Below are 130198 nucleotides of genomic sequence, written 5' to 3'. Positions count from 1 at the left end.
TGTCCTTTGTGTGTCCCTGCTGCCGAGGTGCATGTTAGCTGACCAGCCTTTGGGGAGGCATCCGGGTGGTGGATGCGGATTTAACAGTGGCCGCCTTCCCTGTGGTGAGGACAAGCATGTCCCCAGTGGAGCAGTGCTGTGCATAGACAGCCTTACCAAGATGGGGAGGAAAGGGCTAGAGATGGGGATTTGTGCTGGGGCAGTGGCACTGGGCACGGGAGTCAGTGTTAGACAGTGTTTGAGAGCAGAGCAGCAGGCACAGGCCCTTGACGAGCAGGTGAGGAATGGCAGGAAGTGGTCTCAGCACCAAAGCAGGGCAGAGAAGGTGCAAAGCAATGTTGGGAAGCAAGGCCAGAGGAAGACCAGGAAGAGGTCTGAGTACCAAATGGAGGCACAGCTGCTGAGTGCTTCCATCGTTGGCTGTGATGAGGTGTAGACACCAGTGTCCTCAGATGTCCTGCAATAATGACCCCCCGCTCTGCTCAGTAGCCATCCATAGCCCCGCTGCCCACATAGGGCAGCATCTGTGCCCAAGGACGGCCTCCAAAGAACCTGCAGAGAGCCCTTGGCTGCAGCCAGCTGTGTGCCAGCTGCAAAGCCTGGCAGACTGGTCGGGGGCCTGGGAGGCTCCACCTCTTCTGCTGCCCCAGGGCACTGTGACTGCTTTATGGGGTAACAGCACAGTGATATTGGGGACCCGAGCCACACCACAGGCTTCCCTGCCAGTGGTCCACTGGCCCAGCATCAGCATGCAGCACTCGGTCCCTGGGGTGCCAGCACTCATGCCACCCATTTCCAAGAAGCCAAGGCAGCTGGGCCTCTCCTTGTGAAGCCTCACATCTCCTGTTGCTGGCCAGGAAAGCCTGATGGGCTCCTTCCTCTGTGCTGCTGTGCACCAGGGTGTCCCTGTCACCACAGAAAGAGCAGGAGTCCAGACACATCCTGGCGTGGTGAACTGGCTTCTCCCACAGCCCAGGAAGCAGCCAGATAGATGAGACGAGCAGGGCAGTATGCCAGCAGCTGGGCAGCAGGGACCTCCAGGCAGAAGTGGCAGTGTTGGAGGTGAGGGGCAAGCTAAGTTGTTCTGGCACCAGATCATGGCCCCAGAGGCCATGGGTGCAGGTCCATCTGCCTACCTCACAACAGCAGTGTCAGGGCCCCAGCCATACTTTTTCAAGCCCAGAACAGCAGCAGGTCCAGGAAAGCAGTGCTCTCTCCCCTGAACATGTGTTCACGATGGACACCACCTCTTGAAGGTTGCACAGTGGTTACTATGACTGTCAACACGAATACTATGCACTGAGAGCACTGCTGCCAAACCTCCCACATGTTGATGTAGGCAGGTTGAATCGCCAATGCTCAGAATTTTCCAAAAGGTCGGGACTTAAGCCACATCTCTGTAACAGACTCATACAGCAAGCCCTTTCTGGCTGAGCAGCTGCCATCAAGTCTGGTGAAGACAGTCAGCTCATGGAGCTAGGGGAGATTCACAGGTGTGCTTAGCTGCCTGTTTGAGGAAGAACTCAAGTCAGCATTCACATTACACTCTGCAATGCCCATGCAGGTGACCAGAGATTGAGAAGCTGTTGTCCCAGTCAACCTGGTGTGGCACACATGAGGTTCATCTGGTTGATTGATAAAGCCTTTGTGAACAACATAGTCCTGACTTCCCTCCTCCTCATCCCTTGAGAGTGTCAATGAAAGGAAATGGCAATGAGCAAGGCTCTGGAAGCGCAAAGGCTTGAGCCCTTTTTGGAGTTGGAGGAAATGTAGGAAAGTTCTGATTTTCCGAGCATCCTGAGCAGTGCTGGGAGTGGTTGGCAGAGGCACCATTTAGTGCACTCAGCCTCTCTACTAAACCTGGCACTCAGCCTCCTCACAGGCTGGCAGGAGTTTTATGGGGCCTTGCACATGCACCACTGTCTTCTTGTGTGCATACCACGAGGTTCAGCAGCTAGCTGCTAGCTGGACAAGACATCTTCTTGGGCATGCCTGGTCTCTGTTCCAGAGACTCAACTGGATATGTGCAGGCCCAGAGATGGGAGCCAAGAACACATGCAGATCATCCAGTGTGTTCGTGGCAGTGAGACCCAGAGTATATTTTATAGTACCTCACCACCTGGCCTGTACTGCTTGACCACCTCACCTAGCCCTGCCTAGCCCAGATTGTACCCAACACGGGTTTTAGCAGATAGCATGCTGTGGGATCTTCCGAGGTCTCATGCAGAAGACAGACCATGCAAGGCTGGCCTTTTCCCCTCCATCGGGATATGGAGACATGCAAAAGGATGGAGCTGGCCATGGACCACCTCATGGCTGGGATACGCTGCCAGTGCTGGAAGGGCTGGTCTGGGGTGATGACCGTGGGGCTGCTTCCACACTGTGTGCATATGTAGTGAGAGCACCTTTGGGAAATCTGGTGAGGAGTCAGTCTGGCAGAGTGCGTGACTGCAGCCACAAAGCATGTTCCCTGCACACCGAGCAAACTCCTGTCAGGGTCAGATATTCCCTTTGGTCAACAATGTCTGGCTGCTTCTCAGCCAGTAGCTGCTCAAGCTTAGCACAGCTGAAATAGTTCTAGTAGACTTAATGGGCCCTTAGGATACAAGTCAAGTCCCACCTGGGCATCAACCTCTGCCTGCAGCAGGCTTCCATCAGCAACCCCCAATGCCAGGCAGTTTCTGGGGATCCTCAAGCAGTTTGGAGTGCAATTCTTCCATTAAATCTATCCTGATTATCTCCTCACAAACCTTGAGTGTTTCTCTATGCTGATATTCGACACTCCCTTTCCCACCTTGCAATCACAGCATGCAGCACAGGGAAGAACCTGAGCTCTTCTCCTCTGCACTTGCCATGTCTTGGTGCCTTTCCCAGGACACCTGCATTTGTCCTGCAAGCACATAGCTCTGCTCCTACACCGCCATTCACATGCAGTAGCTGCCGGCTGGCATTTCTCCTCTCCTAGGCCCTGACCAGCCCAGCCTAGGCCCTCCTCAGTTTTCTGCAGCTCCCCTGTCCTCTCCCCAGTCCAACCAGCAGAGTAGCTCAGGCTGCTAGTGGCCTCACAGCAGTGCTCACCACAGGGGGCTGTGGAGCTCTGTGTGGGACAGAGAGGGGTGTCAGCCTCCACATCAGCATCTGGTCAGGCCAGCGATGGCACAAGGAAATGGAGGATAGTCACTCCATTTCCCCACTGCTCCTATGACCAGGAGATCCTTAACCCTGGCAGCCTCCAGCCCCTCTGGCCAGCCCCTCTCCCCAGGACAGCACAAGAGTCCTGGCCCCAGCGTGCCTCAAGCAGCTCCAGTGACAGAGCAGCCTGCCTCAAGCCGACAAACATAGAAACAGGTCTTCATTTATTCCTCCCCACAAACACACCCTTGTTCCTTTGGTCTCCTCCAGAGGTGTCTCTGCTTCCCAGAGAGCCTTTCCGCAGGTCAGTGTGTCTGTGCCAGCCAGGCTATCCCTTCCAGTATCGCTCCCCTGGGCTCCGAAGAGGACCCTGGGCTGGTGGTGCTCCTCTGCAGGGGGAGGGGGCAACGGAGCCCCAGGGTGACTCTGCATTGGACATGCTGCTCAGGGCAGAGTCAGTTGGACCAGCAACATTGCACCTGACAACCTCCTGCCCTCGCCAGAGTCTGTGGCTGCAGAGGATGGATGGAGCAATCACAGGGCATTTCCCATTGCTCAGCATGTGTTCAGAGGTGTCACTAGACCCAGCCCACTCCCTCACCTGAGAATGAAGAGCTCTCATTTGATGCATTCCTTGGTTTGGCCCTTTACCTGTGGTTGACTCCACTTGGCTTTAGGAGTCCTCACTCACTGCACATCCCAGGCATACATTGCCCCTGGAGATGCCCTGTGCTCTCTGGGTGGCTCCATATTTCCTTTCGAGAAGGATAGGCATCTGTCACCAGCCCTATAATATGTGTGACAGTCCCCAGCAGATACCCGTTGACCACTCACTCTGTATAGGGACCCTGGGCACTCACAAGTGAGAGCTAAATCCTCCCCTCATTCCCTCACACATCACCCAAAAGAGCTGAGACACCTTAGCCCATGGAAATCCCAGGCATGGCAACAGGGCCTTCTTGGGTGCAATTCCCTGAGCACATTCTTGGCTTCTGCTGGGGAAGAAGAGCCCAGGCTTCAGGCACAGCGGTAAGGAGATCCCCTTTATTACAGAGATGCTACTTGGGAGGCCAGGTCTGGCACAGTGACAGGAAGATTTACAGAAGGCCTCTGGGTCACACAGCGGGGATTTGTGACTCTGGAAAAGCAGCATGAATTCAAACATTTGTACATGATTATCAGACAGAACTCCCACAGCACAAGAGTTGCCTGAGACAGACTGTAAATGGCTTGTGAGGAGAGATGGGCAGCTCATTGCTGCTGAACTAGCAGCAGCTGAAACAGTTTCCTTACTGCCTCTTGGAGCTCCTTGTTCCTCATGCTGTAGATGAGCGGGTTCATGGTTTGAGGTACCACAGAATACAGAACAGTCACCACTAGATCCAGAGCTGGGGAGGAGATAGAAGGTGGCTTCAGGTAGGCAAATAGGCCAGTGCTGACAAACAGAGAGACCACGGCCAGGTGTGGGAGGCACATGGAAAAGGCTTTGTGCCGGCCCTGCTCAGAGGGGATCCTCAGCACAGAAGTGAGGATCTGCACGTAGGACAGCACAATGAAAATGAAACACCCAAACATTAAACAGGCACCAATTCCTGTAATCCCAACTTCCCTGAGGTAGGAGTCTGCGCAGGAGAGCTTGAGGATCTGGGGGATTTCACAGAAGAACTGGTCCACTGTGTTGCCTTGGCAGAGTGGTATGGAAAATGTATTAGCAGTGTGCAGCACTGCACAGAGAAACCCACTGGCCCAGGCAGCTGCTGCCATTCTGACACAAGCTCTGCTGCTCACGATTGTGCCATAGTGCAGGGGTTTGCAGATGGCAACATAGCGGTCATAGGCCATGACAGTGAGGAGAGAATACTCTGCTGAAAACAAGAAGACAACCAGGAAGACCTGGGCAGCACATCCTGAGTAGGAAATTGCCCTGGTGTTCCAGAGGGAATTGGCCATGAATTTGGAGACAGTGGTGGAGATGGAGCAGAGGTCAAGGAGGGAGAGGTTGAGGAGGAAAAAGTACATGGGGGTGTGGAGATGGTGGTCACAGGCCACAGCTGTGATGATGAGGGCGTTGCCCACAACAGCAGCCAGGTAGATGCCCAGGAAGAAGGAGAAGTGCAAGAGCTGCAGCTCTGGTGTCACTGCAAGTGTGAGGAGGAGGAAGCCGTTGAGGGAGCTGCTGTTGGACATTTGCTCGGCTTTGGTTCAGGGCACTGTCCAAGGAGGAAAAGGAACAGACAAGTCAGAACAGGCTTCTCTGAGTAAAGCCCACTGCACTCCTCATAGCACTCCCCCCACATTGCTTCTCTCCTTTACCTTGTTCAGCTTCTTTTCTGACCTGTGGTTTGTGCTTTGTGTGTAGTGCCAGGGCCTCTGCCCATGGGCCCCAGAGGAGCCAGCCCTGCTCTGTGCGGGGACACAAATGGAGGTGTCAGACTGCCCTGTGTGTTTGCTGGGGATACCTGGGGATGGGCACCATGAGCTGAGTGAAGGGAAATCCATTCTGGTGACCGGGGAGGAACATTCTCTTTTCAGCACTGAGAGAGATGAATACAGCACTCAGGGCAGCTGTGTCTGAAAGCCAAGTTTGTTGTGAGGGATTCATGTTCCCCAAACTTGCCCTCTTGAACAAGGGTGTCTGTATCTGGATCAGTTGCACCAGCTTCCATTCCAGCAAGGAAAAGACACAGTGCAGAGAAGGCAAGGGCTGACCCAACCCTTCCTAGACATCTCTGTCCCACTGAGACGGAATCTGCCCTCACACCAGTTTACCATCTTCATTCTTTCTCTGGACACTGTATTTGAGTGGGAAGTCGCTGCCTCCTTAACCCCAGAGAGCAGGAGAGCAAGAACTAAACTAACACAGAGAGGTGAAGAAACAAGGAGCAACAAGGTGATGCTCCTACCAGAGGGAAAGCAAGGAGCGAGACACAGATAAGCACTCATGAAAGCTCACGAAAGTCTTCACCCTCCTGAGCACACCACTTCCCAGATGGCAACATCGCAGGACAGTCGCTCTCGGCCCCTTTGACACACAGTGGAAATGGGCACACTGCAGGAGACATGCCCCTACCCTCTGTAGGAGTTGTGGCTGCTGAGGAGGGGGCTCATGCCCTGGACCCCCCGACCTTGAGGGTAGGGGCTCTGTAGGTGGTAGAGCAGACACAGGGGGCTTAATTAGAGGAAGCTATCTGCAATGAAGGGGAAGACAGGGAGATCTCCAAATTGTCCCCCCAACACACACACACGCACACACATTTATGCTTCCAGTTTTCTCCCATTCGCTGATCATATCTTAACCACTCAGAGCTTTTCCTCCTGGGAGCTGTCTCTCTCTCCCATGTCTTTTCCCTGCCAGCACTCTGCAAACAGTAGGTAAATGAAAGCACAGACTCAGCAGAGACCTTGTCTTTAAGGTAACCCTTGTCCCTGCCTTGACTGTCCTCTAGAAAAGGCCTGTTGGACATATTGTGGGGGTGAGCTGGAGCTGAGAGCACTCCTGACCCACGCAGCACCCTCTCAGCTGGAGAAGGAACATGCACTGCTGAGGGTCACTCCTCTCACCTGGAGCTTCTTCCCACAGCACTGTGGGGAGCCCCCTGGGCAGGCTGAGTACTGACCCTCGCAGGTGGCACAGTCTCTGCCCTGGACACACAAGACTCTGGGGTGCAGGGTCACTGTTCTGAGTCACAAACCTGGGCAGATCTGGCTGCACTCCCTGGCTTCACAGCCCTGCACCGTCCCATCTTGCCCCATCCCTCTGGCTGTACACCAATGAATGCCTGCTCTAAAGCACCACCTACTCCACACAAGAGAAGCTGGGAGAGCTGCCCTGAGAGACCCTTTCAGCTGTGGAAGGTTCCAGCTGCAGAAGAACCTGCCAGGAACCACAGCAGCAATGTGGCCCTGCAGCCAGAGACTTACTGTGTCAAAGGCTGTGAAGATCTCTCCCTGTAGCGAGCTCTCAGCTGTCCTCCCCTTCCCAATCATCTTTAGCTTCTGAGTCACTCATCTCATCCTGGTGCCTGCAAGCAGTGCCTTGAATCTTGCTGCTCCTTTAAGAGGAGCTGCTCCTGGACACAGGTGTCTCTCTGCAGTGTCTGCCAGGTTGCCATGGGCTCCTGCAGTCCCAGGAGTAAGGCCCAGCTCAGGAGCAAAGATCCAGCTGAAGACATGACTTTCTTTGGTCCTGCGCACCCTCGTGATGTTCCCAGGGCTGACAGTTCCTGCAAGGTTGCAAGGTCACCCTGGAGAAATGTCCACTGAAGTAGACTAAAGTCATCTCCGGTGGTCCCTGTCTAAACAGCAGGGGGAGACCTAGTCCCGCACTGCAGTTGATCTCATTGGAAAATGGTTATCGGTGAGAAGGGGAAATGTCCCACCCTAGAAAGTTTAACTCCTACCTCATAAGAAGACAGGACACCTACATCATTTACTTGCTGGGACTGACTTGGAGGAGTTAGTCTAATCCACCTATGCTGTTGAGAAGTCCCTGGGTTGGAGTGGGATTTAGTTCCCTTCTGCGTGCTCCACAAACTCATAGGGCATGGGATTCCCCTTGCCCAAGTTTTGAGGTGCACAATATGCTTGCTGCATGGGAGCTTCTTGTCTAAGCTGCCATTGTAATTAGTGGAGAGGGAGCATAGGAGTCAGCTGTGCACCAAGAAGTGCCTTCTCACATCTGAGGTGCCAGAGGTGGTCCAAGGCATGTGCCACTGTCTGCCTACACCTGATGGAGCAACTATGAGACCCACATCCTTCTAGAGCGTCAGCTGGCGACCAGGTGGAGATTCTCCTTGGCCATCTGAAAGGATACCTGCTGCAAGAGCTCCGCTCACTTTGAAGCCCAGACACATGCAGATCCCAACACTGCAAAGACCTCATGTAATTCTGTGCACACACTTGATTCAATGCAATGGCAAGAGGCCTGCAGGGCCATGTCAGGTGCAGGGCGTGCAGCACAACCACCATGTTTCTAGCAGGCACAGCACAGGACCTACAGGAAAATCATGCCCTTTGGAGAGGTTGCTGGGCAAACACCCCGTGGCACCTTGGAATTCCTACCTCTTCCCAGATTCCCACCACTGCCTTCAGACAAAGTCCATCCCATCTACATCCCAGCATGCTGCAATGATGGAAGGCACATCACGCCGAGGTCTCCATACATATGTCTATACTCTCCTTTCTGCAAACCTTTTCTGATTCCCACTGATATGAACAGGGACTGTGCTAAGGATGCAACCACACCACGGCTTGATTGCTGGCTGTGCAGGCCCAGGGACTTTCCCAATGGCGCCTTGTCCTTCCTGGACATCCAGTCATTCCATCACAGGGCCTAAGGCCAGGCCTAAAGTCATGGTGGGCATCAAATACCTCTCCTGCCACAGCTGCACAGCTCAACTCTGTTTCTGCCTGGCCTCGGGTACTGCAGGGTTTACTGTCTTAGTGGGCGCCTCATCATTACATCACTACTTGCTATCTCTGTCAGCAGGTCTCCGCTTTGAAGTGGGACCTTTGCATTTGGTGTCCTTGGCTCACAGAGACAAGTCTGTGCTCAGCCCTGGTGCCACAGCTGAGGCTCTGCAGCCCAAAAGTTTACAAAAGCACAAAGCCTGGGGCAGAAACAGCAGGAACTAGTGATGCCCAGGCTGTCACAGAACTGCCACATTTTGAAGCACCCTGAGGAAGTCTGTGGATCACAAACCCTGATTCTCATGGGGAGACTTTAAGCTCCCTGATTATCAGTGGGAGGATAGTGCAGCAGAGGTCAAACAATCCAGGAAGATTCTAGAAGGCTTGGAGGACAATTTCCTAGCACAGCTAAGCCGGATATATAAACAAGGGTGATGCTTTCCTGGATCTGGAACCTGCAAACAAGGAAGGACTGATCAGAGATGACCTGCTCAGTGTCAGCCTTGCCTGCAGTGGCCCTGAGTTAGTGAAGTTCCAGATCCAGAGGGGAATAAGGAGGAAGAGTGGCAGAGTCCAGACTTTGGATGCTAGAAGAACAGACTTGACCTACTGGAGGGACTAGTAGGGGTGTCCCATAGGAGGCAGCTTCGAGAGGCAGTGGAGCTCAGGAAAGCTGGCAGGTCTGAAAGAACAGCATCCTCTGAGCTCAAGAATGGCCACACTCATGCCCAGGACAACAAGTAGCTATCTCAGGAGACAGGCAGCTGAACAGGAAACTCAAAGCTGAGCAAGGATTGAAAAAAATGTGGCACACAGGAATGGGAAGCAGGGAGAGGCTGCAAAGGAAGAATTTAGAAATATTGTCCAGGGAAGTCAGGAAGTAGATAGAAAAGCTAATGTTGCTCTAGGCAGACACTTGCAAGGGATGTCAACGGTACAAAGATGAGCTCCTATTGCTTGAGCAGAAGACAAAGAATAACAAGGGAAATGTTGGTGCATGGCTGAATGGGACAGGGAATCTGGTAACAGCAGATGCAGATAGGTCTGGGGAACTCCAGGCCTTTGCTTCAGTCTCCACCAACGAGGTCTGCCAGGCCACGGTGCCTGGAGTCAGGACTCCTGAGGAGAAAAACAACTAGCAGTACTTAAGGCTTGAGTCAGAAATTACTTGAAAGACCAGAAATGTATGGGATTGGATGGGCTGTAACTGAGGATGCTGAGAGCTGGCACTATCTTGCAAGGTCTCTCTTTATCTTCTTTAGGAGGTTATGGGGATAGGGGAGGTGCCAATGACTTCAGAAAGGCAAGTGTCACATTTAAAAAAAGGCCGTAAGGATACCTGGGGAACTACAGACTGTTCAGCTTTGCATTGATGAAGAGAATGTCCTGGAACAATGTCATGTTCTCTCTGACCACATTTCTGGGTAAACGAAGGAGAAAAGGGGGAAAGGGAACAGTCTGCATGGATTTCCCGAGCATAAATCATGCTTCACCAGCCTGATGGCCTTCTATGTTAACAGAATTGTATTTGTGCATGAAGAGAGAACACTGAATGCCAGATTCCTTGACTTTAGGGAGGCTTTTGACATTTTATCCCCTAGTACAAGTTAGGACTTCATGGTCTGAATGGGTGGATAAACAAATGGTCAAAGAACTGGTCGCATGACTGGTCTCAGAGGGCAGTGGTGAAGGGGTAGTATCTCCTTCCGGGAGAGACCTGTCCTTTTTAAACCTTTATGAATGGCCTGGAAGGAGCAACTTTCATCACATTCATAGGTGACTCCAAACTGGGTGAGGGGCACCAGTCTTATGCTGGAGGCCTGCCACTGAGAGGGCCCAGGACAGGCAGGAGGAATGGGCTGTCAGGAATCTCATGAAACCCAGCAGGAGAAATGCCAGGTCCTTGTACCTGGGCCACACCAACACCCTGCAGAGATACAGGCTGGAGACTGAGTAGACATGGAGCAGATCTTTGAAAAAGGACACGAGAATTCTGGCAGAGAGAAGGCAAAATATGAATCAGTCATGTGGCCAGGCAGAAAGAAGACCAACAGTATCCTGGGCTGTACAAACAGGAGTGCCTCCAGCAGGTCAATGGAGGAGATTATCCCTTTCTGCTCAGTACTTGTTATACAATTTGTACAATACTGTGCCCAGTTTTTGGCCCCCAGTAGGAGGTCCTTGTATGAGGATGATGTCAAGAAGATGCAGCCACGCTTTTCATTATGGTGACAATCTGAAGGTTGAGACAATAGCCGTATGTTGAAGCCCAAGAGGAACAGACTAGAGGGATTGAAAAGTTTTTCCCCTGACAGGATGGTCAAGCATTGGCATGTGTGGCCCAGAGGAGCTCTACTGTCTCCATCTCTGCAGGCTTTCAAGACTGGATCAAGTGCTCGGCAACCTCCTCTGAACCCATAGCTGAGGTGCTCACCTGAGGTGAGCACAACATTGGGTTAGAGGTTTCCTGAGGTCCTGTGCAGCTTAAAAGAATCCCTTCCACCAAGGGTCTTCTTTAGTCAGTGTTAAGGAGAGCACTCAGCTCTCCTTGACTATAGAAGTAACTCAGAGAGAAGCAGGCTCAGATCAACTAGCTTTGTGGTCCTGCTCCAGTCGGGGATGTTCTGACACAAGGCTACTTGGCAGGTATTCAGGCCTCCCTGAACTGCCCTGAACTGATCACTCCTTTCCTTAACTTTTTTTCCCTGCTTTTCTCTCCTACCGTCCTCATACTTTCCCATACAAACACCTCTTTTAGCCCTTCTTTCCCTTTAGGCCCTGACTGTGCTTCCTTAGTACCTTCATTTCCCGTTTCTGAGATTATTGCTCTTGTAATTCCTACTTTGGTAAGGAGGTCCCTTAAACTAGTACCTCCTTTTATCACTTCTACCATCCTGCAATTCCTTGCGCTCTTGAGTTGTTAGAGGCACCCCATCTCATGCACTTTGCGTGAGCACATACACACTAAGAGCTGACACAAAGGAGCTTCAGGCAGAGGGATGTGAGAAACTTGGGGATTCTGCCAACAGAAACCTTATGAAGTTTTACAAGGAGAAGAGCAAGTCGTGCACCTGGGGAAGAGGAATCCCATGCATCAGAACACCTTGGGACCTTGTTGTCCCAAAATCTGGGTTCTGTTACCCGGTGTACAAGCAACCAGTAGACACACAGGGTCGAGATACTTGTTTCTTTCATTTCTGCACAGAGATGGGTGCTCGGTGGTAAATCCACAAAGCTAGCACACCTTCTCCCCCTCTCATTCTTCATTTATACACACTTTTCAGGGAGTACTTTATACAAATCTTTCTATTGGTTACAATTTCACTACCTCAGGTAATCATCCAGCACTTGCGCTTTCACATTCTTGTTAATTAGCATAGGAAGCGAAGAAGAGGCGGGAACATCATTCTCATGTCATTTCCATCTCATTATTCATTTAGGGGTGTGAAGTTTAATATGTTAATAAGCCTTAATGAACCTAAGGTCACTCCTGGGTTTTTCTGCTGTTTTTGTCTTACCTGCCCCTCGCAATCTTCAAAGCACTGTGGTTTCATCAAGGTTATTTAGCCGGAGCTGGTTATCCTTTGCAGTACTGTTTTTCTCTCTCCGTTGTCCTTGAGTCTTGTTAACTATTTGCAAGGTTTTTTTCTCGCAGTATTTCTCTACCACCACCTGCTGTTACTGCAAATTCACTCCAAGGTCAACAGCACAGACACAAAGGACTTTGGCCCCTTCTCTGCTGGAGCCCCCCTGCCCCCTCTCACAACTGCTTGATTTTGCCTGTCTTCACAGCATTTCCTGATTCTCTCTGCAGTCGACTCTGAGGATTTCTTCTGCTACTCAAGACCTGTGGCAACAGTCTGGGAGCTGATGAGTCAGCAGGTGTCACAGCTTGCAGGCAAGAGTGGGCCTCCTGGATAGCACAGCCCCGATCCCAGCAGCATGCGCTGGTGCCTCCCACCAGTGGGCAACCTCTGGGGCGCCTGCGGCTTGAGGCACCACACTGCAGGGCTGTGATGGAATGGAGTGATGAGAGATGAGATGGCACTGCAGAAACTCTCACTGCTGGTAGCACAGTGGGGAACTGAGTGATGGAAAGGAAACCAAGGCAGTTGTAGGCAAGACTGAATCCTGACTGGATCAACAGATGATTGGGCTTGCAATTGGTTTAAGCTGTGACTTCTGGGGAGAACAACAGTGCGAACTATGAAAGATTAATGCCACCCCCCAAGGTGTGGACCCTGCTCTGGGCAGTGGGACTTCCCCCAAGATTCCACCCAGTGAGAAGTGGATGCCCGCACCGCGATTCCCCCATGACCGATGGGGCATCTTAATTCAACTGACTGGGAACAGGAAATTTGTCCTTTGGCTTCCATTGGGTCTGCAATCATGTATGTGGGATGCTTCACTTATATTTCTTTATTAATCATGGACTACTGCGGCAGCAAGGTACTCCCCAATTAAGGGAGGGTCCTGTGGCAGCTTACACGGAGTTTATACAGGATGCCTTTATCCAGAGAATGTTACTTTTTTTAAAAAAAATAACAATACCTACCATTTCATTAGTCAGGGACACGAGTACACAATACTCTTACCAACTTCCCTACTTTGGTTGCTGTAAACTATGTCTTTATTTTAAAATGTTCTCTCTGCCAAGGACCTAACATCTGTGTCTTCTTAAGAAACACCTGCTGCAGGACATGAGTTCCACCAAGGACATGCATTTTGCTCTACTAACTCATCACAAAGGTATAACCCTAGACATCCCCTTGTGCATAAGGCCTGCAGAGAGAACAGAAGTTGCATTGTGCCTACAGCCCCAATCCCGTGGGGCTGCAGCAAGGAGAAACTCCAACAGGAGAACCAAACTGGCAGAGAGCTGGGCAGAGACAGGCCTGAAATGGCCCGATGCATTACCTCTACCCAGGAGAACGGATACTACTTGGGAACTACTATAGAACTATAGGAATTAACTAACCCCCCAGAGCTTTACCTTCTCTGGAGCGCTTTGTGCCTTATTTATCCTATTCCTCACTTGATGGAAGCCTAAATGCTAAGCTCTTCAGAATGCTCAGACTGTTTTGTTTTTTGGTTTTTGTTTTGAGTATTGACCTTAGTAATTGTGTAGGTGTTGGTTCAGTTTGACTCAGGTTGTGCAAACATTGTTGTGGGAAAGGAGAGAACGAGGCAGAATACAAGCAGGGGGCCGAAGAATGATGCTGAGCATATTAAAGGAAGAAGGAAAGGAAGAAGTGCTTGGACTAGCAGTGTCAGAATTTAATTCCTGGAGAAGAATCCTCCCTTTGCAGTGCTGGCAGCTTCAGCAGGTACCTGGAGCTACCGACCTCTGGCTTTGCTTGGTTCAGGTGGGGAAAATGTGGGGCTGTCTTCAGCCACAAATCTCCCAGGGGGCCTTTTCCAGTGAACCAGCACTCCTAAAGGAAGGGGGGGGGGGGAAAAAAGGCACAGTGAGAGCTGAGAAGAGCACGTGACCTCCAGAGCCATGACTTCTGCCTGGGAAGGCAACTAAGGCCTCTCTCAGCAACTTGTTCCACCCATCAGCCAATGAGCCATGCTGCCAAAACCCCTCAGCGAGCAGAAGGAGAGGCAAGGCCAATTCAGACTCAGCACACGTTGACCCTGGCCTCCCAGAGCTCCCTTAAGGAGCAGGGAAAGATTCCACTTCACCACCACTCTGCCAAGCAGAGATGCTGCAAAGGAGCAGCTGCAGGGCATACTGCTTCCTCACGTACCAGTCCAGCCCCACTAGGCAGAGAGAGATCACAGCTGTCTCTACCTTCCTCTTGAGCAGGGCTAAGAGCACCTACCAGCTCTCACAGGACTTTGAGCACATGCCCCTGAAGCTCTCGGGGGGCTCTGTCCGGGGCTGCCTGCCACAGTACAGTGTGGCCCACCTTCTGCTACAGCAGGCTCAACTTCTGCCCAGGAAGCAACTCAAAGGCACAGGTGAGCAACTTACAGTGCTCATCTCCAGCCAAGTCTTCTCCAGCAGGTTGCCATGGTCTTCACAGGCTTGCAGGCCCTGGTTGAGGCACAGCAGGCTCTGCTCTTCATTCCCCAGCATCAGGAAAATGTAGGCTTTCAGGTGGTAGACTCTGGGGTAGAAGACGGGGCTTGTGGAGCACCGAGAGAAAACCTCTTTGGCAAGCTGCCGAGAAAACAACAGAGAGGTACATCAGGACAAGTCAGAGAGCCCAGCGATGGCTTGGCACAGAGAAGGGCGTCAAATCCCCAAAGAGAAAAACCAGCCACAAAGAAAGGAGGAGTGCACAGCTAGCAAGGCTGAGGTACCACACAAATCTCTCCTGAGCCCTAACACCTCCCATGGAGCAGGCATTTCAGCAGGGCTCACTAGCTCATGGCTGAGCAAGGCTCTTCTCCTCTCCTGTTTGGGCCAAGCAGTCCCACAAGGGAATTCTCACATGCTCAGGAAGACTGCCTTCACCCGACTGCCTTCTCGTCCCCCTCTTGCTGACACCTCTGTTACAGGAGTCTTTAGCCATGTTGCTCCCTAAGCCGCTACCCTCTGGCACTACCCTGACTCCATCCTGTCGTGGCTGCTTCTACCTGCACAGGTCAACCCACTGCTGCTAGCAACACAGCTTTCCCCAGAGGGCCCTTGCAGCATGCCCCTCCCCTTCCTCCGCATCCCTCACCCTTAGAGCCCTGCGGCAGCTCTCACGGGCCCTCCACGAGCCGTGCTCCATGTCCTTTTTCAGCACCAGGCTATGGCACTCCAGGAGCCGGCTGCACACTTGGCTGGCCACAAGGCAGGTGCCAGTGCTCTTCAGCAGCCTCCTGGCCTTTTCAAAGGGCTTCTGGAAGTTGTCCCACTGCCCAAGCCTTGCAAACCTACATTGTCCAGAGGAAAAAAGGAAACACAGACAAACACACACTCAGGCACATTTTGTAGAGATGAGCAAGTAACCAAGAGGTCTCCTAGACCATAGGCTCCAGCCCCAACCTGGCTTCTAGAGGCATTGCATCCTCTAGGACAAGGAAGCTACTGGGGGCACACCTGGGGGCTGGGGGCTGAAATGCAGCGTGTTGTAGCTGCTCCTGATAAGCATCCCTGAGAGCACTGTATTGCAATCAGGCAGCAGTAGCTCAATTCCTTCTCTCCCGCATGAACTTGATGTTCTCGTCTCCCTGCTACATCACAGCTGAGCAGGAATCTACTGCTGTCCCTCCCGACAGGGTCCTCTCCGCTCCCCTTCCCTCCAGTTTGCTTGACCTCTTTATAAACGTGTGCACATGCGGGTCTGTTTGTGAGCCAGCAGCACTCAGCACTCCCCCACAGTGATGAGCGAGACCACAGGGAAACTGCAAGGACTGGAACCCAGTCCCTTGTAGGCACCCAGGAGACACAAGCCATGCTAGGCAGGAGACTGGGACAATGGCTGCCTTCTCCCACAAACACAGCGTTGCTCCAGGCCCTCGTGCCCTCCCCGAGCCAAGCTCTTGCACTTAGGCAGCATTCAGCCTGCATCGCTTTCCTGCGCTGAGAGAGAGCCACACCAGTCCCCCCCCCAACATTCAAGGGGAAAAGGAAGGCTGTGGCTGAATGCCGCCAAGGCATCCTTCCCTGGCAGGGCTCCACAGCAGCACAACCTGGGGCTCCTTGCCACCTTGCTCATCCTGCGTGGCCCCCCGGCCCCTTTCACCACCGTGCTCCAGAAGCAGCCGCCTTGGTGGACATGGGATGGGGGCATGTGATGAACGCAGAGCTCCCCCTTTCCCGGCCACAACCACTGCCTGGGCCTCTCCCCACTCAAAGCAAGTCTCCAACTTACCAAAGAGCCAGGGACGAATACAGTCCAAGCAGGATGCTGCTCTGCGCCTGGAGAAGGCAGTTGGCTTCGTTCTGCTCCACGAACCTCCTGCACTCTTCAAAGGACTTATACTGCCACCCTGCAATACAAATGTCTCTCAGAGAAGCAGCGAAGCAGCACCTCCCTCCCTGGCCTCACCGTGCCTCAGGCATTCAGAGCAGCAGAAAGCTCCAGCACAGGCGACAAAGTTCTTGGCAGGCAAAGCACTCACAGAGCAACAAACCTCACAGGAAGCAGGCAAGGGCTGCACTTCTACCCTAGCTCCTCAGGGCTGCTCAAGTGCACGGAACTGCCCTTGAACGCAAGGGCAGAGAACATCAGGAAGGAAACAAGAGAACTCCCAACTCCCCTGACACCACGTCTTGCCCTTGAGAAATCTGCAGCTTTCTAGCACTGCACAAAGGCACGCTGCCACTGAGCAGCAAGGACAGCGACCCCAGAGCACAGGCTCTTAGGTGCCTCCTGCTCAGGCACATGCCAGCGCTGCTAGCCCTGCTTCCTGGGGAGCCAGAGCAGAGTGAGGCGGAGAAGAGCTTTCAGAAGGGGCAATCTCAAAACACAGCTAGGAAAGAGCATAACTAAAAGCACTGTCAGATTACTCTTGGCTCCCATGTTAGAAACGCAAAAGGGAAAAAAAATAACGAGGATGCAGGCGAGGAGAGAAATGCGCACAGCGGAAAGCTCTGTGGAGGAAATATAAGGATTGCTGGAGGCTCTGGGGTCATTGTTCTACCAGGAGAAAAACTGCCTTGGCCAGCACAACTGTTTCCGTGTTTCCAGAGGACAGGGAGACCTGGCAGAACTCTTGTATTGTCTACTCCAGTCTCTAGAAGTCTTGTATTGACGGTGCACTTCTGCTTGTGCTGGGAGGGCTCTGCCTGTTTACACCTTGCACAAAGCCCCCAGCTCTGGCCCACAGCTCCAGGGGGGCAGCCTTGCCTGCCCAGCAAACAGGCTCTCGGGGGCCCTCCTCACTGAGCACTTACCAGCATCAAGCAAGAGGTCTAAGCAGCAGCAGAAGAAGCATGCCTGCCCAACGATCTCATCTGCTCCAGACACCTGCTTCTCTAGCCTGCACAGCACTGCCTCACATTCCGGGTACCTGGGCAGGAACACAACGAGCCTCCAGGGAGCCTCTCCACGGGCTGGGAGCCCAGGCAGCACCTCCAGACACTTCACACTCCCCTTCCCAGCACCTCTCTCTCCCTCGTTTTCCCTTCTTTGCTCTTCCTCCCAACTCCATCCCACTTTCTCCATCAGGCCTGTTCTCACCCAAAGGTCCCTGACCCCTGACACTGCGCAACCTCCACTCTCTCCAGCACCGTGATTACCTCATCTGCAGAAAGAGTGCCGTGAAGAGGGTCCTGAGAACCACGCAGCCCAGGTCAGGCTTCTGCAGCTCCATGCAGAGCCTCTCAGCACGATAGCCTGGGAAGAGGACAAGCAGACTTGCACCGGCTCTCTCGGCAGAGATGCCCTCTTGCAGGCGATGGGGGCAGTACCTACCTACGTCGACGGACAGAGGCAGATTTCCCAGGCTGAGGGTCAGATGGGACAGGGCCTGGGCAAAGCTGGCTGTGTTTAATACCCCTCCTCCAAAGAGCTGCACCTCAGCGCTAAGCTGCATGGCCGCCCGCCCGTATTGCAGCCACTCTTCCCGGCAGCCCAGGTTCTGGCAGCACAGCGCATATTCCAGGTAGGACAAGAGGACCTAGAAGGGTCCAAACACGACAATGCACACGACTGTCTCTCCAGGGCAATTCCCTGGCCTGGAGGGGACAGGCCACAACCCAGCTGCCAGCTTCTCTCTTCTCTTCCACTCTCACAGCGCGCACCCATACGACCAACTCTTCTTCCTACTGCCACTGCTAACTGCAGCCGTGCCAAGACAGGGGCCCCCAGCCTTGCACACCAGCATTATCAAGAGCCACGAGGAAACTACAGAATACACACAGTGGTGCTGCCTTAAAGCCAGAACCACCTCCATGCTCACAATTAGGAAACTAATCCAACGCGAGGGACTACCAAAAGCAGCAGCAACCCACACCCTCTGGAAGTTCATCCAGAAAAGGGCAGGCACACGTCCATCTTTGGGCTCTTCTTGCCGGGGGCAGGCCCTGCTGGTACTCTTGCCAGGCCAGGGAAAAGGAGCCGTGTCAGGGACGGGTCTGCTGCTGCAGAGAGAAGGCACTCACGTGACTCGCATCCTCGGACTCCTCGGCCGTGTTCACCTTCATGAGTGCTGCCAGGCGGGAGAGCCTCCGACTGCCGGCGGCGCTCTCCAGGCTGAAGAGCTGCCGCAGTAAGGACAGGCAGTGGCTTTGCCGGAACAGCCAGGGGAGCCTCTGCCTCCTGCCACACAAGGGAAACTGCTGGGCCACAGCCACGAGGCGCACTGTGCCAAGTCCCACGGGGCAGGGGAAGCAGGGGGATGGAGGAGACGGCTGCACCTCCTTGCAGAGGGGCAGCTGACGCAGGCACGGCCGCAGCGATACAAGTGGCAGAACCAAGGAGTACCACCCAGGAAACGTGACTGCTAAAGATGGTGTCTTGGCACTACAGCCTTGGCAGGCCAAGCAAAGCTGGCCACCGGGAGGAAAAGGGGCCTTGCACGGGAGGCCTGCGCCTGGCTACAGCCTCTGAGCTGCCTCCCTCTCACAGCTCATCTCCGCTTACGCCGACAGGCCCACCTCCTGCTTCTGCCAGCACACTCCCTTCCCCTCTCCACACTCTGCTCCCCACTAACACCTCCCTGCTCTCACCAACACCATCTCCCATGCCAGCACCCCAGTAGCTGCCCAATACAACCCACAGCTGCTCCACCCATTAGCCTCCAGCTCCCTCAGCAGCTTTCCCTCTGCCTAGAAGAGCCTTTGCTTTCCCTTCTGCGTCTTACCCTGCCTCCTGAGGAACGGAGGAGTCTCTGTTCTTCTTGTGAGAGGCATGCTCTGACTTCTCCAGCACAAGCTGCAAGGCGGCGCCAGTGGAGGTCGTGGGGAATTTCCTCTTCAGCAGGCTCAATGCCTTCCTGATCATTGTCTTCGCCAGCTCCGTTTGTCCCATATGGTAGCAGACCTGCACAGCAGAAGGACTTTGAAGGCAGTCCCGTTCGGCACAAAGCTCATCCCCAGTGCATCAAGCAGCCCCAGGCACAGCTGGGAATCCCGAGCCTCCCAGCTACTGGGAACGCTAAGAACAAGGATACTGGGAAGGCTCCCAAAGGGCTCCGATTCAGCACATAACCAATTGCATGTCTCTGGCGGAATCAAGGCCAGGACCTCAGCTGGTTTGGGCCAGGGGGCAAAGGGGCCCCAGGAAAGCAGGCTGAGAGCAGTTGCAGTGAGGTGGGCCAGGGAGAGCCTGCCCCACCCCACCCTACCCCACAGGAAAGCATTCAACTCCACCCACCGGGGGAGCCCACCAAAACCACCCTGTCACCTTACCTCTCCTTTGAGGCTCAGCAAAGTGGCTTCTTCAAAGCAAGCAAGCGAGTTTCCCTTCTTAGCCACCAAGGTCCTCAGCACTTCTGCTTTCTTCAGGTTCCGGAAGGCCTTTGAACAAGCACACAGAGAGCAGCTGAGCATCGCTGCCAAGCCTGTCCCCAGCCCCAGCACTCCCAGGTGCCTCCAGCATCTTGCTGAGGAGGCCTGCACCTGCCCCTGGTGATGCCCACCCAAGCACAGTCATGCTGCCTTTCACACCACGTGCACAAGCACTCCTTTGCACCACCTCCTGGGAGGTGCACCTTGCACCAAGGGGCTGCTTCACAGCCCTGTCTCTCTTGCCACAGGAGAGGCAAACAGGAGGCAAACGCTGGGTCTCCCTCCCACCAATTCATCCCCGAGTCCCCACAAAGGCAGGCCCCCAGGCAGGCCCTGTTGCAGTGGGGAAATGGGCTTGCCCAGGGCAAGGCACTTGAGAGGACTCCACGGGCAGTGGGCTCTGGCAAGCACGGCAACTCACCAGGTAGTTGTCGGAGACGTGCAAGTAGGCAGCCGCACCCTCCAGCAGATAATAAAAGGCTCTGGCGTCATTGCCCACTGCCATGTAGTGCTGAGCCAAGGGCACAAGCACCAAGTCCACAATGGCCTTGCAGCTGCAGGAACACTCCACACCCTGCGTCCAGTGGGTCTTGCTGGGCACCTTGGGCATCCATTCGGTCTTAGCCCGAAACCGCTTTGCCGCTCTGGAGACAAGATCACGGAGAAAGAAGACACCAAAGCACACACCAGCATCACCAACACCGCTCCTTCAGCCTACGTTAAAGACACGTTCTAGCACAGCACGATACCACATGCATGAAGGCACCGCACGGGAGCCGTGGGTTGCACAGCCTTCCCAGGCGTGCCGAGGGAGCTCGCTCAGTCCTTCTTTCTACCCCACACAACAGTGACCTGCACCCAGAGTTCCCTAGGCCCTCCCAGCTTACAGCTGACACCACTGACTCCGGAGGAGGCTGCAGCCCCCCATCATTGCTATGACTTCCCCCTGTGCTCCTTCCTCCCTTCTGCTCTCACCTTCTCTCCTCCCTCAAGACCTTTGGCTCTCCCCGCATGGCAAGAAAAGCCAGGACAACTCACTCACACAGCATACTTTGGCAAGATTTGTTCCCTGACATTGCGGGCACATTGACCAGTATATGCTGGGCACTCTGAGGAGCCCTGGGGCCCCAGAGCACAGGCACAGTGGACTCAGGCAGGGCAGAACCGGCATGAGAAGCAACAGCTCCCCTTTTCAGCAATGGCAAGCCATTCCATTGGCCACAGCTGTAACAAAGCGGCAGGAGCACCGGTCCTGTTGGCGCCTTTGCTGCCCCTGCTCTGGAGGAGCACTGCTCTTTTAGGCAGGCAGAGAGACCAGCTGGCATTTCTGTCCCCTTCCACAAGCCACCCTGCCTCCAGGGGCTGCTTTGCCCCTGCACAGCTTGCAACACTGCTCTCTAACAGCTAGAAAGCTGGGGCTGCTCCACTCCAAACCACCATCAGCACTGGGATCCCACCGGCTTCCCCAAAGATACGCATCCCCATGGCCATCTCAACCCAGCTGCCTCTCACAGGCCTGCTCTTGCCAATGCTAGACTCACAACGGGCAGCCCAAGCTGGCAACCCCGCTTATCTCCTCTGCACACCCTCACCCCACTGCCCCCAAAAATCATCTTCAAAACCTTGGCTCCTCACCGAAAAATCTCCTCCAAGAAGCTCTTCTCTTTTGGTACACCACTTGAAGCATCTGCAAAGAAAGCATGGCATTAAACACCTCCTCACTGCACATGCCGTAGAGCTGCTTCTTGCAATTCTGTAGCACCAAGGGAGGAAGAGCAGAGCCAAAGGCACTGGCGGCAGCTCCCACTCCACCTCCTTCCCTGACATCTGCCTTCACTGTGGGGCTCAACTCCAGACTTAACCCAGCTTCAACAAGTGTACTAGACACACTAGCTAATACACCTCAGCCTGCTGAGCCACGCGTGCACCTCTGCCAGGAGATGGGCTGCCCTCCCGTAATTCTGGGAAAATGCAGGTGGACACACAAGGGGAGAAAGGCGCTACGCTGTGGACACATCATCGCTCTCATTGTGGAGCTGTGCTCAGTGGAGAAATGAACTAGTCCTACAACAGTATCCGCCTTGCACTGGAAGCATCCCCACGCTTGCGTGAAACAAGTGTGCGGTAGGAGTGGGCAGGACCCAGGCTCCAGAGCAGGGCACACAGCATACCCGTAGAGGCGGGGAGCTCGTCCGACTTCATCTCCTCGCTGGTCGCCAGGGAGGCCTCCCAGTTGCGCCAGGAGCAGTTGCTGCCATGCTCTTCACAGCTCTCGGCCTCCTGCGTGCTGCCCAGGACCAAGCGGTGGAAGGCAACAAAGTCGCCTCCCCCGCAGCACTGGCACTTGTGCGCGTGCCTCTCCAGGAAGGCCGCACACTTGTGGTGCAGGGCCACCCTCTGTCCCTTCGGCCACAGCTCGTACGCAGCCTCCTGCAGCAGCGGGGCGCAAAAGGCCAGCACGCCAGACTCCAGCCTCGCCCTCTGCTTGCTCTCCTCCATGGATGACTTCTGCGCATCTGAAAGGCAATGGGGCTTCCCATCAGCCAGAGCTGGGGCCAGAGCTGGGGCCAGAGCTCAGGCAAGCCATAGCTGCACCATGAAAGACAGGCCTTGGCGTGGGCCCTTGGCAGGAAACCAGCGCTCCTGCACTCAGAGCCTCTGGGCCAGACAGCAAAAGGGCCCACCTTGCCTTCCTCACACTAGCACGGCCAGCGCAACAGGCTGCTGGGCTGCTCTCCCTGCCAACAGGCTGTGCAGCTGCGCTCAGGCGGCAGCTGGGGATGCTGCCAGCCGCAGAAGCAAGACACAGCCAGCTCTTTCTGCCCACTCTGCAAGACACTCCCAGCCTCCCACGCTCCCCCGGCGCTAGGGGACAATAAAGATCAACGCACACTAAATCCCTCATCTGCACACAGCGGGAGGCGGGGTCAGCAGGTCTGGGCTTTCGTACTCCCTCTCCTACATGGGCTATGAGCTGCGCTTGCAGGCAGGGCAGCAGAGGGACTCGCAGCACCTCACTGCAATATTGCCCTCCAGCACAAAGCACAAAGCACAGGCTCCTCGGAAATGGACTTGTCAGAGCTTTTAACAACCCATCCTTAACTCCCCGGGGTGCCATGAGCATTACACACCTCCTCCGGGCAGGGAGCATTCTCTGGGGAGCCCCACCAGGGACACAGACAGCGGCAGCAGCAGCCTGCAGTGCTCCCAGGCTCCCCTTACCACCTCTTACCGCTCTCCTCCTCCAGAGAGGTGCCCGACCCCTCGGTGGGAACACTGCTCTCTTCTGCCCCCTTGGCAGCATTCAGCCACTTGAGGATGTTGCATCTCACCAGGGCATTCAGCGCCTTGTTCAGCTTGGCCCTGCTCCACCCGGGAAGGATGTGGAACAGCAGCTCCGTGCTGAACAGCAGCCCTAGGATGGCTGCACACTTCAGAACCATCTGCTCCGAGGGCTTCATGCTGTCCAGCTCAGCCAGCGCAATCCCTGCCAAAAGCAAGCCACACGTCTCTCCCTTGCCCACTCCCCACCATCACAGCCTGCATTAGCTGCAACACTTGAGAGGGTCGATTCTTCCCTAGGGACCCAGCCCCTTGGACAACTGCAACCCAGGGCACGTGTCTTCAAGATGCCTCTGCTCCTGCTTGACCCCCAGGAAGCAAGGATGCGGGAAAGCAGAGATGCTCAGACGAACGCTCCCCCACCATGGATGAGCAGGGCAGCATCCAGCACATGCATATGTCCGGGCATGCAGCTTGCCAGCTCTGCGCTCTATTTATGTCCACAGGGCACACAGACAGAGAGCTTTTCCTGCACCGCCGAGGCCAGCTCAGAGCTCCCCACAACCCCGCATTTCCCTTGGTCACACAAGACTTTCCCCTTCTTGGACAAAGCAGCTCCTTCAAGAAGAACACTTGGACACGGGGGACATTTCTGCCACCTGCATTCGGCCAGGGCTCGGCTCGAGGGCAGCCATGCTCATTCACAGCTTCCCATCCAGCACCCCCTCGAAATGGGGCGATTTCTGGGCCAGCCCAGAAAACAACAGGCAAAGAGAGATTCGCAAGACGGATTTGGTTGGGCTTCAGTGCCTTGAGGCCCCCACAAGCAGAAGAAATTACAAACAGAACAATGAGGTGCGAAGCCTAGTTCAAAGCTCAATCGGAGCCATGACAAATATCCCCTGGAAATGCATTTTCTCTTGCTGAGAACAGTCTGCTCCCAATACCTTCCTTTCTCCGCCCCCTGCCCACTCCATCCCACTCAGAGCAGACAACATGCATGTTTCTCTGCGGACAATCCCATGGCACCAAAGCAACCTGCCCAGCTTAGTCCCAGAGGGGAGAGGCTCAACTCTGCAGCACACCGAGGCCCACACTCTCCAGCTCATGCCCTGGCATAGGCACCCAGCACTGCTGCCAGGTGCCGCAGCGCAGCTCAGCCCCTCACCTTTCAATGTAGGGGGAAGTACAGTGTTCTGCAGGGTCACATCCGGCCTCATGGTGCACACCCTGCGGTCCTTCCCTGCGCTGGAGCTCCGTGCTGCTGCAGTGGTTGAAGCCTCCGTCACAGAAGCTGAGCGGCACAAGGGAGCAGGGGAAAGCGATTAGCAAAGGGAGACAATTCATGTCATGACTTCCTGCTTGCAAACACTACAAAATCCACCTCAGCTGGAACAAGGCCTGCCTCAGGTGGCCTGATGCACTTGGCCTGCACCAAACATGCTCGCTAAGATGAGCAAAGCACTTCCCTTGCATACCTTTGTTTCATAGCCCTTCCCTAACATTAGCTGTTGCCAGGCAGTTTCCCCAAACACTCCCAAATCAAAGGCTCCAGACCTCCTGACTGGGGAGGCAACGCCTCAAGACAGAAGGCAGCAGTGTTGCTGTCATCCCAGAGGCAGGCACCTTGCCAGTGCAAATGCAAAATCGGGGGTCACTCAGGGCTGCTGCCAGAGCCGTGGCAAGCTGGTTGGCATTCATCCCTAGGTCGTGTTACCACTGCCGCCTTCACTTAGTAGCACCTTTGGGGGCTTTCACACTTTGGCATTCAAGTTCCCAAGGCCTGTGCCTCGCCTCTGCTGGGTTTGATGTCAGACTTCTTTGCAAGTGACCTTCTTTGCCTTTTGCCCAGGGAAATACATGCACATTCCAATGCCTCTTAAATAACACGCCTACATCGGCTAGAGAGTAGAGTTGTCCAGGGCATCCCAAGAATTTGGGCAGCGACTCAAAGGGCCAGAGAAGGGATTTTCCACAGGTCACACAGCAGCACCTCCAACGTCCCCATGAAAATCCACCCGCGTGGGGCATGCTAGAGGCAGAAGCAGCATGCCCCGCTTTGTGCCTAGCCGGGGTCTTGTGTTTAATCTCTCTCTCTCTTTAGCCAGAGCGTGCCCAAAGCCAGCCTGCGGTCAGGCTGCTCTGCGCCTGCCTGCCCTCGCCCCGCACACGGAGCTTTGTAAGCAGCTGTGCTCAGGGACAGAAATTGCTCTTTCCCACCCCTTCAGGCAGGCTTCAAACTACGCTTTGGCCTATAAGGCAGAGGAGAAGGACAGCAGGGGCTCACAAAAGCCAGAGTCCTCAGACCACCTGCTGATGAAGAAGTTTCTTCTAACCAACAAACACGGTGTGCGGCAGGAACATAAAGTGCACCAATGCCGTATACCCATATAGAGAAGAGCCTGACCCCAGCAGGAGCTCTCCTTGAAGCAGCAGACCAGGCATTGTGGACTCCAGGCATCCATTTGCCTTCCCTTGCCCTCAAGTGTTTTCGCTAACACACTCAACTCTTCAGGCCCTCTGTCTGGTCCTCTAAATGCCTCCCACCCAACATCCCTCAGCTCCCTCCAACCTCAACCCTTCAGCATTCACCCCTAGCAGGCCTTACAGCACCTGGCACCATGTGTCACTGACGGACTCAATCCAGCCCTGTGGCTGTGCACAAGGAACATTCCAGCCACAGGACTCACCACACTGGCCCAGAAGAAGCACCTGTGTTCCTATGAGTTCACGACAATACCAGCACTCATCTGAGTGCAGGCAGCAGCTCTGCTCCTCCTTTGAAATTGGCTGCCATGGCACCCTTACTTGTCCTCTCAAAGACACCAGAACTCCCCTGCCTCGGTTTGGCTGTCCCAGCAGCAAGGCCTGTACAAACCCACACCTGATCCACACCACGATCTCTATGGCTGCAAGAGCTGACAGTGCCAAGTTCACAGGGGAAGCCTCGGGCAAGAATGCGCTGGGGAAAATGCACCACAGCAACTAGGCAATCGACCGCAAAGGTGCTTACTGAAGAGGCTCTCCCACTTGTCCTCTCGTTTCTCATCCTTCCCCAGTGGGTGGAACAAGAGCATGTCATGGCCAAGAAGGTAGCGCAACAGTTCCTCACAGTAATAGGGGATGCCGTAGCTTCTTTGCGTCAGCAACCTGCAAAGGAGCACATCCAGCACTCACTGACACAGGCAAAGGCAGGTCAGGTGGGTGCTGAGCCACTTGGGCAGAGCACAGAAACCAACGTCTTCACCACAGATCCACCTCACTTCTGAAAGGGCCACGACTCCCACGGGCTTTGGGGCCTGAGTCACCCGGAAGATACAGCCTTTGCTGGAATCCTCGGGAAAAGCAGTGCAGATAGAGCCCCAAGCAAGCCTTGTCCTTCGTGTCCCCAACAGCCTAGATGCTTTCCGGCACCAGTGAGAACCTTTGCCCCAGTGAATCACCCCTCAAAGCCTCACCACGCAGACTAATGCCTTTGCCACCCCTGAGCCATGCCAGCGTGCAGGACCACTTCCTTCCTGCCTTCCGGTGCAACACAGGAGGCTGGACACCTCCTGTGCTCTGTGCCTAGGCAGCTGCCCACTCGCAGCTCACGACTGTCAGTATGTCCCACTGGCTAGAGGCACTGGCCCTTCTAGAAGCTCTGCACTGCCTTTTCTAGGGCTTCATTCCCTTTGCCTCTCTGCACAGCTTCAAGCCCTCAGCAAGAGCTCACAGGCCCTGCCTGTGACTTACGTCTCTAGATCCTGGGGCAGGCTGACAACTCCAAGCGCCTGGCAGGCTTTCTGCACTACAGCGGAAGGCTTCAGCTCTCCCAGACGAACACAACTGGTTTTTGGCAGCTTCAGGATGTCTACAGCAGCTTGGCAAAGCCTCTGTCTTCTGCAGTGACTGGCAGTGAAGCTCATCACCATGAGGATTGAGACATCCCTGAGCACGCTCCACATAAGACTCCAGGAGGGAGAGTCGATGCAGTGGGCGTTGTCGATGACAAATACAACGCCATCTTCTTCAACAGTCTGAAACAAACAGCTTGCTCTGGGGGGATTCTGATGGGTTCTCAAGTAGCCTCCATAGCAGCAACTTTGGCCTCTTTCTCTCCCTCTCCAGACAGAGAGGGAGAGAGAGAGACGGAGAGAACGCTCTGAAGCCTCTTTCCTCTCCCCAGCTACTTAGGCATTCAGAATCTTACTGGCTTGCACTTTCTCTGAGACTTTAAGGCCTCTGGTGCAAAGTAGGACAGAAGAAAGAACCTTGTTGCTCCTCCCAAGCACGTTCCCACCAACTTTATGGGAGGAAAGGTATCGGGGCTATGGGCAGGGGTGCTTGGGCTATGAAGGGTAAGGACTCAGGTACATCGTCCTCCCGCCAGCTCCCACCACTCTCCTCCTGAAGCCTCCGCCTGTGGCATTGGTGTCTTTCTCTGACCCCCAAGGGAGAGAAGAGCTCACCTTCTGGAGCACTTTCTTCAAAACCAACTCCAGCTCCATTTGCCTTTGAGTGCCACTCATCTGGGAAACTGCCGTCGAGAGGGGAAACTGCCCAGAAAAGCACAGTCATAGAGAAACAGCCTTCCAGGGCTTGCAGCACACCTACCCACCACACAACACCAACCCAGCAAAATGCCTCTCCTGGCCTCACCATCAGCCCTCTCCCCAACACAGCTGCAAGGAGACAACACAGGTCATCAGCCCCATCTCCAAGCTGCTCTTCAGTGCCTTTTGCCCACCGCGCTCAGGAACAGAAGCCTGCGCTATATGCCCCTGCTCTTCCCTCCAGGCAGCCAAGCGACTCCCCACCAGAGCCTCCAAACTACAAAAGCTCACAAGCAGCCCTTTGCCAGGGCCAGAGAGGGCCTCGCTCTCACCTTAACGAGGAAGACGTCGTTGAGGAGGCAGTAGCTGCTCTCTGCCATCAGCCCTTGGAGCTTTGTCTGCAGCACAAGCTGTCTGGCACTGCACGATTGACATGCCTGCAGGCCCAGGGCCATGGCCAGCACCATACGGAGGGCAGAGTAGACCTGCTTCAGGTTTAGCTCTGTCAGTTCCACGGCCACCACCCTGCCACGCAAAAGCAAAAGAGACCAAGATTCAGAGAGCAACGCAAAGAGCTGCAGACTTCCAAGGCAAAACTGTCAGAGAAGAGGCACGTCATCCAGGGCTGTCTGCAAGGGAGCTCTGGACACACAGCCCCAGACGGATTCTTCTTCCGCACACCTCCAAGTGCTTCACAGAGGGCCAAGCTTTTCCCGCGTCTTACAAGGAAAAGCCACAGAGGGGCAATTGCTGCCAAGCCCCTGGCAGAGCCACCACCACACCCGGTGTCTCCACAGCTCTCAGCACCTCCCCCTGCACAGCAACTTGCCAGCTGAAGAAGCAAGGACTGAGCAAGTTGGGCCTTTGTGTTTGAATGCCACAGCTTTGCCATCTGCCTCCTATACTACGGAAAGCCTTGGCCACCCCAGGGGCCTTTGGGGATAAAGCCCAAGGGCAAGCAGCCTTTCTCTGGCAGCTCCACCACACCACTCCCACCTCCCCCAGCATCTTTCTTCTCCTTACTCTCCAGGTGCATGAAAAGCACGCAGCTTGGGCTCTTGCCAGACCTTGCTGCCTGGCCTAAGTTTGCAAGAGCAACAGCCCTGGCTCCACAAGCCACTTCCAGCTCCCGCGAGACGTAGTAGGAGAGCGTACAGCTGCTCCATACCAGCGGCTCCAGGAGGCTTTTCAGGGATGCTGCAGGCCAACGGCCAGCAGCACTAGCAGAGGGGCTCAAGGATGCCACGAACATCAGTGGATGGGCAAGGGAAGTGTCCCACACGTAGCGCTCCAAAACACTCACCTGTGGCCAGCAGCCTGGCCTAAAAATGCCAGCTCAGTGAGTAAATGGCTCTTTCCAGAGCCAAGCACACCCTCAAATGCTACGATGCTGCTTTCGTGACAAGTCCTGTAGGCTTTCAAGGCACTTTCAAAGAGGGCAATCTCCTCCTCGCGACCTGTGAAGGCAGACAAAAAGCAAGCTGCTGCAGCGAGCTCAAAAGCCAACAACCTTGGGCAGCCTCCCCTCTTGCTGCCACTGCACCTTCCCTCCACCGCACCTGCGAGCCTGCCCGCACCCAGGGCTCCTTCCCACCCTAAGAGCTACAATTCTGCAGCTAGGCCTGCCTTAGAGCACTCACAGCCCCACCTTCCTGCTGGAACCTGGGAGCAACTGCTTTCTTGAAAGCTCCTGACACGCTAATGGTGCAGGAAGGCAGGAAGCACTAGGCGTCTCACTCTGATTCCCACCTCCACTTCTGGCCCAACTCCAACCTTACGAACGAGCTATGAGCCTAAACCTGATGGCCACTGCAGGCAACACCATCCCTTGCAAAAGCATCTCCATTCCCAGGCTGGTACTAGCAGGTACCCAAGGGCAAGAAATGGGCATACACAAGAGCAAGGCATTCACCTACCGAGCAAGGGGCCGTACTCTGACCTCTCCTCCATAAGATCCAGGCCAAATATGCTAGCAGGGGGAGAGAAAAACAAAAGTCAGTGAAGGAGGCAGAAGCTGGAGGACAGAGAGTCATGCGTGCAGCTGAGGACACACTCTTGCCTACCCGCTCCTCTTTTGAGCATAATGGCAGCCTGCCCACGCTCCCACCACCAAAGTTCACGCTCATTCAGCAGAGAGTGCAAACACCAAACAAGCACAGGGAAAACTTCCAGCACATGGAAGTCCAAGGGCTTCTGCCCACACTGGCACAGCACACGCTATCAACGTGCAAGCAACAGAGGCCAAAACATCATCCAAAGAGAACCTACAAGCCTGGCCCAGAGGAACAGCTCCAGTTTCACCAGCAAGCGAGCAAGAAGACAGGCCCGGCCACCCACACTTGCCCAGGGGACCAGCACGGACCAAAGTGCTTTCCAAGAGCTTCCTGCTCAGAAGCAGCCGAGATAATACCCACTGGGTGGGTCACAATTGCCACTGCATTGCACTTGCATGCCAGCAAGCAAGCACAGGGCAGAAAGCAGAGTTGCAGGCCCTCTGGGCAGGGGCTGACAGGCCCCTCTGGGCCTACGGACTCCCGAGAGCCCTCTCCACCCCTACGCCATCACTCCCACTCTCTCAACAGCAACAGGCACCAAGGTGAACAGGCAAAAAGCACGGCCGTGCTATGGCTTTCCCTCTTCTCAGCCACAGTGGTGGGAGGCCTGGGGAGGGCAGCAGCTTGGCCTCTTTCTGCACAGCTCCTCTTTTTCCCCAAGGCTGCACCCTGTGTGCCTCCACGCCCCCAGGCAGCCTGCTCAAAGAGCACACTCACAGCTTCTGCGACATCCCCAGGTACTGATAGACAGTGCCAGGATCGCCAACCCCCTTCATCTGGGCCTTCGGCAGCTCCTTGAAGTAGGACCGGGGCAGCCGGGATGCTGCGTAGGTCGCCGCATCGCAGGACACCAGCCCCGGGTAGTGCTCCATCAGCCGGGCAGCCAGGTTCACCTTCTGGCCCATGACTGCCACAGAGAGAGAGCACGCGTTGACGTCCTCAGGAGAGCAACCCGCACCACCCTGCCAGGCTGCCGGCTGCATCCCCCGCAGCACAGGCCAGCACAAAACCCTGCTGAGCACGAGCGAGAGCAACAAGGAGGCTCACAGCCCGTCCCCCGTCGTACGGCGGGACCCGCGCCGCCTCCGCCGGTCCCGACGTGCTGCCGCAGGCCAAGCCCTCGTCCTGGCCCGGCGCCCAGGGCCCACAGCTTCTTCCCCGACACTCTGCCTCTTCCCTTCAGAGACGCGGCCCGGGCACCCGCTCCGCAGACGGACACCTCGTACCTGTGTACTCGTGCCTGACGCGGTGGCCGACGACTCCGCAGAACGCCGTCCCGCTGGTGACCCCCACGGACACTGCCCTGAGGCGCAGGCAGAGCAGCAGGGACTCAGCAGCGCCCGTGCGCAGTCCTGCCTGCCCACCGCCGCCCCTTCCCCACGTCCCCGCGCTCTGCCGTCTGCCCCGTCAGCGCAGGCCTCGGGGACCGGCAGAGCCCGGCAGCGGACACGCCAGCTTGAGCGGGCTGCATGTGCAGAGCAGCCAGGCGCTCTGGCACCCCTCCGCACCCCCCGTCCCAGGCCGTCCCAGGCAGCACGCCTCCCCACTCACTCGATTTTCCCCAGCCTGCCGGAGCAGGCGGTGGAGATTTTAATCGCGCTTTCCAAGGCGCAAACGCTCTCGCAGGGCAGCTTTCCTCCAGGGAGGCCAAACACACACAGCAGCGTGCAGCCCTGCCGAGGACAGAGGCAGCACACCTTGCCGCAACGCCTGCACCAAACCCTTCCCGCCCTGAGACTCCAGCCTCCCCCGACAGCAGCAGAGCGTCAGGGCAACCCCAGGACACAGGGTACCGCTCCCAACGCCGAGGCAGAGCTGCTTCTCCTCTCTCCACCGTGCGAGAGACAGAGCCGCTTCCCTCCTCTCCACCACCACCCTCGCCCTCGTGCGCGGGGGCACTGCTCCTCCACGCTCACCTTATCAAACATGGAGATTTTGTTGATTTCGCCCTTGTGAGGACGGAGGATCTCCGAAATCAGCACGCTGCTGTCCTGGATAGCCTTGCAGATTTGCGTTAGGTTGACCTTGGCAGCAAACTGCAGCTTCACAAAGAGGCAGGTGACCGGCCGCAGCTCGGATAGGCACGCCAGGGGCTGTCTGTCGTCAATCTGGAAGACAGCAGCGGGCCACCTCCACCAGCCAGCTCGCCCTGGGCGCTTCCTGCCTGCAGCAGATACCAAGGCAGAGCGCACAGAGCGGCAGCAGCGGGCGCTCTCAGAGGAATGCAGAAAGCCTCCTCGCAGCGCAAAGCAGGCGTCAGCCTGCGCGAGGCAGATACGCAACGGTGCAATGCGGCACTGGGCATGGATGGACACAAGGGGCCACCCTCAGCAACGCTGTCACCGCTCCGGAGGCATCCCTCTCTTACCCCGGGGCCATGGCCAGAACAACACCAGTGGAAAATGCAGAGGGCAATCCACCCCGCCCTCACCCCCGGCGCTCTCTGCAGGAGCACACAGTCGGCAGGTTTCTGGCCCCTGCAGCACTCCTTTCCCAGGTTTTTGCATACGGGGGCATTTTCTTTGCCTTACCTGCTGTCTGGAGAACTGCCGCTCTGCAACACACATCTCCTTCTCCCCTCCCTCTCCCCCAAAAGGCACCTCCCAGCACTCGTGGCCATACCTTGCGCAGGACACTGGCTGGGATGTACTTCCTCAGCACCTTCCCCTGAGCACGATGAGGGGCCAAGGTAACCGCAGGCCTCAGGACGCCTACGCAAGGAAAATACACGCGGTCACTGGCAGCAGGGCGCTACGAGCCTGGCTACGGGGGCCTCGCAAAGCAGGGGCTGGCACTGCAACTCGGGGAGCAAGGTCCTCTGCCCTTTGCCCGTGTGTTCCTCTTGCAGGTGCTCAGCCACAGCAGTCCCCTGGAAGCAGCAGGAAGCAGCCAGTGCCTCTGCTGCAGCGCAGCTGCGCCCCAAGCACAACCACTAACTAACTGCAAGGGGGAGAGGGCAGAGGCCAGGCCCCAGCAGCCCCTCCGCAAAGCCAGTCCCCATCTTTCTGGGCAGGCACAGAACAAGGCAAAGCCGGGGCACTCACCTGGCATTTCAGGAGAACGGCAGTTCAGCTGGGCTCGTGTGAACTTGGAGAAAAGTTCTTCGCGTTCCGACACAGACATCCGCTGCACGCCTGTAACCTGGAGGCACACGCAGCAGAAGCACTGCCCATCGGCCTCCCCAGGAGTCCCAGGGCATGCATCCTACCCTCCCTCCATCCCGCCCTCGCTTCCCAGAGAAGAGGAGGAGATCTCCGTGTAGCAAAGCCACCTTGCTGGATTTACACCGGGACAAACGCTGGCATCAGCAGCACACGAGCTGTGCAGCCATCAGCCACGCACCCCGACGTCTACAGAACCCCGCCATGACCCTAGCAGGGCCAAACCCTGACACTCCCTCCTGACCCCACCGCAAACCCAGCAAGCACAATCCACAGCTAACCCTCGGCTGGAAGGGCAACAGCTACAGCTCTCCACCTCCGCTTTACAGCTACAACCCCCACAACGCCCAGCTCCTCAGCCTTCGCACACCTTCCTCCCTCACCCCCAGCTCCAGGTGCCCCAAACAGCTCTAGAGGCCATCTCACCCACCTTCACAGCTCCTTGGCCTTTCACTCTCTTGCTCTTCACCTGGCTCTGGTTACAGAGCTCCCAGCAGCTGGCTGACAGGATAACATCACTTGCACTTGCAAGGTTTTGCGCCTGCCAGACCTCACCCACGGCCTTGCCAAGGATCAGGAAGTGCTGCTCCTTGCGGTCTCCCACAGTCAGCAGCGACATGTGCCCTGCAGAGATCCCTGGGGAGAGACAAGCACAACTGAGGCACAGAGCACTTGCACCTCCGCAGCCTCCCGCAGTGGCAACTCTCCACAGGCTCCGTTTCAAGCTCAACCCTGGAGACAGGCTCCTGCTCTCAGCTGCTTCAGCTGGAGGCACCCATCCTTCATTACGGAGTCCAGCTGGAGTGTCGATGGGGAGGGGGTACAAAGTGGGGCCTGCCAACAGAGGGGCCTGAAACGGGTGCCTAGAAAGAGGCACGTGAAGCTGACACTGACAAAGTCTTCACAGCCACAGCACCCCAGAGGCCCAGCACACCAGCACCTTTGCTGGCCGTCTGCTCAGGGTGCGTGCAGGCAGCTTGTAAGCGGCTGCCTGAGAGCACACAACAGCCTTCCAGGCAGAAGGTTTCCACTGGCCCCACGAGGGATCACCACCTCTCCCCCAGGCGGAAAAGCACCCTGTGGCCCTGCACAGGGCCATGGAGCCACACACGGCAGAGCTAATCCAGCACACCCCGTACCTATCTTCAGTCGGAGCTTCAGACCCACGTCTGTATCACGGACGCTGTACTTCTCCTGGATTTGCCGGCAGCACTGCAGCACCAGGCTGATGGTGTCTCTCAGCTGTGTTTCCCTCACTCTCCACAGCACCAGTACAGCATCCCCTGCAGAAAGCAGGGGAACGGCGGAAGGCTCTCGTGAGACGTGACGCTCACTGAGCTGCAACCCCCTGCACGGACAGCAGGAACCGGCAGGCGTGCTGAGGAAGATGCACTCGTCGGAAGGCCTCCTCCTCAACTCCAGCTCTCTGGGCACAGGGATGCCTTCCCCTCCCCCAGGCCAGCTACAACAGCAGCCACAGAGGATGAAGGTGCACAGTGTGGCTACAGGAACACGGGCACCCCTGCAGCTGGTCCCACTCAGGGCAGAGATGAGAGGCCTCTCTCATCCCCTCCTTTCTACCATGCTGCCTCAACCCCCAAGCTCCCAGGCTGCCTCCCCAACACCTCCACACCAGCCCTGTCCCACTGCAGCTTCCCACTTGGGGCCCGCGATGGCAGCTCCCCAGGAGCACCTGCATGCCCACAGAGCCTCCCCTCTGGGCTTTGCCAGCTCACAGCTCACTCTGTCCTCTCCCCTAGCACGCCTCTGCAGTGGCAGCAGACAGAGAGAAGTTTCATTTAGAAGGACATACCTGCAAACTTCAAGATGTCTCCTCCAAAGCCCAGCAGCTCTGCAGGCGAAAGAAAGCAAGAGAAGAGTCGCCTCTACACCTTCTCCAAGCAAGCCACAGAAGCAGCCACTCTGCTGCCCGAGCAGCACAAGGGCAGTGCTGCCTGGTGGGGCACCATTCAGGAAAGCACAGCTCCAGCCCCGCCTCTACACTGCTCACAGGCACCACAGTACTGGTGCCTATGGTACTGGGCACTGCCCAAAGGAGCTAGTGAAGATAACACACCCATTTCTCAGCACCAGTGTCCCCCAGCACAAGAGCCCAGCTGCTCTCGGTGGCCCTCAGCGCCCACAGAAACCCCCAGCACGCGCAAGGAGGCTGCCTAGCGCACCTCTCTGCTCTCCCAAAGAGCAGCCTCATGGCACCGTCCCAGACAGTCCTGCAGAACGGCACTTACCCTCCACAATGTCGCCCATGTAGTCATTGAGCGTTTGCGTTAGCTCGTCCGCACCCCGCTCGAGGCTGACGCTCTGGCTAAACTTCTCTGTCAGAGCAGTGAAACCTCAAAGAGGCACAAACAGGCACAGAGGAATCAGCAGGTGCCCACATGGCCGCCAGCTTCACGCTCCCACCTCAGAGAGCGTGCGCTTTACATCGTGCCCTGACCTGGCTTGTGACAACAAGCCTGCACCACCCAAGAGAAACCACCACTCTCGCATTGGCCACTGCTCCCGGCAGCGTGCCTTCTCCCACACCACACAGCCTGGAGCAGGGGCCCCTGGCCCACGCGTTCTTGCAGCCCGTGGAGGAGTGCCTAGCACTGGGTACCTCTGCTGAGCCCAACTGGCCGACTCCCGGCCTCTTCCAGGCCTCTCCTCTTTTGGAGCCCCTTGTTCCTCCTGACGTCAGCCACCTCTGAGCTCTGCTTCCCCCAAAGTGGAAGATGGGAGCAGCAAAGAGGCCTCCTCTGATGCATTCTCCACCAGAGGTGGCACCGGGGCTCCCAAAGGCCCAGAAAGCCCCAATGCCTCATGTCTCTGACTTCTTCTCAACCCCCTCCCTTCACAAGCCTTGGACCCACCTGAGACGTCTGCAAAGAGCAGTACTCCATGAAAATTCTGAACGCAACGGGCTTCGTGCCTCAAGTCCTCAGATAAAATGAGGTCGGGGACGTAAGCAGCTACTTCCCCGAGTTCTGAGCAGTGCTTGGACCTTCTCTCCCAGGCACAAGACATCGTCAGCACCCTTGGGGTACACAGGGTACCTCAGGAGAAGACGACCGTGCCCAACCGGGAGCAGGCTAGCACAGCACCGCGCAGGGTTGCGCAATAACCCGGGGCCTTGGGAGGGGCTGCTGGCCCCCTGCCACCAAGGGGCAGGTCACAATCAGCCGGCAGTGACATCGGCCACACGTCATCGATTGCCTCTGTGCTGTCATCAGACAAGCGAGCCAGCTAACAGGGACAGCTTCTGCACGTCATCGCTGCCCTAGCAACTGCAGCACACAGCGGGGCACGTCCTAGGTTGCTCTGTTGTAAAGAACAAGTGGGTCTTTTCCAGAAGGTGGGGGACAGAGCAAACCTCCAGCCACAGGGCTCCTGGCGGAGGCCAGGAGGAGATGGACAGGGCTGCACCAGCAGCACAGCGGACGGGCATATCAGAGAGGGGAGGAAAAAGCTGAAGGACGTGGCAGGAGGCAGCTCCAGCCCCCTGCTCTGCGGGAGAGAGCTGTGTAAAGCTTCCACGCCGCAGGGACACCCCCTCACGCTGGGCAGCCCAGCTCACAGGCAGCCCAAGGCTCACTGCTCCCTACGGGAAGGTGAGCCGGGGCTGAGGCTGACACCCTCGCAGGCGGTGCCTTTGCCCACAGGGCGCAGTCCCGCAGAGGCTGAACACGGCATGCACAGCTGGGTGCTGGCCTCTAGCCGGGCAAATTACAGCTGGCGGCTCCGACTTGCTTGTTTTCTGATCTGTTTTTCCTGGTTTCTCTTTTGTAAATAAACTCAAGAATCCCAGCTCCCTGTGCGTGCAGAGGGCACGAGCTGGGAGCCCCTGGGCTCTAGGGGCCAGCTCCTGCAGAGATTGCATGCCTAAGGCCAGAATGTGAAAGCGCAAGCGCAGAGCGGTTACCTGAGGTAATGAAATTGTAACCAATAGAAAGATTTGTATAAAATACTCCCTGGAAAGTGTGTATAAATGAAGAATGAGAGGGGGAGAAGGTGTGCTAGCTTTGTGGATTTACCACCTAGCCCCCATCTCTGCGCAGAAATGAAATAAAGAAATATCTCGACCCTGTGTGTCTGTTGGTTGCTTGCACACTGGGTAACAGAACCCAGATTTTGGAACAACAAAACCCTCCCAGGAGCCCCCCTCCAAACCCCTGGAGACCCCCCAGGATCTCGCAACTCCCCCCTACCCCAGGATCCCAACCACCCCCAGGAGGGCCCATAAAACTCCCTTTGTAGCCCCCCAACCCTCCAGAAGGCCCCCCCAAACCTGCAGCACTCGGGGTGGGGGGCAGCAGCCTATTTCTACCCCTTCCCCTAGGACAGGCAGATCTGGGTGTTTATTTGCCCCAGGGATGGTTGTTTGCCATGGGGGGGGGGGCGGTATTTACCCCCCTCCGCACCCAATGCCGCTCTCCCCCACAGCCTCACCCCAACATCAACCCATGATGTACGCCAAAACCCTGCTGCAGCTGGGCATGATGTGACCCCCCCCCCGAGATGACACGACCCCCTCGAGGTCTCAACACCCCCTGGGGGTGACACCTTCCCTCCCCCCCCGGGTGTCTCCCCTCCCCCGATGGCTTTTAATACGCTGGATTGTATTTATTCCCTCCCCATCTTCTGGGGGGGGGCGCTGGGGGGGGCGCCCCACCAATGGAGGGGAGGGGCAGGGGGGACCGTCTAGGGGGCACTGGCTCAGGAGCTGCCCCACTGGCCTGGCCCCCACTTTACTGTCTGTAATTACAGATGTTAAAATAAAGTAATTATTGGAAGCCTCGCGGGGGGCCCAGCGTCCGAGGAGGTGTGGGGACGGGGGAGGGTGTGGCACTGCTGGCCACAGACACCTGGGTCCTCTGTACGAGTGCAGGGGAGGGGTGGGGCGGCATGCCCGGATGCCTGGGACCCTCCCGGACACCTGAGTCCCTTGGAGAACTGGGTTGTCCTGGACTTCTTGCGTTGCCTGGACTCCTGGGCACCTCGGACGCCTGGGCCCCTCGCTCACCCAGGGGAGTGGGGTTGGGGGGGTTCAGCATGGGAGCCCCAGATGCCTGGGTCCCCTCTATGTGGGGGAGAGCGGGGGGTGAGAAGGGGCACCCGGACGCCTGGGTCCCCCAAGGGGCAGTGGTAGAACTGAGAATCGTGGCTGGATCTGGTTGATCTTGTCAAAGAAAATATTGAATCAGCAACAAGTTTTATTGCTTAAACCGTGGAACAAAAGGCTGCTCTGGGTCCTTCTTGTGCTCCCAGCCAAGAGGCACCTTATCGCTAGCAACAAAACTTAAAAAAAAAAAAAGAAATCATAGAAATCTTGACTTTTGCTGCTCCTCACTGGCGCCTTCCAACGATCAAAAAGAGAACGGATCATTTTTATCCTTCCAATGCATCCGGGAAACATCCTCTCGGTCACTGACGGCAGGGCTCGGCGGCTGCTTCCCCTTTGTAGAGCGCGGTTTAATTTAATCTAGAGGGGATTTAGCGAAATGCTAAATGCGACATTGATCTCTAGGCGAGAGGCTGCTTTTTAAGCGTGGGGGAAAGCTCGTTCTCCAATGCGTGTTTGTCTTTGGTGGAAAGCTCTAAGCAGGTGGGAACAAAAAAAAAAGGGAATAAAACATTTTTCCTCACATAAGACCAGTGCTTTTCCAAAATCCTAAGGACTGTGAGTCATGGAAACTTCCTCAAATCTTTGCTGCATTGTAGTGTTTTCATATCGGATTTAAAATTGCAGTTAAACGAGGGGATTTTTTTGCATGTAAGCAGTGGGATGAAGACGAGCAGATCAGCGGAGACCTCCTCTCAGCGACCGTGAGCGTGTTGAGTGTGGTTTCATCCTGGCAGCCCTTGGTGGGCATGGCTGCTGCTAGAAGCTTGGAGGCAACGTGAGTCGGTTCCACCCCCCCCCAAAAAAAAAAAAAAAAGGAGGGAGAAGAAAGGAAAGAGAAGACACACATTTCCAAGACATTTCATGGGACGTTGAGATCCTCAGGCTGAAGGAGGTGCTGCTCCGTGGTGTTGATCCCAAAGGATGAGCCAGGGACCGCAGAGCTCCTGCCCTACCCCAGGGCTCTCCGTGCCACCAGCTGCTGGCAATGACCGTCCTCTCCAAATGCAAAGGACCGGGGAGATGTTCACCCAAGGAGACCACCGGTGGTACCACCACACCTCACCAGCTGCAGCAGAAAACAGCCCAAGGCAGCTGCAGGAAACGGAGGCAAGTAGGAGTCCATCGCCCAGGTCTCCACAAACAGGACTTGCACCAGATGAGAGCAGAAGAGGGGAAACGGGCGTTTGCAATGGCTCTCAATCCTGAACGAACGACTCCAACCAGAGAAGACCGTATTCTCTCCATGAATTGTGCAAGATTCCCAGTCCCAAGTTTAGGTAGGATTTCCATCTTTACGAACTTCAGCCGTAACCTCCGTGAGTTCAGCAATTTGTGGAAAATGGCAGGAAGCGGTGAGGAACAGTGGCAAAGGTGGAAAATATTGAAAGACGAGACAAAAGCAATGGAAAAATACATAAAGAGGCAGAAAACAGGGAAAATGATGGAAATTGGGATGAAACCCCCAAAGCAGCGGAAAACGCAAAAATACTACAAAATCACCTGCAAAATAAATGCCAAAAATCCCATTAAAAAAATAAAAAAACTTCAGCACAATGTCTCCCACAAAATAAAAGCTACTGAAAAGCCCCGCAGAGAATACACAAATAGCAGAAAACGGTAGAAGAATGCCAAAAAGTTGAAAATGTAAAAAGTGAAAGTAGAGAGAGAAAACAATAGCAAATGAAGTAAAAGAGAAAGAGAGATTAAAAAACCCCAATATATTCATCTGAAGGCTGAGTATGCATACAGAAGATCAGAAAATGTTTTAAAAAAACACAAAAAGGGTGGATGCAATGACACAGAATGGAAAGAAAAGCAACACAAGTGTGAAAAGCACATGAAAAAGAAAAGGAATGATCATAAAGCAGAGGAAAAGAGCAGAAAATGCTAAAGAACGTGAAGACAGTGAAAAATGCAAGAAAGATGGTTAATGCGGGGGAAAAGAAGGGTTGAAAACAGCAGAAAATGATGGAGAAAACCATACCTGGAAAACTGCAGAAAGCATAATGACTGAAAACGCAAAAAAAGGCAAAAATGAAAAAAGAAAAAAAAAAGCAAAATGCAGAAAATGCTGGAACATGACAGAAAAATTCAGAAAACATCGTAATACACAAGGAATGGCAGAAAATGCAAAACCTACCAAAACCTGGGCTCCAAAATAATGGAAAACACCTAAAGCAACAAGGAACACACACACACACACACACAGACAAACAAACTCCAAACGGAATTGAGTGGAAAAATGAATAAATGGTGGAAAGCAGGGGAGAATGTACCAAAAAAACAAGGAAGAAAATGCACAGAATTGCTGAAAAAAATCAAAAATAAGAAGGTGGTAGAAAAAGTAGGAGTTGATGAAAACGGGCAGAAAAAAACAGAACATGGTGGGAAGGACTTAGAGGAGTGAAAATGGCAGAAAACAGAAACACCAGAAAAGGTTAAAAAAAAAAAAGTGAAAAATTCGAAGAACAACTGAAAGCATCAGGGACTGACTAAACAGCAGAAAATTCTGAAAAGGAAAGGAAAAGGTGGAAATCACAGAAGAAGATGGAGAAAACAGAAAGGATGGATAACATGAAGAAAATGGAACACCAAATACACTTAAAATGGTTAAAAATGGTTAAAATGGTTAAGCCAGAGATGTCAGAAAGTGAAAAAAAAAAAAAAGTGGAAAAACTGAGAAGTGGCAGAAAATCAAAAAAAGGGAAAACCTGAAAACACTTCAAATGGGACAAAACGCAAGAAACAGAGGAACATTCGCACCCCCCCAAAAAAAATAAATGCCCAAAGTGTCCAACAGCAGCAGAAATCTTTGGAAAAAAATATAAATAAAAAAGAAAGAAATGTGGAAAATGCAAAAAGCTCTATATGAAAACTGTGGGAAATGCAAAAAAAAAAAGAAAAAAAAAGAAAAAAAAAGTGTAAAACAGAGAAAGAATGGAAGAAAGAGGACACAAAAAACGTTGAAAGGGGGAAAAAAGATGGAAAAGGGAAAGCAGAAATGGTAGAAATGGCAGAAAAGGAGGGAGAGCAACAACAGATGATGCAGGCACGGCAGAAAAGAGATGGTGCAAAGCAAGAAGTGCAGAAAGCTGTGGAAAATGGTGAAGAGCACCAAAAGAAAGTGGAAGATGGAGAAACATCGAAATGGAAAATGAGAAAAGCGGGTAAATTGGAGGGGAAAAAGCAAAAAGAATATGGGCAGATGGAGGTCAGAAAACAGTGGGGATGACTGTGATGTGCCAGCAGAGGAGCTGCACCAAGGTGATCGAGGTTCTCCCTGGCTGTTGGCCTCGGGGGCCTCCCTGCTGCTGGATGGGTTGCTGGGTCCACCGGCCAGCTCGTGGTGAGTCTGAGCGCACACCAGAGCTATGCGTCCTGCTGGCTTTCATCCTTCCCGGGCTTCATTCACTCTCCGGTCGAGCCATGCCAGACCACAGGTACACAACAGACCAGATGGCCTCAGCCAGGAACAGGATGGTCGACAGCTAACAGTGCGGCTGGACGGCCAAGAGAGAACCCGGTGCACAGTTCCACAGCACCCAGCTGCTTCCGGTGTGAGCCTGCAGTGTGCAGGGGCCGTGGTGGGATTGCTGCTGGGGAAGCTGGACTGAACTGCTCCGTGTCCCTGAGCAGCTCCTATGGCTGGCTGATAGTGAAGGGACTGTTCTGCAGCACTGAATTCGCTGAAAGGGACTTGGTCACACATGGCCCCAGCGCCAGCAGCTCCGGATTACGGGACGCCCCAGTGAATCAAAGCTGATGGCTCCTGGCTTTTGAGGTCTTTCAAGGGAAAATAGAAGCACATAGTCCTAGGGAAGAGAGAGAGCAGAGGAAAGAAGCAATTCCCAGGGACGGCGCAGGGTGGGCAATGGTGATAGAAAGAGAGCTGCATGGCAAACCCCAGCCCGGCCCTTGCACAGCAGATGCAAGGCCTGAGGACAGCAGGTGTCTGTAGAGGCTACAGCTCTTCTCCCTTTTGCCCTTTTGTTTCCTGGTCCAGCAGAGCAATGCCCTGTTCCCCACTGCCTTTCTCTCTCTCCAAAAAAAAAAAATTAAACACACATGGGCTGAAGAAACAGGACTTTATCTTTGAGGAAAGCAGAGCAAGGGGATGAAGTGGTAGAACACTAATGGGACAGGATGCGCTTAGAGTTGTCGAGCTGTCCTGTGCTGCGGGAGACACCAGCCATGGCCCAGACCTTCCAGCACACTTGCGTGTCTGCGGCGTGCAGCCCCACGGCATTGGCACAGCTGTGACAGTGCTGCTCAAACAGAGTCACCTCCTGGCAGAAGGGTGACACCTCTGCCATGCTCTCTGGAGCCAGTGACCCAGTGCTCCAAAGCTGAACCTTGGTGGCAACCGCTCCCCGGGAGTTCTCAGGTTCAGCACGGTCTGTGTCAGCAGGCAACGGACGGAGGGTTCAGCATCAGCTTCCAGGGGCTGGAGGGCTGAGACAGAAAAGATCACAGCACATAACAGACTCCCACAGTTGCAGACATCCCTGATATCCTGCCCAAACAGGGCCTGTCCCACCCAGCCCTTCCCAGGCTGGGCAGGCAGCACGTGGGACAAAGGGATCAGCTGCAAGTTGCTGGTCAGCAATACCCCAGGTGACCCACAAATACTCACCTCCTCTCCCCCAAAGAGGCAGACCACACCTGCCTGGCTTATGGCAGGGCCAGCAACTGGAGCTCCCTTCCTGCGCCCCATCCTCCTCCCTGCCAGGGCCTCCTGCCACAGCTGCTCTCACTCACCATTGCAGATCTGCTCCACCTTCTCCTTCCTCTGCTTCATTTGCTGCCCCATGAGCCCTAGGCAAACACCTCCTGTCAGCCCTCATACTCCCCACCAAGACCCCAGCAGCACAGCTCCCATCCGGCCTTGCCAGCCTGCCCACTCATCCTCCTCCCCTTGTGCAAGGCTGGCCTCAGCGTGGTCCCCGGGCTGCAGGATGCAGGCATGCTGTGAGGCATTGCAGAACCTCCTCTCAGCCCACCTGCACGGTCAGGGATGCGACTGGGGTAGTGGCTCACCAAGGAACCTCACGGCTGCCTCCCGCAAGGATGCCTCAGGCTTCTCCAAGTATGGCAGGCTCTGGTGCAGGTATTGCACCGCTCTGCTCCTGTCCCTCAGCACCTGGAGACACCGCAAGGCCGTGGGTTGGCACCGAGACTCCCTGGCGAGCCAGGCTTGACCCTCCTCCCACGACCGGCCTCCTCTTCCTTCCTCCTCATGACCCCCGGTGGCCTAGGGATGCTGAGATCCCCCCCAAGCCTTCTGACAAGGACAGCCAAGCCAGGGGCACCTTCAGCATCCCAGGGGGGACAGCAAGGGCAGAGGGGCCTGGAGCAGAGCCCGAGGAGGCCGGGGCTCTGGGCTGCAGCAGTGGGTGAGGGGCACAGCTGTGTGCCCTGCACACTGGGCAGCGGGGCAGGCTTCGTCCGGTCAGGGCCCTGGGACTTTGGCCTTGTCCTTACCAGGTACTCCCCAATCTTCCGTATCTCCCCTGTCCTGGCCAGTTGCTTGAGCTCCTCCCACTTGAGGAGCTGTGCAGCGCTGACAAGGGCTTTCTGAGCGGCCTGCAGAGCAGCAGAGACTGGCAGATGCCACCACAGCCAGGACAAGGCACCCTGCCTCCCCCTCATCTTGGCCAGCCTTGGAGCATGTCCCAGCCCACAGTGGGGCTTAGGACCAGGGCTGCCCCTCCCTGCTGAAGGCAGCGGCACCTCTGCCTTGTCCTTGGCCACTCAGCAAATTGGACCTCCGGCTCACATGCACTCAAAGGCACACTTGTCTGCAGCCCCTGCCATGGTGCTCAGGCCTCCCCCAGGCCATGTCAGCATCCCTTCCCCAAAGCACTGCTCCATACCTGGGCCGCTCTCTGGTTCTGCTCGCTCATGTGCAGGAAGAGTGGGACCAGGCTCCTCTGCATGGGCTGCTTCATCCTCTGCTTGTTCTTCCCCACCACAATCTCCATCAGGTCCTTGAAGAGCAGCATGGAGAGCTCTCGCACTGTGCTGCAGCTCTGTGAGGAAGGAAGGAGAGCAGCGGAGGCCTCAGCAACGACTGCAGGAGCCAGGCATGAGAAGAAGGTTTTCCTTTGCGAGGCCTCGTCTTCTGCAGGCACAACTGTCCCCCTCCCTGGCCAGGGCTCCGAGCTGGGGACAAGCCTCTGCAGAGGCAGCACAACTGTGGCAGGAGGTGCCAATACACTGCCCAGTGGGTACACGTGCAGAAGGACACACAGCATCCAGAGCCACGTATACAGACCCACCCACACGCCAGAGAGCCCCTGGCTCTCCCACCAGCCTTACGTCATCAAAGCGTGGCAGAAGCCTCTCCGCCAGCTGCAGAGCGATGGGGTTGGAGCCCTTCTGGTCCAGGTAGCTGAGGATGTTTCTCAGCAACAGCAAGCTTCCTGCACGCACTTCCCTGCGGGCATCCTGCAGCCACTCCACCATGTCTGGGAGCAGGCTCTGCATTTTCCCTGCCTGTGAGAAAGACACAACTTCCTTCTGTGAAGCAAGGCCGGAGCCCCCTGGCCACAAGTGCTCTGGGGGCTGATTTCCCATCAGGGCTCAGGGGCCAGGGCCAGGGCTCTGCACACAGCCACGGCTTGGGCACAGAGGCTGCAGTGCATGGCAGAGATCTCCAAGGGGGCTCCAAGCACACTAGGGCTTCTCTAGGGAGCAAGGCTCCTGCCTCCAGGACCAGCAGCAGCCGACTGCATTAGCCCAACCCTGTGATCTGCCTCATCGTCCCTCTCCCAGCAGGACTCTGGCCGCAGCGTTCGCACAATGGAGGCCATTTGGAAGGGGCTTGTGGCTGCTGGGCCTGGATCTCCGCCTGGCACAGCGGAGCTCTTCCCGAGGGCCATTGGTGCCTTTCTGCCTGTGCAGCACAGCCCAGGGGCTGCCATGAAAGACTTGGGGCACATCAAGAGGGCAGCGGGGATGTGGGAGCAGCTAGCACACCTCCTGAGGGCCAGCAAAGGCCAGGCCACTCTGTGACCCAGCACCACCTGCCAAGCCCCAGCCTGCCACCATGGCTTCACCCAGCTGCCCCCCTGCTCACCATCTCGGGCCTCTTCCGCAGGCTCAGGAGGCCTCTGAATGCCAGTCTGCACAGCTCCAGGCCCTCAGCCTGCATGTAGCGCCAGAGGAGCGGCAGCGCGGCATCGTCCATCTCGGCAAGGTCAAGGCCGTCCAGCAGCTGAAATGCACACAGCACTGACGGACTGGCAGAGCCACCAGCACTGCCCGCAGCGTGCAGCCCTGCGTCCCACCCACCATTCAGGCCAAGGGCACCAGCCCCTGACACGGCTCACGCCATGGCCAGGGGCCACTGTGGAGATACCCGCAGGCCCTGCTCCCAGCCCTGGGCGTCACAGCACACTGCACGCACTGCTCGCCTCTGCCCCATGGCCTCGGAGCTCTCTGCATCCTCTTGTCCTCAGCCCTTGGAGGAGCACTTGAACCCAGAGAGCTGCCGCAAAGGAGGCCCAAAGGGCAAGTGCTTGCGAGCAGTCGCCCAGCAGAAACGAGCCAAGGCCAGGGCTGCTAACAAGAGCGCGTGCATTGCCCCAGCTCCATTCACCAATGTCACCCACCAGGCACGCGCACAGTGCGAGCAGAGAGCATTCAGCGGCACCTCCAGAGAGGCACTGCTTGCCATGAGGCTCACCTCCACAAAGAAAGCCATGGCGGGCCTCTGGCGAAACTGGTCCTCCCCGCTCAGCAGCCTTGCCAGCTGGTGGAAGATCCAGCCACACAGGTGTCTCGGAGCTCTCCTCATGGCTCTGGCAGAAGGAAGAAGGCACTGTTGGTCCTCAGCTGAGCAGGCAAGCCTGCTCTGGGCCTGCTTGGCCCCCTCAGCCACTTCCCCCCAGCACACTGAAGGCAGCTCAAGGCAGTGCTTGGCACGCAGCCACGGCAGCCAGCAGCATGTGCTCCTGGAAGGCCGCTCTTTCCCCACCACACCTTCCCATCAGAAAGCCAGGCTCAGTCACCATTATGTTGCTCTGGGTGGGAGACTGGAGAAACACCCTTTCTACCTGCAAGTCATGGCCTTCCCACACATGCCGTGTCCTCACCCCTTGGCATTCCTCTGCCCCGGGGGCCTTCCCAGGTCCTTCTGCTCAGCTTGCACTTTCCTGGGGCTCTGCTTTGGCTGCCACTGCAGCCAGACCGTCCCCAATCCTCTCTGTGATGGGAGCCCAGGCGCCACCGGAGGGCACTCCGGAGCTTTGGGAGGGCACCACTCCTGCGAGGGACCTTCTCGCACTACTCCTAACACCAACTACTCTCCCAACAGCTCTCAAAGCTGGGCAGTAGTGGGTCAGGGAGCTCCCATGGCCATTTTGCTGTGTGAGCCCTTGCAACAAGTGGGGAGGCTGCAGCCCCTTTCTTGGAGAGCTCGCCCCCACCCCCCACCCACCCACAAGGAAGGACATTGTGTGGGGCACCCCAAATCCACGGAAGAGGTGCTGGGGGGGAGCAGGGCGTAAAGGGCTCTACCTGGCCAGCACGGACACTCCCTTCTGAGATGTCTCTGCATGCAGAAACAGCTCCCAGCCGCCATTCTTCTCCACAGCCAGGGCTACGTGCCGATAGCCAGCACAGTGGAAGAGACCCTTCATGGCCTCCATGGCACACCTGCATGCAGAGCAAAGCCCAGGCCACACTGGCAGCCTGGCCCTGCCTCTGACTCCAAGGCCGAGACAGGAGGAGTGGGATAAAGCACCTGATGTGGCTGGGGGCACGGGACCCATCCCGCTGGCATTCCCTCAGGAAGATGTTTGTTTCCTGGCGGGTGAACCCTGCTGTGAAGACAATCTGAAAGAGCAGCGCCAGGAAGAGCTGGGGGAAGAAGGTCTTCAACACCTGTGGGTCGTAGGGCTTCTGGACGATCACGTGCAGTGCTCTTGTTGCCTGTGGAAAACACCCAGGGACACCTCTCACTCCTGAGCGCTCCCTGCCATTCTCCCTGAACCCTCGAGCTGGAAGCCTCACACACAGACTCGTGCTGTGGACAATGCAGATGGAGGGCTTGGAGAGCCTGACCAAAGCAAATGCCTGCAGGCTCTTTGGCCTCAACTCCTGTCCGTACACAAGGAGCCTTCCTGCATGAGGGACACTAGGGGATGCAGGGACAGGGGGAGATGGAGATTTCCAGGCCATGGCCAGCCTGAGTGTTTGTGTGCAGAGCAGCGCTCGGCAGCCCTGCGTGCTGGCAACGGGAGGCCTGGTGCTGGGCATGTTGTATCCCCATGCAGGGGAGGTGCCTGCCTGGGGGCACACAGGCAGGGCAGAGGGGGCCCACAGAGCCAGGCGACAGCCAGGGGACCAACGAGGCCTCGTCCCGTAACTCACAGCCAGGGGAAGGATGCAGCTGTTGTCCCTCTTGGAGGTGGGCTGCTTGCGCAGTGGCCGTTGCTCCAGCAAGCTCAGCAGCTCCTGCAGCACGTCTTTTGCAACTGCGGCCTTATCCAGCAGCACCTTCCACATGGTTGTGGCCATGCTGCAGACCCAGAGCGCTCTGTCAGTGGCACTTCCTCGGCCACAGCGCCAGAGCCCGGGCATGCCCTGGAGCTCCCTGGACATCCAGCAGCCCTGACCCTGCCCACCCCCTCCTCACTGGGAGCCCTAAAGGGGGCCTGCCCATGCAGGCTGGACAGCACCAGGCTGAAGTGCCTTGTGGGGAAGGCAGGGAGCATGGCCGCTGCCTGCTGAAAGCAGGCTCCCTTGCTCAGCTCTGCCTTCTGCAGAGCTACTTGATGCATGGGGACTGGGCAGTGGTGGCACAGACAGAGGACCCTGCCCCGCAGGCGTGTCCTGGGAGTCTCCTTGGGTCTGGCCCCCTTTGCGCCCTTCTCCCCATCTGCGATGAGCCCTCGAGCCTGACGGGCCCCATACTTGTTGCAGAGTGGGGAGCAGTAGAGCAGGCTCACGGTCAGCTCGTCAGGGTTCGAGCAGCACAGGTGGCAAAGGATGTTGTTCAGGGTGACCCGGGCTGACAACTCCCTGACGTACCTCAGGTTCCTGTAGAGGCACCTTATGATCCGTGGCACCTGGAAGACCCATGGGTGAGAGTGGGGCTGCTACCAGAGAGCAGCCATTACCCCACTCCCCACTGACATCCCCTTCCTTCTCCACACCTCCCAGTGCTCCTTGCTGCCTTCCAAGGCTCTTGGGTGCCCCAGACCCCTGGCTCTGGCAAGGTAAGACCACATCCCAGAGGGCTCCTGCCCCACGCATGCCACCTGCAGCCTGCTTACATCTTCCAGTGAAGAGACAGCGCCCACCACAAACATGTTCAGCATGTGGGTAGCCACCACCGTGCTGTAGTTGCTGCAGTTCCTCATGCCCTCGATGGCTGTGACAATGATGTCTATGCCTTCGGAGGGCTGAAGGTTTTTCAAACAGCTTATGGGAGAAAGGAGGTGAGGGAAGAAATGTCACGCTCTGTGCCATATTATTGGTGCTTAGCTGAGCAGTGGACGTGGCTCAGGAGAGGGGGGCGGGGTAATGCTGGCACTGTGGTCCCAGCAGAGCCAGGGGCGACTGTTGGGTTGTGCAGCGGCAGCGTGGGGCATGTGGCCACAGGGCCATCAGGGCACGAGAGGATGGTCGCGGTCAGGGTCACAGTGCACTGGCTCTGCAGGCAAGCACAGCTTGATGGTGGCCCTCAAGGCTGCAGCTGCTGCTGGGACTCTTGGAGTGAAGCCCCTGCCCACTCCCCACTCAGGCACAGTGGAAGCAGCACCGGGGGAGAGCTGGGCTGCTACCAGAGTGCAGCCTTACACAAGGTGCCACTGAGAGCTGCTTCCCTCTCCACCACGCCCTCTGCCCACTCTGCATGAACCGCAATACCCCCCCAGCCCTGCTCATTAGGCAGCCCTCTGCTCATCCAAGTCCCCTGATGACCCCATGGCCAAGAGTCCCAGCAGGGGAGGTGCTCCTCACATTCGTGATGACACTGAGGTTGCTGGTCCATGACACGCAGAGCTCGTCGTCAGCTTCCCACTCCTTTCGGTTCTCCGCATGCCCTTGATTATCCTGCAACGGCTCGCTGCCTGAGCAGGAGCGGAAAAAGAGAGCAGTCAGGAGGAGTGGAGGAGCCTTGGAGGGGGCAGACTGATGGCCTCAGGGAGAAAGCAGCCTGGCAGAGGAGAAGAGCATGCCAGTAACATCTGGGGAGCAGGATTCCCTGGGAGGCTGGGGGCCCCTTGCAGGGAACAGAAGGGGCAACTGCTTTGAAGGCTACCAAAGGCCTGGGGGGGGGGGGTTCAATGGGACTTTGTGGTGTGAAGCACCTCAGGATCCCTAGTGCGAGCAGGGGTTGCTGAGCAGTTTCCACAGCAGGGCAGTCCAGCACAGCCACTAACATCCTTCTGCCCTACTGCTCCATCAGCCCTCTTTACTGCTCCTGTGTCTCACAGAGCAGAGTGGCCGAGGCAGGCTGATGCCCTCCCTGGCCTTGCCAGGCTCTCCAGCTCCACGAGGATGCAGCCCACCACAGCTACTCTTACGTTTTCGTTGCACCACAAATCTGAAGAGGCAATGAAGAGCGTCCAAAGCCCCACGGCTGGTCTCTGCATCCTCATAGGCACAGCAAAGTATGAGATGCCCCACCAGCTGTCCCACTATGGGGACAGAGAGCCTTCTGTAGCCAGTGGGGCTCTCCTCAACTCCTCCAAAGGGGCGCCAGACCTGTGGAACGGGCGGTACAGCTAGAAGGACTAATGGCAGGCAGTTGCCACCAAAGCCCTGAAGCCAAGAGTCTGCCCAGGCATGCATGCCAGGTGAGTCAAAGCTCCGGAGGACCCTGCAGGCCTGGCCTCCCAAAGCAGCAAGGCAGCACTGCCACACCTCGCCTCACATCGTGCTCCCTGCACACTCCTGCCCTGCACAGAGCTGGGGCACAGCTGGGGCCTCAGAAAAAAACGCCTGCAGAGAGAAGCTCATGGCAAGAGGAACAAAGAGCTTTTGCCTCAGGGCAGGGCCTTGCCAGGGATCACTCCTCCCACTCAGAGCTTCTCCCTGCACTGCTGTTGGGAGTCTCCTGGACAGGCTGAGCGCTGACCCTCAAGGGCAGCAGAGTCACTGTACCGGACACACAGCACTCTGAGGTGCAGGGATATTGCTCTGATTTACATCCCTGGGTAGAGCTGGATGCACTCTCTGGCTTCACATCCCTGCAGCAGCCCTGGAAGGAAGTAGCTGTGATGTCCTGTCCCTCTGACCATTTAGCAATGAATGCCTGCTCTAAAGCACCACCTCCTCCAAACAGCGGAAGCTGGGAGAGCTGCCCTGAGAGACCCTTTCAGCTGGGGAAGGTGTCAGCTCAGGAAGAACCCAGTAGGAACCACAGCAGCAATGTGGCCCTGCAGCCAGAGACTTACTGTGACAATGGCTGTGAAGATTCCTCCCTGAACAGAGCTCTCCGCTGTTTTCCCTTTCCCAACTCTCTTTAGTTTCTGAGTTGCTCATCTCATGCTGGTGCCTGCAGGCAGTGCCTTCAGTCTTGCTGCTCCTTTAAGAGGAGCTGCTCCTGGACAGAGCTGTCTCTCTGTAGAGCCTGCAAGGTTCCATGGGCTCCTGTTGTCCCGGGAGCCAGACCCAGCTCCGTAGCTGAAGATCAGCTGAAGACGTGACTTTGTCTGTCCTCTGTGCACCCTTACGATGTTCCTCGGGCTCCAGGGCTGCCAGTTGCTGAAAGGCCAAGAGGTCACCCCCGAGAAATGTTCACTGAAGTAGACTAAAGTAATCACCAATGGTCCCTGTCTAAACCGTGGGGAGAAACTGAGTCCAGCACTGCAGTTTGTCTCATACAGAACAGTTTTCCAAGAGAGGTGGAAATGTCTCTCTCTAGAAGGCCCTCCTCCCATCTCATAAGAAGGCAGGACACCAGCACCAGGGCAAGAAGGGAGTTCATTTCCTTGTGCTTCAGGGTCTGATTTACAAGAGTTAATCAATACATCTAATGCCATTGAGAAATCGCAGGGATGGATAGTGGTTCAGGTCCCTCCCATGCACTCCACAGACTCACAGGACATGGGATTCTCCTTGCCCAAGCTGTACAGTGCACTAAAAATGCCTGTCTGCATGGGACAGAGGGCCCTGGACAGGAAGGAGGAATGAGCTGCTAGCAATCTCATGAAATTCAACAAGGATAAATACCAGGTTCTTGCACCTGGGACAGACCAAGACAGTGCAAAGATACAGGCCGGGGACTAGGCAGTCATGGAGCAGCTCTGCTGAAAAGGCCCTGGGGGTCCTGGTGGGCAGAAGGCAAAATATGAGACAATCATATGCCCAGGTAGCAAGGAAGGCGAAGGGTGTCCTGGGCTGTGTGAACAGGAGCGCAGACAGATTGGTAGAAGCGGTGACCCCTCTCTATTACTCACTCCTTTAGAGCAAATGTACACTACTGCATCCACTTTGGGGCTCCTTGGTCCTAGAAAGATGGGGATAACTGAGAGCGAGTTCAGCAGAAGGCCCCAAAGGTGGTCTCAGAACTGGAGCACTATCTTTGTGAGTGAGCAGGGCTTGTTCAGCCTGGGGAAGAGATGCCTCTGGAGGGACCTAATAGCAGCCTTCCAGTACCTAAGAGGAGGCCCTGAAGAAGACAAAGGAAGGCTATTTATCATGGTCCAGGCTGCAAGGACAAGAGACAATACCTTCCCATATAAACATTCCATCCGTATTTATTCGTCCCCGTTGGCCCTGGTTTTGTTTGCTTTGTACCCTCACTTTGTATTTCTGAAATGATTGCCCTGTTAAGTCCTATTTGAGGCAGGAATTGCATTACATTAGAACATCCTTTTATTACTTGTGCTATCCTGTGATTCTGTTTGTTGTTACCATCTAAGAGGTACTACAAGTTAGGGTGAGCCATCTGCACACACACATTACGAGCTGGCACACGAGAGCTACATTCTGGAGGACCTTGAGAAACTTGTGGATTTGGCCAACAGAAACTTTGTGAAGTTTTGCAAGGAGCAGGGATAAGTCCTGCTCCTGGGGCAGGATAACTCCATGCTTCAGGGCAGGCTGGGACCTTATAAGGAGAGAAGTGTCCCTGAAGAGAAGGACCTGGGTGTTGTGAGAAGTGTTACATGAGCCAGTGAGGCACAGTCATTGTGAATAAGGGCTGCATGAGGAGGAGTGTGGCCACCCACACAAGGGGAACCATTATTCTCCCTCAGCTCAGCCCTGGGTTGACAACAGTTGGAGTAGTGTGTCCCAGGGTGGGTCTCCCAGGCACTTTTTCTTCGTAGTGAGAAGCAGCACAAGTAAGGGAAAGTCACAGTCTGCAGCTTGGGCGGTTCAAACCAGACAACAGGATGAACCAATGTCACTCGAAGAGTTGTGCTGTGGTGCTATAGGTCACCCAGAGGGAGTCTGAGATCAGCCCCTGGCTCTGTGTTTCAAGGAACAGCCAGTGGGGACAGGGAGGCATTGGTAAAGGGAGGGAGATCCCAAGGTAGGAGCAAGGTGGGGGAGCATCTTGAGTATCTGCAGTCTGCAGGCACCCAGCTGCAGGCAAAGGACAGTGCAGGACCGCCTGTGGTGGAGAGAGTCAACAGCACTGGCATGCTGAAGAGCCTGAAAGAGCAGAAATCTTTTTTCTATAGCTGTTGTCTCTATCACTGAGGCCTACCAGGAGACAGCAGCGCGTCATTGTCCCCTTACCCCCTAGGGGACCCCAGCAGCTGCCATGTCATTTCATGCACTCAACATTGCACACCTCCACCTGCTCCACTGCTCCCCGCAGCAGCCCTGACCAATGCATGGGGGAAACGATCTCCCTTCGCAGGAGCTGGCTGTCTGCGATCGGCCATTTTGCTTGATAAAACACATCAAGGGTTGACTCAGCATCAGAGCCACCTGCTCATTGTCTTTGCCTACCTATAATGAGTGGCCTCCAACTTTCTGCTCTAATCAGCCCCCAGGGAGTCTTTCTTGCTAACGGCCCTCAGTGGGACCCATTAATGCTGTGTGTAACTTTGGGCTCTGCTTCTGAATTTGTCTTTTTGAAAGTTTTGTTCAGTCTCCTCTCAGTAGCTGAGGTTGGTGGACTCAGCACCAAGTACACTATGTGGCTTATTAAAATGTAAAAATCCCTGAGGAACCTTTTCTCTCTCTGTAATTTTCTTCTAGTCTTGTATAGCTAATTGCAGATGTTTCAGGAGTGTAGTGGAAAGATGGAAAATGTAATAGTATGAAAACATTTTTTTTTCTTTTAAATTATTATTATTATTATTATTATTACATTTACAGAATTAGTGACAAAAACACTCTACAGTTGATCTCAATCCAGAGTGTTCCCTCATGAAGTCAGGACACGTAGGAAAAGTAGTGTCCCAGAGGTCAGGAATTGCTCAGTCAGTCTTCATCTCCATCTCCCCAACCCTGCCATTGCTCTCTCAGTCACCAGAGACTTCCATCATTCTTTTTAAAGCTAATTTTCTTCTGCTGAAGTCTGCAACTGAGTTGTACAGCTCATATGTTCCAATTCCCACCTGCAAAGGAAACTTAGACAACTACCTGCAAGTAGACACAGAGGTTTGTGGTGAATTTTTAATTGTAAACAAAGAAAGACTAAAGCATAATAGAGTTTCAAAAAAACCCAATACACTAGAGTTTCAAAAAAAAAAAAAAAAAAAAAAAGAAAAAAAAAAAAGAAAAAAACCACCCCTCAACAGCATACTAAGTCTGAGCTACCTCCAATGAGACCCATTTCCCACAAGAGATAGCCTCACTAGAAATCTTTTGGACTGATAGTAAATGGTAGATAGAAACACAACTAAGGACTTGGCTAGAGGGAGAGACGTCTGAAAGATGGATCAAGGTGGAAACTCCCTGAAGTGCAGATCAGCAGTTCAGTGTCTGAATGAACCAAGAATAAGGGAAGGGGGAAACTGGAAGCAATAGGAAGTTACAACGTCCCAGCCAGCATGCTGTAAAGGTGATATTAGAACTTGTCCATTTGATCAGGGCATGTGGAAATAGAAGAGAGAACCACGCAGCTCCTGGGGGTCCTGGGCCTTACTGGGGGCCATGGTGCTCTTGGGGATACTGATGGCACTGTGCTTCTGTACAAAACTCTGTGCCGAGACAAGGAGGAGCAGGAAGGTTGGTTGTAGGGATGTTCCCAAACTCCAGCAGCTGCAGAGGTGGGAGCTGGTCACCTCACAAATTTCTGAATAGGCCAAAATGCAGATCCTGAGGCACTGCACTGCCTTACAGGCTCTGCACTGGAGCCTGGGCAACATCCCTGCAGCATGTGGGTATGTCCCGAGAAGCCCAGAACAAAAAATATGGGAGATGCAGGGAGTCAGGGCTGTACAGTCCCTCAAGAGAGCCAGGGCACTGGGGAGAGGAGGGGGGAGGATGCAGGGTACCAGGGAGAAGCATTGTCCTGAGGTGATGCTGAAAAGCCGAAGGACCAACTGAAGAGGAAAATACCTTTCCGCAGGCTCAGCTAGAAGGAAATCTGGGCAAAATTCATGGGTAATGGGAGAATTCCCCCAGGTTTGCTGCCTGGCCTTGCCCATGACTTTGGTCCTGAAGAAAGCCTTCCGATGGATGTGTGATAAGGACATGTTTACTGTTTTCTGGCTTATGATCAATATTTTAAGGACCCCAGACCCAGCTGAGGACTTCTGAAATGAACGAGCCTGCTTTGATGCCAGTGCAGGAAGGCTGTGTCCTGCTCCATATTGTCCTACCTCCTGCTTCTACGAGGACAGCAACCCACAGCAGAAACACATGATTTTTGGAACATAATTGGGATGAGGAGAGGGGAAATGTCCCAGCTCTCTCCCTGGCTGTGCCATCTCCATGGCAGTGACCTGTGGAGCCCCCTGATGATACAAGCTGAAGTCACAGTGGGATGTGCCGCACCACAGGGAGGTCTCCCCAGTGACAGGGCAGTGCCATCACCTCCCTGAGAGTACCCAGGGACCAGGTGGGCACTGCTCATGTGCCCCCCAGTGCTGCCCTTCGGAGCTGATCCAGGGTGAGGAGTGGGGACAGGAGGGAGCAGGAGCACATTGGGCTGCTTGTTCACAGGCAGAGGAGCAGGGACACATTGGAGAGGAGCTGGTGGCCTCCAGCTCCTCTGGCCAGCCCCTCTCCCCAGGACAGCACAAGAGTCCTGACCCCAGCGTGCCTCAAGCAGCTCCAGTGACAGAGCAGCCTGCCTCAAGCTGACAAACATAGAAACAGGTCTTCATTTATTCCTCCCCACAAACACATCCTTGTTCCTTTGGTCTTCTCCAGAGGTGTCTCTGCTTCCCAGAGAGCCTTTCCCCAGGTGAGTGTGTCTGTGCCAGCCAGGCTATCCATTCCTGTATCGCTCCCCTGGGCTCCGCACAGGACCCTGGGCTGGTGGTGCTCCTCTGCAGGGCAAGGGGGCAATAGAGCCCCAGGGTGACTCTGCATTGGACATGCTGGTCAGGGCAGAGCCAGCTGTATCAGCAACACTGCAGCTGACAACCTCCTGCCCTCGCCAGAGTCTGTGGCTGCGGAGGATGGATGGAGCAATCACAGGGCATTTCCCATTGCTCAGCATGTGTTCAGAGGCGTCATTAGACCCAGCCCACTCCCTCTCCCCAGACTGAAGAGCTCTCATTTGATGCATTCCTTGGTTTGGCCCTTTACCTGTGGGTGACTCTACTCGGCTTCAGGAGTCCTCACTCACTGCACATCGCAGGCACACGCTGCCCTTGGAGATGCCCTGTGCTCTCTGGGTGGCTCCATATTCCCTTTCCAGAAGGATAGGCATCTGTCACCAGCCCTATAATATGTGTGACAGTCCCCAGCACATACCCATTGACCACTCACCCTGTATAGGGACTCTGGGCACTCACAAGTGAGGGCTAAATCCTCCCCACATTCCCTCACACATCACCCCAAAGAGCTGAGACACCTTGGCCCATGGAAATCCCAGGCATGGCAACAGGGCCTTCCTGTGTGCAATTCCCTGAGCACATTCTTGGCTTCTGCTGAGGAAGAATAGCCCAGCCTTCAGGCACAGTAGTAAGGAGATCCCCTTTTATTACAGAGATGCTACTTGAGAGTCCAGCTCTGACACAGTGATAGGAAGATTTACAGAAGGGCTCTGGGTCACGCAGAGGGGATTTGTGACTCTGGAAAAGCAGCATGAATTCAGACATTTGTACTTAATTTCAGAGAGAACTCCCACAGCACAAACGTTGCCTGAGGTAGACTGTAAGTGGCTTGTGAGGAGAAATGGGCAGCTCATTGCTGCTGAACTAGTACCAGCTGAAATAGTTTCCTCACTGCCTCCTGGAGCTCCTTGTTCCTCATGCTGTAGATGAGCGGGTTCATGGTTTGAGGTACCACGGAGTACAGAACAGTCAGCACTAGATCCAGAGCTGGGGAGGAGACAGAAGGTGGCTTCAGGTAGGCAAACAGGCCAGTGCTGAGAAACAGGGAGACCACGGCCAGGTGAGGGAGGCACATGGAAAAGGCTTTGTGCCGGCCATGCTCAGCGGGGATTCTTAGTACAACTGTGAAGATCTGCACGTAGGACAGCACAATGAAAATGAAACAGCCAAACATTAAACAGGCACCAACCCCTGTAATCCCAACTTCCCTGAGGTAGGAGTCAGAGCAGGAGAGCTTGAGGATCTGGGGGATTTCACAGAAGAACTGGTCCACTGTGTTTCCTTGGCAGAGTGGAATGGAAAATGTATTAGCAGTGTGCAGCACTGCACAGAGAAACCCACTGGCCCAGGCAGCTGCTGCCATTCTGACACAAGCTCTGCTGTCCATGATTGTGCCATAGTGCAGGGGTTTGCAGATGGCAACATAGCGGTCATAGGCCATGACAGTGAGGAGAGAATACTCTGCTGAAAACAAGAAGACAACCAGGAAGACCTGGGCAGCACATCCTGAGTAGGAAATTGCCCTGGTGTTCCAGAGGGAATTGGCCATGAATTTGGGGACAGTGGTGGAAATGGAGCTGAGGTCAAGGAGGGAGAGGTTGAGAAGGAAGAAGTACATGGGGGTGTGGAGATGGTGGTCACAGGCCACAGCTGTGATGATGAGGGCGTTGCCCACAACAGCAGCCAGGTAGATGCCCAGGAAGAAGGAGAAGTGCAAGAGCTGCAGCTCTGGTGTCACTGCAAGTGTGAGGAGGAGGAAGCCGTTGAGGGAGCTGCTGTTGGACATTTGCTCGGCTTTGGTTCAGGGCACTGTCCAAGGAGGAAAAGGAACAGACAAGTCAGAACAGGCTTCTCTGAGTAAAGCCCACTGCACTCCTCATAGCACTCCCCCCACATTGCTTCTCTCCTTTACCTTGTTCAGCTTCTTTTCTGACCTGTGGTTTGTGCTTTGTGTGTAGTGCCAGGGCCTCTGCCCATGGGCCCCAGAGGAGCCAGCCCTGCTCTGTGCGGGGACACAAATGGAGGTGTCAGACTGCCCTGTGTGTTTGCTGGGGATACCTGGGGATGGGCACCATGAGCTGAGTGAAGGGAAATCCATTCTGGTGACCGGGGAGGAACATTCTCTTTTCAGCACTGAGAGAGATGAATACAGCACTCAGGGCAGCTGTGTCTGAAAGCCAAGTTTGTTGTGAGGGATTCATGTTCCCCAAACTTGCCCTCTTGAACAAGGGTGTCTGTATCTGGATCAGTTGCACCAGCTTCCATTCCAGCAAGGAAAAGACACAGTGCAGAGAAGGCAGGGGCTGACCCAACCCTTCCTAGACATCTCTGTCCCACTGAGACGGAATCTGCCCTCACACCAGTTTACCATCTTCATTCTTTCTCTGGACACTGTATTTGAGTGGGAAGTCGCTGCCTCCTTAACCCCAGAGAGCAGGAGAGCAAGAACTAAACTAACACAGAGAGGTGAAGAAACAAGGAGCAACAAGGTGATGCTCCTACCAGAGGGAAAGCAAGGAGCGAGACACAGATAAGCACTCATGAAAGCTCACGAAAGTCTTCACCCTCCTGAGCACACCACTTCCCAGATGGCAACATCGCAGGACAGTCGCTCTCGGCCCCTTTGACACACAGTGGAAATGGGCACACTGCAGGAGACATGCCCCTACCCTCTGTAGGAGTTGTGGCTGCTGAGGAGGGGGCTCATGCCCTGGACCCCCCGACCTTGAGGGTAGGGGCTCTGTAGGTGGTAGAGCAGACACAGGGGGCTTAATTAGAGGAAGCTATCTGCAATGAAGGGGAAGACAGGGAGATCTCCAAATTGTCCCCCCAACACACACACACGCACACACATTTATGCTTCCAGTTTTCTCCCATTCGCTGATCATATCTTAACCACTCAGAGCTTTTCCTCCTGGGAGCTGTCTCTCTCTCCCATGTCTTTTCCCTGCCAGCACTCTGCAAACAGTAGGTAAATGAAAGCACAGACTCAGCAGAGACCTTGTCTTTAAGGTAACCCTTGTCCCTGCCTTGACTGTCCTCTAGAAAAGGCCTGTTGGACATATTGTGGGGGTGAGCTGGAGCTGAGAGCACTCCTGACCCACGCAGCACCCTCTCAGCTGGAGAAGGAACATGCACTGCTGAGGGTCACTCCTCTCACCTGGAGCTTCTTCCCACAGCACTGTGGGGAGCCCCCTGGGCAGGCTGAGTACTGACCCTCGCAGGTGGCACAGTCTCTGCCCTGGACACACAGGACTCTGGGGTGCAGGGTCACTGTTCTGAGTCACAAACCTGGGCAGATCTGGCTGCACTCCCTGGCTTCACAGCCCTGCACCGTCCCATCTTGCCCCATCCCTCTGGCTGTACACCAATGAATGCCTGCTCTAAAGCACCACCTACTCCACACAAGAGAAGCTGGGAGAGCTGCCCTGAGAGACCCTTTCAGCTGTGGAAGGTTCCAGCTGCAGAAGAACCTGCCAGGAACCACAGCAGCAATGTGGCCCTGCAGCCAGAGACTTACTGTGTCAAAGGCTGTGAAGATCTCTCCCTGTAGCGAGCTCTCAGCTGTCCTCCCCTTCCCAATCATCTTTAGCTTCTGAGTCACTCATCTCATCCTGGTGCCTGCAAGCAGTGCCTTGAATCTTGCTGCTCCTTTAAGAGGAGCTGCTCCTGGACACAGGTGTCTCTCTGCAGTGTCTGCCAGGTTGCCATGGGCTCCTGCAGTCCCAGGAGTAAGGCCCAGCTCAGGAGCAAAGATCCAGCTGAAGACATGACTTTCTTTGGTCCTGCGCACCCTCGTGATGTTCCCAGGGCTGACAGTTCCTGCAAGGTTGCAAGGTCACCCTGGAGAAATGTCCACTGAAGTAGACTAAAGTCATCTCCGGTGGTCCCTGTCTAAACAGCAGGGGGAGACCTAGTCCCGCACTGCAGTTGATCTCATTGGAAAATGGTTATCGGTGAGAAGGGGAAATGTCCCACCCTAGAAAGTTTAACTCCTACCTCATAAGAAGACAGGACACCTACATCATTTACTTGCTGGGACTGACTTGGAGGAGTTAGTCTAATCCACCTATGCTGTTGAGAAGTCCCTGGGTTGGAGTGGGATTTAGTTCCCTTCTGCGTGCTCCACAAACTCATAGGGCATGGGATTCCCCTTGCCCAAGTTTTGAGGTGCACAATATGCTTGCTGCATGGGAGCTTCTTGTCTAAGCTGCCATTGTAATTAGTGGAGAGGGAGCATAGGAGTCAGCTGTGCACCAAGAAGTGCCTTCTCACATCTGAGGTGCCAGAGGTGGTCCAAGGCATGTGCCACTGTCTGCCTACACCTGATGGAGCAACTATGAGACCCACATCCTTCTAGAGCGTCAGCTGGCGACCAGGTGGAGATTCTCCTTGGCCATCTGAAAGGATACCTGCTGCAAGAGCTCCGCTCACTTTGAAGCCCAGACACATGCAGATCCCAACACTGCAAAGACCTCATGTAATTCTGTGCACACACTTGATTCAATGCAATGGCAAGAGGCCTGCAGGGCCATGTCAGGTGCAGGGCGTGCAGCACAACCACCATGTTTCTAGCAGGCACAGCACAGGACCTACAGGAAAATCATGCCCTTTGGAGAGGTTGCTGGGCAAACACCCCATGGCACCTTGGAATTCCTACCTCTTCCCAGATTCCCACCACTGCCTTCAGACAAAGTCCGTCCCATCTACATCCCAGCATGCTGCAATGATGGAAGGCACATCACGCCGAGGTCTCCATACATATGTCTATACTCTCCTTTCTGCAAACCTTTTCTGATTCCCACTGATATGAACAGGGACTGTGCTAAGGATGCAACCACACCACGGCTTGATTGTTGGCTGTGCAGGCCCAGGGACTTTCCCAATGGCGCCTTGTCCTTCCTGGACATCCAGTCATTCCATCACAGGGCCTAAGGCCAGGCCTAAAGTCATGGTGGGCATCAAATACCTCTCCTGCCACAGCTGCACAGCTCAACTCTGTTTCTGCCTGGCCTCGGGTACTGCAGGGTTTACTCTCTTAGTGGGCGCCTCATCATTACATCACTACTTGCTATCTCTGTCAGCAGGTCTCTGCTTTGAAGTGGGACCTTTGCATTTGGTGTCCTTGGCTCACAGAGACAAGTCTGTGCTCAGCCCTGGTGCCACAGCTGAGGCTCTGCAGCCCAAAAGTTTACAAAAGCACAAAGCCTGGGGCAGAAACAGCAGGAACTAGTGATGCCCAGGCTGTCACAGAACTGCCACATTTTGAAGCACCCTGAGGAAGTCTGTGGATCACAAACCCTGATTCTCATGGGGAGACTTTAAGCTCCCTGATTATCAGTGGGAGGATAGTGCAGCAGAGGTCAAACAATCCAGGAAGATTCTAGAAGGCTTGGAGGACAATTTCCTAGCACAGCTAAGCCGGATATATAAACAAGGGTGATGCTTTCCTGGATCTGGAACCTGCAAACAAGGAAGGACTGATCAGAGATGACCTGCTCAGTGTCAGCCTTGCCTGCAGTGGCCCTGAGTTAGTGAAGTTCCAGATCCAGAGGGGAATAAGGAGGAAGAGTGGCAGAGTCCAGACTTTGGATGCTAGAAGAACAGACTTGACCTACTGGAGGGACTAGTAGGGGTGTCCCATAGGAGGCAGCTTCGAGAGGCAGTGGAGCTCAGGAAAGCTGGCAGGTCTGAAAGAACAGCATCCTCTGAGCTCAAGAATGGCCACACTCATGCCCAGGACAACAAGTAGCTATCTCAGGAGACAGGCAGCTGAACAGGAAACTCAAAGCTGAGCAAGGATTGAAAAAAATGTGGCACACAGGAATGGGAAGCAGGGAGAGGCTGCAAAGGAAGAATTTAGAAATATTGTCCAGGGAAGTCAGGAAGTAGATAGAAAAGCTAATGTTGCTCTAGGCAGACACTTGCAAGGGATGTCAACGGTACAAAGATGAGCTCCTATTGCTTGAGCAGAAGACAAAGAATAACAAGGGAAATGTTGGTGCATGGCTGAATGGGACAGGGAATCTGGTAACAGCAGATGCAGATAGGTCTGGGGAACTCCAGGCCTTTGCTTCAGTCTCCACCAAATAGGTCTGCCAGGCCACGGTGCCTGGAGTCAGGACTCCTGAGGAGAAAAACAACTAGCAGTACTTAAGGCTTGAGTCAGAAATTACTTGAAAGACCAGAAATGTATGGGATTGGATGGGCTGTAACTGAGGATGCTGAGAGCTGGCACTATCTTGCAAGGTCTCTCTTTATCTTCTTTAGGAGGTTATGGGGATAAGGGAGGTGCCAATGACTTCAGAAAGGCAAGTGTCACATTTAAAAAAAGGCCGTAAGGATACCTGGGGAACTACAGACTGTTCAGCTTTGCTTTGATGAAGAGAATGTCCTGGAACAATGTCATGTTCTCTCTGACCACATTTCTGGGTAAACGAAGGAGAAAAGGGGGAAAGGGAACAGTCTGCATGGATTTCCCGAGCATAAATCATGCTTCACCAGCCTGATGGCCTTCTATGTTAACAGAATTGTATTTGTGCATGAAGAGAGAACACTGAATGCCAGATTCCTTGACTTTAGGGAGGCTTTTGACATTTTATCCCCTAGTACAAGTTAGGACTTCATGGTCTGAATGGGTGGATAAACAAATGGTCAAAGAACTGGTCGCATGACTGGTCTCAGAGGGCAGTGGTGAAGGGGTAGTATCTCCTTCCGGGAGAGACCTGTCCTTTTTAAACCTTTATGAATGGCTTGGAAGGAGCAACTTTCATCGCATTCATAGGTGACTCCAAACTGGGTGAGGGGCACCAGTCTTATGCTGGAGGCCTGCCACTGAGAGGGCCCAGGACAGGCAGGAGGAATGGGCTGTCAGGAATCTCATGAAACCCAGCAGGAGAAATGCCAGGTCCTTGTACCTGGGCCACACCAACACCCTGCAGAGATACAGGCTGGAGACTGAGTAGACATGGAGCAGATCTTTGAAAAAGGACACGAGAATTCTGGCAGAGAGAAGGCAAAATATGAATCAGTCATGTGGCCAGGCAGAAAGAAGACCAACAGTATCCTGGGCTGTACAAACAGGAGTGCAGCCAGCAGGTCAATGGAGGTGATTATCCCTTTCTGCTCGGTACTTGTTATACAATTTGTACAATACTGTGCCCAGTTTTTGGCCCCCAGTAGGAGGTCCTTGTATGAGGATGATGTCAAGAAGATGCAGCCACGCTTTTCATTATGGTGACAATCTGAAGGTTGAGACAATAGCCGTATGTTGAAGCCCAAGAGGAACAGACTAGAGGGATTGAAAAGTTTTTCCCCTGACCGGATGGTCAAGCATTGGCATGTGTGGCCGAGAGGAGCTCTGCTGCCTCCATCTCTGCAGGCTTTCAAGATTGGATCAAGTGCTCGGCAACCTCCTCTGAACCCATAGCTGAGGTGCTCACCTGAGGTGAGCACAACATTGGGTTAGAGGTTTCCTGAGGTCCTGTGCAGCTTAAAAGAATCCCTTCCACCAAGGGTCTTCTTTAGTCAGTGTTAAGGAGAGCACTCAGCTCTCCTTGACCATAGAAGTAACTCAGAGAGAAGCAGGCTCAGATCAACTAGCTTTGTGGTCCTGCTCCAGTCGGGGATGTTCTGATACAAGGCTACTTGGCAGGAATTCAGGCCTCCCTGAACTGCCCTGATCACTCCTTTCCTTCACTTTTTCTTTGTTTTCCTGTTTTTCTCTCCTACCATCCTCATACTTTCCCATACAAACACCTCTTTTAGCCCTTCTTTCCCTTTAGGCCCTTACTGTGCTTGCTTAGTACCTTCATTTCCCGTTTCTGAGATTATTGCTCTTGTAATTCCTACTTTGGTAAGGAGGTCCCTTAAACTAGTACCTCCTTTTATCACTTCTACCATCCTGCAATACCTTGCGCTCTTGGGTTGTTAGAGGCACCCCATCTCATGCACTTTGCGTGAGCACATACACACTAAGAGCTGACACAACGGAGCTTCAGGCAGAGGGATGTGAGAAACTTGGGGATTCTGCCAACAGAAACCTTGTGAAGTTTTACAAGGAGGAGAGCAAGTCGTGCACCTGGGGAAGAGGAATCCCATGCATCAGAACACATTGGGACCTTGTTGTCCCAAAATCTGGATTCTGTTACCCGGTGTGCAAGCAACCAGTAGACACACAGGGTCGAGATATTTGTTTATTTCATTTCTGCGCAGGGATGGGGGCTAGGTAGTAAATCCACAAAACTAGCACACCTTCTCCCCCTCTCATTCTTCATTTATACACACTTTTCAGGAAGTACTTTATACAAATCTTTCTATTGGTTACAGTTTCATTACATCAGGTAATTGCTCTGCGCTTGCACTTTCACATTCTTGTTAATTAGCATAGGAAGCGAAGAAGAGGCGGTAACATCATTCTCATGTCATTTCCATCTCATTATTCATTTAGGGGTGTGAAGTTTAATATGTTAACAAGCCTTAATGAACCTAAGGTCACTTCTGGGTTATTCTGCTGTTTTTGTCTTACCTACCCCTCGCAATCTTCAAAGCGCTGTGGTTTCATCAAGGTTCTTAGCCAGAGCTGGTTATACTTTGCAGTACTGTTTTTCTCTCCCCCTTGTCCTTGAGTCTTGTTAACTATTTGCAAGGTTTTTTTCTCACAGTATTTCCCTAACACCACGTGCTGCTCCTGCAAATTCACTCCAAGGTCAACAGCACAGACACAAAGGACTTTGGCCCCTTCTCTGCTGGAGCCCCCCTGCCCCCTCTCACAACTGCTTGATTTTGCCTGTCTTCACAGCATTTCCTGATTCTCTCTGCAGTCGACTCTGAGGATTTCTTCTGCTACTCAAGACCTGTGGCAACAGTCTGGGAGCTGATGAGTCAGCAGGTGTCACAGCTTGCAGGCAAGAGTGGGCCTCCTGGATAGCACAGCCCCGATCCCAGCAGCATGCGCTGGTGCCTCCCACCAGTGGGCAACCTCTGGGGCGCCTACGGCTTGAGGCACCACACTGCAGGGCTGTGACGGAATGGAGTGATGAGAGATGAGATGGCACTGCAGAAACTCTCACTGCTGGTAGAACAGTGGGGAACTGAGTGATCGAAAGGAAACCAAGGCAGTTGTAGGCAAGACTGAATCCTGACTGGATCAACAGATGATTGGGCTTGCAATTGGTTTAAGCTGTGACTTCTGGGGAGAACAACAGTGCGAACTATGAAAGATTAATGCCACCCCCCAAGGTGTGGACCCTGCTCTGGGCAGTGGGACTTCCCCCAAGATTCTACCCAGTGAGAAGTGGATGCCCGCACTGCGATTCCCCCGTGACCGATGGGGCATCTTAATTCAACCGTCTGGGAACAGGAAATTTGTCCTTTGGCTTCTAATGGGTCTGCAATCATGTATGTGGGATGCTTCACTTATATTTCTTTATTAATCATGGACTACTGCGGCAGCAAGGTACTCCCCAATTAAGGGAGGGCCCTGTGGCAGCTTACAGGGAGTTTATACAGGATGCCTTTATCCAGAGAATGTTACTTAAAAAAAAATAAAAAACACCACCTACCATTTCATTAGTCAGGGACACGAGTACATAATACTCTTACCAACTTCCCTGCTTTGGTGGCTGTAAACTATGTCTTTATTTTAAAATGTTCTCTCTGCCAAGGACCTAACATCTGTGTCTTCTTAAGAAACAGACATGAGTTCCACCAAGGACATGCATTTTGCTCTACTAACTCATCACAAAGGTATAACCCTAGACATCCCCTTGTGCATAAAACCTGCAGAGAGAACAGAAGTTGCACTGTGCCTACCACCCCCAATCCCGTGGGGCTGCAGCAAGGAGAAACTCCAACAGGAGAACCAAACTGGCAAAGAGCTGGGCAGAGACGGGCCTGAAATGGCCTGATGCATTACCTCTACCCAGGAGAATGAATACTACTTGGGAACTACTATAGAACTATAGGAATTAACCAACCTGCCAGAGCTTTACCTTCTCTGGAGCGCTTTTTGCCTTATTTATCATATTCCTCACTTGATGGAAGCCTAAATGCTAAGCTCTTCAGAATGCTCAGACTGTTTTGTTTTTTGGTTTTTGGTTTGAGTATTGACCTTAGTAATTGTGTAGGTGTTGGTTCAGTTTGACTCAGGTTGTGCAAACATTGCTGTGGGAAAGGAGAGAACGAGGCAGAATACAAGCAGGGGGCCAAAGAATGATGCTGAGCATATTAAAGGAAGAAGGAAAAGAAGAATTGCCTGGACTAGCAGTGTCAGAATTTAATTCCTGGAGAAGAATCCTCCCTTTGCAGTGCTGGCAGCTTCAGCAGGTACCTGGAGCTACAGACCTCTGGCTTTGCTTGGTTCAGGTGTGGAAAATGTGGGGCTGTCTTCAGCCACAAATCTCCCAGGGGGCCTTTTCCAGTGAACCAGCACTCCTAAAGGAAGGGGGGAAAAAAGGCACAGTGAGAGCTGAGAAGAGCATGTGACCTCCAGAGCCATGACTTCTGCCTGGGAAGGCAACTAAGGCCTCTCTCAGCAGCTTGTTGCATCCATCAGCCAATGAGCCATGCTGCCAAAACCCCTCAGCGAGCAGAAGGAGAGGCAAGGCCAATTCAGACTCAGCACACGTTGATCCTGGCCTCCCAGAGCTGCCTTAAGGAGCAGGGAAAGATTCCACTTCACCACTCCTCTGCCAAGCAGAGATGCTGCAAAGGAGCAGCTGCAGGGCATACTGCTTCCTCACGTACCAGTCCAGCCCCACCTGGCAGAGAGGGATCACAGCTGTCTCTACCTTCCTCTTGAGCAGGGCTAAGAGCACCTACCAGCTCTCACAGGACTTTGAGCACATGCCCCTGAAGCTCTCGGGGGGCTCTCTCTGGGGCTACCTGCCACAGTACAGTGCGGCCCACCTTCTGCTACAGCAGGCTCAACTTCTGCCCGGGAAGCAACTCAAAGGCACAGGTGAGCAACTTACAGTGCTCATCTCCAGCCAAGTCTTCTCCAGCAGGTTGCCATGGTCTTCACAGGCTTGGAGGCCCTGGTTGAGGCACAGCAGGCTCTGCTCTTCATTCCCCAGCATCAGGAAAATGTAGGCTTTCAGGTGGTAGACTCTGGGGTAGAAGACGGGGCTTGTGGAGCACCGAGAGAAAACCTCTTCGGCAAGCTGCCGAGAAAACAACAGAGAGGTACATCAGGACAAGTCAGAGAGCCCAGCGATGGCTTGGCACAGAGAAGGGCACCAAATCCCCAAAGAGAAAAACCAGCCACAAAGAAAGGAGGAGTGCACAGCTAGCAAGGCTGAGGTACCACACAAATCTCTCCTGAGCCCTAACACCTCCTATGGAGCAGGCATTTCAGCAGGGCTCACTAGCTCATGGCTGAGCAAGGCTCTTTTCCTCTCCTGTTTGGGCCAAGCAGTCCCACATGGGAATTCTCACACGCCCAGGAAGACTGCCTTCACCTGACTGCCTTCTCGTCCCCCTCTTGCTGACACCTCTGTTACAGGAGACTTTAGCCATGTTGCTCCCTAAGGTGCTACCCTCTGGCACTACCCTGACTCCATCCTGTCGTGGCTGCTTCTACCTGCACAGGTCAACCCACTGCTGCTAGCAACACAGCTTTCCCCAGAGGGCCCTTGCAGCATGCCCCTCCCCTTCCTCCGCATCCCTCACCCTTAGAGCCCTGCGGCAGCTCTCACGGGCCCTCCATGAGCCGTGCTCCATGTCCTTTTTCAGCACCAGGCTATGGCACTCCAGGAGCCGGCTGCACGCTTGGCTGGCCACAAGGCAGGCGCCAGTGCTCTTCAGCAGCCTCTTGGCCTTTTCAAAGGGCTTCTGGAAGTTGTCCCACTGCCCAAGCCTTGCAAACCTACATTGTCCAGAGGAAAAAAGGAAACACAGACAAACACACACTCAGGCACATTTTGTAGAGATGAGCAAGTAATCAAAAGGTCTCCTAGGCTATAGGCTCCAGCCCCAACCTGGCTTCCAGAGGCAATGCATCCTCTAGGACAAGGAAGCTACTGGGGGCGTGATGGGGAGCTGAACCACAGTGTGTTGTAGCTGCTCCTGATAAGCATCACTGAGAGCACTGTATTGTAATCAGGCAGCAGTAGCTCAATTCCTTCTCTCCCGCGTGAACTTGGTGTTCTCGTCTCCCTGCTACATCACAGCTGAGCAGGAATCTACTGCTGTCCCTCCCGACAGGGTCCTCTCCGCTCCCCTTCCCTCCAGTTTGCTTGACCTGTTTATAAACGTGTGCGCATGCGTGTCTGTTTGTGAGCCAGCGGCACTCAGCACTCCCCCACAGTGATGAGCGAGACCACAGGGAAACTGCAAGGACTGGAACCCAGTCCCTTGCAGGCACCCAGGAGACACAAGCCATGCTAGGCAGGAGACTGGGAGAATGGCTGCCTTCTCCCACCAACACAGCATTGCTCCAGGCCCTCGTGCCCTCTCCGAGCCAAGCTCTTGCACTTAGGCAGCATTCAGCCTGCATCGCTTTCCTGCGCTGAGAGAGAGCCACACCAGTCCGTCCCCAACATTCAAGGGGAAAAGGAAGGCTGTGGCTGAATGCCGCCAAGGCATCCTTCCCTGGCAGGGCTCCACAGCAGCACAACCTGGGGCTCCTTGCCACCTTGCTCATCCTGCGTGGCCCCCTGGCCCCTTTCACCACCGTGCTCCAGAAGCAGCCGCCTTGGTGGACATGGGATGGGGGCATGTGATGAACGCAGAGCTCCCCCTTTCCTGGCCACAACCACTGCCTGGGCCTCTCCCCACTCAAAGCAAGTCTCCAACTTACCAAAGAGCCAGGGACGAATACAGTCCAAGCAGGATGCTGCTCTGCGCCTGGAGAAGGCAGTTGGCTTCGTTCTGCTCCACGAACCTCCTGCACTCTTCAAAGGACTTATACTGCCACCCTGCAATACAAATGTCTCTCAGAGAAGCAGCGAAGCAGCACCTCCCTCCCTGGCCTCACCGTGCCTCAGGCATTCAGAGCAGCAGAAAGCTCCAGCACAGCTGGCAAAGTTCTTGGCAGGCAAAGCACTCACAGAGCAACAAACCTCACAGGAAGCAGGCAAGGGCTGCACTTCTACCCTAGCTCCTCAGGGCTGCTCAAGTGCACGGAACTGCCCTTGAACGCAAGGGCAGAGAACATCAGGAAGGAAACAACAGAACTCCCAGCTCCCCTGACACCATGTCTTGCCCTTGGAAAATCTGCAGCTTTCTAGCACTGCACAAAGGCACGCTGCCACTGAGCAGCAATGACAGCGACCCCAGAGCACAGGCTCTTAGGTGCCTCCTGCTCAGGCACATGCCAGCGCTGCTAGCCCTCTTTCCTGGGGAGCCAGAGCAGAGTGAGGCGGAGAAGAGCTTTCAGAAGGGGCAATCTCAAAACACAGCTAGGAAAGAGCATAACTGAAAGCACTGTCAAATTACTCTTGGCTCCCATGTTAGAAACACAAAAAGGAAAAAAAATAACGAGGATGCAGGCGAAGAGAGAAATGCGCACAGCGGAAATCTCTGTGGAGGAAATATAAGGATTGCTGGAGGCTCTGGGGTCATTGTTCTACCAGGAGAAAAACTGCTTTGGCCAGCACAACTGTTTCCGTGTTTCCAGAGGACAGGGAAACCTGGCAGAACTCTTGTATTGTCTACTCTAGTCTCTAGAAGTCTTGTATTGACGGTGCACTTCTGCTTGTGCTGGGAGGGCTCTGCCTGTTTATACCGTGCACAAAGCCCCCAGCTCTGGCCCACAGGTCCAGGGGGGCAGCCTTGCCTGCCCAGCAAACAGGCTCTCGGGGGCCCTCCTCACTGAGCACTTACCAGCATCAAGCAAGAGGTCTAAGCAGCAGGAGAAGAAGCATGCCTGCCCAACGATCTCATCTGCTCCAGACACCTGCTTCTCTAGCCTGCGCAGCACTGCCTCACATTCCGGGTACCTGGGGAGGAACACAACGAGCCTCCAGGGAGCCTCTCCACGGGCTGGGAGCCCAGGCAGCACCTCCAGACAGTTCCCACTCCCCTTCCCAGCACCTCTCTCTCCCTCGTTTTCCCTTCTTTGCTCTTCCTCCCAACTCCGTCCCACTTTCTCCAGCAGGCCTGTTCTCACCCAAAGGTCCCTGACCCCTGACACTGCGCAACCCCGACTCTCTCCAGCACCGGGATTACCTCATCTGCAGAAAGAGTGCTGTGAAGAGGGTCCTGAGAACCACGCAGCCCAGGTCAGGCTTCTGCAGCTCCATGCAGAGCCTCTCAGCACGATAGCCTGGGAAGAGAACAAGCAGACTTGCACCGTCTCTCTCGGCAGAGATGCCTTCTTGCAGGCGGCGGGGGCAGTACCTACCTACGTCGACGGACAGAGGCAGATTTCCCAGGCTGAGGGTCAGATGGGACAGGGCCTGGGCAAAGCTGGCTGTGTTTAATACCCCTCCTCCAAAGAGCTGCACCTCAGCGCTAAGCTGCACGGCTGCCCGCCCGTATTGCAGCCACTCTTCCCGGCAGCCCAGGTTCTGGCAGCACAGCGCATATTCCAGGTAGGACAAGAGGACCTAGAAGGGTCCAAACACAACAATGCACACGACTGTCTCTCCAGGGCAATTCCCTGGCCTGGAGGGGACAGGCCACAACCCAGCTGCCAGCTTCTCGCTTCTCTTCCACTCTCACAGCGCGCACCCATACAACCAACTCTTCTTCCTACTGCCACTGCTAACTGCAGCCGTGCCAAGACAGGGGCCCCCGGCCTTGCACACCAGCATTATCAAGAGCCACGAGGAAACTACAGAATACACACAGTGGTGCTGCCTTAAAGCCAGAACCACCTCCATGCTCGCAATTAGGAAACAAATCCAACACGAGGGACTACCCAAAGCAGCAGCAACCCACACCCTCTGGAAGTTCATCCAGAAAAGGGCAGGCACACTTTGGGCTCTTCTTGCCGGGGGCAGGCCCTGCTGGTACTCTTGCCAGGCCAGGGAAAAGGAGCCGCGTCAGGGCGGGTCTGCTGCTGCAGAGAGAAGGCACTCACGTGACTCGCGTCCTCGGACTCCTCGGCCGTGTTCACCTTCATGAGTGCTGCCAGGCGGGAGAGCCTCCGACTGCTGGCGGCGCTCTCCAGGCTGAAGAGCTGCCGCAGTAAGGACAGGCAGTGGCTTTGCCGGAACAGCCAGGGGAGCCTCTGCCTCCTGCCACACAAGGGAAACTGCTGGGCCACAGCCACTAGGCGCACTGTGCCAAGTCCCACGGGGCGGGGGAAGCAGGGGGATGGAGGAGACGGCTGCACCTCCTTGCAGAAGGGCAGCTGACGCAGGCACGGCCGCAGCGATACAAGCGGCAGAACCAAGGAGTACCACCCAGGAAACGTGACTGCTAAAGATGGTGCTTGGCACTACAGCCTAGGCAGGCCAAGCAAAGCTGGCCACCGGGAGGAAAAGGGGCCTTGCACGGGAGGCCTGCGCCTGGCTACAGCCTCTGAGCTTCCTCCTTCTCACAGCTCACCTCCGCTTACGCTGACAGGCCCACCTCCTGCTCCTGCCAGCACACTCCCATCGCCTCCCCACACTCTGCTCCCCACTAACACCTCCCTGCTCTCACTAACACCATCTCCCATGCCAGCACCCCAGTAGCTGCCCAATACAACCCACAGCTGCTCCACCCATTAGCCTCCAGCTCCCTCAGCAGCTTTCCCTCAGCCTAGAAGAGCCTTTGCTTTCCCTTCTGCTTCTTACCCTGCCTCCTGAGGAACGGAGGAGTCTCTGTTCTTCTTGTGAGAGGCATGCTCTGACTTTTCCAGGACAAGCTGCAAGGCGGCGCCAGTGGAGGTCGTGGGGAATTTCCTCTTCAGCAGGCTCAATGCCTTCCTGATCATTGTCTTCGCCAGCTCCGTTTGTCCCATATGGTAGCAGACCTGCACAGCAAAAGGGCTTTGAAGGCAGTCCCGTTTGGCACAAAAGCTCATCCCCAGTGCATCAAGCAGCCCCAGGCACAGCTGGGAATCCTGAGCCTCCCAGCTACTGGGAACGCTAAGAACAAGGATACTGGGAAGGCTCCCAAAGGGCTCCGATTCAGCACATAACCAATTGCATGTCTCTGGTGGAATCAAGGCCAGGACCTCAGCTGGTTTGGGCCAGGGGGCAAAGGGGCCCCAGGAAAGCAGGCAGAGAGCAGTCGCAGTTAGGTGGGCCAGGGAGAGCCTGCCCCACCCCACCCTACCCCACAGGAAAGCATTCAACTCCACCGACCGGGGGAGCCCACCAAAACCACCCTGTCACCTTACCTCTCCTTTGAGGCTCAGCAAAGTGGCTTCTTCAAAGCAAGCAAGCGCATTTCCCTTCTTAGCCACCAAGGTCCTCAGCACTTCTGCTTTTCTCAGGTTCCGGAAGGCCTTTCAACAAGCACACAGAGAGCAGCTGAGCATCGCTGCCAAGCTTGTCCCCAGCCCCAGCACTCCCAGGTGCCTCCAGCATCTTGCTGAGGAGGCCTGCACCTGCCCCTGGTGATGCCCACCCAAGCACAGTCACGCTGCCTCTCACACCACGCGCACAAGCACTCCTTTGCACCACCTCCTGGGAGGTGCACCTTGCACCAAGGGGCTGCTTCACGGCCCTGTCTCTCTTGCCACAGGAGAGGCAAACAGGAGGCAAACGCTGGGTCTCCCTCCCACCAATTCATCCCCGAGTCCCCACAAAGGCAGGCCCCCAGGCAGGCCCTATTGCAGTGGGGAAACTGGCTTGCTCAGGGCAAGGCACTTGAGAGGACTCCACGGGCAGTGGGCTCTGGCAAGCACGGCAACTCACCAGGTAGTTGTCGGAGACGTGCAAGTAGGCAGCCGCACCCTCCAGCAGATAATAAAAGGCTCTGGCGTCATTGCCCACTGCCATGTAGTGCTGAGCCAAGGGCACAAGCACCAAGTCCACAATGGCCTTGCAGCTGCAGGAACACTCCACACCCTGCGTCCAGTGGGTCTTGCTGGGCACCTTGGGCATCCATTCGGTCTTAGCCAGAAACCGCTTTGCCGCTCTGGAGACAAGATCACGGAGAAAGAAGACACCAAAGCACACACCAGCGTCACCAACACCGCTCCTTCAGCGTACGTTAAAGACACGTTCTAGCACAGCACGAGGCCACACACACGAAGGCACCGCACGGGAGCTGTGGGTTGCACAGCCTTCCCAGGCGTGCTGAGGGAGCTCGCTCAGTCCTTCTTTCTACCCACACAACAGTTACCTGCACCCAGAGTTCCCTGGGCCCTCCCAGCTTACAACTGACGCCACTGACTCCAGAGTGGGCTGCAGCCCCCCATCATTGCTATGACTTCCCCCTGTGCTCCTTCCTCCCTTCCGCTCTCGCCTTCTCTCCTCCCTCAAGACCTTTGGCTCTCCCTGCATGGCAAGCAAAGCCAGGACAACTCACTCACACAGCACGCTTTGGCAAGATTTGTTCCCTGACACTGTGGGCACATTGACCAGTATATGCTGGGCACTCTGAGGAGCCCTGGGGCCTCAGGCAGGGCAGAACCGGCATGAGAAGCAACAGCTCCCCTTTTCAGCAATGGCAAGCCATTCCGTTGGCCACAGTTGTAACAAAGCAGCAGGAGCACTGGTCCTGTTGGCGCCTTTGCTGCCCCGGCTCTGGAGGAGCACTGCTCTTTTAGGCAGGCAGAGAGACCAGCTGGCATTTCTGTCCCCTTCCACAAGCCACCCTGCCTCCAGGGGCTGCTTTGCCCCTGCACAGCTTGCAACACTGCTCTCTAACAGCTAGAAAGCCAGGGCTGCTCCACTCCAAACCACCATCAGCACTGGCATCCCACTGGCTTCCCCAAAGATACACATCCCCATGGCCATCTCAACCCAGCTGCCTCTCACAGGCCTGCTCTTGCCAATGCTAGACTCACAACGGGCAGCCCAAGCGGGGAACTCCGCTTATCTCCTCTGCACACCCTCACCCCACTGCCCCCCAAAATCATCTTCAAAACCTTGGCTCCTCACCGAAAAATCTCCTCCAAGCAGCTCTTCTCTTTCAGTACACCACTTGAAGCATCTGCACAGAAAGCATGCCATTAAACACCTCCTCACTGCACATGCCGTAGAGCTGCTTCTTGCCATTCTGTAGCACCAAGGGAGGAAGAGCAGAGCCAAAGGCCCTGGCGGCAGCTCCCTCTCCAGCTCCTTCCCTGACATCTGCCTTCACTGTGGGGCTCAACTCCAGACTTAACCCAGCTTCACCAAGTGTACTAGACACACTAGCTAATACACCTCAGCCTGCTGAGCCACGCGTGCACCTCTGCCAGGAGATGGGCTGCCCTCCCGTAATTCTGGGAAAATGCAGGTGGACACACAAGGGGAGAAAGGCGCTGCGCTGTGGACACATCATCGCTCTCATTGTGGAGCTGTGCTCAGTGGAGAAATGAACTAGTCCTACAACAGTATCCGCCTTGCACTGGAAGCATCCCCACGCTTGTGTGAAACAAGTGTGCAGTAGGAGTGGGCAGGACCCAGGCTCCAGAGCAGGGCACACGGCATACCCGTAGAGGCGGGGAGCTCGTCCAACTTCATCTCCTCGCTGGTCGCCAGGGAGGCCTCCCAGTTGCGCCAGGAGCAGTCGCTGCCATGCTCTTCTCCGCTCTCGGCCTCCTGCGTGCTGCCCAGGGCCAAGCGGTGGAAGGCAACAAAGTCGCCTCCCCCGCAGCACTGGCACTTGTGCGCGTGCCTCTCCAGGAAGGCCGCACACTTGTGGTGCAGGGCCACCCTCTGTCCCTTCGGCCACAGCTCATACGCAGCCTCCTGCAGCAGCGGGGCGCAAAAGGCCAGCACGCCAGACTCCAGCCTCGCCCTCCTCTTGCTCTCCTCCACGGATGACTTCTGGGCATCTGAAAGGCAACGGGGCTTCCCATCAGCCAGAGCTGGGGCCAGAGCTGGGGCCAGAGCTCACGCATGCCATAGCTGCACCATGAAAGACAGGCCTTGGCGTAGGCCCTTGGCAGGAAACCAGCGCTCCTGCACTCAGAGCCTCCGGGCCAGACAGCAAAAGGGCCCACCTTGCCTTCCTCACACTAGCACGGCCAGCGCAACAGGCTGCTGGGCTGCTCTCCCTGCCAACAGGCTGTGCAGCTGCGCTCAGGCGGCAGCTGGGGATGCTGCCAGCCGCAGAAGCAAGACACAGCCAGCTCTTTCTGCCCACTCTGCAAGACACTCCCAGCCTCCCACGCTCCCCCGGCGCTAGGGGACAATAAAGATCAACGCACACTAAATCCCTCATCTGCACACAGCGGGAGGCTGGGTCAGCAGGTCAGGGCTTTCGTACTCCCTCTCCTACATGGGCTATGAGCCGCGCTTGCAGGCAGGACAGCAGAGGGACTCGCAGCACCTCACTGCAATATTGCCCTCCAGCACAAAGCACAAAGCACAGGCTCCTCGGAAATGGACTTGTCAGAGCTTTTAACAACCCATCCCTAACTCCCCGGGGTGCCATGAGCATTACACACCTCCTCCGGGCAGGGAGCATTCTCTAGGGAGCCCCACCAGGGACACAGACAGTGGCAGCAGCAGCCTGCAGTGCTCCCAGGCTCCCCTTACCACCTCTTACCGCTCTCCTCCTCCAGAGAGGCGCCTGACCCCTCGGTGGGAACACTGCTCTCTTCTGCCCCCTTGGCAGCATTCAGCCACTTGAGGATGTTGCATCTCACCAGGGCATTCAGCGCCTTGTTCAGCTTGGCCCTGCTCCACCCGGGAAGGATGTGGAACAGCAGCTCCGTGCTGAACAGCGGCCCTAGGATGGCTGCACACTTCAGAACCATCTGCTCCGAGGGCTTCATGCTGTCCAGCTCAGCCAGCGCAATCCCTGCCAAAAGCAAGCCACACGTCTCTCCCTTGCCCACTCCCCACCATCACAGCCTGCATTAGCTGCAACACTTGAGTGGGTAGATTCTTCCCTAGGGACCCAGCCCCTTGGACAACTGCAACCCAGGGCACGTGTCTTCAAGATGCCTCTGCTCCTGCTTGACCCCCAGGAAGCAAGGATGCGGGAAAGCAGAGATGCTCAGACGAATGCTCCCCCACCATGGATGAGCAGGGCAGCATCCAGCACATGCATATGTCCGGGCATGCAGCTTGCCAGCTCTGCGCTCTATTTATGTCCACAGGGCACACAGACAGAGAGCTTTTCCTGCACCGCCGAGGCCAGCTCAGAGCTCCCCACAACCCCGCATTTCCCTTGGTCACACGAGACTTTCCCCTTCTTGGACAAAGCAGCTCCTTCAAGAAGAACACTTGGGCATGGGGGACATTTCTGCCACCCGCATTTGGCCAGGGCTCGGCTCGAGGGCAGCCATGCTCATTCACAGCTTCCCATCCAGCACCCCCTAGAAATGGGGCGATTTCTGGGCCAGCCCAGAAAACAACAGGCAGAGAGATTCGCAAGACGGATTTGTTGGGCTTCAGTGCCTTGAGGCCCCCACAAGCAGAAGAAATTACAAACAGAACAATGAGGTGCAAAGCCTAGTTCAAAGCTCAGTCGGAGCCATGACAAATATCCCCTGGAAATGCATTTTCTCTTGCTGAGAACAGTCTGCTCCCAATACCTTCCTTTCACCGCCCCCTGCCCACCCCATCCCACTCAGAGCAGACAACATGCATGTTTCTCTGCGGACAATCCCATGGCACCAAAGCAACCTGCCCAGCTTAGTCCCAGAGGGCAGAGGCTCAACTCTGCAGCACACCAAGGTCCACACTCTCCAGCTCATGCCCTGGCAAAGGCACCCAGCACTGCTGCCAGGTGCCGCAGCGCGGCTCAGCCCCTCACCTTTCAATGTAGGGGGAAGTACAGTGTTCTGCAGGGTCACATCCGCTCTCATGGTGCACACCCTGCGGTCCTTCCCCGCGCTGGAGCTCCGTGCTGCTGCGGTGGTTGAAGTCTCCGTCACAGAAGCTGAGTGGCACAAGGGAGCAGGGGAAAGCGATTAGCAAAGGGAGACAATTCATGTCATGACTTCCTGCTTGCAAACACTACAAAATCCACCTCAGCTGGAACAAGGCCTGCCTCAGGTGGGCTGATGCACTTGGCCTGCACCAAACATGCTCGCTAAGACAAGCAAAGCACTTCCCTTGCATACCTTTGTTTCATAGCCCTTCCCTAACATTAGCTGTTGCCAGGCAGTTTCCCCAAACACTCCCAAGTCAAAGGCTCCAGACCTCTTGACTGGGGAGGCAACGCCTCAAGGCAGAAGGCAGCAGTGTTGCCGTCATCCCAGAGGCAGGCACCTTGCCAGTGCAAATGCAAAATCGGGGGTCACTCAGGGCTGCTGCCAGAGCCATGGCAAGCTGGTTGGCATTCATCCCTAGGTCGTGTTACCACTGCTGCCTTCACTTAGTAGCACCTTTGGGGGCTTTCACACTTTGGCATTCAAGTTCCCAAGGCCTGTGCCTCGCCTCTGCTGGGTTTGATGTCACACTTCTTTGCAAGTGACCTTCTTTGCCTTTTGCCCAGGGAAATACATGCACATTCCAATGCCTCTTAAATAACACGCCTACATCGGCTAGAGAGCAGAGTTCTCCAGGGCATCCCAAGAATTTGGGCAGCGACTCAAAGGGCCAGAGAAGGGATTTTCCACAGATCAGACAGCAGCACCTCCAACGTCCCCATGAAAATCCACCCGCGTGGGGCATGCTACAGGCAGAAGCAGCATGCCCCGCTTTGTGCCTAACCGGGGTCTTGTGTTTAATCTCTCGCTCTCTTTAGCCAGAGCATGCCCAAAGCCAGCCTGCGGTCAGGTTGCTCTGCGCCTGCCTGCCCTCGCCCCGCACACTGAGCTTCGTAAGCAGCTGTGCTCAGGGACAGAAATTGCTCTTTCCCACCCCTTCAGGCAGGCTTCAAACTACGCTTTGGCCTATCAGGCAGAGGAGAAGGACGGCAGGGGCTCACAAAAGCCAGAGTCCTCAGACCACCTGCTGATGAAGAAGTTTCTTCTAACCAACAAACACGGTGTGTGGCAGGAACATAAAGTGCACCAATGCCATATACCCATATGGAGAAGAGCCTGACCCCAGCAGGAGCTCTCCTTGAAGCAGCAGACCAGGCATTGTGGACTCCAGGCATCCATTTGCCTTCCCTTGCCCTCAAGTGTTTTCGCTAACACACTCAACTCTTCAGGCCCTCTGTCTGGTCCTCTAAATGCCTCCCACCACACATCCCTCAGCTCCCTCCAACCTCAACCCTTCAGCATTCACCCCTAGCAGGCCTTACAGCACCTGGCACCATGTGTCACTGACGGACTCAATCCAGCCCTGTGGCTGTGCACAAGGAACATTCCAGCCACAGGACTCAGCACACTGGCCCAGACGAAGCACCTGTGTTCCTATGAGTTCACGACAAGACCAGCACTCATCTGAGTGCAGGCAGCAGCTCTGCTCCTCCTTTGAAATTGGCTGCCATGGCACCCTTGCTTGTCCTCTCAAAGACACCAGAACTCCCCTGCCTCGGCTTGGGCTGTCCCAGCAGCAAGGCCTGTACAAACCCACACCTGATCCACACCACGCTCTGTATGGCTGCAAGAGCTGACAGTGCCAAGTTCCCAGGGGAAGCCTCAGGCAAGAATGCGCTGGGGAAAATGCACCACAGCAACTAGGCAGTCGGCCGCAAAGGTGCTTACTGAAGAGGCTCTCCCACTTGTCCTCTCGTTTCTCATCCTTCCCCAGTGGGTGGAACAAGAGCATGTCGTGGCCAAGAAGGTAGTGCAGCAGTTCCTCACAGTAATAGGGGATGCCGTAGCTTCTTTGCGTCAGCAACCTGCAAAGGAGCACATCCAGCACTCACTGACACAGGCAAAGGCAGGCGCACACGCACACGTTTCAGGTGGGTGCTGAGCCACTCGGGCAGAGCACAGAAACCAACGTCTTCACCACAGCTCCACCTCACTTCTGAAAGGGCCACGACTCCCACGGGCTTTGGTGCCTGAGTCACCCGGAAGATACAGCCTTTGCTGGAATCCTCGGGAAAAGCAGTGCAGATAGAGCCCCAAGCAAGCCTTGTCTTTCGTGTCCCCAACAGCCTCGATGCTCTCCGGCACCGGTGAGAACCTTTGCCCCCGTGAATCACCCCTCAAAGCCTCACCACGCAGACTAATGCCTTTGCCACCCCTGAGCCATGCCAGCGTGCAGGATCACTTCCTTCCTGCCTTCCAGTGCAACACAGAAGGCTGGACACCTCCTGTGCTCTGTGCCTAGGCAGCTGCCCACTCGCAGCTCACGACTGCCAGGATGTCCCACTGGCTAGAGGCACTGGCCCTCCTAGAAGCTCTGCACTGCCTTTTCTAGGGCTTCACTCCCTTTGGCTCTCTGCACAGCTTCAAGCTCTCAGCAAGAGCTCACAGGCCCTGCCTGTGACTTACGTCTCTAGATCCTGGGGCAGGCTGACAACTCCAAGCTCCTGGCAGGCTTTCTGCACTACAGCAGAAGGCTTCAGCTCTCCCAGACGAACACAGCTGGTTTTCGGCAACTTCAGGATGTCTACGGCAGCTTGGCAAAGCCTCTGTCTTCTGCAGTGACTGGCAGTGAAGCTCATCACCATGAAGATCGAGACATCCCTGAGCACGCTCCACATCAGACTCCAGGAGGGAGAGTCGATGCAGTGGGCATTGTCGATGACAAATACAACGCCATCTTCTTCAACAGTCTGAAACAAACAGCTTGCTCTGCGGGGATTCTGATGGGTTCTCAAGTAGCTTCCATAGCATCAACTTTGGCCTCTTTCTCTCCCTCTCCAGACAGAGAGGGAGAGAGAGAGACGGAGAGAACGCTCTGAAGCCTCTTTCCTCTCCCCAGCTACTTAGGCATCCAGAATCTTACTGACTTGCACTTTCTCTGAGACTTTAAGGCCTCTTGTGCAAAGTAGGACAGAAGAACCTTGTTGCTCCTCCCGAGCACGTGCCCACCAACTTTATGGGAGGAAAGGTATCGGGGGTATGGGCAGGGGTGCTTGGGCTCTGAAGGGTAAGGACTCAGGTACATCGTCCTCCCGCCAGCTCCCACCACTCTCCTCCTGAAGCCTCCGCCTGTGGCATTGGTGTCTTCTTCTGACCCCCAAGGGAGAGAAGAGCTCACCTTCTGGAGCACTTTCTTCAAAACCAACTCCAGCTCCATTTGCCTTTGAGTGCCACTCATCTGGGAAACTGCCGTCGAGAGGGGAAACTGCCCAGAAAAGCACAGTCATAGAGAAACAGCCTTCCAGGGCTTGCAGCACACCTACCCACCACACAACACCAACCCAGCAAAATGCCTCTCCTGGCCTCACCATCAGCCCTCTCCCCAACACAGCTGCAAGGAGACAACGCAGTGCAGATACCCCCGGGAGCTGAGAACAGAAGCCCTCTGCTTGTTCGCTTGTGATGGCAGCCCCGGGAGGCAGCAGACCACTCACACAGCACTCAGCTCAACACAAGGTCATCAGCCCCATCTCCAACCTGCTCTTCAGTGCCTTTTGCCCACCGCGCTCAGGAACAGAAGCCTGCGCTATATGCCCCTGCTCTTCCCTCCAGGCAGCCAAGCGACTCCCCACCGGAGCCTCCAAACTACAAAAGCTCACAAGCAGCCCTTTGCCAGGGCCAGAGAGGGCCTCGCTCTCACCTTAACGAGGAAGACGTCGTTGAGGAGGCAGTAGCTGCTCTCTGCCATCAGCCCTTGGAGCTTTGCCTCCAGCACAAGCTGTCTGGCACTGCACGATTGACATGCCTGCAGGCCCAGGGCCATGGCCAGCACCATACGGAGGGCAGAGTAGACCTGCTTCAGGTCTAGCTCTGTCAGTTCCACGGCCACTACCCTGCCATGCAAAAGCAAAGAGGACCGAGATTCAGAGAGCAACGCAAAGAGCTGCAGACTTCCAAGGCAAAACTGTCAGAGAAGAGGCACGTCATCCAGGGCTGTCTGCAAGGGAGCTCTGGACACACAGCCCCAGACGGACTCTTCTTCCACACACCTCCAAGTGTTTCACAGAGGGCCAAGCTTTTCCCGCATCTTACAAGGAAAAGCCACAGAGGGGCAATTGCTGCCAAGCCCCTGGCAGAGCCACCACCACACCCTGTGTCTCCACAGCTCTCAGCACCTCCCCCTGCACAGCAACTTGCCAGCTGAAGAAGCAAGGACTGAGCAAGTTGGGCCTTTGTGTTTGAATGCCACAGCTTTGCCATCTGCCTCCTATACTACGGGAAGGCTTGGCCGCCCCAGTGGTCTTTGGCAATAAAAGCCCAAGGGCAAGCAGCCTTTCTCTGGCAGCTCCACCACACCACTCCTGCCTCCCCCAGCATCTTTCTTCTCCTTACTCTCCAGCTGCATGAAAAGCATGCAGCTTGGGCTCTTGCCAGCCCTTGCAGCCTGGCCTAAGTTTGCAAGAGCAACAGCCCTGGCTCCACAAGCCACTTCCAGCTCCCGCGAGACCTAGTAGGAGAGCGTGCAGCTGCTCCATACCAGCGGCTCCAGGAGGCTTTTCAGGGATGCTGCTGGCCGTTGGCCACTAGCAGAGGGGCTCGAGGATGCCACGAACATCAGTGGATGGGCAAGGGAAGTGTCCCACAGGTAGTGCTCCAAAACACTCACCTGTGGCCAGCAGCCTGGCCCAAGGATGCCAGCTCAGTGAGTAAATGGCTCTTTCCAGAGCCAAGCACACCCTCAAACGCTAGGATGCTGCTTTCGCGACAAGTCCCATAGGCTTTCAAGGCACTTTCAAAGAGGGCAATCTCCTCCTCGCGACCTGTGAAGGCAGACAAAAAGCAAGCTGCTGTAGCGAGCTCAAAAGCCAACAACCTTGGGCAGCCTCCCCTCTTGCTGCCACTGCAACTTCCCTCCACCGCACCTGCGAGCCTGCCCACACCCAGGGCTCCTTCCCACCCCAACAGCTACAATTCTGCAGCTAGGCCTGCCTTAGGGCACTCACAGCCCCACCTTCCTGCTGGAGCCTGGCAGCAACTGCGTTCTTGAAAGCTCCTGACACGCTAACGGTGCAGGAAGGCAGGAAGCACTAGGCGTCTCACTCTGATTCCCACCTCCACTGCTGGCCCAACTCCAACCTTACGAACGAGCTATGAGCCCAAACCTGATGGCCACTGCAGGCAACACCATCCCTTGCAAAAGCATCTCCATTCCCAGGCTGGTACTAGCAGCTACCAAGGGCAAGAAATGGGCATACACAAGAGCAAGGCATTCACCTACCGAGCAAGGGGCCGTACTCTGACCTCTCCTCCATAAGATCCAGGCCAAATACGCTAGCAGGGGGAGAGAAAAACAAAAGTCAGTGAAGGAGGCAGAAGCTGGAGGACAGAGAGTCATGCGTGCAGCTGAGGACACACTCTTGCCTACCCGCTCTTCTTTTGAGCATAATGGCAGCCTGCCCACGCTCCCACCACCAAAGTTCACGCTCATTCAGCAGAGAGTGCAAACACCAAACAAGCACAGGGAAAACTTCCAGCACACAGAAGCCCAAGGGCTTCTGACCACACTGGCACAGCACACGCTATCAACGTGCAAGCAACAGAGGCCAAAACATCATCCAAAGAGAACCTACAAGCCTGGCCCAGAGGAACAGCTCCAGTTTCACCAGCAAGTGAGCAGGAAGACAGGCCCGGCCACCCACATTTTCCCAGGGGACCAGCACAGACCAAAGTGCTTTCCAAGAGCTTCCTGCTCAGAAGCAGCCGAGATAATACCCCCTGGGTGGGTCACAATTGTCACTGCATTGCCACTTGCATGCCAGCAAGCAAGCACAGGGCAGAAAGCAGAGTTGCAAGCCCTCTGGGCAGGACTCCCGAGAGCCCTCTCCACCCCTACGCCATCACTCCCACTCTCCCAACAGCAACAGGCACCAAGGTGAACAGGCAAAAAGCACGGCCATGCTATGGCTTTCCCTCTTCTCAGACACAGCGGTGGGAGGCCTGGGGAGGGCAGCAGCTTGGCCTCTTTCTGCACAGCTCCTCTTTTTGCCCAAAGCTGCACCCTGGGTGCCTCCACGCCCCCAGGCAGCCTGCTCAAAGAGCACACTCACAGCTTCTGCGACATCCCCAGGTACTGATAGACAGTGCCAGGATCACCAACCCCCTTCATCTGGGCCTTCGGCAGCTCCTTGAAGTAAGACCGGGGCAGCCGGGACGCTGCGTAGGTCGCCGCATCGCAGGACACCAGCCCCGGGTAGTGCTCCATCAGCCGGGCAGCCAGGTTCACCTTCTGGCCCATGACTGCCACAGAGAGAGAGCACGCGCTGACGTCCTCAGGAGAGCAACCCGCACCACCCTTCCAGGCTGCCGGCTGCATCCCCCGCAGCACAGGCCAGCACAAAACCCTGCTGAGCACGAGTGAGAGCAGCAAGGAGGCTCACAGCCCGTCCCTCGTCGTACGGCGGGACCCGCTCCGCCTCCGCCGGTCCCGACGCGCCGCTGCAGGCCAAGCCCTCGTCCTGGCCCGGCGCCCAGGGCCCACAGCTTCTTCCCCGACACTCTGCCTCTTCCTGTCAGAGACGCGGCCCGGGCACCCGCTCCGCAGACGGACACCTCGTACCTGTGTACTCGTGCCTGACGCGGTGGCCGACGACTCCGCAGAACGCCGTCCCGCTGGTGACCCCCACGGACACTGCCCTGAGGCGCAGGCAGAGCCGCAGGGACTCAGCAGCGCCCGTGCGCAGTCCTGCCTGCCCACCGCCGCCCCTTCCCCACGTCCCCGCGCTCTGCCGTCTGCCCCGGCAGCGCAGGCCTCGGGGACCGGCAGAGCCCGGCAGCGGACACACCAGCTTGAGCGGGCTGCGCGTGCAGAGCAGCCAGGTGCTCTGGCACCCCTCCGCACCCCCCGCCCCAGGCCGTCCCAGGCAGCACGCCTCCCCACTCACTCGATTTTCCCCAGCCTCCCGGAGCAGGCGGTGGAGATTTTAATCGCGTTTTCCAAGGCGCAAACGCTCTCGCAGGGCAGCTTTCCTCCAGGGAGGCCAAACACACACAGCAGCGTGCAGCCCTGCCGAGGACAGAGGCAGCACACCTTGCCGCAACGCCTGCACCAAACTCTTCCCGCCCTGAGACTCCAGCCTCCGCCGACAGCAGCAGAGCTTCAGGGCAACCCCAGGACACCCCAGGGTACCGCTCCCAACGCCGAGGCAGAGCTGCTTCCCCTCTCCCCACCGTGCGAGAGACAGAGCCGCTTCCCTCCTCTCCACCACCACCCTCGCCCTCGTGCGCGGGGGCACTGCTCCTCCACGCTCACCTTATCAAACATGGAGATTTTGTTGATTTCGCCCTTGTGAGGACGGAGGATCTCCGAAATCAGCACGCTGCTGTCCTGGATAGCCTTGCAGATTTGCGTTAGGTTGACCTTGGCAGCAAACTGCAGCTTCACAAAGAGGCAGGTGACCGGCCGCAGCTCGGATAGGCACGCCAGGGGCTGTCTGTCGTCAATCTGGAAGACAGCAGCGGGCCACCTCCACCAGCCAGCTCGCCCTGGGCGCTTCCTGCCTGCAGCAGATACCAAGGCAGAGCGCACAGAGCGGCAGCAGCGGGCGCTCTCAGAGGAATGCAGAAAGCCTCCTCGCAGTGCAAAGCAGGCGTCAGCCTGCGCGAGGCAGACACGCAACGGTGCAAGGTGGCACTGGGCATGGATGGACACAAGGGGCCACCCTCAGCAACGCTGTCACCGCTCCGGAGGCATCCCTCTCTCTTACCCCGGGGCCATGGCCAGAACAACACCAGTGGAAAATGCAGAGGGCAATCCACCCCTCCTCACCCCCGGCGCTCTCTGCAGGAGCACACAGTCGGCAGGTTTCTGGCCCCTGCAGCACTCCTTTCCCAGGTTTTTGCATACGGGGGCATTTTCTTTGCCTTACCTGCTGTCTGGAGAACTGCCGCTCTGCAACACACATCTCCTTCTCCCCTCCCTCTCCCCCAAAAGGCACCTCCCAGCACTCGTGGCCATACCTTGCGCAGGACACTGGCTGGGATGTACTTCCTCAGCACCTTCCCCTGAGCACGATGAGGGGCCAAGGTAACAGCAGGCCTCAGGACGCCTACGCAAGGAAAATACACGCGGTCACTGGCAGCAGGGTGCTACGAGCCTGGCTACGGGGGCCTTGCAAAGCAGGGGCTGGCACTGCAACTCGGGGAGCAAGGTCCTCCGCCCTTTGCCCGTGTGTTCCTCTTGCAGGTGCTCAGCCACAGCCGTCCCCTGGAAGCAGCAGGAAGCAGCCAGTGCCTCTGCTGCAGCGCAGCTGCGCCCCAAGCACAACCACTAACTAACTGCAAGGGGGAGAGGGCAGAGGCCAGGCCCCAGCGGCCCCTCCGCAAGCCAGTCCCCATCTTTCTGGGCAGGCACAGAACAAGGCAAAGCCGGGGCACTCACCTGGCATTTCCGGAGAACGGCAGTTCAGCTGGGCTCGTGTGAACTTGGAGAAAAGGTCTTCGCGCTCCGACACAGACATCCGCTGCACGCCTGTAACCTGGAGGCACACGCAGCAGAAGCACTGCCATCGGCCTCCCCAGGAGTCCCAGGGCACGCGTCCTACCCTCCCTCCATCCCACCCTCGCTTCCCAGAGAAGAGGAGGAGATCCCCGTGTAGCAAAGCCACCTTGCTGGATTTGCACCGGGACAAACGCTGGCATCAGCAGCACACGAGCTGTGCAGCCATCAGCCACGCACCCCCGACGTCTACAGAACACCGCCACGACCCCAGCAGGGCCAAACCCTGACACTCCCTCCTGACCCCACCGCAAACCCAGCAAGCACAATCCACAGCTAACCCTTGGCTGGAAGGGCAACAGCTACAGCTCTCCACCTCCTCTTTACAGCTACAGCCTCCACAACGCCCATCTCCTCAGCCTTCGCACACCTTCCTCCCTCACCACCTGTTCCAGGTGCCCCAAACAGCTCTAGAGGCCATCTCGCCCACCTTCACAGCTCCTTGGCCTTTCACTCTCTTGCTCTTCACCTGGCTCTGGTTACAGAGCTCCCAGCAGCTGGCTGACAGGATAACATCACTTGCACTTGCAAGTTTTTGCGCCTGCCAGACTTCACCCAGGGCCTTGCCAAGGATCAGGAAGTGCTGCTCCTTGCGGTCTCCCACAGTCAGCAGCGACATGTGCCCTGCAGAGATCCCTGGGGAGAGACAAGCACAACTGAGGCGCAGAGCACTTGCACCTCCGCAGCCTCCCGAAGCAGCAACTCTCCACAGGCTCTGTTTCAAGCTCAACCCTGGAGACAGGCTCCTCCTCTCAGCTGCTTCAGCTGGAGGCACCCGTCCTTCATTACAGAGTCCAGCTGGAGTGTCGATGGGGAGGGGGTACAAAGTGGGGCCTGCCAACAGAGGGGCCTGAAACGGGTGCCTGGAAAGAGGCACGTGAAGCTGACACTGACAAAGTCTTCACAGCCACAGCACCCCAGAGGCCCAGCACACCAGCACCTTTGCTGGCCATCTGCTCAGGGTGCGTGCAGGCAGCTTGTAAGCGGCTGCCTGAGAGCACACAACAGAATTCCAGGCAGAAGGTTTCCCTGGCCCCACGAGGGATCACCACCTCTCCCCCAGGCGGAAAAGCACCCTGTGGCCCTGCACAGGGCCATGGAGCCACACACGGCACGGCTAATCCAGCACACCCCGTACCTATCTTCAGTCGGAGCTTCAGACCCACGTCTGTGTCACGGACACTGTACTTCTCCTGGATTTGCCGGCAGCACTGCAGCACCAGGCTGATGGTGTCTCTCAGCTGTGTTTCCCTCACTCTCCACAGCACCAGTACAGCATCCCCTGCAGAAAGCAAGGGAACGGGGGAAGGCTCTCGTGAGACCTGACGCGCCCTGAGCTGCACCCCCCTGCACGGACAGCAGGAACCGGCAGGCGTGCTGAGGAAGATGCACTCGTCGGAAGGCCTCCTCCTCAACTACAGCTCTCTGGCACAGGGATGCCTTCCCCTCCCCCAGGCCAGCTACAACAGCAGCCACAGAGGATGAAGGTGCACAGTGTGGCTACAGGAACACGGGCACCCCCGCTGCCGGTCCCACTCAGGGCAGAGATGAGAGGCCTCTCTCATCCCCTCCTTCCTACCATGCTGCCTCAACCCCCAAGCTCCCAGGCTGCCTCCCCAACACCTCCACACCAGCCCTGTCCCACTGCAGCTTCCCACTTGGGCACCGCGGTGGCAGCTCCCCAGGAGCACCTGCGTGCCAACAGAGCCTCCCCTCTGGGCTTTGCCAGCTCACAGCTCACTCTGTCCTCTCCCCTAGCATGCCTAAGATGGCAGCAGACAGAGATAAGTTTCAATTAGAAATACATACCTGCAAACTTCAAGATGTCTCCTCCAAAGCCCAGCAGCTCTGCAGGCGAAAGAAAGCAAGAGAAGAGTCACCTCTGCACCTTCTTCAAGCAAGCCACAGAAGCAGCCACTCTGCTGCCCGAGCAGCACAAGGGCAGTGCTGCCTGGTGGGGCACCATTCAGGAAAGCACAGCTCCAGCCCCACCTCTACACTGCTCACAGGCACCACAGCACTGGTGCCTACGGTACTGGGCACTGCCCAAAGGAGCTAGTGAAGATAACACACCCGTTTCTCAGCACCAGTGTCCCCCAGCACAGGACCCCAGCTGCTCTCGGTGGCCCTCGGCGCCCACAGAAACCCCCAGCACGCACAAGGAGGCTGCCTAGCGCACCTCTCTGCTCTCCCAAAGAGCAGCCTCATGGCACCGTCCCAGACAGTCCTGCAGAACGGCACTTACCCTCCACAATGTCGCCCATGTAGTCATTGAGCGTTTGCGTTAGCTCGTCCGCACCCCGCTCGAGGCTGACGCTCTGGCTAAACTTCTCCGTCAGAGCAGTGAAACCTCAAAGAGGCACAAACAGGCACAGAGGAATCAGCAGGTGCCTACATGGCCGCCAGCTTCACGCTCCCACCTCAGAGAGCGTGCGCATTACATCGTGCCCTGACCTGGCTTGTGACAACAAGCCTGGACCACCCAAGAGAAACCACCACTCTCGCATTGGCCACTGCTCCTGGCAGCGTGCCTTCTCCCACACCACACAGCCTGGAGCAGGGGCTCCCGGCCCACGCGCTCTTGCAGCCCGTGGAGGAGTGCCTAGCACTGGGTACCTCTGCTGAGCCCAACTAGCCAACTCCCGGCCTCTTCCAGGCCTCCCCTCTTTTGGAGCCCCTTGTTCCTCCTGACGTCAGCCACCTCTGAGCTCTACTTCCCCCAAAGTGGAAGATGGGAGCAGCAAAGAGGCCTCCTCTGATGCAGTCTCCACCAGAGGTGGCACCGGGGCTCCCAAACGCCCAGAAAGCCCCAATGCCTCGTGTCTCTGACTTCTTCTCAACCCCCGCCCTTCACAAGCCTTGGACCCACCTGAGACGTCCGCAAAGAGCAGTACTCCATGAAAATTCTGAACGCAACGGGCTTCGTGCCTCAAGTCCTCAGATAAAATGAGGTCGGGGACGTAAGCAGCTACTTCCCCGAGTTCTGAGCAGTGCTTGGACCTTCTCTCCCAGGCACAAGACATCGTCAGCGCCCTTGGGGTACACAGGGTACCTCAGGAGAAGACAACCGTGCCCAACCGGGAGCAGGCTAGCACAGCACCGCGCAGGGTTGTGCAATAACCCGGGGCCTTGGGAGGGGCTGCTGGCCCTCTGCCACCAAGGGGCAGGTCACAGTCAGCCGGCAGTGACATCGGCCACATGTCATCGATTGCCTCTGTGCTGTCATCAGACAAGCGAGCCAGCTATCAGGGACAGCTTCTGCACGTCGTCACTTCCCTAGCAACTGCAGCACGCAGCGGGGCACGTCCTAGGTTGCTCTGTTGTAAAGAACAAGTGGGTCTTTTCCAGAAGGTGGGGGACAGAGCAAACCTCCAGCCACAGGGCTCCTGGCGGAGGCCAGGAGGAGATGGACAGGGCTGCACCAGCAGCACAGCAGACGGGCATATCAGAGAGGGGGAGAAAAAGCTGAAGGACGCGGCAGGAGGCAGCTCCAGCCCCCTGCTCTGCGGGAGAGAGCTGTGTAAAGCTTCCACGCCGCAGGGACACCCCCTCACGCTGGGCACCCCAGCTCACAGGCAGCCCAAGGCTCACTGCTCCCTACGGGAAGGTGAGCCGGGGCTGAGGCTGACACCCTCGCAGGCGGTGCCCTTGCCCACAGGGCGCAGTCCTGCAGAGGCTGAACAGGGCATGCAGAGCTGGGTGCTGGCCTCTAGCCCGGCAAATTACAGCTGGCGGCTCCGACTTGCTTGTTTTCTGCTCTGTTTTTCCTGGTTTCTCTTTTGTAAATAAACTCAAGAATCCCAGCTCCCTGTGCGTGCAGAGGGCACGAGCTGGGAGCCCCTGGGCTCTAGGGGCCAGCTCCTGCAGAGATTGTATGCCTAAGGGCAGCTGCTGGAGGCATCCTTATTCTGTGTGGGTATCCATGCGGTTCTAAGTCTGTCTTTCCTTTCCTTGGGATTGCTGCTGAGTCTGAGATCACAGTAACCCTCAGACTAACAGAAGGAAGGTGGGCGACATTGCTAGAGAAATACTGTGAGAAAAACCTTTCAAATAGTTAACAAGACTCAAGGACAAGGGGGAGAGAAAAACAGTATTGCAAAGGATAACTAGGTCCGGCTAAAGAACCTTGATGAAACCACAGCGCTTTGAAGAATGCGAGGGGTAGCTAAGACAAAAAGAGCAGAATAACCCAGAAGTGACCTTAGGTTCATTAAGGCTTATTAACATATTAAACTACACACCCCTAAATGAATAATGAGATGGAAATGACAAGATAATGATGTTACCGCCTCTTCTTCGCTTCCTATGCTAATTAACAAGACTGTGAAAGTGCAAGCACAGAGCGATTACCTGATGTAATGAAACTGTAACTAGTAGAAAGATTTGTATAAAATTCTCCCTGAAAAGTGTGTATAAATCAAGAATGAGATGGGGTGAAGGTGTGCTGGCTTTGTGGATTTACCACCTAGCCCCCATCTCTGCGCAGAAATGAAATAAACAAATATCTCGACCCTGTGTGTCTATTGGTTGCTTGCACACCGGGTAACAGAACCCAGATTTTGGGACAAGAGGGTCAGTTCTGTCTGAAACCCTGATAGGCCAGTGTCATGGCTGTGGCTACTGTTAGTCGATGTGAGGTCACTTGTGCCTCAGTGCCTCATAGCCCAGCTATGGTTATGTGGCTGTTGTTTGTGAGGTCAGGCCTGCACCAGTGCTGGATAGGACAGTACTGGTCATGTGGTTGATGTTAACTGTAGTGAGGTCCCTTGTGCACCAGTGACTTGCAGGATTATGCTAGGCCCATGGGTTGTGTTTGTGTTTCTGAGGTCAGTTCTGCCTCTGTCCCCAATGGGGCAATGCTCGGCCCCTGGCTGCTAGTTGTGGTTTAGGGGTGACTTGTGCACCGGGGACTTACAGGCATGCACTAGGCCCGTGGCTGAGTTTGTGCTTGTGAGGTCACTTCTGCCTCAGTCCCTGACAGGGCAATGCCAGGCCTACAGTGTAATAAATTGTAACTATTTGTTCATTGTTTAAAAGGAGGAATAAGCCAGTGGAGGGGGAGGAGGAGGTTTTACAACAACCAGGGTTGAGACATGGTGTTAGGCAAATAAACTATGGTTAGCACAAAAAGCTTATATGACCCCTTGTGGAACCGGTGTCGGGGCCCTAGCTATCTTGCAGGACTATAAAGAGCTGAAGTAAGCAACAAGCAGCTCAGAGGTCACCAAGAAGGAATTCCTTTAAAGGCAAAAGTATAAAGAAGAAAAGATAAGCAGGCGCCTGTAATTACTCACAGGACAGCATCCCGAAAGGGAGTCAACACAACAGATAAGCAAACACCTGTGATCACTCACAAGGAGACAAGACAAGATAAAGAGATGGAGGAAGACTACAGCCTTCCTCTTCTCGACCACCAGAGAACTTCAGATGACCCCCCCCCCCAGAAACTCACACATGCGCAAAATGCACCAGGATATTACAACGTGTCCCAAAACTAGCAGACTGTAAGAGGGGACTGTATGTGAAGGAGGTGCGCGCCGTTGGCGGAGCTAAGACTCCCCAGCCGCCCAGCGCTGTTTTGCTTGTGGCTGCTTACTTAATTAAATAAATTACTCACATGATTTAACAAAGTCTCCGTATGAATTAACCTTCAAGAGAGTAACTTATGACAGAGCAGCTCTGCTGAAAAGGCCCTGGGGGTCCTGGTGGGCAGAAGGCAAAATATGAGACATTCATGTGCCCAGGTAGCAAGGAAGGCCAAGGGTGTCCTGGGCTGTGTGAACAGGAGCACAGACAGGAGATTGGTGGAAGCGGTGACCCCTCTCTATTACTCCCTCCTTTAGAGCAAATGTACACTACTGCATCCACTTTGGGGCTCCTTGGTCCTAGAAAGATGGTGATAACTGGGAGCGAGTTCAGCAGAAGGCCCCAAAGGTGGTCTCAGAACTGGAGCACTATCTTTGTGAGTGAGCAGGGCTTGTTCAGCCTGGAGAAGAGATGCCTCTGGAGGGACCTAATAGCAGCCTTCCAGTACCTAAGAGGAGGCCCTGAAGAAGATGAAGCAAGGCTATTTATCATGGTCCAGGCTGCAAGGACAAGAGACAATACCTTCCCATATAAACATCCCATCCCAATTCATTCGTCCCCATTGGCCCTGGTTTTGTTTGTTTTGTACCCTCACTTTGTATTTCTGAAATGATTGCCCTGTTAAGTCCTATTTCAGGCAGGAATTGCATTACATTAGAACATCTTTTTATTACTTGTGCTATCCTGTGATTCTGTTTGTTGTTACCATCTAAGAGGTACTACAAGTTAGGGTAAGCCATCTGCACACACACATTACGAGCTGGCGCACGAGAGCTACATTCTGGAGGACCTTGAGAAATTTGTGGATTTGGCCAACAGAAACTTTGTGAAGTTTTACAAGGAGAAGGGATAAGTCCTGCACCTGGGGCAGGATAACTCCATGCTTCAGGGCAGGCTGGGACCTTATAAGGAGAGAAGCGTCCCTGAAGAGAAGGACCTGGGTGTTTTCAGAAGTGCTACATGAGCCAGTGAGGCACAGTCATTGTGAATAAGGGCTGCATGTCGAGGAGTGTGGCTACCCACACAAGGGGAACCATTATTCCCCCTCAGCTCAGCCCTGGGTTGACAACAGTTGGAGTAGTGTGTCCCAGGGTGGGTCTCCCAGGCACTTGATAGTGGGAAACAGTACAAGAAAGGGAAAAAGTCAGAATCTGCAGCTTGGGAGGTTCAAACCAGACATCAGGATGAACCAATGTCACTCGAAGAGTTGTGCTGTGGTGCTATAGGTCACCCAGAGGGAGTCTGAGATCAGCCCCTGGCTCTGTGTTTCAAGGAGCAGCCAGTGGGGACAGGGAGGCATTGGTAAAGGGAGGGAGATCCCAAGGCAGGAGCAAGGTGGGGGAGCATCTTGGGTATCTGCAGTCTGCAGGCACCCAGCAGCAGGCAAGGGACAGTGCAGGACCGCCTGTGGTGGAGAGAGTCAACAGCACTGGCATGCTGAAGAGCCTGAAAGAGCAGAAATCTTTTTTCTATAGCTGTTGTCTCTATCACTGAGGCCTACCAGGAGACAGCAGCGCGTCATTTTCCCCTTACCCCCTAGGGGACCCCAGCAGCTGCCATGTCATTTCATGCACTCAACATTGCACACCTCCACCTGCTCCACTGCTCCCCGCAGCAGCCCTGACCAATGCATGGGGGAAACGATCTCCCTTCGCAGGAGCTGGCTGTCTGCGATCGGCCATTTTGCCTGATAAAACACATCAAGGGTTGACTCAGCATCAGAGCCACCTGCTCATTGTCTTTGCCTACCTATAATGAGTGGCCTCCAACTTTCTGCTCTAATCAGCCCCCAGGGAGTCTTTCTTGCTAACGGCCCTCAGTGGGACCCATTAATGCTGTGTGTAACTTTGGGCTCTGCTTCTGAATTTGTCTTTTTGAAGGTTTTGTTCAGTCTCCTCTCAGTAGCTGAGGTTGGTGGACTCAGCACCAAATACACTATGTGGCTTATTAAAATGTAAAAATCCCTGAGGAACCTTTTCTCTCTCTGTAATTTTCTTCTAGTCTTGTATAGCTAATTGCAGATGTTTCAGGAGTGTAGCGGAAAGATGGAAAATGTAATAGTATGAAAACATTTTTTTTTCTTTTAAATTATTATTATTATTATTATTATTATTATTACACTTACAGAATTAGTGACAAAAACACTCTACAGCTGATCTCAATCCAGAGTGTTCCCTCATGAAGTCAGGACACGTAGGAAAAGTAGTGTCCCAGAGGTCAGGCATTGCTCAGTCAGTCTTCATCTCCATCTCCCCAACCCTGCCATTGCTCTCTCAGTCACCAGAGACTTCCATCATTCTTTTTAAAGCTAATTTTCTTCTGCTGAAGTCTGCAACTGAGTTGTACAACTCATATGTTCCAATTCCCACCTGCAAAGGAAACTTAGACAACTACCTGCAAGTAGACACAGAGGTTTGTGGTGAATTTTTAATTGTAAACAAAGAAAGACTAAAGCATAATAGAGTTTCAAAAAAACCCAATACACTAGAGTTTCAAAAAAAAAAAAAAAAAAAAAAAGAAAAAAACCACCCCTCAACAGCATACTAAGTCTGAGCTACCTCCAATGAGACCCATTTCCCACAAGAGATAGCCTCACTAGAAATCTTTTGGACTGATAGTAAATGGTAGATAGAAACACAACTAAGGACTTGGCTAGAGGGAGAGACGTCTGAAAGATGGATCAAGGTGGAAACTCCCTGAAGTGCAGATCAGCAGTTCAGTGTCTGAATGAACCAAGAATAAGGGAAGGGGGAAACTGGAAGCAATAGGAAGTTACAACGTCCCAGCCAGCATGCTGTAAAGGTGATATTAGAACTTGTCCATTTGATCAGGGCATGTGGAAATAGAAGAGAGAACCACGCAGCTCCTGGGGGTCCTGGGCCTTACTGGGGGCCATGGTGCTCTTGGGGATACTGATGGCACTGTGCTTCTGTACAAAACTCTGTGCCGAGACAAGGAGGAGCAGGAAGGTTGGTTGTAGGGATGTTCCCAAACTCCAGCAGCTGCAGAGGTGGGAGCTGGTCACCTCACAAATTTCTGAATAGGCCAAAATGCAGATCCTGAGGCACTGCACTGCCTTACAGGCTCTGCACTGGAGCCTGGGCAACATCCCTGCAGCATGTGGGTATGTCCCGAGAAGCCCAGAACAAAAAATATGGGAGATGCAGGGAGTCAGGGCTGTACAGTCCCTCAAGAGAGCCAGGGCACTGGGGAGAGGAGGGGGGAGGATGCAGGGTACCAGGGAGAAGCATTGTCCTGAGGTGATGCTGGAAAGCCGAAGGACCAACTGAAGAGGAAAATACCTTTCCGCAGGCTCAGCTAGAAGGAAATCTGGGCAAAATTCATGGGTAATGGGAGAATTCCCCCAGGTTTGCTGCCTGGCCTTGCCCATGACTTTGGTCCTGAAGAAAGCCTTCCGATGGATGTGTGATAAGGACATGTTTACTGTTTTCTGGCTTATGATCAATATTTTAAGGACCCCAGACCCAGCTGAGGACTTCTGAAATGAACGAGCCTGCTTTGATGCCAGTGCAGGAAGGCTGCGTCCTGCTCCATATTGTCCTACCTCCTGCTTCTACGAGGACAGCAACCCACAGCAGAAACACATGATTTTTGGAACATAATTGGGATGAGGAGAGGGGAAATGTCCCAGCTCTCTCCCTGGCTGTGCCATCTCCATGGCAGTGACCTGTGGAGCCCCCTGATGATACAAGCTGAAGTCACAGTGGGATGTGCCGCACCACAGGGAGGTCTCCCCAGTGACAGGGCAGTGCCATCACCTCCCTGAGAGTACCCAGGGACCAGGTGGGCACTGCTCATGTGCCCCCCAGTGCTGCCCTTCGGAGCTGATCCAGGGTGAGGAGTGGGGACAGGAGGGAGCAGGAGCACATTGGGCTGCTTGTTCACAGGCAGAGGAGCAGGGACACATTGGAGAGGAGCTGGTGGCCTCCAGCTCCTCTGGCCAGCCCCTCTCCCCAGGACAGCACAAGAGTCCTGACCCCAGCGTGCCTCAAGCAGCTCCAGTGACAGAGCAGCCTGCCTCAAGCTGACAAACATAGAAACAGGTCTTCATTTATTCCTCCCCACAAACACATCCTTGTTCCTTTGGTCTTCTCCAGAGGTGTCTCTGCTTCCCAGAGAGCCTTTCCCCAGGTGAGTGTGTCTGTGCCAGCCAGGCTATCCATTCCTGTATCGCTCCCCTGGGCTCCGCACAGGACCCTGGGCTGGTGGTGCTCCTCTGCAGGGCAAGGGGGCAATAGAGCCCCAGGGTGACTCTGCATTGGACATGCTGGTCAGGGCAGAGCCAGCTGTATCAGCAACACTGCAGCTGACAACCTCCTGCCCTCGCCAGAGTCTGTGGCTGCGGAGGATGGATGGAGCAATCACAGGGCATTGTACATTGCTCAGCATGTGTTCAGAGGCGTCATTAGACCCAGCCCACTCCCTCTCCCCAGACTGAAGAGCTCTCATTTGATGCATTCCTTGGTTTGGCCCTTTACCTGTGGGTGACTCTACTCGGCTTCAGGAGTCCTCACTCACTGCACATCGCAGGCACACGCTGCCCTTGGAGATGCCCTGTGCTCTCTGGGTGGCTCCATATTCCCTTTCCAGAAGGATAGGCATCTGTCACCAGCCCTATAATATGTGTGACAGTCCCCAGCACACACCCATTGACCACTCACCCTGTATAGGGACTCTGGGCACTCACAAGTGAGGGCTAAATCCTCCCCACATTCCCTCACACATCACCCCAAAGAGCTGAGACACCTTGGCCCATGGAAATCCCAGGCATGGCAACAGGGCCTTCCTGTGTGCAATTCCCTGAGCACATTCTTGGCTTCTGCTGAGGAAGAATAGCCCAGCCTTCAGGCACAGTAGTAAGGAGATCCCCTTTTATTACAGAGATGCTACTTGAGAGTCCAGCTCTGACACAGTGATAGGAAGATTTACAGAAGGGCTCTGGGTCACGCAGCGGGGATTTGTGACTCTGGAAAAGCAGCATGAATTCAGACATTTGTACTTAATTTCAGAGAGAACTCCCACAGCACAAACGTTGCCTGAGGTAGACTGTAAGTGGCTTGTGAGGAGAAATGGGCAGCTCATTGCTGCTGAACTAGTACCAGCTGAAATAGTTTCCTCACTGCCTCCTGGAGCTCCTTGTTCCTCATGCTGTAGATGAGCGGGTTCATGGTTTGAGGTACCACGGAGTACAGAACAGTCAGCACTAGATCCAGAGCTGGGGAGGAGACAGAAGGTGGCTTCAGGTAGGCAAACAGGCCAGTGCTGAGAAACAGGGAGACCACGGCCAGGTGAGGGAGGCACATGGAAAAGGCTTTGTGCCGGCCATGCTCAGCGGGGATTCTTAGTACAACTGTGAAGATCTGCACGTAGGACAGCACAATGAAAATGAAACAGCCAAACATTAAACAGGCACCAACCCCTGTAATCCCAACTTCCCTGAGGTAGGAGTCAGAGCAGGAGAGCTTGAGGATCTGGGGGATTTCACAGAAGAACTGGTCCACTGTGTTTCCTTGGCAGAGTGGAATGGAAAATGTATTAGCAGTGTGCAGCACTGCACAGAGAAACCCACTGGCCCAGGCAGCTGCTGCCATTCTGACACAAGCTCTGCTGTCCATGATTGTGCCATAGTGCAGGGGTTTGCAGATGGCAACAAAACGGTCATAGGCCATGACAGTGAGGAGAGAATACTCTGCTGAAAACAAGAAGACAACCAGGAAGACCTGGGCAGCACATCCTGAGTAGGAAATTGCCCTGGTGTTCCAGAGGGAATTGGCCATGAATTTGGGGACAGTGGTGGAAATGGAGCTGAGGTCAAGGAGGGAGAGGTTGAGAAGGAAGAAGTACATGGGGGTGTGGAGATGGTGGTCACAGGCCACAGCTGTGATGATGAGGGCGTTGCCCACAACAGCAGCCAGGTAGATGCCCAGGAAGAAGGAGAAGTGCAAGAGCTGCAGCTCTGGTGTCACTGCAAGTGTGAGGAGGAGGAAGCCGTTGAGGGAGCTGCTGTTGGACATTTGCTCGGCTTTGGTTCAGGGCACTGTCCAAGGAGGAAAAGGAACAGACAAGTCAGAACAGGCTTCTCTGAGTAAAGCCCACTGCACTCCTCATAGCACTCCCCCCACATTGCTTCTCTCCTTTACCTTGTTCAGCTTCTTTTCTGACCTGTGGTTTGTGCTTTGTGTGTAGTGCCAGGGCCTCTGCCCATGGGCCCCAGAGGAGCCAGCCCTGCTCTGTGCGGGGACACAAATGGAGGTGTCAGACTGCCCTGTGTGTTTGCTGGGGATACCTGGGGATGGGCACCATGAGCTGAGTGAAGGGAAATCCATTCTGGTGACCGGGGAGGAACATTCTCTTTTCAGCACTGAGAGAGATGAATACAGCACTCAGGGCAGCTGTGTCTGAAAGCCAAGTTTGTTGTGAGGGATTCATGTTCCCCAAACTTGCCCTCTTGAACAAGGGTGTCTGTATCTGGATCAGTTGCACCAGCTTCCATTCCAGCAAGGAAAAGACACAGTGCAGAGAAGGCAAGGGCTGACCCAACCCTTCCTAGACATCTCTGTCCCACTGAGACGGAATCTGCCCTCACACCAGTTTACCATCTTCATTCTTTCTCTGGACACTGTATTTGAGTGGGAAGTCGCTGCCTCCTTAACCCCAGAGAGCAGGAGAGCAAGAACTAAACTAACACAGAGAGGTGAAGAAACAAGGAGCAACAAGGTGATGCTCCTACCAGAGGGAAAGCAAGGAGCGAGACACAGATAAGCACTCATGAAAGCTCACGAAAGTCTTCACCCTCCTGAGCACACCACTTCCCAGATGGCAACATCGCAGGACAGTCGCTCTCGGCCCCTTTGACACACAGTGGAAATGGGCACACTGCAGGAGACATGCCCCTACCCTCTGTAGGAGTTGTGGCTGCTGAGGAGGGGGCTCATGCCCTGGACCCCCCGACCTTGAGGGTAGGGGCTCTGTAGGTGGTAGAGCAGACACAGGGGGCTTAATTAGAGGAAGCTATCTGCAATGAAGGGGAAGACAGGGAGATCTCCAAATTGTCCCCCCAACACACACACACGCACACACATTTATGCTTCCAGTTTTCTCCCATTCGCTGATCATATCTTAACCACTCAGAGCTTTTCCTCCTGGGAGCTGTCTCTCTCTCCCATGTCTTTTCCCTGCCAGCACTCTGCAAACAGTAGGTAAATGAAAGCACAGACTCAGCAGAGACCTTGTCTTTAAGGTAACCCTTGTCCCTGCCTTGACTGTCCTCTAGAAAAGGCCTGTTGGACATATTGTGGGGGTGAGCTGGAGCTGAGAGCACTCCTGACCCACGCAGCACCCTCTCAGCTGGAGAAGGAACATGCACTGCTGAGGGTCACTCCTCTCACCTGGAGCTTCTTCCCACAGCACTGTGGGGAGCCCCCTGGGCAGGCTGAGTACTGACCCTCGCAGGTGGCACAGTCTCTGCCCTGGACACACAGGACTCTGGGGTGCAGGGTCACTGTTCTGAGTCACAAACCTGGGCAGATCTGGCTGCACTCCCTGGCTTCACAGCCCTGCACCGTCCCATCTTGCCCCATCCCTCTGGCTGTACACCAATGAATGCCTGCTCTAAAGCACCACCTACTCCACACAAGAGAAGCTGGGAGAGCTGCCCTGAGAGACCCTTTCAGCTGTGGAAGGTTCCAGCTGCAGAAGAACCTGCCAGGAACCACAGCAGCAATGTGGCCCTGCAGCCAGAGACTTACTGTGTCAAAGGCTGTGAAGATCTCTCCCTGTAGCGAGCTCTCAGCTGTCCTCCCCTTCCCAATCATCTTTAGCTTCTGAGTCACTCATCTCATCCTGGTGCCTGCAAGCAGTGCCTTGAATCTTGCTGCTCCTTTAAGAGGAGCTGCTCCTGGACACAGGTGTCTCTCTGCAGTGTCTGCCAGGTTGCCATGGGCTCCTGCAGTCCCAGGAGTAAGGCCCAGCTCAGGAGCAAAGATCCAGCTGAAGACATGACTTTCTTTGGTCCTGCGCACCCTCGTGATGTTCCCAGGGCTGACAGTTCCTGCAAGGTTGCAAGGTCACCCTGGAGAAATGTCCACTGAAGTAGACTAAAGTCATCTCCGGTGGTCCCTGTCTAAACAGCAGGGGGAGACCTAGTCCCGCACTGCAGTTGATCTCATTGGAAAATGGTTATCGGTGAGAAGGGGAAATGTCCCACCCTAGAAAGTTTAACTCCTACCTCATAAGAAGACAGGACACCTACATCATTTACTTGCTGGGACTGACTTGGAGGAGTTAGTCTAATCCACCTATGCTGTTGAGAAGTCCCTGGGTTGGAGTGGGATTTAGTTCCCTTCTGCGTGCTCCACAAACTCATAGGGCATGGGATTCCCCTTGCCCAAGTTTTGAGGTGCACAATATGCTTGCTGCATGGGAGCTTCTTGTCTAAGCTGCCATTGTAATTAGTGGAGAGGGAGCATAGGAGTCAGCTGTGCACCAAGAAGTGCCTTCTCACATCTGAGGTGCCAGAGGTGGTCCAAGGCATGTGCCACTGTCTGCCTACACCTGATGGAGCAACTATGAGACCCACATCCTTCTAGAGCGTCAGCTGGCGACCAGGTGGAGATTCTCCTTGGCCATCTGAAAGGATACCTGCTGCAAGAGCTCCGCTCACTTTGAAGCCCAGACACATGCAGATCCCAACACTGCAAAGACCTCATGTAATTCTGTGCACACACTTGATTCAATGCAATGGCAAGAGGCCTGCAGGGCCATGTCAGGTGCAGGGCGTGCAGCACAACCACCATGTTTCTAGCAGGCACAGCACAGGACCTACAGGAAAATCATGCCCTTTGGAGAGGTTGCTGGGCAAACACCCCGTGGCACCTTGGAATTCCTACCTCTTCCCAGATTCCCACCACTGCCTTCAGACAAAGTCCATCCCATCTACATCCCAGCATGCTGCAATGATGGAAGGCACATCACGCCGAGGTCTCCATACATATGTCTATACTCTCCTTTCTGCAAACCTTTTCTGATTCCCACTGATATGAACAGGGACTGTGCTAAGGATGCAACCACACCACGGCTTGATTGCTGGCTGTGCAGGCCCAGGGACTTTCCCAATGGCGCCTTGTCCTTCCTGGACATCCAGTCATTCCATCACAGGGCCTAAGGCCAGGCCTAAAGTCATGGTGGGCATCAAATACCTCTCCTGCCACAGCTGCACAGCTCAACTCTGTTTCTGCCTGGCCTCGGGTACTGCAGGGTTTACTGTCTTAGTGGGCGCCTCATCATTACATCACTACTTGCTATCTCTGTCAGCAGGTCTCCGCTTTGAAGTGGGACCTTTGCATTTGGTGTCCTTGGCTCACAGAGACAAGTCTGTGCTCAGCCCTGGTGCCACAGCTGAGGCTCTGCAGCCCAAAAGTTTACAAAAGCACAAAGCCTGGGGCAGAAACAGCAGGAACTAGTGATGCCCAGGCTGTCACAGAACTGCCACATTTTGAAGCACCCTGAGGAAGTCTGTGGATCACAAACCCTGATTCTCATGGGGAGACTTTAAGCTCCCTGATTATCAGTGGGAGGATAGTGCAGCAGAGGTCAAACAATCCAGGAAGATTCTAGAAGGCTTGGAGGACAATTTCCTAGCACAGCTAAGCCGGATATATAAACAAGGGTGATGCTTTCCTGGATCTGGAACCTGCAAACAAGGAAGGACTGATCAGAGATGACCTGCTCAGTGTCAGCCTTGCCTGCAGTGGCCCTGAGTTAGTGAAGTTCCAGATCCAGAGGGGAATAAGGAGGAAGAGTGGCAGAGTCCAGACTTTGGATGCTAGAAGAACAGACTTGACCTACTGGAGGGACTAGTAGGGGTGTCCCATAGGAGGCAGCTTCGAGAGGCAGTGGAGCTCAGGAAAGCTGGCAGGTCTGAAAGAACAGCATCCTCTGAGCTCAAGAATGGCCACACTCATGCCCAGGACAACAAGTAGCTATCTCAGGAGACAGGCAGCTGAACAGGAAACTCAAAGCTGAGCAAGGATTGAAAAAAATGTGGCACACAGGAATGGGAAGCAGGGAGAGGCTGCAAAGGAAGAATTTAGAAATATTGTCCAGGGAAGTCAGGAAGTAGATAGAAAAGCTAATGTTGCTCTAGGCAGACACTTGCAAGGGATGTCAACGGTACAAAGATGAGCTCCTATTGCTTGAGCAGAAGACAAAGAATAACAAGGGAAATGTTGGTGCATGGCTGAATGGGACAGGGAATCTGGTAACAGCAGATGCAGATAGGTCTGGGGAACTCCAGGCCTTTGCTTCAGTCTCCACCAACGAGGTCTGCCAGGCCACGGTGCCTGGAGTCAGGACTCCTGAGGAGAAAAACAACTAGCAGTACTTAAGGCTTGAGTCAGAAATTACTTGAAAGACCAGAAATGTATGGGATTGGATGGGCTGTAACTGAGGATGCTGAGAGCTGGCACTATCTTGCAAGGTCTCTCTTTATCTTCTTTAGGAGGTTATGGGGATAGGGGAGGTGCCAATGACTTCAGAAAGGCAAGTGTCACATTTAAAAAAAGGCCGTAAGGATACCTGGGGAACTACAGACTGTTCAGCTTTGCATTGATGAAGAGAATGTCCTGGAACAATGTCATGTTCTCTCTGACCACATTTCTGGGTAAACGAAGGAGAAAAGGGGGAAAGGGAACAGTCTGCATGGATTTCCCGAGCATAAATCATGCTTCACCAGCCTGATGGCCTTCTATGTTAACAGAATTGTATTTGTGCATGAAGAGAGAACACTGAATGCCAGATTCCTTGACTTTAGGGAGGCTTTTGACATTTTATCCCCTAGTACAAGTTAGGACTTCATGGTCTGAATGGGTGGATAAACAAATGGTCAAAGAACTGGTCGCATGACTGGTCTCAGAGGGCAGTGGTGAAGGGGTAGTATCTCCTTCCGGGAGAGACCTGTCCTTTTTAAACCTTTATGAATGGCCTGGAAGGAGCAACTTTCATCACATTCATAGGTGACTCCAAACTGGGTGAGGGGCACCAGTCTTATGCTGGAGGCCTGCCACTGAGAGGGCCCAGGACAGGCAGGAGGAATGGGCTGTCAGGAATCTCATGAAACCCAGCAGGAGAAATGCCAGGTCCTTGTACCTGGGCCACACCAACACCCTGCAGAGATACAGGCTGGAGACTGAGTAGACATGGAGCAGATCTTTGAAAAAGGACACGAGAATTCTGGCAGAGAGAAGGCAAAATATGAATCAGTCATGTGGCCAGGCAGAAAGAAGACCAACAGTATCCTGGGCTGTACAAACAGGAGTGCCTCCAGCAGGTCAATGGAGGAGATTATCCCTTTCTGCTCAGTACTTGTTATACAATTTGTACAATACTGTGCCCAGTTTTTGGCCCCCAGTAGGAGGTCCTTGTATGAGGATGATGTCAAGAAGATGCAGCCACGCTTTTCATTATGGTGACAATCTGAAGGTTGAGACAATAGCCGTATGTTGAAGCCCAAGAGGAACAGACTAGAGGGATTGAAAAGTTTTTCCCCTGACAGGATGGTCAAGCATTGGCATGTGTGGCCCAGAGGAGCTCTACTGTCTCCATCTCTGCAGGCTTTCAAGACTGGATCAAGTGCTCGGCAACCTCCTCTGAACCCATAGCTGAGGTGCTCACCTGAGGTGAGCACAACATTGGGTTAGAGGTTTCCTGAGGTCCTGTGCAGCTTAAAAGAATCCCTTCCACCAAGGGTCTTCTTTAGTCAGTGTTAAGGAGAGCACTCAGCTCTCCTTGACTATAGAAGTAACTCAGAGAGAAGCAGGCTCAGATCAACTAGCTTTGTGGTCCTGCTCCAGTCGGGGATGTTCTGACACAAGGCTACTTGGCAGGTATTCAGGCCTCCCTGAACTGCCCTGAACTGATCACTCCTTTCCTTAACTTTTTTTCCCTGCTTTTCTCTCCTACCGTCCTCATACTTTCCCATACAAACACCTCTTTTAGCCCTTCTTTCCCTTTAGGCCCTGACTGTGCTTCCTTAGTACCTTCATTTCCCGTTTCTGAGATTATTGCTCTTGTAATTCCTACTTTGGTAAGGAGGTCCCTTAAACTAGTACCTCCTTTTATCACTTCTACCATCCTGCAATTCCTTGCGCTCTTGAGTTGTTAGAGGCACCCCATCTCATGCACTTTGCGTGAGCACATACACACTAAGAGCTGACACAAAGGAGCTTCAGGCAGAGGGATGTGAGAAACTTGGGGATTCTGCCAACAGAAACCTTATGAAGTTTTACAAGGAGAAGAGCAAGTCGTGCACCTGGGGAAGAGGAATCCCATGCATCAGAACACCTTGGGACCTTGTTGTCCCAAAATCTGGGTTCTGTTACCCGGTGTACAAGCAACCAGTAGACACACAGGGTCGAGATACTTGTTTCTTTCATTTCTGCACAGAGATGGGTGCTCGGTGGTAAATCCACAAAGCTAGCACACCTTCTCCCCCTCTCATTCTTCATTTATACACACTTTTCAGGAAGTACTTTATACAAATCTTTCTATTGGTTACAATTTCACTACCTCAGGTAATCATCCAGCACTTGCGCTTTCACATTCTTGTTAATTAGCATAGGAAGCGAAGAAGAGGCGGGAACATCATTCTCATGTCATTTCCATCTCATTATTCATTTAGGGGTGTGAAGTTTAATATGTTAATAAGCCTTAATGAACCTAAGGTCACTCCTGGGTTTTTCTGCTGTTTTTGTCTTACCTGCCCCTCGCAATCTTCAAAGCACTGTGGTTTCATCAAGGTTATTTAGCCGGAGCTGGTTATCCTTTGCAGTACTGTTTTTCTCTCTCCGTTGTCCTTGAGTCTTGTTAACTATTTGCAAGGTTTTTTTCTCGCAGTATTTCTCTACCACCACCTGCTGTTACTGCAAATTCACTCCAAGGTCAACAGCACAGACACAAAGGACTTTGGCCCCTTCTCTGCTGGAGCCCCCCTGCCCCCTCTCACAACTGCTTGATTTTGCCTGTCTTCACAGCATTTCCTGATTCTCTCTGCAGTCGACTCTGAGGATTTCTTCTGCTACTCAAGACCTGTGGCAACAGTCTGGGAGCTGATGAGTCAGCAGGTGTCACAGCTTGCAGGCAAGAGTGGGCCTCCTGGATAGCACAGCCCCGATCCCAGCAGCATGCGCTGGTGCCTCCCACCAGTGGGCAACCTCTGGGGCGCCTGCGGCTTGAGGCACCACACTGCAGGGCTGTGATGGAATGGAGTGATGAGAGATGAGATGGCACTGCAGAAACTCTCACTGCTGGTAGCACAGTGGGGAACTGAGTGATGGAAAGGAAACCAAGGCAGTTGTAGGCAAGACTGAATCCTGACTGGATCAACAGATGATTGGGCTTGCAATTGGTTTAAGCTGTGACTTCTGGGGAGAACAACAGTGCGAACTATGAAAGATTAATGCCACCCCCCAAGGTGTGGACCCTGCTCTGGGCAGTGGGACTTCCCCCAAGATTCCACCCAGTGAGAAGTGGATGCCCGCACCGCGATTCCCCCATGACCGATGGGGCATCTTAATTCAACTGACTGGGAACAGGAAATTTGTCCTTTGGCTTCCATTGGGTCTGCAATCATGTATGTGGGATGCTTCACTTATATTTCTTTATTAATCATGGACTACTGCGGCAGCAAGGTACTCCCCAATTAAGGGAGGGTCCTGTGGCAGCTTACACGGAGTTTATACAGGATGCCTTTATCCAGAGAATGTTACTTTTTTTAAAAAAAATAACAATACCTACCATTTCATTAGTCAGGGACACGAGTACACAATACTCTTACCAACTTCCCTACTTTGGTTGCTGTAAACTATGTCTTTATTTTAAAATGTTCTCTCTGCCAAGGACCTAACATCTGTGTCTTCTTAAGAAACACCTGCTGCAGGACATGAGTTCCACCAAGGACATGCATTTTGCTCTACTAACTCATCACAAAGGTATAACCCTAGACATCCCCTTGTGTATAAAGGCTGCAGAGAGAACAGAAGTTGCATTGTGCCTACCACCCCCAATCCCGTGGGGCTGCAGCAAGGAGAAACTCCAACAGGAGAACCAAACTGGCAAAGAGCTGGGCAGAGACGGGCCTGAAATGGCCCGATGCATTACCTCTACCCAGGAGAATGAATACTACTTGGGAACCACTATAGAACTATAGGAATTAACTAACCCCCCAGAGCTTTACCTTCTCTGGAGCGCTTTGTGCCTTATTTATCATATTCCTCACTTGATGGAAGCCTAAATGCTAAGTTCTTCAGAATGCTCAGACTGTTTTGTTTTTTGGTTTTTGTTTTGAGTATTGACCTTAGTAATTGTGTAGGTGTTGGTTCAGTTTGACTCAGGTTGTGCAAACATTGTTGTGGGAAAGGAGAGAACGAGGCAGAATACAAGCAGGGGGCCGAAGAATGATGCTGAGCATATTAAAGGAAGAAGGAAAGGAAGAAGTGCTTGGACTAGCAGTGTCAGAATTTAATTCCTGGAGAAGAATCCTCCCTTTGCAGTGCTGGCAGCTTCAGCAGGTACCTGGAGCTACCGACCTCTGGCTTTGCTTGGTTCAGGTGGGGAAAATGTGGGGCTGTCTTCAGCCACAAATCTCCCAGGGGGCCTTTTCCAGTGAACCAGCACTCCTAAAGGAAGGGGGGGGGGGAAAAAAGGCACAGTGAGAGCTGAGAAGAGCACGTGACCTCCAGAGCCATGACTTCTGCCTGGGAAGGCAACTAAGGCCTCTCTCAGCAACTTGTTCCACCCATCAGCCAATGAGCCATGCTGCCAAAACCCCTCAGCGAGCAGAAGGAGAGGCAAGGCCAATTCAGACTCAGCACACGTTGACCCTGGCCTCCCAGAGCTCCCTTAAGGAGCAGGGAAAGATTCCACTTCACCACCACTCTGCCAAGCAGAGATGCTGCAAAGGAGCAGCTGCAGGGCATACTGCTTCCTCACGTACCAGTCCAGCCCCGCTTGGCAGAGAGGGATCACAGCTGTCTCTACCTTCCTCTTGAGCGGGGCTAAGAGCACCTACCAGCTCACGCAGGACTCTGAGCACATGCCCCTGAAGCTCTCGGGGGGCTCTCTCTGGGGCTACCTGCCACAGTACAGTGCGGCCCACCTTCTGCTACAGCAGGCTCAACTTCTGCCCAGGAAGCAACTCAAAGGCACAGGTGAGCAACTTACAGTGCTCATCTCCAGCCAAGTCTTCTCCAGCAGGTTGCCATGGTCTTCACAAGCTTGCAGGCCCTGGTTGAGGCACAGCAGGCTCTGCTCTTCATTCCCCAGCATCAGGAAAATGTAGGCTTTCAGGTGGTAGACTCTGGGGTAGAAGACGGGGCTTGTGGAGCACCGAGAGAAAACCTCTTCGGCGAGCTGCCGAGAAAACAACAGAGAGGTACATCAGGACAAGTCAGAGAGCCCAGCGATGGCTTGGCACAGAGAAGGGCGCCAAATCCCCAAAGAGAAAAACCAGCCACAAAGAAAGGAGGAGTGCACAGCTAGCAAGGCTGAGGTACCACACAAACCTCTCCTGAGCCCTAACACCTCCTATGGAGCAGGCATTTCAGCAGGGCGCACTAGCTCATGGCTGAGCAAGGCTCTTCTCTCCTGTTTGGGCCAAACAGTCCCACAAGGGAATTCTCACACGCCCAGGAAGACTGCCTTCACCTGACTGCCTTCTCGTCCCCCTCTTGCTGACACCTCTGTTACAGGAGTCTTTAGCCATGCTGCTCCCTAAGCCGCTACCCTCTGGCACTACCCTGACTCCATCCTGTTGTGGCTGCTTCTACCTGCACAGGTCAACCCACTGCTGCTAGCAACACAGCTTTCCCCAGAGGGCCCTTGCAGCATGCCCCTCCCCTTCCTCCGCATCCCTCACCCTTAGAGCCCTGCGGCAGCTCTCACGGGCCCTCCACGAGCCATGCTCCATGTCCTTTTTCAGCACCAGGCTATGGCACTCCAGGAGCCGGCTGCACGCTTGGCTGGCCACAAGGCAGGCGCCAGTGCTCTTCAGCAGCCTCTTGGCCTTTTCAAAGGGCTTCTGGAAGTTGTCCCACTGCCCGAGCCTTGCAAACCTACATTGTCCAGAGGAAGAAAGGAAGCACATACAAACACACACTCAGGCACATTTTGTAGAGATGAGCAAGTAACCAAGAGGTCTCCTAGGCCATAGGCTCCAGCCCCAACCTGGCTTCCAGAGGCAATGCATCCTCTAGGACAAGGAAGCTACTGGGGGTGTACTGGGGGGCTGAACCGCAGCGTGTTGTAGCTGCTCCTGATAAGCATCACTGAGAGCACTGTATTGTAATCAGGCAGCAGTAGCTCAATTCCTTCTCTCCCGCGTGAACTTGGTGTTCTTGTCTCCCTGCTACATCACAGCTGAGCAGGAATCTACTGCTGTCCCTCCCAACAGGGTCCTCTCCGCTCCCCTTCCCTCCAGTTTGCTTGACCTGTTTATAAACGTGTGCGCATGCGTGTCTGTTTGTGAGCCAGCGGCACTCAGCACTCCCCCACAGTGATGAGAGAGACCACAGGGAAACTGCAAGGACTGGAACCCAGTCCCTTGCAGGCACCCAGGAGACACAAGCCATGCTAGGCAGGAGACTGGGACAACGGCTGCCTTCTCCCACAAACACAGCATTGCTCCAGGCCCTCGTGCCCTCCCCGAGCCAAGCTCTTGCACTTAGGCAGCATTCAGCCTGCATCGCTTTCCTGCGCTGAGAGAGAGCCACACCAGTCCGTCCCCAACATTCAAGGGGAAAAGGAAGGCTGTGGCTGAATGCCGCCAAGGCATCATTCCCTGGCAGGGCTCCACAGCAGCACAACCTGGGGCTCCTTGCCACCTTGCTCATCCTGCGTGGCCCCCTGGCCCCTTTCACCATCATGCTCCAGAAGCAGCCGCCTTGGTGGACACGGGATGGGGGCATGTGATGAACGCAGAGCTCCCCCTTTCCCGGCCACAAGCACTGCCTGGGCCTCTCCCCACTCAAAGCAAGTCTCCAACTTACCAAAGAGCCAGGGACGAATACAGTCCAAGCAGGATGCTGCTCTGCGCCTGGAGAAGGCAGTTGGCTTCGTTCTGCTCCACGAACCTCCTGCACTCTTCAAAGGACTTATACTGCCACCCTGCAATACAAATGTCTCTCAGAGAAGCAGCGAAGCAGCACCTCCCTCCCTGGCCTCACCGTGCCTCAGGCATTCAGAGCAGCAGAAAGCTCCAGCACAGGCGGCAAAGTTCTTGGCAGGCAAAGCACTCACAGAGCAACAAACCTCACAGGAAGCATGCAAGGGCTGCACTTCTACCCTAGCTCCTCAGGGCTGCTCAAGTGCATGGAACTGCCCTTGAACGCAAGGGCAGAGAACATCAGGAAGGAAACAAAAGAACTCCCAGCTCCCCTGACACCATGTCTTACCCTTGAGAAATCTGCAGCTTTCTAGCACTGCACAAAGGCACGCTGCCACTGAGCAGCAAGGACAGCGACCCCAGAGCACAGGCTCTTAGGTGCCTCCTGCTCAGGCACATGCCAGCACTGCTAGCCCTGCTTCCTGGGGAGCCAGAGCAGAGTGAGGCGGAGAAGAGCTTTCAGAAGGGGCAATCTCAAAATACAGCTAGGAAAGAGCATAACTGAAAGCACTGTCAAATTACTCTTGGCTCCCATGTTAGAAACGCAAAAGGGAAAAAAAATAACGAGGATGCAGGCGAAGAGAGAAATGCGCACAGCGGAAAGCTCTGTGGAGGAAATATAAGGATTGCTGGAGGCTCTGGGGTCATTGTTCTACCAGGAGAAAAACTGCTTTGGCCAGCACAACTGTTTCCATGTTTCCAGAGGACAGGGAAACCTGGCAGAACTCTTGTATTGTCTACTCCAGTCTCTAGAAGTCTTGTACTGACGGTGCACTTCTGCTTGTGCTGGGAGGGCTCTGCCTGTTTATACCGTGCACAAAGCCCCCAGCTCTGGCCCACAGCTCCAGGGGGGCAGCCTTGCCTGCCCAGCAAACAGGCTCTGGAGGGCCCTCCTCACTGAGCACTTACCAGCATCAAGCAAGAGGTCTAAGCAGCAGCAGAAGAAGCATGCCTGCCCAACGATCTCATCTGCTCCAGACACCTGCTCCTCTAGCCTGCGCAGCACTGCCTCACATTCCGGGTACCTGGGGAGGAACACAACGAGCCTCCAGGGAGCCTCTCCACGGGCTGGGAGCCCAGGCAGCACCTCCAGACACTTCCCACTCCCCTTCCCAGCACCTCTCTCTCCCTCGTTTTCCCTTCTTTGCTCTTCCTCCCAACTCCGTCCCACTTTCTCCAGCAGGCCTGTTCTCACCCAAAGGTCCCTGACCCCTGACACTGCGCAACCCCCACTCTCTCCAGCACCGGGATTACCTCATCTGCAGAAAGAGTGCCGTGAAGAGGGTCCTGAGAACCACGTAGCCCAGGTCAGGCTTCTGCAGCTCCATGCAGAGCCTCTCAGCACGATAGCCTGGGAAGAGAACAAGCAGACTTGCACCGGCTCTCTCGGCAGAGATGCCTTCTTGCAGGCGGCGGGGGCAGTACCTACCTACGTTGACGGACAGAGGCAGATTTCCCAGGCTGAGGGTCAGATGGGACAGGGCCTGGGCAAAGCTGGCCGTGTTTAATATCCCTCCTCCAAAGAGCTGCACCTCAGCACTAAGCTGCATGGCCGCCCGCCCGTATTGCAGCCACTCTTCCCGGCAGCCCAGGTTCTGGCAGCACAGCGCATATTCCAGGTAGGACAAGAGGACCTAGAAGGGTCCAAACACAACAATGCACACGACTCTGTCTCTCCAGGGCAATTCCTTGGCCTGGAGGGGACAGGCCACAACCCAGCTGCCAGCTTCTCTCTTCTCTTCCACTCTCACAGCGCGCACCCATACGACCAACTCTTCTTCCTACTGCCACTGCTAACTGCAGCCGTGCCAAGACAGGGGCCCCCGGCCTTGCACACCAGCATTATCAAGAGCCACGAGGAAACTACAGAATACACACAGTGGTGCTGCCTTAAAGCCAGAACCGCCTCCATGCTCACAATTAGGAAATTAATCCAACGCGAGGGACTACCCAAAGCAGCAGCAACCCACACCCTCTGGAAGTTCATCCAGAAAAGGGCAGGCACACGCACATCTTTGGGCTCTTCTTGCCGGGGGCAGGCCCTGCTGGTACTCTTGCCAGGCCAGGGAAAAGGAGCCGTGTCAGGGATGGGTCTGCTGCTGCAGAGAGAAGGCACTCACGTGACTCGCGTCCTCGGACTCCTTGGCCGTGTTCACCTTCATGAGTGCTGCCAGGCGGGAGAGCCTCCGACTGCCGGCGGCGCTCTCCAGGCTGAAGAGCTGCCGCAGTAAGGACAGGCAGTGGCTTTGCCGGAACAGCCAGGGGAGCCTCTGCCTCCTGCCACACAAGGGAAACTGCTGGGCCACAGCCACTAGGCACACTGTGCCAAGTCCCACGGGGCGGGGGAAGCAGGGGGATGGAGGAGACGGCTGCACCTCCTTGCAGAAGGGCAGCTGACGCAGGCACGGCCGCAGCGATACAAGCGGCAGAACCAAGGAGCACCACCCAGGAAATGTGACTGCTAAAGACGGTGTCTTGGCACTACAGCCTAGGCAGGCCAAGCAAAGCTGGCCACCGGGAGGAAAAGGGGCCTTGCACGGGAGGCCTGCGCCTGGCTACAGCCTCTGAGCTTCCTCCCTCTCACAGCTCACCTCCGCTTACGCCGACAGGCCCACCTCCTGCTCCTGCCAGCACACTCCCTTCCCCTCCCCACACTCTGCTCCCCACTAACACCTCCCTGCTCTCACCAACACCATCTCCCATGCCAGCACCCCAGTAGCTGCCCAATACAACCCACAGCTGCTCCACCCATTAGCCTCCTGCTCCCTCAGCAGCTTTCCCTCTGCCTAGAAGAGCCCTTGTTTTCCCTTCTGCTTCCTACCCTGCCTCCTGAGGAACGGAGGAGTCTCTGTTCTTCTTGTGAGAGGCATGCTCTGACTTTTCCAGCACAAGCTGCAAGGTGGCACCAGTGCAGGTCATGGGGAATTTCCTCTTCAGCAGGCTCAATGCCTTCCTGATCATTGTCTTCGCCAGCTCCGTTTGTCCCATACGGTAGCAGACCTGCACAGCAAAAGGGCTTTCAAGGCTGTCCCGTTTGGCACAAAAGCTCATCCCCAGTGCATCAAGCAGCCCCAGGCACAGCTGGGAGTCCTGAGCCTCCCAGCTACTGGGAACGCTAAGAACAGGGATACTGGGAAGGCTCCCAGAGGGCTCCGATTCAGCACATAACCAATAGCATGTCTCTGTCGGAATCAAGGCCAGGACCTCAGCTGGTTTTGGCCAGGGGGCAAAGGGGCCCCAGGAAAGCAGGCTGAGAGCAGTCGCAGTTAGGTGGGCCAGGGAGAGCCTGCCCCACCCCACCCTACCCCACAGGAAAGCATTCAACTCCACCCACCGGGGGAGCCCACCAAAACCACCCTGTCACCTTACCTCTCCTTTGAGGCTCAGCAAAGTGGCTTCTTCAAAGCAAGCAAGCGCGTTTCCCTTCTTAGCCACCAAGGTCCTCAGCACTTCTGCTTTCTGCAGGTTCTGGAAGGCCTTTGAACAAGCACACAGAGAGCAGCTCAGCATCGCTGCCAAGCCTGTCCCCAGCCCCAGCACTCCCAGGTGCCTCCAGCATCTTGCTGAGGAGGCCTGCACCTGCCCCTGGTGATGCCCACCCAAGCACAGTCACGCTGCCTCTCACACCACGCGCACAAACACTCCTTTGCACCACCACCTGGGAGGTGCACCTTGCACCAAGGGGCTGCTTCACAGCCCTGTCTCTCTTGCCACAGGAGAGGCAAACAGGAGGCAAACGCTGGGTCTCCCTCCCACCAATTCGTCCCTGAGTCCCCACAAAGGAAGGCCCCCAGGCAGGCCCTATTGCAGTGGGAAAACTGGCTTGCTCAGGGCAAGGCACTTGAGAGGACTCCATGGGCAGTGGGCTCTGGCAAGCACGGCAACTCACCAGGTAGTTGTCGGAGACGTGCAAGTAGGCAGCCGCACCCTCCAGCAGATAATAAAAGGCCCTGGCGTCATTGCCCACTGCCATGTAGTGCTGAGCCAAGGGCACAAGCACCAAGTCCACAATGGCCTTGCAGCTGCAGGAACACTCCACACCCTGCGTCCACTGGGTCTTGCTGGGCACCTTGGGCATCCATTCGGTCTTAGCCAGAAACTGCTTTGCCGCTCTGGAGACAAGATCACGGAGAAAGAAGACACCAAAGCACACACCAGCGTCACCAACACTGCTCCTTCAGCCTACGTTAAAGACACATTCTAGCACAGCACGAGGCCACACACACGAAGGCACCGCACGGGAGCCGTGGGCTGCACAGCCTTCCCAGGCGTGCTGAGGGAGCTCGCTCAGTCCTTCTTTCTACCCCACACAACAGTGACCTGCACCCAGAGTTCCCTGGGCCCTCCCAGCTTACAACTGACACCACTGACTCCGGTGCGGGCTGCAGCCCCCCATCATTGCTATGACTTCCCCCTGTGCTCCTTCCTCCCTTCCGCTCTCGCCTTCCCTCCTCCCTCAAGACCTTTGGCTCTCCCCGCACGGCAAGCAAAGCCAGGACAACTCACTCACACAGCACGCTTTGGCAAGATTTGTTCCCTGACACTGCGGGCACATTGACCAGTATATGCTGGGCACTCAGAGGAGCCCTGGGGCCCCAGAGCACAGGCACAGTGGACTCAGGCAGGGCAGAACCGGCACGAGAAGCAACAGCTCCCCTTTTCAGCAATGGCAAGCCATTCCGTTGGCCATAGCTGTAACAAAGCGGCAGGAGCACCGGTCCTGTTGGCGCCTTTGCTGTCCCTGCTCTGGAGGAGCACTGCTCTTTTAGGCAGGCAGAGAGACCAGCTGGCATTTCTGTCCCCTTCCACAAGCCACCCTGCCTCCAGGGGCTGCTTTGCCCCTGCACAGCTTGCAACACTGCTCTCTAACAGCTAGAAAGCCAGGGCTGCTCCACTCCAAACCACCATCAGCACTGGGATCCCACTGGCTTCCCCAAAGATACGCATCCCCATGCCCATCTCAACCCAGCTGCCTCTCACAGGCCTGATCTCGCCAATGCTAGACTCACAACGGGCAGCCCAAGCGGGGAACTCCGCTTATCTCCTCTGCACACCCTCACCCCACTGCCCCCCAAAATCATCTTCAAAACCTTGGCTCCTCACTGAAAAATCTCCTCCAAGCAGCTCTTCTCTTTCAGTACACCACTTGAAGCATCTGCAAAGAAAGCATGCCATTAAACACCTCCTCACTGCACATGCCGTAGAGCTGCTTCTTGCCATTCTGTAGCACCAAGGGAGGAAGAGCAGAGCCAAAGGCCCTGGCGGCAGCTCCCTCTCCAGCTCCTTCCCTGACATCTGCCTTCACTGTGGGGCTCAACTCCAGATTTAACCTAGCTTCACCAAGTGTACTAGACACACTAGCTAATACACCTCAGCCTGCTGAGCCATGCGTGCACCTCTGCCGGGGGATGGGCTGCCCTCCCGTAATTCTGGGAAAATGCAGGTGGACACGCAAGGGGAGAAAGGCGCTACGCTGTGGACACATCATCGCTCTCATTGTGGAGCTGTGCTCAGTGGAGAAATGAACTAGTCCTACAACATTATCCGCCTTGCACTGGAAGCATCCCCACGCTTGTGTGAAACAAGTGTGCGGTAGGAGTGGGCAGGACCCAGGCTCCAGAGCAGGGCACACAGCATACCCGTAGAGGCGGGGAGCTCGTCCAACTTCATCTCCTCGCTGGTCGCCAGGGAGGCCTCCCAGTTGCGCCAGGAGCAGTCGCTGCCATGCTCTTCTCCGCTCTCGGCCTCCTGCGTGCTGCCGAGGGCCAAGCGGTGGAAGGCAACAAAGTCGCCTCCCCCGCAGCACTGGCACTTGTGCGTGTGCCTCTCCAGGAAGGCCGCACACTTGTGGTGCAGGGCCACCCTCTGTCCCTTCGGCCACAGCTCGTACGCAGCCTCCTGCAGCAGCGGGGCGCAAAAGGCCAGCACGCCAGACTCCAGCCTCACCCTCCTCTTGCTCTCCTCCATGGATGACTTCTGGGCATCTGAAAGGCAATGGGGCTTCCCATCAGCCAGAGCTGGGGCCGGAGCTGGAGCCACAGCTCAGGCAAGCCATAGCTGCACCATGAAAGACAGGCCTTGGCGTGGGCCCTTGGCAGGAAACCAGCGCTCCTGCACTCAGAGCCTCCGGGCCAGACAGCAAAAGGGCCCACCTTGCCTTCCTCACACTAGCACGGCCAGCGCAACGGGCTGCTGGCCTGCTCTCCCTGCCAACAGGCTGTGCAGCTGCGCCCCAGGCGGCAGCTGGGGATGCTGCCAGCCGCAGAAGCAAGACACAGCCAGCTCTTTCTGCCCACTCTGCAAGACACTCCCAGCCTCCTACGCTCCCCCGGCGCTAGGGGACAATAAAGATCAACGCACACTAAATCCCTCATCTGCACACAGCGGGAGGCTGGGTCAGCAGGTCCGGGCTTTCGTACTCCCTCTCCTACATGGGCTATGAGCCGCGCTTGTAGGCAGGGCAGCAGAGGGACTCGCAACACCTCACTGCAATATTGCCCTCCAGCACAAAGCACAAAGCACAGGCTCCTCGGAAATGGACTCGTCAGAGCTTTTAACAACCCATCCCTAACTCCCCGGGGTGCCATGAGCATTACACACCTCCTCCAGGCAGGGGGCATTCTCTGGGGAGCCCCACCGGGGACACAGACAGCGGCAGCAGCAGCCTGCAGTGCTCCCAGGCTCCCCTTACCACCTCTTACCGCTCTCCTCCTCCAGAGAGGTGCCTGACCCCTCGGTGGGAACACTGCTCTCTTCTGCCCCCTTGGCAGCATTCAGCCACTTGAGGATGTTGCATCTCACCAGGGCATTCAGCGCCTTGTTCAGCTTGGCCCTGCTCCACCCAGGAAGGATGTGGAACAGCAGCTCCGTGCTAAACAGCAGCCCTAGGATGGCTGCACACTTCAGAACCATCTGCTCCGAGGGCTTCATGCTGTCCAGCTCAGCCAGCGCAATCCCTGCCAAAAGCAAGCCACACGTCTCTCCCTTGCCCACTCCCCACCATCACGGCCTGCATTAGCTGCAACACTTGAGTGGGTAGATTCTTCCCTAGGGACCCAGCCCCTTGGACAACTGCAACCCAGGGCACGTGTCTTCAAGATGCCTCTGCTCCTGCTTGACTCACAGGAAGCAAGGACGCAGGAAAGCAGAGATGCTCAGACGAACGCTCCCCCACCACGGATGAGCAGGGCAGCATCCAGCACATGCATATGTCCGGGCATGCAGCTTGCCAGCTCTGCGCTCTATTTATGTCCACAGGGCACACAGACAGAGAGCTTTTCCTGCACCGCCGAGGCCAGCTCAGAGCTCCCCACAACCCCGCACTTCCCTTGGTCACACAAGACTTTCCCCTTCTTGGACAAAGCAGCTCCTTCAAGAAGAACACTTGGGCATGGGGGACATTTCTGCCACCGGCATTCGGCCAGGGTTTGGCTTGAGGGCAGCCATGCTCATTCACAGCTTCCTATCCAGCACTCCCTAGAAATGGGGCGATTTCTGGGCCAGCCCAGAAAACAACAGGCAAAGAGAGATTCGCAAGACGGCTTTGGTTGGGCTTCAGTGCCTTGAGGCCCCCACAAGCAGGAGAAATTACAAACAGAACAATGAGGTGCGAAGCCTAGTTCAAAGCTCAGTCGGAGCCATGACAAATATCCCCTGGAAATGCATTTTCTCTTGCTGAGAACAGTCTGCTCCCAATACCTTCCTTTCTCCGCCCCCTGCCCACCCCACCCCACTCAGAGCAGACAACGTGCAGGTTTCTCTGCGGACAATCCCACGGCACCAAAGCAACCTGCCCAGCAGAGTCCCAGAGGGGAGAGGCTCAACTCTGCAGCACACCGAGGCCCACACTCTCCAGCTCAGGCCCTGGCAAAGGCACCCAGCACTGCTGCCAGCTGCCACAGCGCGGCTCAGCCCCTCACCTTTCAATGTAGGGGGAAGTACTGTGTTCTGCGGGGTCACAGCCGGTCTCATGGTGCACACCCTGCGGTCCTTCCCCGCGCTGGAGCTTCGTGCTGCTGTGGTGGTTGAAGCCTCCGTCACAGAAGCTGAGCGGCACAAGGGAGCAGGAGAAAGCGATTAGCAAAGGGAGACAATTCATGTCATGACTTCCTGCTTGCAAACACTACAAAATCCACCTCAGCTGGAACAAGGCCTGCCTCAGGTGGGCTGATGCACTTGGCCTGCACCAAACGTGCTCGCTAAGACGAGCAAAGCACTTCCCTTGCATACCTTTGTTTCATAGCCCTTCCCTAACATTAGCTGTTGCCAGGCAGTTTCCCCAAACACTCCCAAGTCAAAGGCTCCAGACCTCCTGACTGGGGAGGCAACGCCTCAAGGCAGAAGGCAGCAGTGTTGCCGTCATCCCAGAGGCAGGCACCTTGCCAGTGCAAATGCAAAATTGGGGGTCACTAAGGGCTGCTGCCAGAGCCATGGCAAGCTGGTTGGCATTCATCCCTAGGTCGTGTTACCACTGCCGCCTTCACTTAGTAGCACCTTTGGGGGCTTTCACACTTTGGCATTCAAGTTCCCAAGGCCGGTGCCTCGCCTCTGCTGGGTTTGATGTCAGACTTCTTGGCAAGTGACCTTCTTTGCCTTCTGCCCAGGGAAATACATGCACATTCCAATGCCTCTTAAATAACACGCCTACATCGGCCAGAGAGCAGAGTTCTCCAGGGCATCCCAAGAATTTGGGCAGCGACTCAAAGGGCCAAAGAAGGGATTTTCCACAGGTCAGACAGCAGCACCTCCGACGTCCCCATGAAAATCCACCCGCGTGGGGCATGCTAGAGGCAGAAGCAGCATGCCCCGCTTTGTGCCTAGCCGGGGTCTTGTGTTTAATCTCTCGCTCTCTTTAGCCAGAGCATGCCCAAAGCCAGCCTGCGGTCAGGCTGCTCTGCGCCTGCCTGCCCTCACCCCGCACACGGAGCTTCGTAAGCAGCTGTGCTCAGGGACAGAAATTGCTCTTTCCCACCCCTTCAGGCAGGCTTCAAACTACGCTTTGGCCTATCAGGCAGAGGAGAAGGACAGCAGGGGCTCACAAAAGCCAGAGTCCTCAGACCACCTGCTGATGAAGAAGTTTTTTCTGACCAACAAACACGGTGTGCGGCAGGAACATAAAGTGCACCAGTGCCGTATACCCATATGGAGAAGAGCCTGACCCCAGCAGGAGCTCTCCTTGAAGCAGCAGACCAGGCGTTGTGGACTCCAGGCATCCATTTGCCTTCCCTTGCCCTCAAGTGTTTTTGCTAACACACTCAACTCTTCAGGCCCTCTCTCTGGTCCTCTAAATGCCTCCCACCCAACATCCCTCAGCTCCCTCCAACCTCAACCCTTCAGCATTCACCCCTAGCAGGCCTTACAGCACCTGGCACCACGTGTCACTGACGGACTCAATCCAGCCCCGTGGCTGTGCACAAGGAACATTCCAGCCACAGGACTCACCACACTGGCCCAGAAGAAGCACCTGCGTTCCTATGAGTTCACGACAAGACCAGCACTCACCTGAGTGCCAGGCAGCGGCTCTGCTCCTCCTTTGAAATTGGCTGCCACGGCACCCTTGCTTGTCCTCTCAAAGATACCAGAACTCCCCGGCCTCAGCTTGGGCTGTCCCAGCAGCAAGGCCTGTACAAACCCACACCTGATCCACACCACGCTCTTTATGGCTGCAAGAGCTGACAGTGCCAAGTTCACAGGGGAAGCCTCGGGCAAGAATGCGCTGGGGAAAATGCACCACAGCAACTAGGCAGTCGGCCGCAAAGGTGCTTACTGAAGAGGCTCTCCCACTTGTCCTCTCGTTTCTCATCCTTCCCCAGTGGGTGGAACAAGAGCATGTCGTGGCCAAGAAGGTAGCGCAGCAGTTCCTCACAGTAATAGGGGATGCCGTAGCTTCTTTGCGTCAGCAACCTGCAAAGGAGCACATCCAGCACTCACTGACACAGGCAAAGGCAGGCGCACACGCACACGTTTCAGGTGGGCGCTGAGCCACTCGGGCAGAGCACAGAAACCAACGTCTTCACCACAGCTCCACCTCACTTCTGAAAGGGCCACGACTCCCACGGGCTTTGGTGCCTGAGTCACCCGGAAGATACAGCCTTTGCTGGAATCCTCGGGAAAAGCAGTGCAGATAGAGCCCCAAGCAAGCCTTGTCTTTCGTGTGCCCAACAGCCTCGATGCTCTCCGGCACCGGTGAGAACCTTTGCCCCCGTGATTCACCCCACAAAGCCTCACCACGCAGACTAATGCCTTTGCCACCCCTGAGCCATGCCAGCATGCAGGACCACTTCCTTCCTGCCTTCCGGTGCAACACAGAAGGCTGGACACCTCCTGTGCTCTGTGCCTAGGCAGCTGCCCACTCGCAGCTCACGACTGCCAGGATGTCCCACTGGCTAGAGGCACTGGCCCTCCTAGAAGCTCTGCACTGCCTTTTCTAGGGCTTCATTCCCTTTGGCTCTCTGCACAGCTTCAAGCTCTCAGCAAGAGCTCACAGGCCCTGCCTGTGACTTACGTCTCTAGATCCTGGGGCAGGCTGACAACTCCAAGCTCCTGGCAGGCTTTCTGCACTACAGCAGAAGGCTTCAGCTCTCCAAGACGAACACAGCTGGTTTTCGGCAACTTCAGGATGTCTACGGCAGCTTGGCAAAGCCTCTGTCTTCTGCAGTGACTGGCAGTGAAGCTCATCACCATGAAGATCGAGACATCCCTGAGCACGCTCCACATCAGACTCCAGGAGGGAGAGTCGATGCAGTGGGCATTGTCGATGACAAATACAACGCCATCTTCTTCAACAGTCTGAAACAAACAGCTTGCTCTGCGGGGATTCTGATGGGTTCTCAAGTAGCTTCCATAGCAGCAACTTTGGCCTCTTTCTCTCCCTCTCCAGACAGAGAGGGAGAGAGAGAGACGGAGAGAACGCTCTGAAGCCTCTTTCCTCTCCCCAGCTACTTAGGCATCCAGAATCTTACTGACTTGCACTTTCTCTGAGACTTTAAGGCCTCTTGTGCAAAGTAGGACAGAAGAACCTTGTTGCTCCTCCCGAGCACGTGCCCACCAACTTTATGGGAGGAAAGGTATCGGGGGTATGGGCAGGGGTGCTTGGGCTCTGAAGGGTAAGGACTCAGGTACATCGTCCTCCCGCCAGCTCCCACCACTCTCCTCCTGAAGCCTCCGCCTGTGGCATTGGTGTCTTCCTCTGAGCCCCGAGGGAGAGAAGAGCTCACCTTCTGGAGCACTTTCTTCAAAACCAACTCCAGCTCCATTTGCCTTTGAGTGCCACTCATCTGGGAAACTGCGGTCGAGAGGGGAAACTGCCCAGAAAAGCACAGTCATAGAGAAACAGCTTTCCAGGGCTTGCAGCACACCTACCCACCACACAACACCAACCCAGCAAAATGCCTCTCCTGGCCTCACCATCAGCCCTCTCTCCAACACAGCTGCAAGGAGACAACACAGTGCCGATACCCCGGGAGCTGAGAACAGAAGCCCTCTGCTTATTCGCTTGTGATGGCAGTCCCGGGAGACAGCAGACCACTCACACAGCACTCAGCTCAACACAAGGTCATCAGCCCCATCTCCAAGCTGCTCTTCAGTGCCTTTTGCCCACCGCGCTCAGGAACAGAAGCCTGCACTATATGCCCCTGCTCTTCCCTCCAGGCAGCCAAGAGACTCCCCACCAGAGCCTCCAAACTACAAAAGCTCACAAGCAGCCCTTTGCCAGGGCCAGAGAGGGCCTCGCTCTCACCTTAACGAGGAAGACGTCGTTGAGGAGGCAGTAGCTGCTCTCTGCCATCAGCCCTTGGAGCTTTGCCTGCAGCACAAGCTGTCTGGCACTGCACGATTGACATGACTGCAGGCCCAGGGCCATGGCCAGCACCATACGGAGGGCAGAGTAGACCTGCTTCAGGTCTAGCTCTGTCAGTTCCACGGCCACTACCCTGCCATGCAAAAGCAAAGAGGACCGAGATTCAGAGAGCAACGCAAAGAGCTGCAGACTTCCAAGGCAAAACTGTCAGAGAAGAGGCACGTCATCCAGGGCTGTCTACAAGGGAGCTCTGGACACACAGCCCCAGACGGACTCTTCTTCCACACACCTCCAAGAGCTTCACAGAGGGCCAAGCTTTTCCCGCATCTTACAAGGAAAAGCCACAGAGGGGCAATTGCTGCCAAGCCCCTGGCAGAGCCACCACCACACCCTGTGTCTCCACAGCTCTCAGCACCTCCCCCTGCACAGCAACTTGCCAGCTGAAGAAGCAATGACTGAGCAAGTTGGGCCTTTGTGTTTGAATGCCACAGCTTTGCCATCTGCCTCCTATACTACGGGAAGGCTTGGCCGCCCCAGTGGTCTTTGGCAATAAAAGCCCAAGGGCAAGCAGCCTTTCTCTGGCAGCTCCACCACACCACTCCCGCCTCCCCCAGCATCTTTCTTCTCCTTACTCTCCAGCTGCATGAAAAGCATGCAGCTTGGGCTCTTGCCAGCCCTTGCAGCCTGGCCTAAGTTTGCAAGAGCAACAGCCCTGGCTCCACAAGCCACTTCCAGCTCCCGCGAGACCTAGTAGGAGAGCGTGCAGCTGCTCCATACCAGCGGCTCCAGGAGGCTTTTCAGGGATGCTGCAGGCCAACGGCCAGCAGCACTAGCAGAGGGGCTCGAGGATGCCACAAACATCAGTGGATGGGCAAGGGAAGTGTCCCACAGGTAGTGCTCCAAAACACTCACCTGTGGCCAGCAGCCTGGCCCAAAGATGCCAGCTCAGTGAGTAAATGGCTCTTTCCAGAGCCAAGCACACCCTCAAACGCTAGGATGCTGCTTTCGTGACAAGTCCCATAGGCTTTCAAGGCACTTTCAAAGAGGGCAATCTCTTTTTCACGACCTGTGAAGGCAGACAAAAAGCAAGCTGCTGTAGCGAGCTCAAAAGCCAACAACCTTGGGCAGCCTCCCCTCTTGCTGCCACTGCAACTTCCCTCCACCGCACCTGCGAGCCTGCCCACACCCAGGGCTCCTTCCCACCCCAACAGCTACAATTCTGCAGCTAGGCCTGCCTTAGGGCACTCACAGCCCCACCTTCCTGCTGGAGCCTGGGAGCAACTGTATACTTGCACTGAGCCTGGCAGCAACTGCGTTCTTGAAAGCTCCTGACACGCTAACGGTGCAGGAAGGCAGGAAGCACTAGGCGTCTCACTCTGATTCCCACCTCCACTGCTGGCCCAACTCCAACCTTACGAACGAGCTATGAGCCCAAACCTGATGGCCACTGCAGGCAACACCATCCCTTGCAAAAGCATCTCCATTCCCAGGCTGGTACTAGCAGCTACCAAGGGCAAGAAATGGCCATACACAAGAGCAAGGCATTCACCTACCGAGCAAGGGGCCGTACTCTGACCTCTCCTCCATAAGATCCAGGCCAAATACGCTAGCAGGGGGAGAGAAAAACAAAAGTCAGTGAAGGAGGCAGAAGCTGGAGGACAGAGAGTCATGCGTGCAGCTGAGGACACACTCTTGCCTACCCGCTCTTCTTTTGAGCATAATGGCAGCCTGCCCACACTCCCACCACCAAAGTTCACGCTCATTCAGGAGAGAGTGCAAACACCAAACAAGCACAGGGAAAACTTCCAGCACACAGAAGCCCAAGGGCTTCTGACCACACTGGCACAGCACACGCTATCAACGTGCAAGCAACAGAGGCCAAAACATCATCCAAAGAGAACCTACAAGCCTGGCCCAGAGGAACAGCTCCAGTTTCACCAGCAAGCGAGCAGGAACACAGGCCCGGCCACCCACATTTTCCCAGGGGACCAGCACAGACCAAAGTGCTTTCCAAGAGCTTCCTGCTCAGAAGCAGCCGAGATAATACCCCCTGGGTGGGTCACAATTGTCACTGCATTGCCACTTGCATGCCAGCAAGCAAGCACAGGGCAGAAAGCAGAGTTGCAAGCCCTCTGGGCAGGACTCCCGAGAGCCCTCTCCACCCCTACGCCATCACTCCCACTCTCCCAACAGCAACAGGCACCAAGGTGAACAGGCAAAAAGCACGGCCATGCTATGGCTTTCCCTCTTCTCAGCCACAGCGGTGGGAGGCCTGGGGAGGGCAGCAGCTTGGCCTCTTTCTGCACAGCTCCTCTTTTTGCCCAAAGCTGCACCCTGTGTGCCTCCACGCCCCCAGGCAGCCTGCTCAAAGAGCACACTCACAGCTTCTGCGACATCCCCAGGTACTGATAGACAGTGCCAGGATCGCCAACCCCCTTCATCTGGGCCTTCGGCAGCTCCTTGAAGTAAGACCGGGGCAGCCGGGACGCTGCGTAGGTCGCCGCATCGCAGGACACCAGCCCCGGGTAGTGCTCCATCAGCCGGGCAGCCAGGTTCACCTTCTGGCCCATGACTGCCACAGAGAGAGACCACGCGTTGACGTCCTCAGGAGAGCAACCCGCACCACCCTTCCAGGCTGCCGGCTGCATCCCCTGCCGCACAGGCCAGCACAAAACCCTGCTGAGCACGAGTGAGAGCAACAAGGAGGCTCACAGCCCATCCCCCGTCGTACGGCGGGACCCGCCCCGCCTCCGCCGGTCCCGACGCGCTGCCGCAGGCCAAGCCCTCGTCCTGGCCCAGCGCCCAGGGCCCACAGCTTCTTCCCCGACACTCTGCCTCTTCCTGTAATGGACGCGGCCCGGGCACCCGCTCCGCAGACGGACACCTCGTACCTGTGTACTCGTGCCTGACGCGGTGGCCGACGACTCCGCAGAACGCCGTCCCGCTGGTGACCCCCACGGACACTGCCCTGAGGCGCAGGCAGAGCAGCAGGGATCAGCAGCGCCCGTGCGCAGTCCTGCCTGCCCACCGCCGCCCCTTCCCCACGTCCCCGCGCTCTGCCGTCTGCCCTGGCAGCGCAGGCCTCGGGGACCGGCAGAGCCCGGCAGCGGACACGCCAGCTTGAGCGGGCTGCGCGTGCAGAGCAGCCAGGCGCTCTGGCACCCCTCCGCACCCCCCGCCCCAGGCCGTCCCAGGCAGCATGCCTCCCCACTCACTCAATTTTCCCCAGCCTGCCGGAGCAGGCGGTGGAGATTTTAATCGCGCTTTCCAAGGCGCAAACGCTCTCGCAGGGCAGCTTTCCTCCAGGGAGGCCAAACACACACAGCAGCGTGCAGCCCTGCCGAGGACAGAGACAGCACACCTTGCCGCAACGCCTGCACCAAACCCTTCCCGCCCTGAGACTCCAGCCTCCGCCGACCGCAGCAGAGCTTCAGGGCAACCCCAGAACACAGGGTACCGCTCCCAACGCTGAGGCAGAGCTGCTTCCTCTCTCCCCACCGTGCGAGAGACAGAGCCGCTTCTCCTCTCCACCACCACCCTCGCCCTCGTGCGCGGGGGCACTGCTCCTCCACGCTCACCTTATCAAACATGGAGATTTTGTTGATTTCGCCCTTGTGAGGACGGAGGATCTCCGAAATCAGCACGCTGCTGTCCTGGATAGCCTTGCAGATTTGCGTTAGGTTGACCTTGGCAGCAAACTGCAGCTTCACAAAGAGGCAGGTGACCGGCCGCAGCTCGGATAGGCACGCCAGGGGCTGTCTGTCGTCAATCTGGAAGACAGCAGCGGGCCACCTCCACCAGCCAGCTCGCCCTGGGCGCTTCCTGCCTGCAGCAGATACCAAGGCAGAGCGCACAGAGCGGCAGCAGCGGGCGCCCTCAGAGGAATGCAGAAAGCCTCCTCGCAGTGCAAAGCAGGCGTCAGCCTGCGCGAGGCAGACACACCACGGTGCAAGAAGGCACTGGGCATGGATGGACACAAGGGGCCACCCTCAGCAACGCTGTCACCACTCCGGAGGCATCTCTCTCTTACCCCAGGGCCATGGCCAGAACAACACCAGTGGAAAATGCAGAGGGCAATCCACCCCGCCCTCACCCCCGGCGCTCTCTGCAGGAGCACACAGTCGGCAGGTTTCTGGCCCCTGCAGCACTCCTTTCCCAGGTTTTTGCATACGGGGGCATTTTCTTTGCCTTACCTGCTGCCTGGAGAACTGCCGCTCTGCAACACACCTCTCCTTCTCCCCTCCCTCTCCCCCAAAAGGCACCTCCCAGCACTCGTGGCCATACCTTGCGCAGGACACTGGCTGGGATGTACTTCCTCAGCACCTTCCCCTGAGCACGATGAGGGGCCAAGGTAACAGCAGGCCTCAGGACGCCTACGCAAGGAAAACACACGCGGTCACTGGCAGCAGGGCGCTACGAGCCTGGCTACGGGGGCCTCGCAAAGCAGGGGCTGGCACTGCAGCTCGGGAAGCAAGATCCTCCGCCCTTTGCCCGTGTGTTCCTCTTGCAGGTGCTCAGCCACAGCAGTCCCCTGGAAGCAGCAGGAAGCAGCCAGTGCCTCTGCTGCAGCGCAGCTGCACCCCAAGCACAACCACTAACTAACTGCAAGGGGGAGAGGGCAGAGGCCAGGCCCCAGCAGCCCCTCCGCAAGCCAGTCCCCATCTTTCTGGGCAGGCACAGAACAAGGCAAAGCCGGGGCACTCACCTGGCATTTCAGGAGAATGGCAGTTCAGCTGGGCTCGTGTGAACTTGGAGAAAAGGTCTTCGCGCTCCGACACAGACATCCGCTGCACGCCTGTAACCTGAAGGCACACACAGCAGAAGCACTGCCATCGGCCTCCCCAGGAGTCCCAGGGCACGCATCCTACCCTCCCTCCATCCCACCCTCGCTTCCCAGAGAAGAGAAGATCTCCGTGTAGCAAAGCCACCTTGCTGGATTTGCACCGGGACAAACGCTGGCATCAGCAGCACACGAGCTGTGCAGCCATCAGCCACACACCCCGACGTCTACAGAACACCGCCACGACCCCAGCAGGGCCAAACCCTGACACTCCCTCCTGACCCCACCGCAAACCCAGCAAGCACAATCCACAGCTAACCCTTGGCTGGAAGGGCAACAGCTACAGCTCTCCACCTCCGCTTTACAGCTACAACCCCCACAACGCCCATCTCCTCAACCTTCGCACACCTTCCTCCCTCACCCCCAGCTCCAGGTGCCCCAAACAGCTCTAGAGGCCATCTCACCCACCTTCACAGCTCCTTGGCCTTTCACTCTCTTGCTCTTCACCTGGCTCTGGTTACAGAGCTCCCAGCAGCTGGCTGACAGGATAACATCACTTGCATTTGCAAGGTTTTGCGCCTGCCACACTTCACCCACGGCCTTGCCAATGATCAGGAAGTGCTGCTCCTTGCGGTCTCCCACAGTCAGCAGCGACATGTGCCCTGCAGAGATCCCTGGGGAGAGACAAGCACAACTGAGGCACAGAGCACTTGCACCTCTGCAGCCTCCCACGGCGGCAACTCTCCACAGGCTCCGTTTCAAGCTCAACCCTGGAGACAGGCTCCTCCTCTCAGCTGCTTCAGCTGGAGGCACCCATCCTTCATTACGGAGTCCAGCTGGAGTGTCGATTGGGAGGGGGTACAAAGTGGGGCCTGCCAACAGAGGGGCCTGAAACGGGTGCCTAGAAAGAGGCACGTGAAGCTGACACTGACAAAGTCTTCACAGCCACAGCACCCCAGAGGCCCAGCACACCAGCACCTTTGCTGGCCATCTGCTCAGGGTGCGTGCAGGCAGCTTGTAAGCGGCTGCCTGAGAGCACACAACAGCCTTCCAGGCAGAAGGTTTCCCTGGCCCCACGAGGGATCACCACCTCTCCCCCAGGCGGAAAAGCACCCTGCAGCACTGCACAGGGCCATGGAGCCACACACGGCACAGCTAGTCCAGCACACCCCATACCTATCTTCAGTCGGAGCTTCAGACCCACGTCTGTGTCACGGACGCTGTACTTCTCCTGGATTTGCCGGCAGCACTGCAGCACCAGGCTGATGGTGTCTCTCAGCTGTGTTTCCCTCACTCTCCACAGCACCAGTACAGCATCCCCTGCAGAAAGCAGGGGAACGGCGGAAGGCTCTCGTGAGACGTGACGCTCCCTGAGCTGCACCCCCCTGCACGGACAGCAGGAACCGGCAGGCGTGCTGAGGAAGATGCACTCGTCGGAAGGCCTCCTCCTCAACTACAGCTCTCTGGGCACAGGGATGCCTTCCCCTCCCCCAGGCCAGCTACAACAGCAGCCACAGAGGATGAAGGTGCACAGTGTGGCTACAGGAACACGGGCACCCCCGCAGCCGGTCCCACTCAGGGCAGAGATGAGAGGCCTCTCTCATCCCCTCCTTCCTACCATGCTGCCTCAACCCCCAAGCTCTCAGGCTGCCTCCCCAACACCTCCACACCAGCCCTGTCCCACTGCAGCTTCCCACTTGGGCACCGCGGTGGCAGCTCCCCAGGAGCACCTGCATGCCCACAGAGCCTCCCCTCTGGGCTTTGCCAGCTCACAGCTCACTCTGTCCTCTCCCCTAGCACGCCTCTGCAGTGGCAGCAGACAGAGAGAAGTTTCATTTAGAAAGACATACCTGCAAACTTCAAGATGTCTCCTCCAAAGCCCAGCAGCTCTGCAGGCAAAAGAAAGCAAGAGAAGAGTCAACTCTGCACCTTCTCCAAGCAAGCCACAGAAGCAGCCACTCTGCCGCCCGAGCAGCACAAGGGCAGTGGTGCCTGGTGGGGCACCATTCAGGAAAGCACAGCTCCAGCCCCGCCTCTACACTGCTCACAGGCACCACAGCACTGGTGCCTACGGTACTGGGCACTGCCCAAAGGAGCTAGTGAAGATAACACACCCATTTCTCAGCACCAGTGTCCCCCATCACAGGAGCCCAGCTGCTCTCAGTGGCCCTCAGCGCCCACAGAAACCCCCAGCACGCGCAAGGAGGCTGCCTAGCGCACCTCTGTGCTCTCCCAAAGAGCAGCCTCATGGCACCGTCCCAGACAGTCCTGCAGAACGGCACTTACCCTCCACAATGTCGCCCATGTAGTCATTGAGCGTTTGCGTTAGCTCGTCCGCACCCCGCTCGAGGCTGACGCTCTGGCTAAACTTCTCTGTCAGAGCAGTGAAACCTCAAAGAGGCACAAACAGGCACAGAGGAATCAGCAGGTGCCTACATGGCCGCCAGCTTCACGCTCCCACCTCAGAGAGCGTGCGCATACATCGTGCCCTGACCTGGCTTGTGACAACAAGCCTGGACCACCCAAGAGAAACCACCACTCTCGCATTGGCCACTGCTCCTGGCAGCGTGCCTTCTCCCACACCACACAGCCTGGAGCAGGGGCCCCTGGCCCACGCGCTCTTGCAGCCCGTGGAGGAGTGCCTAGCACTGGGTACCTCTGCTGAGCGCAACTAGCCAACTCCCGGCCTCTTCCAGGCCTCCCCTCTTTTGGAGCCCCTTGTTCCTCCTGACGTCAGCCACCTCTGAGCTCTACATCCCCCAAAGTGGAAGATGGCAGCAGCAAAGAGGCCTCCTCTGATGCATTCTCCACCAGAGGTGGCACCGGGGCTCCCAAAGGCCCAGAAAGTCCCAATGCCTCGTGTCTCTGACTTCTTCTCAACACCCGCCCTTCACAAGCCTTGGACCCACCTGAGACGTCCGCAAAGAGCAGTACTCCATGAAAATTCTGAACGCAACGGGCTTCGTGCCTCAAGTCCTCAGATAAAATGAGGTCGGGGACGTAAGCAGCTACTTCCCCCAGTTCTGAGCAGTGCTTGGACCTTCTCTCCCAGGCACAAGACATCGTCAGCGCCCTTGGGGTACACAGGGTACCTCAGGAGAAGACAACCGTGCCCAACCGGGAGCAGGCTAGCACAACACCGCGCAGGGTTGCGCAATAACCCGGGGCCTTGGGAGGGGCTGCTGGCCCTCTGCCACCAAGGGGCAGGTCACAGTCAGCCGGCAGTGACATCGGCCACATGTCACCGATTGACTCTGTGCTGTCATCAGACAAGTGAGCCAGCTATCAGGGACAGCTTCTGCACGTCATCGCTGCCCTAGCAACTGCAGCACGCAGCGGGGCACGTCCTAGGTTGTTCTGTTGTGAAGAACAAGTGGGTCTTTTCCAGAAGGTGGGGGACAGAGCAAACCTCCAGCCACAGGGCTCCTTGGAGGCCAGGAGGAGATGGACAGGGCTGCACCAGCAGCACAGCGGACAGGCATATCAGAGAGGGGGAGAAAAAGCTGAAGGACGCGGCAGGAGGCAGCTCCAGCCCCCTGCTCTGCGGGAGAGAGCTGTGTAAAGCTTCCACGCCGCAGGGACACCCCCTCACGCTGGGCACCCCAGCTCACAGGCAGCCCAAGGCTCACTGCTCCCTACGGGAAGGTGAGCTGGGGCTGAGGCTGACACCCTCGCAGGCGGTGCCCTTGCCCACAGGGCGCAGTCCCGCAGAGGCTGAACAGGGCATGCACAGCTGGGTGCTGGCCTCTAGCCAGGCAAATTACAGCTGGCGGCTCCAACTTGCTTGTTTTCTGATCTGTTTTTCCTGGTTTCTCTTTTGTAAATGAACTCAAGAATCCCAGCTCCCTGTGTGTGCAGAGGGCACGAGCTGGGAGCCCCTGGGCTCTAGGGGCCAGCTCCTGCAGAGATTGCATGCCTAAGGCCAGAATGTGAAAGCACAAGCGCAGTGTGGTTACCTGAGGTAATGAAATTGTAACCAATAGAAAGATTTGTATAAAGTACTCCCTGGAAAGTGTGTATAAATGAAGAATGAGAGGGGGAGAAGGTGTGCTAGCTTTGTGGTTCTACCACCTAGCCCCCATCTCTGCGCAGAAATGAAATAAAGAAATATCTCGACCCTGTGTGTCTATTGGTTGCTTGCACACCGGGTAACAGAACCCAGATTTTGGGACAACAAAACCCTCCCAGGAGCCCCCCTCCAAACCCCTGGAGCTCCCCCAGGATCTCGCAACTCCCCCCTACCCTAGGGCCCATAAAACTACCCCACGAGGGCCCCCTTTGTACCCCCCAACCCTCCAGAAGGCCCCCCCAAACCTGCAGCACTCGGGGTGGGGGGCAGCAGCCTATTTCTCCCCCTTCCCCTAGGACAGCGAGATCTGGGTGTTTATTTGCCCCAGGGATGGTTGTTTGCCATGGGGGGGGCAGTATTTACCCCCGCTCTTTGCCAATGCCGCTCTCCCCCACAGCCTCACCCCAACATCAACCCATGATGTACGCCAAAAACCTGCTGCAGCTGGGCATGATGTGACCCCCCGCCCCGAGATGACAACACCCCCTCGAGGTCTCAACACCCCCTGGGGGTGACACCCTCCCCCACCCCTGGGTGTCTCCCCTCCCCCAATGGCTTTTAATACGCTGGATTATATTTATTCCCTCCCCACCTGCTGGGGGGGCACTGGGGGGGGTGGGGGTGCCCCACCAATAGGGGTGAGGGGCAGGGGTGACCGTCTAGGGGGTGCTGGCTCAGGAGCTGCCCCCCTGGCCTGGCCCCCACTTTACTGTCTGTAATTAAAGATGTTAAAATAAAGTAATTATTGGAAGGCTCACGGGGGGCCCAGCGTCCGAGAAGGTGTGGGGAGGGGGGAAGGGTGTGGCGCTGCTGGCCACAGACACCTGGGTCCTCTGTACGAGTGCAGGGGAGGGGCGGGGCGGCATGCCCGGATGCCTGGGACCCTCCCGGACGCCTGAGTCCCTTGGAGAATTGGGTTGTCCTGGACTTCTTGTGTTGCCTGGACTCCTGGGCACCTCGGACGCCTGGGCCCCTTGCTCACCCGGGGGAGTGGGGTTGGGGGGGGTTCAGCGTGGTAGCCCCGGACGCCTGGGTCCCCTCTGTGTGGGGGAGAGCGGGGGGTGAGAAGGGGCACCCGGACGCCTGGGTCCCCCAAGGGGCAGTGGTAGAACTGAGACTCGTGGCTGGATCTGGTTGATCATGTCAAACAAAATATTGAATCGGCAACAAGTTTCTATTGCTTAAACCGTGGAACAAGAAGCTGCTCTGGGTCCTTCTTGTGCTCCCAGCCAAGAGGCACCTTATCGATAGCAACAAAACTTAAAAAAAAAACCCAAAACATAGAAATCTTGACTTTTGCTGCTCCTCACCGGCGCCTTCCAACGATCAAAAAGAGAACGGATCATTTTTATCCTTCCAACGCATCCAGGAAACGTCCTCTCGGTCACTGACGGCAGGGCTCGGCAGCCGCTTCCCCTTTGGAGAGCACGGTTTAATTTAATCTAGAGGGGATTTAGCGAAATGCTAAAATGCGACATTGATCTCTAGGCGAGAGGCTGCTTTTTAAGCGTGGGGGAAAGCTCGTTCTGCGACGCGTGTTTGGTCTTTGGTGGAAAGCTCTAAGCAGGTGGGAACAAAAAAAAAGGGAATAAATCATTTTTACTCACGTAAGACCAGTGCTTTTCCAAAATCCTAAGGACTGTGAGTCATGGAAACTTCCTCAAATCTTTGCTGCATTATAGTGTTTTCATATCGGATTTAAAATTGCAGTTAAACGAGGGGATTTTTTTGCATGTAAGCAGTGGGATGAAGACGAGCAGATCAGCGGAGACCTCCTCTCAGCGACCGTGAGCATGTTGAGTGCGG

General features: G+C 55.5%; 6 protein-coding genes across 6 annotated transcripts; all 6 read right to left on the bottom strand.

Annotated features, from left to right (window-relative positions):
- Positions 1-3460: 3460 nt before the first annotated feature.
- LOC134154596 (olfactory receptor 14A16-like) lies at positions 3461-5319 on the bottom strand. The gene is made up of 2 exons (XM_062601272.1): positions 4415-5319; positions 3461-3521 (listed from the first exon to the last, which is right to left on the bottom strand). The coding sequence occupies exons 1-2, from the start codon at positions 5317-5319 to the stop codon at positions 3461-3463; spliced, it is 966 nt and encodes a 321-aa protein (XP_062457256.1).
- A 5419-nt stretch (positions 5320-10738) lies between these two features.
- On the bottom strand, positions 10739-54163 carry LOC134154595 (adenylate cyclase type 10-like). Its single transcript, XM_062601271.1, has 43 exons — positions 54154-54163; positions 49062-49171; positions 48374-48502; positions 48012-48166; positions 47469-47616; positions 46840-47027; positions 46614-46751; positions 45781-45895; positions 45172-45309; positions 44412-44588; positions 43575-43676; positions 35842-35977; positions 35218-35322; positions 34782-34820; positions 34108-34251; positions 33399-33604; positions 32852-32948; positions 32430-32518; positions 31724-31915; positions 31359-31480; positions 31034-31110; positions 30525-30714; positions 29670-29722; positions 29057-29210; positions 28086-28278; positions 27670-27756; positions 26954-27237; positions 26232-26368; positions 24387-24512; positions 23169-23423; positions 22108-22452; positions 21572-21623; positions 20358-20580; positions 19838-19945; positions 19291-19469; positions 18590-18746; positions 17901-18105; positions 17667-17730; positions 17381-17496; positions 16356-16473; positions 15219-15414; positions 14522-14710; positions 10739-10777 (listed from the first exon to the last, which is right to left on the bottom strand). Exons 1-43 carry the CDS (start codon positions 54161-54163, stop codon positions 10739-10741), a joined length of 6087 nt encoding a protein of 2028 aa, XP_062457255.1.
- Positions 54164-56366: 2203 nt separating this feature from the next.
- On the bottom strand, positions 56367-57302 carry LOC134154594 (olfactory receptor 14A16-like). The gene has a single exon (XM_062601269.1). The coding sequence runs from the start codon at positions 57300-57302 to the stop codon at positions 56367-56369; it is 936 nt and encodes a 311-aa protein (XP_062457253.1).
- An 8483-nt stretch (positions 57303-65785) lies between these two features.
- Positions 65786-89001, bottom strand: LOC134154593 (adenylate cyclase type 10-like). The gene is made up of 33 exons (XM_062601268.1): positions 88982-89001; positions 87854-88017; positions 87230-87334; positions 86794-86832; positions 86123-86266; positions 85415-85620; positions 84868-84964; positions 84447-84535; positions 83740-83931; positions 83372-83493; positions 83047-83123; positions 82538-82727; positions 81709-81761; positions 81097-81250; positions 80131-80323; positions 79609-79695; positions 78897-79180; positions 78159-78295; positions 76313-76438; positions 75098-75352; positions 74037-74381; positions 73501-73552; positions 72310-72532; positions 71790-71897; positions 71242-71420; positions 70542-70698; positions 69861-70065; positions 69686-69782; positions 69341-69456; positions 68316-68433; positions 67187-67382; positions 66490-66678; positions 65786-65950 (listed from the first exon to the last, which is right to left on the bottom strand). Exons 1-33 carry the CDS (start codon positions 88999-89001, stop codon positions 65786-65788), a joined length of 4884 nt encoding a protein of 1627 aa, XP_062457252.1.
- A 6668-nt stretch (positions 89002-95669) lies between these two features.
- On the bottom strand, positions 95670-96518 carry LOC134154592 (olfactory receptor 14A16-like). Its single transcript, XM_062601267.1, has one exon. The coding sequence runs from the start codon at positions 96435-96437 to the stop codon at positions 95670-95672; it is 768 nt and encodes a 255-aa protein (XP_062457251.1). The 5' UTR covers positions 96438-96518.
- A 5506-nt stretch (positions 96519-102024) lies between these two features.
- LOC134154591 (adenylate cyclase type 10-like) lies at positions 102025-127632 on the bottom strand. Its single transcript, XM_062601266.1, has 33 exons — positions 127628-127632; positions 127233-127396; positions 126610-126714; positions 126174-126212; positions 125500-125643; positions 124792-124997; positions 124249-124345; positions 123828-123916; positions 123122-123313; positions 122759-122880; positions 122435-122511; positions 121926-122115; positions 121097-121149; positions 120456-120609; positions 119484-119676; positions 118963-119049; positions 118251-118534; positions 117513-117649; positions 115666-115791; positions 114448-114702; positions 113386-113730; positions 112850-112901; positions 111636-111858; positions 111116-111223; positions 110568-110746; positions 109867-110023; positions 109176-109380; positions 109001-109097; positions 108656-108771; positions 107631-107748; positions 106502-106697; positions 105808-105996; positions 102025-102063 (listed from the first exon to the last, which is right to left on the bottom strand). Exons 1-33 carry the CDS (start codon positions 127630-127632, stop codon positions 102025-102027), a joined length of 4743 nt encoding a protein of 1580 aa, XP_062457250.1.
- Between the last annotated feature and the right edge of the window lie 2566 nt (positions 127633-130198).

This window comes from Rhea pennata, unplaced genomic scaffold (assembly GCF_028389875.1).
Source record: "Rhea pennata isolate bPtePen1 unplaced genomic scaffold, bPtePen1.pri scaffold_32, whole genome shotgun sequence".
Lineage (NCBI taxonomy): Eukaryota > Metazoa > Chordata > Aves > Rheiformes > Rheidae > Rhea > Rhea pennata.
This window is presented reverse-complemented; position numbering and strand designations above follow the sequence as displayed.

Coding starts and splice junctions, on each gene's coding strand:
- LOC134154596 (XM_062601272.1), bottom strand. CDS start 5,319: ATGTCCAACAGCAGCTCCCTCAACGGCTTCCTCCTCCTCACACTTGCA. Junction 3,522..4,414: donor CAAGAGGCAGTAAGGAAACT/GTTTCAGCTGCT, acceptor CTCCCCCTGCAG/AGGAGCACCACCAGCCCAGG.
- LOC134154595 (XM_062601271.1), bottom strand. Junction 18,106..18,589: donor AGTCCGAGGATGCGAGTCAC/GTGAGTGCCTTC, acceptor GGACCCTTCTAG/GTCCTCTTGTCCTACCTGGA. Junction 10,778..14,521: donor CTTGGCTGGAGATGAGCACT/GTAAGTTGCTCA, acceptor CTCAACCTTCAG/ATTGTCACCATAATGAAAAG.
- LOC134154594 (XM_062601269.1), bottom strand. CDS start 57,302: ATGTCCAACAGCAGCTCCCTCAACGGCTTCCTCCTCCTCACACTTGCA.
- LOC134154593 (XM_062601268.1), bottom strand. CDS start 89,001: ATGTCGCCCACCTTCCTTCT. Junction 83,932..84,446: donor CAGCCAGTGTCCTGCGCAAG/GTATGGCCACGA, acceptor GCTGTCTTCCAG/ATTGACGACAGACAGCCCCT. Junction 81,762..82,537: donor CTGGGGATGTCGCAGAAGCT/GTGAGTGTGCTC, acceptor TCCCCCTGCTAG/CGTATTTGGCCTGGATCTTA.
- LOC134154592 (XM_062601267.1), bottom strand. CDS start 96,437: ATGTACTTCTTCCTTCTCAACCTCTCCCTCCTTGACCTCAGCTCCATT.
- LOC134154591 (XM_062601266.1), bottom strand. Junction 124,998..125,499: donor GAAGCTCCGACTGAAGATAG/GTATGGGGTGTG, acceptor GTCTCTCCCCAG/GGATCTCTGCAGGGCACATG. Junction 111,224..111,635: donor ACGTCTCCGACAACTACCTG/GTGAGTTGCCGT, acceptor GCTTGTTCAAAG/GCCTTCCAGAACCTGCAGAA.